At 40.6% G+C, this 144,179-nt stretch overlaps 2 protein-coding genes across 2 annotated transcripts; both read right to left on the reverse strand.

Annotated features, from left to right (window-relative positions):
• Nucleotides 1-4,166: 4,166 nt before the first annotated feature.
• LOC117528754 (coatomer subunit zeta-1-like) lies at nucleotides 4,167-72,431 on the reverse strand. Its single transcript, XM_034191384.1, has 11 exons — nucleotides 72,351-72,431; nucleotides 65,349-65,417; nucleotides 52,559-52,643; nucleotides 40,534-40,625; nucleotides 33,798-33,853; nucleotides 31,170-31,247; nucleotides 27,194-27,245; nucleotides 16,040-16,078; nucleotides 14,942-14,974; nucleotides 6,396-6,544; nucleotides 4,167-4,902 (listed from the first exon to the last, which is right to left on the reverse strand). The coding sequence occupies exons 1-10, from the start codon at nucleotides 72,429-72,431 to the stop codon at nucleotides 6,497-6,499; spliced, it is 633 nt and encodes a 210-aa protein (XP_034047275.1). The 3' UTR covers nucleotides 4,167-4,902; nucleotides 6,396-6,496.
• LOC117528379 (coatomer subunit zeta-1-like) lies at nucleotides 72,400-118,005 on the reverse strand. Its single transcript, XM_034191011.1, has 8 exons — nucleotides 117,881-118,005; nucleotides 110,900-110,968; nucleotides 98,094-98,178; nucleotides 86,088-86,179; nucleotides 79,388-79,443; nucleotides 76,794-76,871; nucleotides 72,833-72,884; nucleotides 72,400-72,709 (listed from the first exon to the last, which is right to left on the reverse strand). Exons 1-8 carry the CDS (start codon nucleotides 117,896-117,898, stop codon nucleotides 72,620-72,622), a joined length of 540 nt encoding a protein of 179 aa, XP_034046902.1. The 5' UTR covers nucleotides 117,899-118,005; the 3' UTR covers nucleotides 72,400-72,619.
• Between the last annotated feature and the right edge of the window lie 26,174 nt (nucleotides 118,006-144,179).

Raw genomic sequence — 144,179 nt, forward strand, 5'->3', positions numbered from 1 at the left:
CTTATTTTAGACGAGTTAGGGTGGATCTGGAAAGTATTCACAGCGCTGCATGTTTTCCACATTTTGTTATGATTCAGCCTTATTGCAAAATGGATGAAATCCCCCCGTAAAATTCTACACAAAATACTCCATAATGACAATGTGAAAAAATATGGGGGGTTTTGTTTTGTTTGTTTTGTTTTAAGATGTTTGCAAATTTATAAAATTAATTAATTAATAAAAAAAAAAAAAGAAATCGCATGTACATAAGTAATCACAGCCAAGCTCAAAATTGAGTTCAGGTGCATTCTGTTTCTACTGATCATCCTTGAGATGTTTCTGCAGCTTAACTGGAGTGCACCTGGGGTAAATTCATTTGACTGGACATGATTTGGAAAGACACACACCTGTATACATAAAAGGTCCCAAGGATGAAGTCAAAGGAATTGTCTGTAGACATCTGAGACAGGATTGTCTTATGACACAAATCTGGAGAAGGGTACAGAAACATTTGTGCTGCTTTAAAGTCCCAATGAGCACAGTGGCCTCCATCATCCATAAATGGAAGAAGTTCAGACTGTTCCTAGAGCTGGCTGCCCATCTAAACTGAGCGATCGGGGGAGAAGGGCCTTAGTCAAGGACGTGACCAAGAACTCGATGGTCACTCTGTCAGAGCTCCAGCATTCCTCTGTGGAGAGAGGAGAACCTTCCAGAAGGACGACCATCTCTGCAGCAATCCACCAATCAGGCCTGGTAGAGTGGCCAGACGGAAGCCACTCCTTAGTAAAAGGCACATGGCAGCCCACCTGGAGTTTTCCAAAAGGCACCTGAAGGACTCTCAGACCATGAGAAACAAAATTCTCTGGTCTGATGATACAAAGATTGAACTCTTTGGTGTGAAGGCCAGGCATCATGTTTGGAGAAACCAAGCACCATCCCAACAGTGAAGCATGGTGCTGGCAGCATCATACTGTGGGGATGTTTTTCACCAGCGGGAACTGGGAGACTAGTCAGGATTGAGGGAAAGATGAATGCAGCAATGTACAGAGACATCCTGGATGAAAACCAGCTCCAGAGCGCTCTTGACCTCAGACTGGGGGGACAGTTCATCTTTCAGCAGGACAATGACCCGAAGCACACAGCCAAGATATCAAAGAAGTGGCTTCAGGACAACTCTGTGAATGTCCTTGAGTGGCCCAGCCAGAGCTCAGATGTGAATCTGATCATCATGAACATCTCTGGAGAGATCTAAAAATGTTTGGGTACCAACGCTCCCCATCAAACCTGATGGAGCTTGAGAGGTGCTTCAAAGAGGAATGGACAAAACTGCCCAAAGATAGGTGCACCAAGCATTTTCAGCATTAATGGTGTTATCACACTAGTCACAAATGCGCTGCCATGGCTGTGACGTCAACTCGGATACCTCAGGTTGCTCAATTTCCTCATGAGTTTCCGAGCGTAAATTCCAGCCCGTTCAAGGCATTTTTCACTGAATTCAAAATCTTCAACCTAGTCTAACCTTTCGAGGCTTCTGAACACAGCACGTGTCAACTACACATGTACAGTTCTTTGTGATGTCATAAAGCACTTAGTTACTCATCTTCTTCCAGTAGTAGTAATAAGTATTCAAACAAATGATTTTAACAAACAGTATTCAAATGATTGTGCACCAATTACTTTATGACAAAAACATTTCCACCCAATGGCCCAAGCAGAGGGTCACCCCTTGAGTCTGGTCTGCTTGAGGTTTCTTCCTCAGAGGGAGTTTTTCCTTACCACTGTTGCTCCGGGGGTTTGTATGGTTATAGTGGAGCAGATAAGTATGACTTTTGGCCAGAATTGTTCACTTGGTCATACAAGCATCAGATTTGGCATAAATGTTCTTCATAAATCAGTGTTTGAGAAAAAAAGTCCTGGCCACTTGTAAATCCAATATGGTGGCCAGGTAGGGGTCAATGAAGAATTACACAGGGGTCAAAATTTAAAAATGCTCCAATCATATTGAAAAGTATAACACATTATTTGTCTGATCATAAATATTCCAAAAAGGTATAGTTTGGACTATCTATGATTGAATGTTATGGAGTTATGAGGTAAAAACAGCAAAATTGGTGACAAAGGTCAGTTTCAGTTTGTACAGGAGTCAAAAGTTAAAGTTGCTCCAATTTTTGTAAAATGTGATGCAAATTATTGGTTGAGTTAATAGGGGTTTAAAAAGGAATAGTTTGCACCATGTGTCATGCTTAGTTGTCACGTTACAGGGTAACATACGTCATATGCCACAGAATCCAATGTACGTCAACATTGTTGGACATTTACTCTGCAAACCAAGCATTCAACACAGTCAAAACTATTCAATTTATTAATCCTATTAGTTCAACCAATATTTTGCACCACTTTCTACCAAAATTGGAGCAACATTAACTTTTGACTCCTGTGCAAACTGAAACTGACCTTTCTTACCATTCTTGCTGTTTTTACTCCATAACTCCATAACATTCAGTCATAGATAGTCCAAACTATACCTTTTTGGAATCTTTGTGATCAGACACATAATTTGGTATAGCACACAGACACGTCAGACACATATTTGGTGTATATATATATATATATATATATATATATATATATATATATGATTGGAGTATTTTAAAATTTTGACCCTGTGTCATTCTTCATTGACCCCTACCTGGCCGTCATATTGGATTTTCACGTGGCCAGCACTTTTTTCTCAAACACTGATTTATGAAGAACCTTCATGCCAAATCTGGTGCTTGTATCGCCATGTGAAGGATTGTTTCATCATCATCATCAATTTTATTTATATAGCGCCAAATCACAACAAACAGTTGCCCCAAGGCGCTTTATATTGTAAGGCAAAGCCATACAATAATTACGTAAAAACCCCAACGGTCAAAACGACCCCCTGTGAGCAAGCACTTGGCGACAGTGGGAAGGAAAAAAGGAAGAAACCTCCAGCAGAACCAGGCTCAGGGAGGGGCAGTCTTCTGCTGGGACTGGTTGGGGCTGAGGGAGAGAACCAGGAAAAAGACATGCTGTGGAGGGGAGCAGAGATCAATCACTAATGATTAAATGCAGAGTGGTTTCAGTTATCTGCTGCACTGAAGTGCCTCAAGGCGCTATATAAAAATGAAATAAATCCACCCAGTGCCATGCTCACATCTCATAAAATTTTAGATAAAACAAAATATTTAGCAACAATTTGTTAAAATTAAGATAGAAAATGTATAAAAACAAAAGGGAAAACAAATACTGTATTGTTTAAAATAAAACGAGAGAGAGAGAGAGAGAGTGTGTGTCAAGGACTACACCATACAAAGACTGACATCATAGCTTACTTTAAAAAAAAAATATTAGGGGAAAATAAAAGAAGAATACACAAAAGTTCTATACTAAAATCAAGTCAAGATGAGAATGTTACAACGGAAAAGTTTAAAATGTATTTGTTAAAAATAAATACTGAAAGAATTCGTGTTGCAAAAGTAACAAACAAAACTTAAACCTCTTAAAAATAACCACTGATATTTGAAAGAAAAGAAAATGAATAATAGTAATTCCACTAACACGTACGTCAAGTTCTTTTATTTTGTTGACTTGACCGGATATAACCCCGGTTCTTCATGATCTGTAGTTGGCTCAAACACTAAACCAATCAGGTTACAGCATCATCGAACCAGAAAATCCCATTGGTTGGAGAACACCAAACACGTCACCTGATTCTTCCTCAACTGAAAACGCTGACCACACCTCATGCTATGAATCTCATTAATATTAATAAGGCTCATCTAGTCCTAATTCCTATTGGACAAAGGGCAAAGAGAACAATAGAGAAGGGAATAAAGTAATATTTAGTGATTTTTATCTTGGTTATTTACCCAACCAGCTAAAAACGCTGACATAATACAATTTTTAGACTCACCCCCCCTCCCCCACACCAAATAAAAGTACTTTCCAACTTTTTATTAAACGTTTAATTTTCTTATAAGCCAGTAGGTCAAGCTGCCACCACAGTTTGGAACAGGCAGCAGGAAAAAGAAAAATGACTTTTTCTTTTTTATGGTTATAAATGGGAGTGACCAAAAGAAAACCACATTATGCTACATTTTTATATTAGAACAGGGATTTTGTTGGAACTAAAAACAAAAGTACACAAGAAAAAGAAAGAGAACATTTAATGAAGAAAAAGTATTTTATTAGAGCATCAAAAATATCTTGTGTGTTAACAGCAATGAAATATATAAAATGTTCTATCTCATAACATTCTTCAAGGTACTTTAGAATTTCAAGTTTACTTATAAACATTTATCATTTTAACTTCATACGTGTAACAGTGCAGCAGTAATAAATCACATTTTCTATGGCACTTTATATTGTTAAACTGGAAATTAATTTGGTTTTATTTCAGAGTCCTAACGGCACTGTGACAAACTGAGTAGAAATATATGACTGCCAAATGTCAATGAAAAATAATCAATATTTATAAACCTTTACTTGCAAAACTCAAATGACTAACAGAAGATTAATCAAACTTTAACATCTGTTAAAATGACTGATGAAGATATTCTTATTGTTTATCCATTCCCATATTATTATTATTATTATTATTATTATGCATCATTATCATCATCATATGAAAGAAACCACTGAAAGAATTCAGTTTTGAAATTGTTAAAGTCATACACTCATGACAAAGTTAAAATATTTTCAGAAAAATAAAGTTCACAATGAATAATAATAATAATAATAGAGATGTAGGTTTACAAAGTTGGAAAATTGTGACAAACAAGTTGCACAGTTACAAAATTAATGTACAGAATAATATCACTACCAAACCCAATAAATAAATGAGATGCCACACAATATATAGCTATGTAAAAAGATAGACAAAATTGTATTATCAACTACAACCCCTGGCAAAAATTATGGAATCACCGGCCTCGGAGGATGTTCATTCAGTTGTTTAATTTTGTAGAAAAAAAGCAGATCACAGACATGACACAAAACTAAAGTCATTTCAAATGGCAACTTTCTGGCTTTAAGAAACACTGTAAGAAATCAAGAAAAAAGATTGTGGCAGTCAGTAACGGTTACTTTTTTAGACCAAGCAGAGGAAAAAAATATGGACTCACTCAATTCTGAGGAATAAATTATGGAATCACCCTGTAAATTTTCATCCACAAAACTAACACCGGCATCAAATCACATCTGCTGTTTGACATTGACCCTATGTCATGACATTGACCCTATGTGTCTTTTTGCAAGGAATGTTTTCACAGTTTTTGCTTTATGGCAAGATGCATTATCATCTTGAAAAATGATTTCATCATCCCAAAACATCAGAAAAGTGTCCAAAATATCAATGTAAACTTGTGCATTTATTGATGATGTAATGACAGCCATCTCCCCAGTGCCTTTACCTGACATGCAGCCCCATATCATCAATGACTGTGGAAATTTACATGTTCTCTTCAGGCAGTCATCTTTATAAATCTCATTGGAACGGCACCAAACAAAAGTTCCAGCATCATCACCTTGCCCAATGCAGATCCGAGATTCATCACTGAATATGACTTTCATCCAGTCATCCACAGTCCACGATTGCTTTTCCTTAGCCCATTGTAACCTTGTTTTTTTTTTTGTTTAAGTGTTAATGATGGCTTTCGTTTAGCTTTTCTGTATGTAAATCCCATTTCCTTTAGGCGGTTTCGTACAGTTCGGTCACAGACGTTGATTCCAGTTTCCTCTCATTCATTCCTCATTTGTTTTGTTGTGCATTTTCATATTTTGAGACATATTGCTTTAAGTGTTCTGTCTTGACGCTTTGATATCTTCCTTGGTCTACCAGTATGTTTGCCTTTAACAACCTTCCCATGTTGTTTGTATTTGGTCCAGAGTTTAGACACAGCTGACTGTGAACAACCAACATCTTTTGCAACATTGCGTGATGATTTACCCTCTTTTAAGAGTTTGATAATCCTCTCCTTTGTTTCAATTGACATCTCTCGCGTTGGAGCCATGATTCATGTCAGTCCATTTGGTGCAACAGCTCTCCAAGGTGTGATCACTCCTTTTTAGATGCAGACTAACGAGCAGATGTGATTTCATGCAGGTGTTAGTTTTGGGGATGAAAATTTACAGGGTGATTCCATAATTTATTCCTCAGAATTGAGTGAGTCCATATTTTTTTCCTCTGCTTGGTCTAAAAAAGTAACCGTTACTGACTGCCACAATCTTTTTTTCTTGATTTCTTATAGTGTTTCTTAAAGCCAGAAAGTTGCCATTTGAAATGACTTTAGTTTTGTGTCATGTCTGTGATCTGCTTTTTTTCTACAAACTTAAACAACTGAATGAACATCCTCCGAGGCCGGTGATTCCATAATTTTTGCCAGGGGTTGTAGTTAAAGATTATATCAAGTAGCATATTGGCATACAGTCAACATTGTCCCTTTAGTTTGTCAGAATATTTATATAGATAACAGACATGATTTTAAATTTGTCACTTCAGTATGGACCATTTAATCTGCTCCTTGGCCGACTGCAGCACCTGAACAACAAAAAGAAAAGATGAATGTTAAATTAATAGCACAAGAAATATACTGTATTATGACCTCTGTCTAATAATCCTTTTAAATGTTTGAACCCAGTCTACAGTGCCTACCTTTTAAATTAATGGGAAAAATTAAAATAATTACCTCCAAAATAATAAGTTTAAAAAATGCATGGGTTCGTCTTATGACAAAAAAAGTGAAAAGGGAATAACTAATCAAGCAAAACAGTCAAAACCATACAACAGAATTTAAAGAAACTGAATATGAAATAGGCGAGGTCAGAAAATGGATGGACCAAAGAAGTTTTTCCTTCCAATTAAAATTCATAGTTCAGCAGTACCACTATTCAGTCACTAGATGTCAGGCTATGCACAGGGTTCATGCTGCCACGTTGGAATCAAACTATCAGAATCAAATATATTTGTACAGCGAATACACAGAAGGAATTTGGCTCTGGCAGTTGGGGTCTCTTTAAATATACAATGCACGGTACAAAATATACAGTAATACACAATATACACACAATTAACACCTTTGTACAGATAGGACAGAATATACAATTAATTTTCACACTAATCTGTATATATAGTGCAGCAGATAATATTTACAGAGGAATCCCTCAAATGGTGATACAAGCACCAAAGTCAGCACAAATACTCCTTTAACTTTACTTCTGACCCCTATACAAACTGAAACTGAACTTTGTCACCATTCTTACAGTTTTTACCCCATAAATCCATAGAATTCCGTCATAGATAGTCCAAACTATACCTTTTTGGAATCTTTATGATCAGACAAATAATGTGGTATAGTTTTCAATATGATTGGAACATTTTAAAATTTTGACCCCTGTGTAGTTATTCAATTGACCCCTACCTGGCCACCTATTGAAAATTCAAGTCGTTTTTTTTCAAAAGATTAATTGTCTAAAGGCCCTGTCCCACTGGGGAGAGGATTAATTGCGCATGAATTGAGTACACAAATTACGGGCATTCGTTGTCGTCCGCAACAAAAATGGCTAAAAATGACAAGTGTCCCAGTATGAATTACGGATATATTAATAATATATAGTGAATATATGATGAACAATCTCTTTTGTTTAACTCGTGTAGTGAGGAAATGTATCCGACGCATTGCGATTATCAAGGCAGTATTACGGGTGTATTATGAATGCATCGCGCACGTGTTTGCGTGTGCACGGCATCTGCATTGCGGTCATAAAAGAAGCGCACTCGCTCCTTTCGGCATCAGTATTCACACCAACAATACAACCTCTGGAGCAATTGCTGGACTTGGACAAGTTGATTGAAGTAAAGAAGCAGTGAACAGGGCGAGTGGTGACGTCAGCAGATCACATCAGAGCGCAGCTCATCTGAACGATTATAACAAGAAGTTAAAACTGTTATAAACACAGGAATAAATACTGTAACAGCTGCAGACAAGAAGAAAAAAAACACGCAACTGTTTTATCAAGCCTTGACAAATAATTACCTTTTTAGATGGCTCAAAATGCTTTCTGCAGCTTGTTAGCCGTTCACGTGCGAACTGCCCAGCTGCAGCTTCCTGTGATTCAGGTGATTAGAGCCGTTTTCAACAGCCAATTTGCACAATAAAATGATTAATCTGCCACAAAATAATTATTTTATATATGCAGCATCCAGCAGAGCACATGGCAGCCAGTAGAACAAAGAATGGCATCCAGCTGTGAACACAGCGCATCTGATTTGCATCCGCCGCAAATCAGATGCAAAGCAGACATGATAAAAACACTTTATTCGTGGCCAATCTGTATGCAGTCATTACAACTTATTTTTGTCCATGATCTGGACATGATGGGCATGCAAAATATCAATTTTACACACTGTCCCAGTCCGCTGCCAAGCCGCAAATCCCTGTCAGTTCCGGATATCAGCAGATGACGGCGAATATACAGCGCATAGATTGAGTATGTATTGAGTATGTATGCAGTATGTATGGAGTATGTATGGAGTATGTAAGGCGGATGTCATCTGCAGCCAAAATTTTGTGCAGCTCAAAAATCTTGGCTGACTCATACAAGCATGTTTCACGCATATTGCGGATGTTAAGCGAATATGAGCCAATTTTGTGTGCAATACATATGCAAATCCTCCTAAACGCCAGTGGGACAGGGCCCTAAGGAGTATTTGTGCTGAATTTGGTGCTAGTATCACCATGTGAAGGTTTCAGTTATCTGCTGCACTAACAGAGGAGAAGCAGTGTCCATGAGGTGCAACGTTAACAAGTGCAAACAGTGATACAGTGCATCATGTGTGGGTTTGGAATGAAAAGTGTCTGGTCAGCTGTTCATTAAGGTGGGGAAAGAAACCATCCCCGTGTCCACTGGCTCTGGTAGAAAATTGTGAAATGCTCAAAATCTCCAACACGCAACAGTTGACAATGAGTTTGAGACAAGTTTACTCTCCTGCACAGCAGAGTGCGCGAATCAAAGTCATGCAAGTGTCAGGGGGCAAACCAAACCATGATTTACTATTGTTGCATGCGCAAAATGTCTGTTTTTACAAGTCTTCAGAAAACCTGATGTATGATGTCATAGTTGGTGATTGCAGGGTTAAAAACACTCCCGTCAGCTCAGGCAAGAACAGTTCTGCATTTCAGGTGGTTTCATTCCCAACAGACGAACACCAGTTAGATGAACTATAGTTTCAGTTGACCTGAGTCAACCGACCTGAACACCTTGAACTGGATGACTAATCTCCACAAACAGTCCTAAAGTTCTTGCTTAGCCTCACTGGATCACTTCCTTACTGTTTTCATGGTAACAGAGTTACAATCAAAGCAAATTTTTAATGGTAAACTAAATATGGCCTGATTTTTTTTTTTTTTTTTTTTTGCAGTCATTGTAATTCCATTACCACAGAATTTTCCCGTAGGCTTTGCACATTTTTGTTTCTGCCCCACAGAGAAGGTACATGACCCTGCACAGTGTCAATATCCAGTCCCATTATGCACTGTTGCTAGGTTGAAGACAACAAGGCTACAACTTCCCAGCACACAGATCTGAGGTTCAGTGATCATGCAGGCATAACGGAGAGCCTACAGGACATATTTCTGTTTATGCAGATTAATCATTTAGCTTCAAAATACAATTCATGCACTTGGAAAAGTCCCACTGCCTGCTCATGAAGGTGGTGAACAGAGCAATATGTGTCTTTGAGAATGGTATAGCAATGGTCCAGATTGCCGTTTTCCCTGATGGAACAACTGATAAGATGTCCAATGTTACGGTGGGATTAGTGGTTAGCACTGATGCCTCACAGCAAGAAGGTCATAGGTTCGATTCCCACCTGTGACCTTTCTGTGTGGTGTTTGCATGTTCCCCCCGTGTTTGCATTGGTTCCCTCCAGGTGCTCAGGTGTCGCAGACTGAACAGTCCGCCCCTAAAAATTTGTCCGCCCTGACTTAACTTCCCAGTCATTTCAGAGCTCAGCAGCTCGTCTGAGACAGAGTCTCTTCACCCAAAGAGATCAAATGAATTAATGGGATTATTAACCATCGGATGACAAGGTAAAATAAATCATTCTAAATTCAGTTTTAAGCAGAAATGAGGCGATAATCTGTGATGCTTTGAAATGACGGATGTGCAGTGAACCCAACAGTGAGCAGTTCATGTAGCTGTCATGCTCTGATCGCTTCCTCTGTCTTTTCTGATGAAATAATGCTAAATTTATGTGGAAATGATTGTTGTACAAAAGCTTCAGATGTCTGTCACCGAGACAGATGATGACTGGAGTGCAGTTTCAAGCAGAAACGAGGTGCAAATCTGTGAACCGCGGGTGATGATGCATGCTCAGTGAAGGCAGGGCGGACCGATTTTTAGGGAAGACGGTTCGGTCTGCGACACGAGCTTCCTCCCACATCCAAAGACATGCAGGTTAGGTGTATGGGAAACTTTAAATTGTCCGTAAGTGTGCGTGTGGGTGTGAATGTGTTTGTCTGTCTATATGTGGCCCTGCGACAGACTGGCGTCCTGTCCAGGCTGTACCCTGCCTCACGCCCTATGACTGCTGGGATAGCCCCCCCACCCCCCGTGACCCTGAACTGGAATAGGTGGTTATCGAAAATGGATGGATGGAGTCCGTATATGAATTCTTTGACATCTATCCATCCAATTCTGAACCAGCTTTGTCCACTTAAGGATCATGGATTGGGGGGTTGGGGGTGGAGCCTGTCCCAGAGGTAGGGCTCACCCCTGTACAGGCTGCCAGTCTATCCCAGGGCCACATTCTTTAACAAAACTGACGGTCTAACATCATGATCACAGAAATGTCAAGTAACAATACAATCTATCATTTGTAGAACTACGTGCACTAAACTGTATAATTCTATTTTTTTAATTGTCTGTTTACTTTCATACTTGAATTATTCTTGTAGTATGGTGTAGTACTCTACACCACGTATTTTCCATCTTCAAGTTTCTGATTGGCTGATCGCATCTGATCCAGCTAACCAGACTGGATCTTATGCCCTCACCCAGCAGGAAAGACTACCACTGGTTCTGGATCAAACCGTGATGACATGCTGAGGGTGTTGTTCCTCTCTCTGACAGCAGGAGGTGCAGGAAACTACAACAGAGCTAAATCTTGTGTTCCAATTCAGGGTCTGCATACTTCTAAGGGCAATATCCTACAAAACAAACTATGCTGAAATGAGACCATCTAGACCACAGAACATTTTCCTATTGTGTCATTAACTTTCCCAGCCCATACCCATACCCCTGGTAGCCTGGATACCTTGACAGCTGCACATGACAAGCTAGCATAGCGGGCGTAACCTGTTGTATCCTTCATTTTCAGGGGAAAGAAGGTGGCGCACATCTCCTCCTCTAAAAGTGGCCTTTGCAATGGGACAGCCTGCTGCATCACTGACGACGTAAGCATAAGAAGCGTGCAGCTGCTGAACTGGGAAATAGCTGTAGTCAAACCCATGAAATGCATGTTAGTGCTTTTTGCCAATACTACAACTAGTTCCAGCTTGAGGCTTAGCTCCTGCCTCATGGACCCAAAACAACACACTGGTGATGAATCAATTGCGACTCTTCACAGATGCAAGTTCCACCCCCACAATGACAAGACTGGATATAAGGGACCATAATGTCCAGTGATTCCATGACTCCATGGTCGTCCCAGGAGCCTCAAAACATCAAAGATCCCATAGACATGAACTTTCTTGCTCGGATAAGTGAACAGGTTCAACACTTTCACTGTATACACATACACTTCTGATGGGTGAGTCTAGAAAGTCATTGAAAGCCTTAAAATAAAATAAAATAAAAATAATAACACTTCTGTAGCGGCTATATGGACTCAGCAGCTCAGCTGGGGTCAACCTGTGTCTCTACCTTATTTGGGGAAAATTGTTACACAGATTAAGTCAGGCTCTCCTAATGATATTCTACCCCCTTGTTGCCTCAAAGCGCTTCACACAGGTATGGTCTAACCTTACCAACCCCCATAGCAACAGTGGTAAGGAAAAACTCCCTCTGAGGAAGAAACCTCAAGCAGACCAGAGTCAAAGGGGTGACCCTCTGCTTGGGCCATGCTACAAAACATAAATTACAGAACAATTCAAAGAACAATTCACGGACGAATATACAAGAAATGCTATTGGCGCACAGGACAGGAGGTTCGCCAACACGAATACAACTCCCATCTCTGGATGGAGCTGCACCTTAAACAGAGAAAAAAACAGAATCAGGCATCAGAAAGACAAAAAATACTGTATAATTTGTCAGCATTAAACAACAAGAAAAACAGAAAAAATACTAAGGTGATGGCCGGCCACTAGCCCTAAACTTCACTAAAAGACCCAGAATTTAGGTAAAGTTGAGGCCGCAGCCTGCTCCAATTACTAATAAATGAATTAAAAGAGTAAAAAGCGTAAAACAAAACTGTACCAGTATGCTAGCCATATGAAAGGGAAAATAAGTGCGTCTTAAGTCTGGACGTGAAAATCTCCACAGAATCTGACTGTTTTATTGACACAGGGAGATCATTCCACAGAACAGGAGCACGATAAGAGAAAGCTCTGTGACCCGCAGACTTCTTATTCACCTTAGGGACACAAAGTAGTCCTGCACCCTGAGAACGTAAATCCCGGGCCGGTACATAAGGTTTAATTAGGTCAGCTAGGTAGGGAAGTGCCAGTCCATGAATAATTTTATAGGTTAGTAGATTCTGTCTTACTTATACTTTTGGATTTAACAGCGGCTTTTGACACAGTGGCTCATAATATTTTAATATCTTGTTTAGAACAGTATGTTAGTATTAGAGATATTGCTTTGGAGTGGTTCAAGTCATATTTGACTAAAGTTTTTCTGTTGCTATTGGTAATTTTTGTTCATCATCTGCCTTTCTCCCATGTGGTGTTCCACAAGGATCTATTCTTGTTCCCCTTCTTTTTAGTATTTATTTACTTCCCCTCGGCTCCATTATCAAAAAACACAATGTGTCATTTCATTTATGCAGATGACTGTCAGATTTATTTACCACTGAAACGTAATAACCCAGACTCCTTTAGACCTCTGTTAGAATGTCATAAGGACATCAGAGCATGGCTGGCCCTGAATTTCTTGGATTTTAATGAAAATAAAACAGAGGTCATTATATCTGGGCCAAGAGGGCTAGGTATTTTACCATTCGACCTGAGGCCCCTCAAATCCTGTGTCAAACCAGTTGTAGCCAACCTTGGAGTAAAAATTGATTCAGCTCTTAAAATGGACAAGCAGATAAATACAGTGGTGAGAAATGTTTTTTTTTCAGCTGAAGCAACTCTGCAAAGTTATGCCTTTTTTATCTTGTCGAGATTTAGAGTCTTGCATGCATTTGTAACCACTTGGCTAGATTATTGTAATGCCCTTTATTTATGTTGGTATTGATTGAAGTTTTGAGTGGCTTGGCTCACATGTATCTGCCAGACCTCTTACATATATACACCCCTCGAAGGTCTCTCAGATCTGCTGACCAGTTACTTTTTGCTGTCCCCAAGTCAAGACTGAAACTCCGGGGTGACCGAGCTTTTGCTGTGGTGGCCTCCAAACTATGGAATGAGTTGCCTTTGGATGTTAGGCTGGCTCCTTCAATGGAGGTTTTTAAGTCCTGCTTAAAAACATCTTTTCTCTAAGGCATTTCAAAATTGGTCATGTTCTAGTCAGTATTAGTCATGTGGGTGACTTTTTGTATTTATTTTAGTTTTATTTGTGTTGTATTTTAATAATGTCTTATTTGGAAAGCACTTTGTTAACTTTGTTGTTTGTTTAAAGTGCTCTATAAATAAAGTTGGATTGGATTGGAACCTGAATATTGGAAGCAGTCAAAATATTTATTAAAAAAAAAAAAGTACAGTAAATCTGAAAATGTTGTAAAAGGAAGAGATATGAATCGAGTAGAGTGTGTTAATTGTCAGCATAATAACTTTGAATTAATGTGTACACTTATTCTAGTCCAATACTTGAGTCAAGATCAAGTACAATTGCTTTCAATTCTGGGATGAGGCCGAGTAAAGGTGCCCTGACACTTGCATGACTTTGATCCACGCAGCTGCACGCACATTGCTGTGACAATCTCCACCCGCTGTGTGTTCTCAGCTGGATGCCACGCACTGTGCGCAGGATGCTGCGTATATAATCTGGAATCACAGAGGAGCACTCCAGCGGCAGCTCTCTCTCTCTCTCTCTCTCTCTCTCTCATGTGCTGAATGAGGTGGAGAAAGCATTTGGAACTGTCTAAAAGGTAAGTATTTGTCATGTTTATATTGTAATGGCTTGGTAAAGCAGTTGCATGTTCTTTTCTTCTTATGAGTAGGTGTAAAATTATGTTTATGATAGATTTAACATCTCGTTATATTCATTCAGACAAGCTGCGCTTTGATGCGGTGTGCTGACGCCATCACACGCAGTGTTTTTTAATTGTTTGCATAATGTTTGCGTGAAGTTCACATTATTAATATGTGATGGAAATTTTGAACACATTTCAAAATTTTCTTTGCACACTTGCACAAACCTGCGCACAGTTTACAACGAGTTTGAGATGAGTGCGTGCAAGTGCCCAGATCCAAGTCGTTCAAGTGTCAGGGGGCCTTTAGTTAAACTGTGGCCTACAGACCAAGACCAAACTTGAGGACTACAACACTACGTAGTATCCACTGATTCCTCAAAGATCACAGTATGTCCGGCAGCTTTCCTCCAACTTTACAATGTGATTCGTGTGCAACTTTTACAGTTTTTCTTACTTATTCCTGAAACTATTCTGGGACTCCTCCCCCTCTTTTTTTTTTGGGTTTCTCCAAAAATAATCCATCTTCTTAAAAGCCACTTCGTAATTATCTTTTAATCAGTGTCGGCGTGTAAAACTTACATTAGAGGTCAGAGCCAGTTTCTCCGTTATGTGCTGTTAGGGTTAAAGACAAAAAAGCTCAGAGCATAAAAATAACCTCACATGCACGCATATGCGCGTGCACACGCACACACACACACACACACACACACACACACACACAAAAGCTTCCAGAAGCACAAACATTTGTTATGGAATCACATAAAGCTGAAAGTCAGGCAAAAGGATCAGAGGAAGACATTTGAAGAAATTAGTTTTTTTAACCAGTTAACCCATGAAGTAACACTTCAGTTAGTTTGTGCTTCATAGGAAATAATGTGTATGGTGTTAAATGAATGCCAAAACAGAAACCGCATGCAAAGTGCCATCATTATTATAATATTTTAGTTCGATCCAATATTCTATTCTAAAATTCATTTTACTCATATTTATCTGATCATACTGATCAGATAAAAAAGTAAAATTAAATCACCTTTAACCCTATAATGCCTGACCCAAAAAATGTATGTATCAAACATGATACGATTACAGGGTTAAAAACTCTACCTCGTGTTTACACTTTTTAAAGTGCTATATTTAAAAAAGATTTACGGTACAAGAACTGCAAAAAAAAAAAAAAAAAGCAGCACAGAACAAAAGTAATCATGCATGCAGAGTTAAGGAGATCACCACATGAGGGCGCTATACTGCTTTATATGCAGGCAAACATTTCAGCAAGTGCAGAGCGTTGCCATGCCAACAATTAAGCTCACCTGGTAGTCATGCTATCAGTAATTGGTTGTTAGTGAAGTCTGGGATTTTTAGTTTTTAACATTTTGCAGCTGGAATGTGTTAACAGCTAATGTATGCTCGCTGAACCGATCACATTATACAGCTCTTTTTAGGCTTTTCCTGGCAAAATTAACTTGCAATAAAACAATTTTAAGTGGGAAAAATGTCAAACTAGATTAATAAGCCAATTGAACAAAATGTCTTCAGGAGCCACCTTAATTTTCCACAATCTGGACATCTGACATCTACAAGTTGCAGAATACACAAGCCGCTGCCACAAATCAAAACTAATATTTTGCATCAACATTTGCCGATAGCTATATTAATGTGTACATTTGTGTGCGTTACCTGCGTCATGGTTTGTTCAGATAACGTGTTCTCATCCGCCTGCAGGGAAAAAAAAGATTAATGAATGCACTAGAAAAACAGAACCAAAGGATGCAAATTAACACAAATGAAACATGACAATTCTGCAAATCCACTAAAGACCAGAACACACTTCAAGCACGTGACATCACAAAGGTAAATCAAAAGTGTTCACATGATAAAGGCTGCAGCATGCGTCACAAAAACCCTCACGAAAAGATGTCATCAGGATACCTGTTAAATTTCTTTACTGTGATCAGTTTTCACTATTTCCACTATCAACCAACAGAGGTGGGTGGAGGTTATGTCAGCACCCCCTTTGTGTTAAAACTCACCTAAATAAATTTTAAAAGTAGCTTTTGAGTCAAGAAAGAGCTCAGAAAATGTTTTCAAATTTGTGTGCAAGATGATTTCTCCCTTTAACTCATTCATTTAAAGCTGTATGGTCCCTCAAATTTCACAAAACTGGCAAAATTGAGTTTCTACTGAAATCCATCATGTCAGTTTATTTTTTAAACATGTTGCAAAATTACAGCTTATTTTAATGAAGACAACATATTTACATGTGGGGGGAATTCCATAACGAATATTTTATTTTCATTTTCACAATGTCTATAGGAGGAAGTGCATGTGCTCATGCATGAGGTTTTGAAATGACCAGAAGTTACCTTTAACCTCATGTACATGGGGTGTGCACGCTAACATCCATAGGATGTTTTATAAATTACTTCAGGGTTGTTATCTGGTATCAAAAACAGTGTTTTGGGGGGTTTCACATGTTTATTTCTCTCTAACGTTTAGAAAATATATGACAAACGTGTTAGATTTATACAGAAGAAAGTTGTTTCAAAGCGTTTTCAACCATCTTGGTTTATTTTGTTTGAGGGAGCAGCCAGCTGACGTCACTGTGCCTCTCTACTCTGACTGGCTGTCGCCATTGCTTCCCAGCATCCGTCGCGCAAATCGTGGAAGACCTCACGTAGTCTATGACATTGCTATGGTCACTATCTTGGACTGTATGGGTCACTACCAAATGAAGTTCAAGGCCGTTTGTTCTTTGGAATTTTTTCCTTTCAGGGGAAGTACTATTAATTTTACCCAGACAATACAAATTTTGATCATACTGACCATGTCATATTATGAATCCACAAAATAAAGGCTAATAGATACAATCATAGTAGTGCCAAATAAAATTGTTTTTATGACATAAATCTTACAAAACCCAAAGCTTTAGACTTTTAAGAGTTTGCCCTTACGATGTGACAAAGCTCTGATGAATGTTAAAGAATTCTGAATGTGTCCCTCTGTTGGTTAACAGCAGTAAGTGTTAGCCTGGCAGTGGTATGCGCTCTCTCTCTCTCTCTCTCTTCAACTGGTTTCAACTTGGAAGTAAAAAAACAACAACTGCACCCATACTCTAAAACAGACCAATCACCAGTCACTACAACAGACCAATCATGACATAAGATGGGTCTGGCTCAAAGTGTCCATATGGGACAGTAATGATTCTTTCTGTACAATCCATTTTTAAATGACAAATAAATTCAGGGTTTGCTGACATGCTGCCGCATTCATCAGCTTGTTGGTTAACAGCTCAGCCAATCACTGCTCAACACCTCAAATCTTGGCCATCACAGCACAAAAATACGTCACAATAACCTGAGTGCTAACGTTAGTGTTTTATCACACGTTGAAAATGTAACTAGCTTACATACAGTTAGCAAGTTATAAAGGCAACTTGACAATTGCACGCATGTAACCCCCGCACTGCCGCTCAAGTCATCATGTCAATGCGACCCGCTGAGTTCCGCTGGATGCTGCGTTATATAAAATAATTATTTCGTAGCGGATTAATCATTTGCTCTAAGAGTTTGGCTGATGAAACCACCTCTAATCTCTTCGGGAATCAGAGGAATTTTCTACAGCTGCAGCTTTTCTCGTGTGCTTCATGAGGTGGAGAACGCATTTGGAATCATCTAAAAGTAATTATTTGAAATATTTACATTGTAATGGCTTGGTAAAACAGTTACATTTTCATTCCTTCTTATGAGTATCTGTAAAAATTATGTTTATTATAGATTTAACATTTCGTCATAATCATTCAGATGCACTGCGCTGACGCAATGACTCACAGTGACAGTGTTTTTGAAGTGTTTGCGCAATGTTCAGCTGAAGTTCACAAAATGAATGCGTGCCAGAGATTTTGAACATTTCAAAATTTTCTTTGTGCACTTGCACGAAGCTGTGCACAGTCTACAAGTTTTCAATGAGTTCACTCTCTGGCACGGCAGATTGCGTACTAGTGCACGGATCAAAACTGTGCAAGTGTCAAGGCACTTTTAGTCTTACATTTTTAGAGGTTATGATTGTAATAAGCAGTTATTCTGGCAGTCAACTAACAATTATGTCACAGGCCAGCTCATAGCCCACAACAAGAAAGAGGGGAGGCAAGGTTTAGGCCAATCAGAAGAATTTTATTGCAAATAATAAGTAACTTTAAACAAAGATAAAAGCAATGAGATGTGATGTGTCAATACGCAAGATGTATGCAGTGTCTGGTTGCGTAACCATGTATGTGTAAATATGTCTGAGTATAGAACCAAACCAAGAAAAATTAAAAATGTGGTACCTGTAGGAGCCAGCAGAGAGGCCCGCCTCTGTCTGCAGGAGGAACCGCCCCCCTGCAGAGCAGAGGAAAGGCCATGACCCCCCCCCCCCCCCCCCCCCCTTAAAACAAGGGACCCTCCCTCGGCTCAAAAAAAAAAAATCTGGCCCAATTTAAAAAAAAAAATGTCCTGACTCAAAAGTTGACCTTTCACATTGATAATTAATTTGTGATAATAAAATAGTGATCGATTCATTGATCAAACCATATTCAGCTTTTGCCTTCTCTTGCAGTATTACAAACGTGCTCACTAATGACAAAGGAAATGAAATATATTCAAAATACCGTACAACACAATACACAACGATAAATAAACAAACAAACCACCTCCAGCCACCGAAATCAAATACACAAGCAAGAGTTCTGTTTCTAACAAAATTATTTTATGCCGTCTGTGTTCCTGATAAACTGACCAAAACATCAACATATTCTCAAGTTAAACAAAAAAAGTGAAAAATACTAACATTTCTTAAAAGTTTACAAAATTCAGAACTATCGACAAAAGCAAACTTTTATTCCAAACCAGGATTTGTTTTTGTATAAAGTTTTGCGAAAGTAGTAAGTTTTTGATTAATCCTCAAAATATTAAATAATACACCAAGTTTTTTTTTTTTTTTAATTGAGCAGTTTTATCAGACAACAGTAACGACTGACCTATGACCTCTGCCTGAATGTAGAGTCAGCTGTAATTACCATTACATCAAATATTGCACAAAATTTTCTTTATCACGTTCAGTAAAATTCACTTTGTAGTTGCTCTTCGATGGCAGTATGATGAATGAGAGTTTAACTGGATGTCAGTCAGCTCTCTTTCTGCATGCTGTTACCTTTTCTCCCACCGGCTCATTCACTCACTGGCTCAGTTTTCTTGCCGTCACTCTCACACAGGGTACATGCCAATTCTTCATTGTTTTTGTATCTCAGGTTTGCAATAATTAAACTTTTAATGCATTTCATTCTTAAAGAATGGGAAAAAAAATGCAGCTGACATTTGCAAATAGCCAAACAGCAGTAAAACGATGTCAGAGGCATCCAAAACTGAAATGTACAGATTGGGTATGTCTCCAACATTCCTAACTTACACCCGGTAGAAAGCAGCGCCCAACGCAGCTGTGATAGCCTCCAACTTAGAGTTACTTTCACACCCAGTGTCGACAGGTGAACTTGCACACATTTGTACAACCAGGCACAATGTTGCATCGCTGTCATGTGGAAACAGAAAATAGCTGCACTACAAGCGGGTTCATGACTGCTCTAAAGGAGAGGATCAAATGACAGTGAATCAAAATTTTAAACAAAAATGAAATAAAAGTAAAGACCAATGCGAAAAACACAAACTTCACCTTAAAGCTTCACCTCAGGGAGCTTTGGCAGATTCTAAGTTTGACACAATGTATGCAGATCTGCTTCCTCACCAAAAACAGCTGTCAGAGTTTACCGTCTAAATAATGTTCTAGTTTCAAAAGTACCTTCATACCCTTAGACTTATACTGGGGTGTGACATATATACAGAAAAATCAAGAGTTTGTTAACAATAACGACAGTAACTTTTAAAAGGGCTTTCCAGGGAATCAAAGCACTATGCAAAATAAAGTCCAGAAATCAATAAATAAATGCCAGTAATAAAAGTACACTATATATATATACACGAGGTCTATTAGAAAAGTATCCGACCTTATTATTTTTTTCAAAAACCATATGGATTTGAATCACGTGTGATTACATCAGACATGCTTGAACCCTCGTGGGCATGCGAGAGTTTTTTCATGCCTGTCGGTTACGTCATTCGCCTGTGGGCAGTCTTTGAGTGAGGAGTCGCCCACCCTCTTGTCAATTTTTTCATTGTTTAGGAATGGCTCAGAGACTGCTGCTTTGTTTGATCAAATTTTTTTCAAAACTGTAAGGCACAACTGAGTGGACACCATTTGATAAATTCAGCTGGTTTTCGGTAAAAATTTTAACGGCTGATGAGAGATTTTGGTCTGGTAGTGTCGCTTTAAGGATGGCCCACGGTGCCTGACGGTGATCTGCGCTTCGAGGCAGCACTCACCGTTTCAAGTTGAAAACTTCCACATTTCAGGCTCTGTTGACCCAGTAAGTCATCAGAGAACAGAGAACTTTCAGATGAAGTCGGCATGAGGAGTTTATGAGGAGTTGCATTGTTAATGGACATTTTGTAATGAAAGAAAGTGCGGGCAGAGGCGCATGCCGGGCCGGACCCGACCGCGGGGGGGTCACAACAGGAAAAACACCTCCGTTGGAAACCTTCACGGGCAAGTTGGAACATGCCCAAGCTGTTAAACAATTTCTCAATTACTCACTTGTTGAAAGCCATCAAAAGCCGCCTGAATTTTACAAATGGTTTTCAACACGGAGGTGTTTTTCCTGTCGCGGCCCACACAGATTTGCCGAGTCGTCACGGAAATGACTCGGCGAATTTGCGCGCATGTCTTTCATTACAAAATGTCCTTAAACAGTGGAATGTCCGCATAAAGTCCTCATGCCGGCCTCTTCTGAATCTTCTCTATTCTCTCACGACGTCCTGGGTGAATTAAGCCTTAAATTAGGATGCTTTTCAGGTCGAAACAGGCCGACGAAGGCGCCTGGAAGCGCTGCAGGACGTCCCGCTGCGTCCGCGCATCGGGACGCAGCCGGCGCGGTGCGGCGGCACAGGAAAAACACCTCCGTGTTGACAACCATTTGTAAAATCCAGGCGGCTTTTGATGGCTTTCAGTGGAGTGAGTATATGAGAAATTGTTTAACAGCTGGACATGTTCCAACTTGTCCTTAAGGCTTCCAACAGAGGTGTTTTTCCTGTGGCAGAGCGTCGCGGCGGCTGCGAGCCGACGCTGCAATCCGCCCGTACGTCTTTCATTAAAAAAAATCTCCTTTAACAGTGGAATATCCGGATAAAATGCTGAAACCGACTTCTTCTGAAACTTCTCTGTTCTCTCACGACGTCCTAGATCAATAGAGCCTGAAATGTGGAGGTTTTCAGCTTGAAACAGGCTGATGACGGCGCCTGAGAGCGCTGCTCGACGTCTCGCACCGTGGGAAGTCCTTAAAGCGACAGTATCACCTCAAAATCTCTCATCAGATGTTAAAATTTTCACCGAAAACCAGCTTAATTTTTCGAACCGTGTCCACTTCGATGTGTCTCACAGGTTTAGAAAAAATTTTGATCAAACGAAGCGCCAGTCTCTCAGCAACTTCTCAGACAAAGGAATTCCGACGAGGGGCTGGACGACTCCTCCCACAAGGAGTGCTCAAAGGGGAATGACGTCACCGGCAGGCGTGGAAAAACTCATGCATGCGCACAAGGGTTCAAGCATGTCTGACGTAAAAACATATGAATGAAATCCATATAGTTTTTGAAAAAAATAAAAAGGACCTATACTTTATTGACAGACCTCGTACATATATACACACACACATATACATACATATACATATATACACACACACACATATACACTCAACAAAAATATAAACGCAACACTTTTGGTTTTGCTCCCATTTTGTATGAGATGAACTCTAAGATCTAAAACTTTTTCCACATACACAATATCACCATTTCCCTCAAATATTGTTCACAAACCAGTCTAGATCTGTGATAGTGAGCACTTCTCCTTTGCTGAGATAATCCATCCCACCTCACAGGTGTGCCATATCAAGATGCTGATTAGACACCATGATTAGTGCACAGGTGTGCCTTAGACTGTCCACAATAAAAGGCCACTCTGAAAGGTGCAGTTTTGTTTTATTGGGGGGGATACCAGTCAGTATCTGGTGTGACCTCATGCAGTGCAACACATCTCCTTCGCATAGAGTTGATCAGGTTGTCAATTGTGGCCTGTGGAATGTTGGTCCCACTCCTCGTCAATGGCTGTGCGAAGTTGCTGGATATTGGCAGGAACTGGTACACGTTGTCGTATACGAGGTCTGTCCATAAAGTATAGGTCCTTTTTATTTTTTTCAAAAACTATATGGATTTCATTCATATGTTTTTACGTCAGACATGCTTGAACCCTCGTGCGCATGCGTGAGTTTTTCCATGCCTGTCGGTGACGTCATTCGCCTGTGAGCACTCCTTGTGGGAGGAGTCGTCCAGCCCCTCGTCGGAATTCCTTTGTCTGAGAAGTTGCTGAGAGACTAGCGCTTTGTTTGATCAAAATTTTTTCTAAACCTGTGAGACACATCGAAGTGGACACGGTTCAAAAAATTAAGCTGGTTTTCAGTGAAAATTTTAAAGGCTGATGAGAGATTTTGAGGTGATACTGTCGCTTTAAGGACTTCCCACGGTGCGAGACGTCGCGCAGCGCTCTCAGGCGCCATCGTCAGCCTGTTAAAAGCTGAGAACCTCCACATTTCAGGCTCTATTGATCCAGGACGTCGTGAGAGAACAGAGAAGTTTCAGAAGAAGTCAGTTTCAGCATTTTATCCGGATATTCCACTGTTAAAGGAGATTTTTTTAATGAAAGACGTGCAAACGGGCCGCGCGTTGGGACGCAGCCGACACGGTGCGGCGGCACAGGAAAAACATCTCCATGTTGATAACCATTTGTAAAATCCAGGCAGCTTTTGATGGCTTTCAGTGGAGTGAGTATATGAGAAATTGTTTAACAGCTGGACATGTTCCAACTTGTCCTTAAGGCTTCCAACAGAGGTGTTTTTCCTGTGCCGCCGCACCGCGTCGGGACCCGTCCGCACGTCTTTCATTAAAAAAATCTCCTTTAACAGTGGAATATCCGGATAAAATGCTGAAACCGACTTCTTCTGAAACTTCTGTTCTCTCACGACATCCTGGATCAACAGAGTCTGAAATGTGGAGGTTTTCAGCTTTTAACAGGCTGACGACAGCGCCTGAGAGCGCTGCGCGACGTCTCGCACCGTGGGAAGTCCTTAAAACGACAGTATCACCTCAAAATCTCTCATCAGCCGTTAAAATTTTCACTGAAAACCAGCTTAATTTTTCGAACCGTGTCCACTTCGATGTGTCTCACAGGTTTAGAAAACATTTTGATCAAACAAAGCGCCAGTCTCTCAGCAACTTCTCAGACAAAGGAATTCCGACGAGGGGCTGGACGACTCCTCCCACAAGGAGTGCTCACAGGCGAATGACGTCACCGACAGGCGTGGAAAAACTCACGCATGCGCACGAGGGTTCAAGCATGTCTGACGTAAAAACATATGAATGAAATCCATATAGTTTTTGAAAAAATAAAAAGGACCTATACTTTATGGACAGCCCTCGTACACCGGTCCAGAGCATCCCAAACATGCTCAATGGGTGACATGTCCGGTGAGTATGCCGGCCATGCAAGAACTAGGACATTTTCAGCTTCCAAGAATTGTGTACAGATCCTTGCAACATGGGGCCGTGCATTATCCTGCTGCAACATGAGGTGATGTTCTTGGATGTATGGCACAACAATGGGCCTCAGGATCTCGTCACGGTATCTCTGTGCATTCAAAATGCCATCAATAAAATGCACCTGTGTTCTTCGTCCATAACAGACGCCTGCCCATACCATAACCCCACCGCCACCATGGGCCACTCGATCCACAACATTGACATCAGAAAACCGGTCACCACACGACGCCACACACTCTGTCTGCCATCTGCCCTGAACAGTGTGAACCGGGATTCATCCATGAAGAGAACACCTCTCCAACGTGACAAACGCCAGCGAATGTGAGCATTTGCCCACTCAAGTCGGTTACGACGACGAACTGGAGTCAGGTCGAGACCCCGATGAGGACAACGAGCATGCAGATAAGCTTCCCTGAGACGGTTTCTGACAGTTTGTGCAGAAATTCTTTGGTTATGCAAACCGATTGTTTCAGCAGCTGTCCGAGTGGCTGGTCTCAGACGATCTTGGAGGTGAACATGCTGGATGTGGAGGTCCTGGGCTGGTGTGGTTACACGTGGTCTGCGGTTGTGAGGCTGGTTGGATGTACTGCCAAATTCTCTGAAACGCCTTTGGAGACGGCTTATGGTAGAGAAATGAACATTCAATACACGAGCAACAGCTCTGGTTGACATTCCTGCTGTCAGCATGCCAATTGCACGCTCCCTCAAATCTTGCAACATCTGTGGCACTGCACCTTTCAGAGTGGCCTTTTATTGTGGACAGTCTAAGGCACACCTGTGCACTAATCATGGTGTCTAATCAGCATCCTGGTATGGCACACCTGTGAGGTGGGATGGATTATCTCAGCAAAGGAGAAGTGCTCACTATCACAGATTTAGACTGGTTTGTGAACAATATTTGAGGGAAATGATGATATTGTGTATGTGGAAAAAGTTTTAGATCTTTGAGTTCATCTCATACAAAATGGGAGCAAAACCAAAAGTGGTGCGTTTATATTTTTTTGAGTGTAGATAAGAAACTGACACTTTTTTTTATTATTATATGGAGTTGAATGACGTGCAATTACACCAATCATGCTTGAACCCTTGTGCACATGCGTGAGTTTTTCACGCGTGTTGGTGACGTCATTTCCCTGTGGGCAGGCCTTGAGTGAGATGTGGTCCCGCCCTCTCGGCTGAATTCCTTTGTTTCACACGCTGCTCGAGACGGCGCGCGTTGCTTTAACAAAACTTTTTCTGGACCTGTGAGGAATATCCGAGTGGACACTATTCAAGAAATTTAGCTGGTTTTCGGTGAAAGGTTTAACGGCTGATGAGAGATTATGGGGTGTTTCTGTCGGTGTAAGGACTTCCCACGGAGCGGGACGTCGTGCAGCGCTTCCAGGCGCCGTCGTCAGCCTGTTTCGACCTGAAAACATTCTAATTTAAGGCTTAATTCACCCAGGACATCGTGAGAGAACAGAGAAGATTCAGAAGAGGCCGGCATGAGGACTTTATGCGGACATTCCACTGTTTAAGGACATTTTTTAATGAAAGACGTGCGCGCAAATTCGCCGAGTTGTTTCCGTGACGACTTGGCGAATCTGTGTGCGCCGCGACAGGAAAAACACCTCCGTGTTGAAAACCATTTGTAAAATTCAGGCGGCTTTTGATGGCTTTCAACAAGTGAGTAACTGAGAAATTGTTTAACAGCTTGGGCATGTTCCAACTTGTCCGTTAAGGTTTCCAACGGAGGTGTTTTTCTTGTCGCGACCCCCCGCGGTCGGGTCCGGCCCGACATGCGACTCTGCCCTCACGTTCTTTCATTACAAAATGTCCGTTAACAATGGAATGTCCGAATAAACTCGTCATGCCGACTTCTTCTGAAAGTTCTCTGTTCTCTGACGACTTACTGGGTCAACAGAGCCTGAAATGTGGAAATTTTCAACTTGAAACGGCGAGACACTGCCGCCTCGAAGTGCAGATCGCCGTCAGGCGCCGTGGGCCGTCCTTAAAGCGACACTACCAGACCAAAATCTCTCATCAGCCATTAAAATTTTTACCGAAAACCAGCTGAATTTATCGAATGGTGTCCACTCAGTTGTGCCTTAGTTTTGAAAAAATTTTGATCAAACAAAGCAGCAGTCTCTGAGCCATTCCTAAACAATGAAAAAATCGACGAGAGGGTGGGCGACTCCTCACTCAAAGACTGCCCACAGGCGTGAAAAAACTCTTGCATGCCCACGAGGGTTCAAGCATGTCTGATGTAATCACACGTGATTCAAATCCATATGGTTTGTGAAAAAAAATAATAAGGTCGGATACTTTTCTAAACAGACCTCGTATATATATATACATACACACACACTGATATTATAGCGCTTCCAATGCTGTGGGCCAGCAATCTGTGTGCATCTGATGATTTTTTTTTTTTTTTTTTTTTTTTTTACATCCATTTGCATCAAATAACATGAAGTCCTTATGTGAAGTAACAGCACATGCTGTGGTGTGCACATGTGGTAAACAGTTAAAAAGGGAGTTCCCCATACAGGAAAAGGGTGCAAGTTACACTACACTGTGAGCAATACTCCTGAACAAAATACAACAGTTCTGTTGAGGGGATTCTCCAATTCACAGAACTGATATGAGTTGGATAGCGCTAGCTGTCAACATCTTCCAAAATAAGGATTTTGACGGTGAGTGGCTGGTTAGCCATGTTTACACCACTGGACTTGTTCAGCCCAACAGATCAAAAAGAAGCCAGCTTCAGCTCTTAGTCTCTGTGTCTTTAATTTTTCTTTTCACATCTTAAAATGTCAATTACGCATCAAAAGGGTCCCAATTTGGGGGGGAAGAATTGGAATGTACCCTTTAACTGGCCCATCTCTCTCTCACCCTGTCTGTCTACACCGGCTGATTCCTGTCTGTCTGTCCATCTAGGTTACCGGTGATGTAATCGAAGAGGACGAAGCCGTAGGCCGGCTCTGACATTTGCTAACGGCAATTAGAAGAGCACAGAGACAAAAAGACAGTTATGAGGGAACAAAAAGTTGAACAGGGTGAAGACAGAATCAATAATTTTTTCAACTGATCAGCGATAAATACATTGATGACCTACCTTGTAATTGACCTTCTGTAGGACCTGCTGGGGGTCACTCTCTAGAATCACTCTGAAACAGGACAAAATAAACCAATGAGAGCCAAGAGCAGTACAAAGACGTGCTAACGTTTCTACGAACCAGAATATCCAAACATGGATGGAAAGTGTTTTGGGTTTCTTGGTGTCTTTCCTCAATAATCTCCTTCTTGTACGCCAACTTTTTGATCAATATTTAATGAGTAACTTAACTCCAACAGACAGGAGTATTCATATTCAGCTTTACATGTGAGAATCAGCAAATCTATTTTGAGCACACTAATAATATATACAGTAGTCTTCAGAATAATAGTAGTGCTATGTGACTAAAAAGATTAATCCAGGTTTTGAGTATATTTCTTACTGTTACATGGGAAACAAGGTACCGGTAGATTCTCACAAATCCAACAAGACCAAGCATTCATGATATGCACACTATTAAGGCTATGAAATTGGGCTATTAGTAAAAAAAAAAAGTAGAAAAGGGGGTGTGGCCTTCTAGGTCAGCTTAACATATCTGGGTTTATTTGAGGAACAAGATCAACAGTATCATATTTTCAGGGGTAAAAAGTTGCAGGGAGGTTTTTTTTGGGGGGGGGGGGGGGGGGGGGGGGTTCCAGCAGTAGTTTGGGAGGTCCTGTGACTTATAGTCCAGTGTGACTTACCCATCATTGCATTAGTCATGATAAATAATATCAATAACAATTTATATTCTGTCAGTCGCACATCCGGGAACAATGCTGGCTGGCATGAAAACAGTCAAGCTGGAGTGGACTGTTTAAGTAGCGCACAGTTTAATTTGATGCAGTTTTCTTACACTGTAAACACTGTTTCAACTCAACACCAAATACAATGCGTCTAGAAAGTATTCATAGCGCTTCACTTTTTCCACATTTTGTTATGTTACAGTCATATTCCAAAAATGGATGAAATTCATTTTTTCCCCTCAAACTTCTACACACAAAACCCAGTAATGACAGCATTTTTTTTTTTGTTTTGCAAATTTATAAAAAAAAAAAAAACGTACATACGTATTCACAGCCTTTGCCATGAAGCTCAAAATTGAGATCAGGTGCATCCTGTTACCACTGATCATCCTTGAAATGTTTCTACTACATTCAGTCCACTGGACATGATTTAGAAAGGCACACACCTGTCTACATACAAGGTCCCACAGTTGACAGTGCATGTCAGAGCACAAACCAAGTCTGAAGTCAAAGGAATTGTCTGTAGACCTCCGAGACAAGATTGTCTCAAGGCAACAATCTGGGGAAGGGTACAGAAACATTTCAGCTGCTTTAAAGGTCCCAATGAGCACAGCTGCCTCCATCATCCATAAATGGAAGAAGTTCAGACTCTTCCTAGAGCTGGCTGCCCGTCTAAACTGAGCGACTGCGGAGAAGGACCTTAGTAGAGAGGTGATCAAGAACCTGATGGTCTCTCTATCAGAGCTCTAGCATTCCTCTGTGGAGAGAGAAGGACAACCATCTCTGCAGCAATCCACCAATCAGGCCTGAATGGTAATAATAATAATAAAAGACACATTGCAGCCTGCCTGGAGTTTGCCAAAAGGCACCTGAAGGACTCTCAGACCATGAGAAACAAAATTCTCTGGTCTGATGAGACAACGAATGAACACTTTGGTGTGAATACCAGGCATTATGTTTGGAGGAAACCAGGCACCATCTCTAGAGGCAGGATCATGCTGTGGGGATGTTTTGCAGCAGGAACTGGGAGACTAGTCAGGATTGAGAAAAAGTTGAATGCAGCAATGCACAGAGACATCGTGGATGAAAACCTGCTTCAGAGCTCTTGACCTCAGACTGAGGTAACGGTTCATCTTTCAGCATGACAATGATCCTATTTCAATTTAAATTTATTTTCATTTATATAGCGCCAAATCATAACAATGTTGCCTCAAGGCACTTCACAGAAGTAAGGTCTAATCTTACCAACTGCAAGAGCAAGCACACAGGCAACAGTGGTAAGGGAAAAACTCGCTCTGATGATTTGAGGAAGAAACATCAAGCAGACGAAACTCAAAGGGGTGACCCTCTGCTTGGGCCATGCTACCGACACAATTCACAAAACAATTTACAAAAACGAACATACAGGAAATTTTGCTGGTGCACAGGACGAGAGGGTTGCAGAAGTAGACACCACAACCATCTCTGGATGGAGCCGCATCTCAAAAAGAGAGAAAAAACAGCATCAAGTATCAGAAAGACAACAAATACAACATAATTTGTCAGCATTAAGCAACAAGAAAAACAGAAGAAATACTAAGGTGATCGCTGGCCACTAGCCCCAAGCTTCACTAAAAGACCCACAATTTAGATAAGTTGAAGCCGCGGCCCAATCTGTTTCCTAATAAATGAATTTAAAAGGGTAAAAGCAAAGTAACATACTATACCAGTATGCTAGCCATATGAAAGGAAAATAAGTGTGTCTTAAGTCTGGACTTTAAATTCTCTACAGAATATGACTATTTTTTTGATTTAGGGAGATCATTCCACAGAACAGGGGCACGATAAGAGAAAGCTCTGTGACCCACAGACTTTTTATTCACCCAAGAGACTATCAGGTTTCGGCCCTGTTTGTGTTCCTGTTTTTATTTTTCTCCTTTTCTTTTCCTTCCATTCTCCCCATTCTTGACTTGTTAGTTGTTTTCATTTTTGTCACTTGATTATTCTCATTCTAGTTTGGTTCAGCTAAGTAGGGAGGTGCCAGTCCGTGAACAATTTTATAGGTTAGTGGCAGAACCTTAGCTTCAGAATCCTAAGCTTCAGGACATCTCTGTGAATGTCCTTGAGTGCCCCAGCCAAAGCTCAGACCTGAATCTGACTGAACATCTCTAGAGAGATCTGAGAGATCTGACGCTCCCCATCCAACCTGCAGCCAAAGGTGCATCAACAAAGTAATGAGCAAAGGATGTGAATACTTATGTACATGTAATTTCTTAGTTTGTTTTTTATCTTGAATAAATTTGCAAAAAAGAAATTCCATGTTATCATTAGGGGGTAAAAATTACTCCATTTTGGAATAAGGCTGTAATATAACAAAATGTGGAAAAAAGTGAAGCACTGTGAATACTTCCCGGATGTACTGTAACACTCGACAATACACACTGTATCTCTATTGTATAACTGGACACCAGCCATGTGTTTTTATGCCAGTGAATCACTTGACGTGGAAGCAAACTGATAGTGACGTTGTGACGACCCATAAAATAGAGCTTATCCATGATTCAAAGGACTAAAAGTAAACTCCAGTAACAAAAGAATAAATGCTAATAATAAAAGTACCCTACAACAATGCACAAAAACCCAAACTGGACAGTTGATTAAAATAAATCAAGCAGACTCACATTTTTATTGTTGTGTTTCCAAGACTGTGGGCCAGCAATCTGTGTATCTGAGACTTTCTTTGGTCAAAATTCTGTCAGATAACATTCAATACACTGTCCAATATGTTTATTTGTCCATCTGACTTAGTTTTAGAATTTAACAGTTCTTATCGTAGACACACCACAAGTTGATGCCTTTCTTGTATAAATCCACATGTACCTGTTGGCCAGCAATCAGCATCGATCTGACAATTTCTTTTGTCCAAATTGGGAGAAATAACATCCAAAATGTTGTCCAACACACATTTATTTGTCCATCTTGCTTATATTTGGAATTTAAAAGTCCATATGTTAAGTAACAACATAGGCTGTGGTGTGCACATGTGCTCTACAAGCTCCTGTCTGTTGTTAAACTTTCCCCCAGGATAACATTTAAAAAAAAAAAGAAAAAAAAAAAAGAAAGAGTTCTACAAATGTGCAAATTTTGTGAATTTTTGGGTTGTAGTCGCTACTAGAGGTAACCGTTACTCAACCAGTTATGATGCAAATGATCTCACATTTTCAGATATTGTTCTTCACCTCTAATATAATAGAATTCTAAAAAACTCTTACCCTCCATCAATAATTTCATCCACAATCAGGAATACTCCTTCCATGTTGTCCAGTAAACACTTGCGCTCCACATTTTTCCTGCAAAGCAAAAACAGCATTTATGCTGCTGGAGAGCTGCTTTGATATCTTATCATAGAACAGAGGAAGGCCTAATAATGGCCAAACAGGTGGAGTGCTGCACTCAGGATTGTCCTTCTGGAAGTTTCTCATCACCTCAGAGGTAACCATCAGATTTGTCATCACCACTTTCAGCTCTATAGTAGAGTCATAATGGTTCCAGAAAGCTTCAATGCTGGAGATATTTCCTCAGATCTCAGTTTTAGAACAGAAACCTTGCTAGCATAAAATCTGATGGCAAGAGAGTGATTATCAGGCAGGGAGCATCTAACGCAGAGACCTGTTTAACTGCACTGGGGGAATTACAGGATTGTGCATTTTGAAGCTGGGCCCTCCCCATAAGTCAGACCATTTCATCCTCTCCTGCATTAATCTTTTCCAGAAATATCTGAAACTCTGGATGTTTCCTCCAACATGTTCATCAGTACTTTAGAATGGCAGTTGCTTTTTTTTTATTTTTTTTTTTATCCTGTACAACTATAGAAACATGGCCCATGTCTCCATCATTCACACTCTATATTACTACTGCATCTGTTCCCATAGCAACTGCATCAGCTGCTTTTTGGCTGACAATGCTGCAGTCAGCGGTGACAGATTCTGTTGTGCAACATGCAAATGTGTGCATTCATAAATGTGGAGGAGGGGAGGGGGGTCCTGAATGAGCACACTGATGTGTGCTGGTCTAAGATCATACATTAACTTATGTGGTTTTGTGCTGTTGAATTTTAATTCCTCATGATGATGGGGTGCATCACTCCCAGCCGACAGGGTGGCAGCGACGGTGCATTGATGAATATGAATTACCATTTCATCCCCACTAAGCGGGTTAGGATTTAGTCCTCTTCACCTGTTTATTGTGGCACAATTATATGAAAACTAAAAAACACAAATAATGATCAAACATGGGGAATACTGGCCAGTGTAAGAAGAAATATTCAATACAATTTTTGGTGACAATGTGCATGGAAATGAAAACAGTTAACTACTTTCTGATCTGGAGCAGAAACCATTAAATGTTGAGACAAAAGTGTAAAATATTTAAATAAATAAAATAAAGGTGGAGAACATGCAAATTAAAGCATGTCAGAGATGAGTTTCATAAATCTTGCTATAAATAAGTAAATTGGATAAATCAGAGGATGGATGCAACATTTTTTTTTTTTACATTTTACCATTTTCAGATGACACTTTTAGATGGTCTTGTATGGTTTAACTCTGCCACATGGGGGCACAAGTGAGTGCACTGTGAGACTGGGTTCTGAAGGGCATCCTGCATAAAAATGTAGATTACAAATCAAATTTCCATAAAAGATCAGCTGAGCTCAGGGAAACCCGGTTCAACTCATGGCCAGGAGGGTGTCGTGTCGCTGACCAAACGGCTCCCCTAAAAAGCGGCCCACCCTGCTGCCTTCACTGCGCTTGTGTCATTAGCCGCGGTTCACCGATTCTGCTTCAAAGTGCACTCCAGTCATACATCTATCTCAGTGACAGATATCTGAAGCTTTTGTACAACAATCATTTGCTCAAAAATTCAACATTATTTCATCATAAAAGATGGAGGCAGCGATCAGAGCGCCGCAGCTACATGGGCTGCTATTTCCAAGCGTCATGGAGTATCACCTCGATTCTGCTTCAGACTGACTTTAGAATGATTTAAGAGGTTTTACTTTCTCATCTCATGGTTAATAACCACATAATTCCCTTTGGGTGTAGAGAGTCAGAGTCAGATGAGCTGCTGTGGTCTGAAATGACGCATGCACAGTGAAGACAGGGCGGACCAGTTTTTTTTGGGGGGGGGGGACCATTCGGTTGCAGACATCGGCAGAAACTATCCTAACATGGAGGAAGGAGGAGGAGAAGAAGGTGTTGATAAAGAAAATAGATGTTGGGGAGGGGTTTAATATTCTAAAACCAAAAAAAAAAGTTTTTTGTGATTAATGTTGTAAAATTCAGAACCAACGTTGAATATTTTCTGATATCCTAAAATCATACATTTGTGACCCCCCACCAAAAAAAATTAATTAATAAACAAATAAAAACAAAAACTGAGAGAGATCGGTAGACTGAATCCCATAATGCTCTTAGATTGTTTTCCTTGTGTGTTTAATAAAATACAAAACTCAGGATCAGATATGAAATGCGACACACCGTAAACACCAGATGTTTTCTTTCTCTAAAAAGATGATCTGAAAATGGATCCATGGGATTATCTGTGAAGGTTCTTGTTGGTCTTTTGGCTGCTCCCACAGTACAGTACACATTTTGATTTGGCACAAGTTCTACCTCAGCTGACTTTCCTGAACCGGCAGTACACACACCCAGCAGTCCCCTGGTCTTCCCAAGAGGTCTCCCAGCCAAGTACTAATCAGGACCAACCCTGCTTCACTTCTGAAAACTAATAGGATCAAGTGCACACAAAGCAGTGTGTGTGTGTGTGTGTGTGTGTGTGTGTGTGTGTGTGTGTGTGTGTGTGTGTGTGTGTGTGTGTGTGTGTGCACACATACGTCATACCTGAGAATCTGATTGAGGGAATCGAACAGACAGTTCAGCACAGACATCAGCATCAGCTGGAGACACACAGAGATCAACAGTCAGGAGGACCATTTGAAGAGCTCTTCCAACCCAAGTCATATTTATGTAAATATGACTGATTAGAATTGTTGGACTTGTACTAGCAGGGGTGGGCGCTAATAAGCTTTGCTTCAGCCCACACCCTTTCGGACTCACTAGTTTTGTCTGTGTTTGTTTGTGGAATTGTTCATTTTTTCTATTTGAATATTTTGTGTGCCAAATAAAAAACTTTGTCACTTGTCACATAAAGTCAAAATGATCTTTATTTAAAAGGAGGTGCTTTTCATCGCAGCGGTATTGAATCCAGGCTTGTGCCACACACCTCGCATGTACTGTGGAAGAGCAAACAAATTATTTTCAAGGCACATTCATTTTGATTTGGTAACTGTTCAATAAATGTCATTTTCAGCTAAAACATACACAATTGTATTATTTTGCACCTGCAAGTTGTTGACTGAATTCCATTTTGCACTTATGGTCATTAACGCACACAAAATCTTCATTGCCTGTGCTGCTTGACTGCTGTCTATGTCATGTTAACACCCACTGTCAATTACACAATTATTCTTAATAAATCACCTCATAACGATCACCAAGCCAATGTGCAAAAGCTTGTAAAATCCACATAATTTAGCACTCAGTAAATTCAGTATTTTCTAAGGATTTTTATTATTTTTATTTAAATCAGATTCTCTCTCTTCAACATCAAGTATCTATTGATACATATATTTTAAACATGTTTTCTATACTTTTAAACTGTTTTTAGAGCATAATTTTAAATACTAAATTACAAACACCCATTAAATGATGGGACAGCAATTTAATTATAATGCACAGCTTTACATATAATTCCAAAGAAATAAAGTCAGCGTACGCTTAGTGCAGTGAATATTTTGCATTACATTCATTTAGCTGTGATCCAAAGCAACTTACAATTGAGAAATTACTATCACGTATGGCATGATGTATAATTTCAATGGTTGTTTAAAATTTTAAACACCTTTTCCCCAACTTGAATGGACAACATCAATGAAATTATCATTATCATCAACATCATCATCAGTGTGATTTCCATGAAACGTTATTTGATCTGGAAGAAAAACTTGAGAAAAGTGAATATTGTTCTGTTCCATATTAATGGAAAGGAAATATAAACAGTTATTGTGCATGAAAGCATTTATTCATGCTTTCAACTACAATCTATGAATGAATGAATGAATGAAAACTGTTTATTTCGAACATTTGATACAACAACAATTACAAGATAGATCAGTAAAGACAACAACAAAAAAGTTCCTACTGTGTACCCAACATGTCCGAAAAGGGGTAGGGTGAAGCATCAGCTTATTTATCCCTACCCCTTCTTCCCCACAACCAGTAATACCCTTTGCCACATATACACATAAATTCCTACACACCTAAACCGATATCAATATATATATATATATACATATATATACACACACATACATATACACATCAACATACACATATATACACATATACATATATACACATATATACACAAACATAAATATACACCTACACATACCTACTTACATACAAAATACTATATATTTACAAGCCGAAGCAAACAACAAAAACACCCTAACCCTCATTACCCTTCCTCCTCCCTATACCCAGAAAAAACCATATTTTTGTACCGCTGTTTGAACTGGTTCATGCTTGGACATTGCTTGAGCCCCACTCCCAATCTGTTCCACATCCTCACCCCACAGACAGAAATACAGAAACCTTTTAATGTTGTTCGTGCCCACTGATGCTTTAAATTAAATTTCCCCCTCAGACTGTAATCCCATGATCTGTTAAAAAACATATTTTTAATATTTGCTGGAAGTAAATTGTTTATTGCTTTATACACAATTTGTACTGTTTGAAAATGAACCAAGTCTGTGAATTTTAAGAATTTGGATTGTAAAAATAGTGGATTTGTATGATCTCTATAGCCAGTATTATGAATAATTCTTATAGCTCTTTTCTGCATTACTGACAGTGATTGTGTTGTACCTTTATAAGTATTACCCCATACCTCTGCACAGTACTGTAAATATGGTAAAACCAGTGAGCAGTAAAGAATGCGGAGTGAGTTGTGGTCCAGAATATGTTTCGCTTTGTTTAGAACTGAAATGCTTCTTGACAGTTTACTTTGTATATGTTTTATATGAGTCTTCCAGTTTATCTTATCATCTATTATCACCCCCAGAAACTTATTTTCATGTACCCTTTCAATATCTACCCCCTCGACTTGTAACTGAACCTGTATGTCTGTATTACAATAGCCAAATAACATGTATTTTGTTTTACTTAAGTTTAATGATAATTTATTTCTGTCAAACCATATTTTCAATTTTCCCATTTCTATACTGATCCTCCTCAGTAACTCCTGCAAATCCCCCCCTGAACAAAAAATGCTTGTGTCATCTGCAAATAATACTAATTTTAATATTTTGGAAACATTGACAATATCATTTATATAAATTAGAAACAGTTTTGGACCCAATACTGACCCCTGTGGGACGCCACAAGCATTGTCCAAGCATGATGATGTATATTCCCCCAACTTCACAAACTGTTTTCTGTTACTTAAGTAGCTTCTCACCCAGTGCAACACCAACCCCCTAATCCCATACTGTTCAAGTTTATTGATTAATATGTCATGATTAATTGTATCAAAAGCCTTTTTAAGATCTATAAATATTCCAACTGAATGTAATTTGTGGTCTATGGCGTTTGTAATCTCCTCAACTGATTCTATTAATGCAAGTGATGTTGAACTATGTGCTCTGAATCCATATTGACTATCAGTAAGTAATTTATGTTTATTTATGAATTTGTCTAATCTATTATTGAATAACTTTTCTAATAATTTGGAAAATTGTGGAAGCAAAGAAACAGGTCTATAATTTGTGAAGTGGTGTCTATCCCCAGTCTTATACAGCGGCACAACCTTAGCTATTTTCATTTGATTGGGAAATTTACCGGTTTGAAATGATAAGTTACAGATGTATGTTAATGGTTCTACAATCCATTCAATGACCTGTTTTACCACCACCATATCAATTTCATTTAAATCGGTAGATGTTTTATATTTACAATTATTCACAATGTCTATAATTTCATTTCCATCCACTGCTGTGAGGAACATTGAACAGGGATTTCTTTCTATGAGATTATTATCCCAATCCTCAGGTTGGGAATCGGGAATTTTTTCTGCCAAGCTTGGTCCAATATTTACAAAAAAATTATTAAAACCGTTGACTACCTCATCCTTATTTTCCTTCTTGACATTATTATCAATGAAATACTGAGGGTAACTCTGTTTTTTATTACCATTTTTGATAATGCTATTTAATATATCCCATATTCCTTTAATATTGTTTTTGTTATTATATAATATGTTACTATAATATTCCTTCCTACATACCCGTATAATATTAGTTAATCTATTTTTGTATTTCTTATATCTATTTTCTGCCTCTTTAGTCTTTAGTTTTATGAATTCTCTATACAGTGTATTTTTCTTATTACATGCATTTCGTAACCCTTTCGTCATCCATGGTCGAGCTTGGATTTTTTGTTTTCTGTAGTCTTGTTTAATTGGACAATTTTTATCATATAATGATGTAAATATTTGTAAAAAAGTTTCATATGCACTATCAACATCACTTTCACTGTATACCTTTTCCCAGTTTTGCTCCTGTAAATCCTTCTTTAGTGTGTTCATGTTTTCCTCTGTCCGCACTCGCCTGTATTTTATTTTCTCCTCTGGCTGATTCCGCCGATGGTTTCTATTATAAACGATGAAAACTGGTAGATGATCACTAATGTCATTGATTAATAATCCACTCACAGTGTTATTCTCAATATCATTGCTGAATATATTATCAATTAAGGTGGCACTATGGGATGTAATTCTGCTTGGCCTGGTGATTTTTGGATATAAACTCATACTGTACATTATACTGATAAATTCATCTGTTATTTTATGCTTATTTGGATTGAGCAGATCAATATTTAAGTCACCACAAATGAACACAGTTTTTTGATTAGTTTTTGAGAACATTTTTCCCATACAGTCAGTGAATGTTTCAATACTAGATCCTGGTGCTCTATATATACAGCTGACTAATACATTTTTGGTTTTTTCTTCACATATTTCAATAGTTATACATTCTAATAAGTTATCAATCACAGTTGTCATATTGTCTACTATTTTATAATCCATGTTCTTATCCACATACACAGCCACTCCTCCTCCACTCTTATTCTTTCTGTTTACACAATTAAATTCATATCCATCCAGTTCAAAATCCATTCCTTTATCTTCATTGATCCATGTTTCTGATATAGCAATTATGTTAAATATTTTTTTAAACTGACTTAAATATTCTTTAATGTTGTTAAAGTTTGCATATAGACTTCTGCTGTTGAAATGGATTATTGATAATTTGTTATCCGTTTTAATGATCCGATTAAACTGTTCATCTGTATAATAGCAACAACTGTCATTGATATTTGAGAAGAAATTATTGTCCGGGTCTATATCGTGCTCCAAGTCCAGTACATTGTGGTCTGTGTATTTAAATGTTCTCAGTTCTACTTTTCCATGATCAGCAATCCTTTGAGTTATATCCTTCTTGTCTCCAGATGTAGATGAATAGGTAGTAGATGAATAGGTTCCTCTGGTCTGTGTCATGGTGTTGTGATGTGTTTGTGTCCTCATACCTTATTGGTCATATCTGTCCAGATCCTCGCTTTAAGAAACACTATTGTTCATATTTGTCCAGCTCCTCGATGTTCCTTATTGCCATGACTTTTGCTTGTTCTGGTGATCCGTTCAGTTTGATGAATATTTTACAGTTTGAAGTCCATGTGTGCTGGATTTTTCCCTGTTTCTTTAAGAAGCGTGCTTTCCTGGCGATGTCGGCATTCCGTTTGGTGAGATGTTCATTGATGAATACGTTTGTCCCTTTCAGTTTTCTTCCTTGTTTTAACAGTGCTGTTTTGTGTTTTCTGTTGATGAATCTCATGATGACGGTTCGTTTATCACCGTCATTTCTCCGGGGCAAAGGGTGGCACGCTTCAATGTTATTTAAATCCATTTCTATACCTTTAGATAGGAGGAAATCAGCAACCTGTTTTTCCACAGAGCTGACCTCCTGTTCACTGGGCTCCCCTCCGCTCTCATCTGTTACCGCCCGTGCGTAGGACCGTGGTTTGATGTGAAGACCTGTGATGATGACGTCGTTGATTCTGGTGTACTGCTCCAATTCAGCCACTCTATTTTCCAGCTGCACCAGATGCCGGTCTTTCTCGGCATTCTGGAGCCGTAATGCCTTCACCTCCTCCACCAGATCCATGATTGATTTCTGTTGCTGCTTCACAACAGAAATCTCCTCTGATAAAAAGTCCAGAGATTTTTTAATATCGTCACCTTCCTCCGCTGTCAGAACCTTCTTAGGCCCCATGGTCGGTTTATGAGCAGCTTGTCGATCGCCGATGTTAACAGCCTGTGTTGTTTATCACCGGGATGGATCTGCACTGCGCTGGTGCCGCGCGGCCTCGGTGTTTCCGCGCTGATGGATCCGCGGTGGCTGCACGAGGCCTCGGGGAAGCGGCACTCGTGACGCGCGGCTCTAATGACGCAGCGCGCGGCCTCAGTGAATTCACCACGTTGAGCGGGCCTCGGACGTTGTTGCTGTCCAGTCGCGGGGCTAAGTTGCCGGTTGAGGTGGTATTCCCACTGTCCGGGTTGGCAAACACCGGCGTGGCAGATGGCAACTACAAACACCATCTCTGAAAACTCAGGTACAAACTTTTTGCAGCTCACTCTGACGACACGCAGCTCTGATCTGAAAATCCAGATGCTGTTTGAATCCATTGAAACATTTTCAAATCTAGCCACATTTTGACTAAAGCTTATGAATATGAGGTAAATTGACTATATCTACTATTATTTATTCATTTACTGCTACTACTACTAACAATAGTAATAATAACAATAATAATACAGCGCACTTGGAATGTATTCACGGCGCTTCACTATTTCCACATTTTGCTATTTTACAGCCTTATTCCAAAATGAAGTAAATTCATTTTTCCTCTCAAAATTCTACTCACAAAATCCCCATAATGACCAGATGAATAAAGTTTATTATTATTTTTGCAAATTTATTAAAATAAAAAACTAAGAAATCACATGTATATAAGTATTCACTCCCACTGCTCAGTACATTGTTGATGCATGTTTGGTAGCAAGTACAGCCTCAAATCTTCTTGAATATGATGCCATTGTGTGTGCCTTTCCAATTCATGTCCAATCAACTGAATTTACCCCAGATGGACTCCAATTAACCAGTGGAAACATGTCAAGGAAGATCAGTGGAAACAGGATGCACTTGAGCTCAATTTTGAGCTTCATGGCAAAGGCTGTGAATACGTACTTGTGATTTCTTAATTATTTTTGTGTTTGTTTGTTTGTTTTAAATAAATTTGCAAAAATCTAAAAAAAAAAACTTTCACATTGTCATTATGGGGTATTGTGTGTAGAATGGGGGGGTGAATTTAATCCATTTTGAAATAAGGTTGTAACATAAAATGTGGAACAAGTGCAGTGCTGTGAATACTTTCTGGACACACCGTAATGCACACTTACCTCATTCTCCTGAGCGCTGCCCACCACGTAGAAAAAGAGATCTATACTGCTTTTATAGACAATGGTCATCCCCTCCAGGAAGGCAATCTCATCTATAGACGGACAGACAGCAAGACAGACACAGAGAGACAGACAGATTCAGAATTAAACACAGGACAGCTAAACATCTTTATTATTGAAATACTTTATTTTGTGTTCACCAATTCAAGTCAAAAACCAAAATAGCATTTCAAAAAATAATAATTAATAAATGTATTTAGAATGTTTATTTCAATAATTACAGGCTTGATGAGGAAAAATACCTGGGAGAAGATGAGTGGGGAAAAGGAAAGAAAAAGAGGGAAAAAAAACAAATGATACAGGACAAAGAATAAGGAATGTTAACATAAAAGAAGAAAAGACCGCTATAAGACAGCATAAAGAGTGTCAGCGGGAATAATGGATCAGAGAGTGAAAGAGATTGAAGGAATGCTCGAGGACGAAAGGTTGAAGACAGATGGTGAGAGGGAGGAGTGGCAGGAAGAGATAGTGTGACAGGAGAAAAGCAGGAATGCAGGAGGAGCTCCTAAGAAAAGGAGGAATCTCAGGAGGACAATGAGGAGGCTGGAAGGAGGGATCAGGTATCACAGGTGGAACTAGAACAGCACCCAGAGCGCTAAACCCCACCAGAGATGAATAACCCTGGAATTCTACATCAGGATTAGCAGGAGTTGTTTACATCGCTCCAAAACAAACAAATCCCGATCTGCAGAAAACCTGGTGATCATCTGTCCTGAGCCAACAGCTTTCATGAAGATCAGGCAGTCTTTTAGAAATGAATCAGAATCTGTATTCACTTCTGGACCCTGATGAGCATCACAATATACTGGGTTCCTTCTACACATTGTGCAACTTCCTCCCATCATGCTCTGCCCACGCAATATTTCCAACAGTGTCTAATTACTGACAGCGACGACAACTAGAGATCTGAAGCCAAACTGAACTGATCCAATGTACGCTGTGTTTATTCATGGAAACTTATTTATAGCAGTCATACCCATCTTATCCAGTAGGGCTAATGAAATGCTCCCCTATTAATAGGGGAGCATTTCACAGATCTGTGACTGCAATTAATTAATAAATGCACACACAAAAAACACATCTGACAAAATTCCATGAGTTATTAATTTATTAAAAGTAAGTTACTTCTATAAGAAAACTAATTAACAAGTACTTGACTTACATTTGCAGCAGAGGTGCAGGTGTAAAAAAGTTTGTTTTTTTTTCCCCACCTTTTGCTGAAAAAAATTGATTTCCACAACAATGACATTTGCTGTTCACTGTTACAATTAAAAATGTGTACAATTCTGGTCTGGTACTGAAGAGATTAATCAAGGATTTTTTTGTCTTTTTTTTTTTTTTTTTTTTTTACATTATAGGATTTATTAACTAATCAAATTAACTCATTATGGCTGCCATAACGTTCACTGTGGAAATAAGCATAATGCATTACTGTAATAACTTTATAATGCTCCTTGTCTACAGCAATTATTTTACTGTGCAGATTGTATTTATTTTAGTTTTACTGCATTTTTCAAACTTGTTAATTTTATATTATTGTAGTCTTTTCTGTACTGTATCAGAATGTCTTTATTGTCATCATATTGTTAAAAATCAAACAAAATTTGAGTTAGAAGAACACGTCCTTCACACATTTGTATGTATAGATCCTAAAACAAATAAAGAATAAATGCCCTACATAAATATGGCAGGTAAAGAGAACCTAAACTGTTCATAGCATAACAATCAATTCAAATTTCAACAATTATAATATAAAGGCTAGAAGGGCAGGGCCTACATAATATGTGCAAGCTGGAACAAAAACTTTCCTGACAGACATGAACTAGTCATCACTTTATTTTTCTCCTTTCTGTATCTATAGGAAAACTATACATTTCATATCCATATCATATCAACGTTTTAGAAAGTAAGACCATGCATCCAACAACCCACTGCATTGAAATTATGTAATTTACAATGTGATCAAAGCACCATCACTCTGGGATTGGAAACACTATGGCACCTATCAATCAAAACCCTGGGACACTGAATGTCGCCACTCTAGTAGTTCGGGTCTGGCGGTGTGAGTGGAAGAGCTTAGCATCGTATAGGATTCTTATGCAGGACTGTACTACTGCTACCTGCGGAGGGGACATTCTGCGCGTCACACAGACAGAGACTGACTGTACCATATGAAAATTCCACTGTTTACCGCCAGCCCTCAACAGCTAGCACAACCAGCCCCTTTAGCTGCTGTCAGCATCTGAAAGCTAAGTGGGTGGACAAAAGACATCTGCCACTGACACTGGTCATGTAAAGTCAAACCTAATGCCAAAAATAAAATAAAAAAAGACTGATTTTTCTGCTTCGATTATTTAATTTTGTTAGCAGCGTTAATGGCCCCTTCACACATAACACAACTGAGGCCAAATGGCGCACGGAGGAGGATTCAAAGGCCACTCTTGAAGTTTCAGAGCCACTTTGAATGCCTCGTACAGCAGTTGCCACAACCATTTGGCCACAGCACATGCATTCTACATTCCCGTGTCACTTGTGCCGGAAACCCAGGGGAGGAGGTCGTACTGCCATCTGATCATGCTCGCAACATTCGCATGTCATGTCGTACACAGGTGGGACAACTCATGCCACAGCCGAGGGACTGGAGGAAATCATTGGACATGCCAAACCCTGGCCGAATGGCCCAATCAAGGTAGCCTTCACACGAGTGGCCAAATGACAGCAAATGCTAGGCAAGTGGCCAATCGACCCTGTCTCGGCCGGAGTCCAGGTGCCACCCACGGACATCAAACACCACCCGCGGGGCACTTAGAAAAGGTGGTGCCATTTACGCTGCCAACACGAAAATAGAGGGCAGGCAGACCACTTTTGAGCTTGCTGTGCAAATGGCCCCACCTTTTCTAAGTCCTCCGCAAGTGTGCCATAACCCCCTTCCCCTCAAGCAACACAAATGGCATGCGTCCCCCCCACAGCGACACAAATGAAATGCGTGCGAGTGTACATGTCCCCCCCCCAGCAACACAAACGGCCTGCAAATGTGCCATGTGTGTCTCTCTCCCCCCACCCCCACTCAAACCACAATCCAACATTGTCAAGGTGCAGCTGAGGTGGAAAATGCTTAAACGGCGGCCGGAGTGCAGTGCATTCGCTGTCCAGTGCAGTGTCCACATCTGGACGGCCTGTCATATCCATGATGGACATAATGTAACACATAACTTGCCATCCCCTCCCATTACACAATGTATATGGGACATTATGATCACTACAACTGTAATACAAGACGTTCAGGTGCGCGCAGTATACTGCATGCCCACGCAAGTCGATGCATGTGACAGGCTCGTGCACACAGCTGACCAGCATGTCAGACCTGTGGACACCCATCATGACATATTCAGCATGCCCCTCTGGAAGTGGGATCACCAGGCAGCAGAGTACACATGATGCCACAACAGAGTTAAAAATAAAAAACGCTCACAAAAGCACTGTCCCATAAGACTCGCATAGATACCATATAAACCCCATATGATGCCCCGGCGCGCGGCCAGTGTGGCATCCGAACAGACAGCCACGTGACACGCAATCACAACGTCTGTCTGCCATGTGGATGATTGAGTGAGTGCCAGCCATGAGCCCAAGGGGGCGTGTCGCTCAGATCATATCAGCGCAGGAGCACTGAAACTGTCAAATGATAACACGCATGTTCTCAGGCGAGAGTGCAAGTGACAGCAAGGTGTTCAATTAAAAGAAAGGGTGGCAAAATAAAAAAATACATATATGCAATAAGGGAAATGGCATGAGCGCATTCAAGTGTGACGGCTTTGCTTTGTGCTCCAGACACAGGGTGTGTCCAGCTCAGACTCACTCTCTCAGCTGACATTGTTTTAACACGCTGTGTTCACTCTGTCAAAGAACAATAAATAATAATAATAAAACAATGATCAGTATGTCATGAGAGCCCGCCCACCCATGTGCATTGCTGTGGCGTGTTGAGAGGTAATGTTCTTCATGGCAGATATATGTTCTCCAGCTGTGTGTTGCACCGGACAGGTGGGCATGTCGCTGGCGAGCCGCTGCAGCTCACTGCTGTGTCATCGCTACTCACAGCTGGAGAACACATATCATGCCATGTATAACATCACCTCTCAACATGCCACCATGATGCGCATGTGTGGGCATGCCCTCCTGAGATGGTAAAAAATAAAAACACATCATCTTTGTAATGCATTCAGCAGTGCCTCACTGCAGATGCCAATAGCAAGGCTGCCCCATGTGAATACATCCATCTGATCATATGAACGCTTAGCTGGTGATCTAAATGTCACATCCACCATGCGAGTTATAGTCCACATGATGCCGTATCCTTCGGGGCGCTACGCAATGGACAGCTGAATACGCGGAACCGCTGATGTGTTCATGATATGAGCATTCATTCATGCCAGTTCATCAATTCCTTGTTTACGTCCATGGTTCATGAACATAAAGGAAAAGGACGTTATTTCTTGTATTGTCCGCTCTTTCTAACAGAAATTTAATATTAACAGACAAAACGAAATCCATTTGTTTCCTCGTTTCCAACACAGACCAAGTCATCAGGCATCACTAATAAATCATTACCTGTAACATGATTGTCTTAAATTTAAACAGTACATTTATTGTTCTTATAACATTCTGTGCTCTCTTATTATTTTGTCCTTACACATTTTTGTTGATTTATGTACAAATGTACATAAATCACAGAAGCAATCACATGTTGTACAAATGTACAACATGTGATTGCTTCTGCTGCTGTGTGACCATGATGTGGTATCACACCTCTCACGTGGTCGCACTGTGTTTGTGCACGAGCGTGCACGAAAATGTTGCAGCGGAATCGTACATGGCTGTCCGACCGCGTGTCCCTCCCGACAGTGGCTGGAATACTTCACGGTTTGCAAAATAGTTTTTTTCTGGGCTTTTTCGGCCAGTTTCTGCATCAATCGTCCAATTTCATGTTATGTGTGAAGGGGCCATAAGGAGCACCCTGTTAATAATGTGTCACACTTTCAGTTTCATACACAATTAGACAAATATTTCTGTTGAACATATACACCCAGGTTTGATTTCACATGGAATGAGGTATATATATCACTGTCATTTTTGCCTCAGAGTCTGAAAGGAGCCATTACCTGCTTCTTTTGAAGGGGGGGGGGGGGTAACCAGAGGATTTAATTTTGAAAAATAGAAGACAAATACAAGTAATCTTACAAAAACACCATTAATGTGTTCACTGCTAATCTTTGAAAAATGGTAAATGGATGACTGCATTTATATAGCACTTTTCCATCTGCATCAGATGCTCAAAGTGCTTTAGTGACGCTTCACATTCAGCCATTCATGCAGACACACTCACACACCAATGTCAGGGTGCAGCCACACAAGGCATTCACTACACACCGGGAGCAACTAGGGGATTAAGGACCTCGCCCAAGGGCCCTTAGTGTTTTCCCAGTCTGGCTGGGTTTTAAGCAGAGGATCCTCTGGTCTGAAGCCCAACACTTAACCACAAGACCATCACCTCCCACTGAATATTCTTTGGAAAGCCCACGTCTCCCGTCTGCCTGATTTCTGCAGATTGCTTTGTATATGTGCTCATTGCTGGGAAAATTACCTTCTTTGCTTGTGCCAAACTTTTATTTTGTGAGTTGCTGCACTGAACCTACGAACAAAAGTCACCTCCCGAAACCTTTTTTTTTTTTCTTTGATGGGATGTTGGGAAAAACTACTCATACCAAAGACCACTTCATGAAAAGTGTGAAATCTGTCAGAGCAGTCCTACAAACAAATAAATAAACCAACACACACACACTTCAGAGTATATAAACTACAGAAGTGAAAAGAAAGACTAACTTAATAAACTGATTCCATTGAAAAACAAGATACCTTGAAGAAAGAGACACTGTTGTTCATTTTTAGCCACATAACAGCAACAAGGAAGTGTGTAAAGGTTCACCAAAAGAAAGTAACAGTTTCCCGTATTTTGTAACCAAACTGGGGGGGGGGGGGGGGGGGGGGGGTCCAGCATACTGATGACCTTGTTTTCTCTGCAGGGTTACTTTGACAACACATACCTCTGCCAAAACCAACTTATCCTGGAATCTCACATTTTAAGTAACATTTTGCATGTTTGTTTCTTACAACACAGCACTTTCTGTATAAGTGTGTTTGACTGTAACAAATCATGATCCACATCAATATGACCATCACTCAATCTGAAGGTCAGTGTTGGGAACAAGGTTGGGTAGGGTTACTTTGAAATAATACATGTGGATTACATGTATGTATGTACATACATTTGGATTACTTGTAATCTGATTACATTTCAAAGTAATCCTACTCAACCTTGGTTGAGAAACACCTAAGCCATGGTCCCACCAAATAATGAAGGATGAAGAAGGAGCCACGCACCCTGTTTTTTTGTTTCGTGAGCTATCGTGGCAGTATATACGGGGCTCCTCTCTGAGCGTGGCGCTAATTTCAAGATGTTCAAAATTTAGTAACAACAGCATGGCGCAGTTTGTGTTCGAGTTACTGTGAGGGCTTACAGGCATTTGCGTGGTGCTTACGAGTCTGCAAAAAGTCCATTATCCGTGCGCCTGGCACCTTCGCAGGACCTGAGAGGCTATTTTTGGAACAGCTCTCCTCTTGTGCACAATTCCACCTGCTCTGTGCGCTGGACTCTATATAAAATAATTATTTTGTAGTGGATTAATCATTTTCTGCCAAACCATGGATGCTGAAAACACCTCTAATCATTTCTAGAATCAGAGGACTGTTTCATCTGGACACTTTTTTTTTTTCCTCCCTTTTCTGCTCCATGTGGAATGTATATTGAACAGCTTAAGGTAATTATTTTTAATGTTTTTTTATAGCTTGATAAAACAGTTCCTAGCTGTAAAAGTATGTTGATTTAATATCTTGTTAATGGATCACATGAGCTCCGCTGTGTGTGCGCACTGAGGCAGGACCTGAGTGGCTATTTCTGGAGCAGCTCTCCTCTTGCGCACACAATTCCACCTGCTCTGTGTGCTGGACTCTATATAAAATAATTATTTTGTAGTGGATTAATCATTTTCTGTCAAACCTTGGATGCTGAAAACACCTTTAATCACTTCTGGAATTAATGGATCACATGAGCTGTGTATGCGCACTGACGCAGTGACTCATCACGCTTCAAACGAGCATTTAGGCAGAACGCCAGCTCACAAAAGAGTGATTTTTCAGTCAATATTGGACGAACACAAAGTTAAAATTTGGGTGACTGCGTGAAAGTGGATGTGTGTTTAAAGCCATGGAAGATAATAACGCCAGTGGAGCAGCTAAGAGCAGGAGCTGTGCAGCAACACAGGTGGAGAGTGCGCAAAAGACCGATTTTGAAGACGTAACACAAAGTTAAAAGTTGTATCATGATAACTTGTAAGTTGCGGAAGAAATAAAGAAATATATATATATATATATATATATATATATATATATATATATATATATTTTTTTAATGATCCACAGGTGTATGTAATAAAGCGGCCACCTCATTCTGTATGCAGAACGGCACCGTGCGCAAAACAGCGCTTTTGCAGAAATAAACGGATGAACACAAAGTTAAAAGTGGAGGAAGCCAAGGAAAAAATAAAGCCAGCAAGCCACGGATGGAAAGGAAGCCACTCAGAAAGGGCACAGAGACGGCTGTCCATGAAAGGACAACAGCAGCGCACGCGCAAAAGAGCGATTTTGCAGAAATAAATGGACAAACATAAAGTTTTGTGTGTTTAAAGCGCAGAAGAAAAGCCAGAGAGCCGCGGAGCCAGCGAGGAGCAGAGGCGGCTCTCCAGGAACCCGTGGTTTGGGTCTAGCTGGTCTGGTGCATTACAGGTGGACAGCAGCCTGGCGCACAGCGCACAACTGCGGAACTGTGCTGGAGTGTCTATTTTTGGACTGTGTTTAAAAAAAGGGACATCTTTAAATGCTGCTGTGAATCTGCGAATTGAAAACCCACACTTTGAAGGGACCAGGTGTGGGAGGTCTGGAGGTTTGGACCAAACTGGTGCCTAAACTTGCACCAACATGGCGTTATCATGGCGCTATCATTGCACTACGTGGCTTAGTGTGGCTGATGCCAGCCATTCGAGGCTGTAATGACAGGTCGGTCATGGCTCACTAGAGGCTGCTACGTGGCACATGCGGGGTACAGAGAGGCACATAGTGGCACCTTCATAGTGGATACGTGATAGATGAAGACATGAGTCATTCTTCAAATAATCACCCCACACCCATGCGTGGCTCCTTCTTCAGCCTTCATTATTCGGTGGGACCCAGGCTAAACTCTAATGTTCTCCCAGTTGATAAAGTTCAGAGTGATTATCACAAAAAGTTGATCAGAAAAAAATGTTTTGAGAAGCTGATTGAACATGAGCCCATTTAAAGTGAATAATTCATTCATTCTGCTTCCAGCTCTGTGTTGATCTGTTTGTACGCAGGATTATTCTAAATCATTAAAAGTAATTTCTCACTTAAAACTCTTTTTTTTATCTTATATAAAAGTCATATTTATGTAAGATGTATGTATGTATGTATGCATGTATGCATGTTATGTGGGTGTGCCCACCTGTTCTCCCCAGCCCCACCCACCCACCCCCACCAGACACACACATAATTCCCTAACAAACAAGTTCCATATGAGTAGATTACAAAAATAAAATGAAACATAAATTAGCGTCAGGTTGAAATGAAGCACACACACAAAAAAAATGACTCATTGGATGAACTCAATTCAGTTATAAGCAGGATTTCTTTGTAGCCAGTAAGCATGCACTACTGGATACAAAGTGGGCCTATTACTCTGATTTGATCAACAAAAACAAGCATAACTCAAAGTTCTTGTTCAACACTGTGGCAACACTTATTCATGGACCTCCTCAACCACCTGTAGTTCGCTCTCCTTTTACAGCCCAAGATTTCCTGGATTACTTTGAAAAGAAAATAGAAGTCATTAGGTTAAACATATCCCAGCATGTCTTAACCCAGCCACTACACCCTGCTGCTGAGGTGGGCGCCACTAGTGAGGTATGACCTAGATTTACAGAATCAGAGTATCTCTGTAGGCGTACTGACAAAACTCGTAATGTCAACAAAAAGCACAACCTGTCTATTTGATCCTATACCAACAAAACTGTTTAAGGACCTGTGGCCCACTCTTGGGCCGACTGTGCTGGAAATTATTAATCTTTCTTTAACTTCTGGATCTGTTCCTAAATGTTTTAAATCTGCAGTGATTAAACCATTACTTAAGAAACCTAATCTTGACCCTAGTGTATTGAAAAACTATCGGCCTGTATCAAATCTATCATTTTGCTCTAAAAGTTTGGAAAAAGTGGTTTCACGGCAGCTTACAGACTATCTTACTGAGAATAATCTTTTTGAGGCACTGCAGTATGCTTTTAGAAAATATCATTCCAGAGACAGCTCTCACTAAAGTGGTGAATGATCTTCTACTTGCAATGGATTCAGACACCACTATGGTTCTGGTGCTGTTAGATCTCAGTGCTGCATTTGATATCATGGATCACCATATTCTACTCGATAGCCTGGAGAATCATTTTGGGATTACTGGGAGTGCCCTTGCATGGTTGACATCATACCTGACCAGTCATTCTCACTGTGTTTTGTACAGTAACACTACCTCTAACCTTAGTGACATGAAATTGGGGTTCCACAGGGGTCCATCTTAGGCCCCTGCTTTTCTCCCTTTATACAGCATCCCTTGGGCACATATTGCAGTGTTTAGGGATTACCTTTCACTGCAGTGCTGAGGCTACTCAGTTATACATGCCGATAACCTCATCCGCATAAAATCCTTAGAAGACTGCCTTGTATCAGTGAGAAGCTGGATGTCTAGCAACTTCTTACTTTTAAACTCTGATAAGACTGAAATGATGGTTCTTGGTTCAGTGAGACATCGGCATCAATTTGACCAGTCAACGCTTGGCCGAGGCTCGTGTGTCATACATCACACTGACAAAGATTCAAGATTCAAAGCTTTTATTGTCAGTTAAGAACCATGTTTCCCTGTGCAATGAAATCTTCACTTTGCTGCCCACACTGGATGCCCAAATATATATAGAAATAACTAAGTATAAAATATCTAAATATAAGTTGGGGGGGTGAAATAACAAAATAAGGGGTATTAAGGGGTGCAATAGAATAAAGTGTCCATAGTATAGTAAATTGTACAATAGAAGATAAAGTGACCAGTGATGGAAGGTGAGGAAGTGTGGAACCTTGGGGTAATTTTTGATCCTACGTTGTCCTTTGACTTCCATATCAGAGATATTACAAGGAGTGCTTTTCCACCTGCGAAATATAGCAAAGATTCATCCCATCCTGTCTATGGCTGATGCTGAGACCCTGATTCATGTGTTTGTCTCTTCTAGAGTGGACTACTGCAATGTTCTATTTTCTGGTTTACTGCAGTCCAGCATTAGAGGTCTTCAGTTGGTTCAAAATGCTGCTGCCAGAGTTTTGAGACGAAGCAGAAGGTTAGACCACATTACATCCATTTTGGTATCCCTTCACTGGCTTCCTGTCCCAGTCAGATCAGATTTTAAGGTTCTGCTACTAGCCTATAAAACTGTTCATGCACTGGCACCTCCCAACTAGCTGACGTAATTAAACCCTACGTACCGGCCTGGGCTCTGCGTTGTCAGGGTGCAGGACTACTTTCTGTCCCTAGGGTGAATAAGACATCTGAGGGTCACAGAACTTTCTCTTATCATGCCCCTGTTCTGTGGAATGATCTCCCTGCCTCAATAAAACAGTCAGATTCTGTCGAGACTTTCAAGTGCAGACTTAAGACAACACAATGCACACAGCTGACCCAGAATGGTCCGACTGATGTTACAATCTGATATTTACTTCACAAGATGAAACAAAATCGTGTCTTCCTGATCTTAGTTTGACATCATGATGTCATATGTTTCTGCATATTGATCAGAATCCCAACATCCAACACTAATAGGCTCCTCCTTTCTACAACAGCCACATGCGATTTAAATTTGTCAAGATCCAACAAGCAGATTTGAGATGATCCTCGAAATGATGAAAAGTTAAGAAATTATCCAGAATCAAGCTCTTGATCCCGATCCACTCCAAAATTGAATGGGTTCTTCCATGGTCTAATACCTGTGGTGAAAACTTGCAGCAGTTTTGATGTAATCCTGCTAACAGACAAACAGACAGACAGACAATGATATTTTATTACATCCTTGGTGGATGTAATAAAGCACATCCATGCAAGATAATTTAAATTTAGTTGAGACTACATATATTTATTAGATGGAAATCCAATCCAATGAGTCATTTTGTGAGTGCAGAAGAAAATCCATACCAGATTTTGACAGAAATTACCAATTGAAATTCCATAGGATTTTTATTATTATTAAAGTCACTAAGTTTAAGGTCTTTGGACCATCTCTCAGAACAAAAGACTCATAAACCTCATCTTTGAGCTCTGGCAAACTAATATTGACATTTCATGAAATAAAACACTCATCACTCATTCATCTTCAACTGTTTATCTGGGATCGGGTCGCGGGGCCAAAAGCTCTAGCAGGGGACCCCAGACTTTCCTTTCCCGGGCCACACTGACCACCTCTGACTGGGGGATCCCGAGGCGTTCCCAGGCCAGTGTGGAGATATAATCTCTCCACCTCGTCCTGGGTCTTCCCCGGGGTCTCCTCCCAGATGGAGGTGCCTGGAACACCTCCCTAGGGAGGCACCCAGGGGGCATCCTTAAGCATCAAGGATGCCCCCTGGGCATGAAGCAATTAATAAAACAATTAATTGAAAATATTTCTATTTGTTGTATACAAGCATTTATTTTCAGGTTTTATTTGTAATTTTATTTGAAACCACAGGGACGACACACAGTGTAACTTACTGTCTGCTTTGTGTGTCTTGTTAAAAACGTTCTTCTCAAAGTTCTTCTGCTCCTTGTTGGAGGGATAAAGGTCGGGGTCATAGAACTGAAACATACACGATGGAGCCACAGAGAAATCAGTGAGCACATGAATGACATGACAGAAGGAATAATGGATGAATGAACATTGAAGAAAAGAGTAAAAAATGTACTGTAATGAAGGACCAAGATCATGTAAGTTTTCCTGGCTAACAATCATCTCAGCAGGTGATTACAAAGATGATTATGACTAAGTTGAGAAGCTCATCAGTAAAACCAACTGAGGCAATTGGTTGCAAGGAAAACCTGCATAGTCTTGGCCCTTCACGGTGCACTATTCTTCACCTTTGCTCAAATGAACTAGGACCTAAACACAAACATGGAAATTAAATTAAGTAAATTGCACTGTGCTGATTGAAAGATAATAAAAGGAAGACAACAAAGACATGTGAAAGGAAGTGATGCAGAGCTGAATGAGTGGATTCAGCAACAAGCTACCGAAATTCTCACCAATAAAATGATCAGTGTCTGTAGGCTGTCTGTTAGTACTTGATTGGTTGCATGTCTGAATGAGCTAATCAGCTTGTGGCAGAGCAGATAGAGATGGAAAATGTGTAGGTTAGTTGGTCCATGAGGACCAGTCTGAGATGCTCTACATCATCTAGACCAAGAGAGAGAGTCTGACATTTGGATATCCATTTTTTCCACCCAGACTAGTCCCCTACAGAGGAAACACCAGCTGTGCTTGGTGGATAACCAATACGGGAAGCACAATTTGCTAGTTATTAACTCAACATGAATTGGCGGCACTACCGTGGCACCAAGGGTCATTTCCAACAGAAGAACATTGTTTAAGTTTGCCAGATAGCTGCTACCCACCTCAAGTACCTCTTAGCCAATAAGGTGTTGTTTTGCCTATAGGCCACCTGTCTCACTGATTGTATGGGTCACATGATATTGCTAATAACTGGACAGTAGCTATCACATCAAAGAGGATAGATCATTTAGCTTGGCTTTGAAATGTTTGTGCACTATTCGGAAATCTACCATCATAAACAATAAGCTGATGGCTCCAAGTCTAGATGCCTAAAGGCTTGATTACACCTTCTTCTGGCAATGTAAATATGAAGACCAGAAAGACAAAAATACACAAGTATAGTGTAGACATAACCGGTAGCCAGATGCTTCTTGAAAAGATTCAAGCATAAGAATAAAAGGACTACTCTTCTGAAAACACCTCAACTGGAACTATCTGTCTGCTATGGATCTATGCCCCAACACATATGATATCAAAGACAACATCTCCAGTCAAATTGTCAGCCTCATCAGATTTCTACAGCAAGACGTCCTTGTCATACTGGTTGACATCAACTCGTGCAGAAGATGTGACACTGAGGCTTGGTCCAAATGCGACTGACTGAAGAAATTCATGGGGACCAGAACATATCCCAATGCAGACTATGATACTGACCACATGTTTGTGTGTTTAAGGTAACTCTTCAACCAGGGAAGTTCAATCATATGAAATAGGAAGCGAAGTCAAATGTTGATGTCAGCAAGACAGAAGGCATGAACCAATAAGCTGAATTTTAGACACCGTTTACTTCTACCTTTGACAGGGACTACAAGTGGCCTGCAACTAATCAATGCAAAATACAGAGAAAGCTACCTGATTTGCAGCAACAAAGCATTTTGGAAGAAAATGTGATCTTACGTAATGATTAAGGTAAGGTAATGATGGTGAACTTCTACACTGCAATCATTGAATCCATCCTCTCCTTTTCCATCACCGTCTGGTATGCTGTTGCCACTGCTAAGGACAGATGTAGACTGCCGCATATCATCCATGCAGCAGAGAACGTGAACTCAACTGCTCAACTGCAGTCTGTCATCCCTACAGGACCTGTACACCTCCAGGGCTCTGAGGCGAGGAAGGAAGATTGTGGCTGATTCCTCCCACCCAGGACACAAACCTTTTGTCACCCTCACCTCTGGCAGGAGGCTGGGGTCCATCAGGACCAAAACAGTTTCTTTCCATCCGCAGCTGGACTCACAAACAGTGCCAGAGACCCCTATTTACTCTGCCTCCCTCCCCACTACCATAAAGCACAGATTGGTCATCCCTGCACTGAAATTTGGTGTACATCTGTGTCCAATCACCTGTCTTTGCACTGTCCCATTCCATTGCGACTTATTTATTCTACAACAAATATGGTTTTGTCTATTTGACCCTTCTTACTTCTTTAGAAGTGTTTTTTTTTTTTTCCATTTTTCTTATTGTTTATGCACCAATAACTCCAAATCAAACTCCTTGTATGTGCACAGTTATTTGGCAATAAATTTGATTCTGATAACTTCAACTCTGCAAGATTTGACCCTCTTATCAAGCCATGCATATTGTTCTGGAAGCCTTCCCTGAAGTCAAGCCATGCCTCCAGATTTGCCAGAAGAAAGATCCAGAAAATGGTCAGGCCAGAACTTTGCAATACAATTAATGTATGAGCCAGGAGGATTCCGAACTAACACTTGGAGGAAGCAATGCTAAATATATTTTCTGAAAGCTATACGTCTTTGAAGTTCATTTTAGCATGATTGTGTAGCTTCTTGATTTTACAGCCTTTCAAACTGATTCCTATTGACCAAAATTTCAGATTTTTTTGAAAAAAACTCCACATATAAATGTCAAATAAAAAAACATAAAAAATAGCATTGTAATGATATTAATAAACATCACAGTTGAAGTTCAAAGACCTACAAAATTGTTCAGGTGTCTAGTTAAGTGACATTTGTTTTAAATGATTCAACTCATTACATTAAGTGTAGTCATGTGTTCAATCAATCAATCAATTTTTTTATATAGCGCCAAATCACAACAAACAGTTGCCCCAAGGCGCTTTATATTGTAAGGCAAGGCCATACAATAATTATGTAAAACCCCAACGGTCAAAACGACCCCCTGTGAGCAAGCACTTGGCTACAGTGGGAAGGAAAAACTCCCTTTTAACAGGAAGAAACCTCCAGCAGAACCAGGCTCAGGGAGGGGCAGTCTTCTGCTGGGACTGGTTGGGGCTGAGGGAGAGAACCAAGAAAAAGACATGCTGTGGAGGGGAGCAGAGATCAATCACTAATGATTAAATGCAGAGTGGTGCATACAGAGCAAAAAGAGAAAGAAACAGTGCATCATGGGAACCCCCCAGCAGTCTACGTCTATAGCAGCATAACTAAGGGATGGTTCAGGGTCACCTGATCCAGCCCTAACTATAAGCTTTAGCAAAAAGGAAAGTTTTAAGCCTAATCTTAAAAGTAGAGAGGGTGTCTGTCTCCCTGATCTGAATGGGAGCTGGTTCCACAGGAGAGGAGCCTGAAAGCTGAAGGCTCTGCCTCCCATTCTACTCTTACAAACCCTAGGAACTACAAGTAAGCCTGCAGTCTGAGAGCGAAGCGCTCTATTGGGGTGATATGGTACTACGAGGTCCCTAAGATAAGATGGGACCTGATTATTCAAAACCTTATAAGTAAGAAGAAGAATTTTAAATTCTATTCTAGAATTAACAGGAAGCCAATGAAGAGAGGCCAATATGGGTGAGATATGCTCTCTCCTTCTAGTCCCCGTCAGTACTCTAGCTGCAGCATTTTGAATTAACTGAAGGCTTTTTAGGGAACTTTTAGGACAACCTGATAATAATGAATTACAATAGTCCAGCCTAGAGGAAATAAATGCATGAATTAGTTTTTCAGCATCACTCTGAGACAAGACCTTTCTCTACACTGTTTCCACATTTTTTTTATTACAGCCTGATTCCAAATTCATTTTCATGAAATTCATTTTTCTCCTCAAAATTATACACACAATACCCCATAATGACAATGCGAAAAAAAAAGCTTTATGAGATCTTTGCAAATTGATTAAATAAAAAAAAAAATAATAATAATAAAAATAAAACCAAAAAAAAAAAAAAAATCACATGTACGTAAGTATTCACAGCCTTTTCCATGAAGCTCAGAATTTAGCTCAGGTGCATCTCATTTCCACTGGTCATCCTCGAGATGTTTCTACAGCTTGATTGGAGCCCACCTGGGGTAAATTCAGTTGACTGGACATGATTTGGGAAGGCAAACACCTGTCTACATATGTGTGTACTGTGTGACAGTACATGTCAGAACACAAAACAAACAAAGTCAAAGATTTGTCTGTAGACCTCTGAGACAGAATTGTCTCGAGGCACAAATCTGGGAATGGGTACAGAAACATTTCTGCTGCTCTGAAGGCCTCAAGGAGTACAGTGGCCTCCAACATCTGTAAAGTAATCTGTAAGTTCAGTTCCAGGACTCTTCCAAGAGCTGACTGCCCATCTAAACTGAGCAATTGGCACCTTAGCCAGGGAGGTGACCAAGACCCAAATGGTCTCTCTGTCAGAGCTCCAGCAGTCCTCTTTGGAGAGAGAAGAACCTTATAGAAGGACAACCATCTCTGCAGCAATCCACCAATCACGCATGTATGGTAGAGGGGACAGATGGGAGCCACTCCTTAGTAAAAGGCACATGGCAGCTAACCTGGAGTTTGCCAAAAGGCCCCTGAAGGACTCTCAGACCATAAGAAAGAAAATTGTCTGGTCTGATGAGACAGAGATTGAACTCTTTGGTGTGAAAGCCAGGTGTCATGTTTGGACGAAACCAGGCACCATCCCTACAGTGAAACATGGTGGTGGCAGCATCATGCTGTGGGGATGTTTTTCAGCGGCAGGAACTGGGAGACTAGTCAGGATTGAGGGAAAGATGAATGCAGCAATGTATAGCAACATCCTCTTGAATGGCCCAGCCAGAACCCAGACCTGAATCCGATTGAACATCTCTGGATAGATCTGAAAATGAAGCTTTAGAAGTGCTAAAAAGAGGAATAGGCAAAACTGCCCAAAGATAGGTGCGCCAAGCTTGTGGCATCATATTGAAGAAGACATGAGGCTGTAATAGCTGCCAAAGGTGCATCAATAAAGTATTGAGCAAAGGCTGTGAATATTTATGTACATGTGATTTCTTAGCTTATTTTGAATAAATTTGCAAAAATTTCAAAAATCCTTTTTCCATGTTGTCATTATGGGTATTGTGTGAAGAATTTTGAGGGGGAAAAATCATTTTCATGCATTTTGGAATAAGGTGGTAACATAACAAAATGTGGAAAAAGAGAAGCGCTGAGAATACTTTCCGGACGTACTGTAGATCAGCATGCACATTTGCTTGCGGGTGCCACAGAGTTTCAATGAGCACAGTGGCCTCCATCATCTGAAAATGGAAGAAGTTTGGATCCACCAGGACTCTTCGTAGAGTTGGCCACCCATCTAAACTGAATGACTGATGGAGAAGGGCCTTAGTCAGGGAGGTGACCAAGAACCCAATGGTCACTCTGTCAGAGCTCCAGCATTCCTCTGTGGAGAGAGGAGAACGTTCCTGAAGGACAACCATCTCTGCAGCAATCCACCAATCAGGCCTGTATGGTAGAGTGGCCAGACGGAAGCCACTTCTTAGTAAAAGGCACATGGCAGCCTGCCTGGAGTTTTCCAAAAGGCACATGAAGGACTCTCAGACTATGAGAAACAAAATTCTCTGGTCTGTTGAGAAAAACATTGAAATCTTGGCTTGAATGCCAGGCATCTTGTTTGGAGGAAACCAGGTGCCATCCCTACAGTGAAGCATGGTGGTGGCAGCATCATGCTGTAGGGATGTTTTTCAGTGGCAGGAACTGGGAGACTAGTGAGGATGAGGGAAAGATGAATACAGTAATGTACAGTGACATCCTGGATGAAAACCTGCTCCAGAATGCTCTTGACCTCAGACTGGGGTCATGGTTTATTTTTCAGCAGAACAATGATCCTAAGCACACAGCCAAGATATCACAGGAGTGGCTTCAGGACAACTCTGTGTCCTTGAGTGGCCCAGCCAGAGCCCAAACCTGAATCTGACTGAACATCTCTAGAGATATCTGAAAATGTCTGTGCACTGACGCTCTTCATTCAACCTGATGCAGCTTGAGAGGTGCAGCAAAGAGTAATGAACAAAACTGCCCAAAGACAGGTGCACCAAGCTTGTGGCATGTTCAAGAAGACTTGACACTGTAATTGCTTCCAAAGGTGCATCAACAAAGTATTGAGCAAAGGGTGTGGATACTTATGTACATATGATTTCTTAGTTTTTTTATTCTTAATACATTTCCAAACATTTAAAAAAAAAAAAAAAAAAAAAAAAAAATTCATGTTGTCATTATGGGGTGTTGTGAGTCGAATTTTGACAAGAAAAATGAATTTCCTCCATTTTGGAATAAGGCTGTAACATAACAAATGTGGAAAAAGTGAAACGCCGTGAATACCTTCTGGACGCACTGTGTGTCTTGAACTGAAGAATTATTTTATTTCAAAACATTTTCAAAGTCATCGTAACTATTTCTTCAAATGTTGAAAAAGTCAAGATAATTTATTTGTCATCTCCTTAATTGTCTAATTTACATTTTTGTTGAAACAAAAATTACAAGCACTCGGCATATATGGTATTTAAGACCAGAAAATGGGGTGTTCTTGGCAAAATATTAGAAGGATGCATTTTTAGCTGCCATCTTGGATATTGGCAGCCATGTTGGATATAGTATTGTGTGTAAAATTTAACATCAAATATGACATTTAGTGTGTGATTAGAATTCTATGTAGCATTCTATTTAAGATTTGTGGGTTTAAAGGCAAAAATGTTATTTCATAACCATAGCATTTTTGTTGATAGGGGGTCATTTCTAAAGGCTATACATCATGAAGCTACACAATATTGATTGCCGTAATGCTGAAATGAACTCCAGAGATACACAGCTTTCAGAAAAATATAGTTAGCATTAAATCCCACCACCCGTATGTGGAAGCTATGAGCTAAATGTCTTGAGTCTGGTCCTCTGGACCATACACTAAATAAACAACACTAAGAGTACATATAATAGGATAAAAAAAAGCTACTGGCCACAGCAAAAGCAACTTTTCGTGAGTTCAACACTAGAGATGAGCATCACTAGCTAGGCCAAGCAGCTTGAATGACAGGTAGAACACTATGAAAGTGCCATGGTTGATGGCACTGAGTGCAGATTGTTGTATTTTTATTTACTTTTGAAAGAAAATAAAAATACAACAATCTGCACTCAGTGCTATCAACCATTTCCCAATGACACCAAAACTGGACGAGGCACCTGTATTCATGGACCTTTACAAGGAATGTACAAGCTACCATCAGGGAAAGCTACAGGAAAAGCCTGTATCCCACCTCAAGCCATAGAATGCAGAAAATCATGTCTATAAATCCTTCTTTACAAGCTTGTTATTTAAGGTTGGAAGGTAGGCTCAGTATGCCAAGACATGACAGATCTCAACCTATATATCCTTTGCAAGAGGTGTGGCAACTGTCTGCTGAGCATCATTGGTAAACTATTATCTTGAATCATCCTACATCTGCAGCAGACAATCACAGACAGAATATATTCACAGTCTTGGTGTGGTTTTCAATCTAGGAGATCAGACATGATATTCTCCTTCAGGTGCAAGAGAAGTACAGATATAATAACCAGCCACTGCATCTGGCCTTTATAATTCTGACCAACATAGTTGACCTTTAAAGACTACTCAGTATCATGAAGTCCTTCCACAATGGCATGATAAGTAGTGTGTGCAGTTCCACAGGGATATATCAGTGCAGTTTGGGATGAAGAAAGGAGTACAATAAGGCTGTATTCTTGCCCAGACCCTCTCTGGCATCTTGTAAAGCATGGCTTTGACACATGGCATCTACCTCAACTCTCGATCTGACAGAGACCTCTTCAACATTGCTAAGATTATTGTCAAGACCGAGACAAGGACAGTCACCATCAGATATTTCCTACTTGCAGATGAAGCAACCATGGCATCTCACCAAGAAGGGGGTCTCCAAAAACTGATGGACAGGTTATCAGATTACTTTAAAGAACACCCAAGTTAAAGACAAGCTGCACCAATCCCAACTTATGTCACCATCACTGGAGCCCATCAGTTTTATTAATTTGGTACCACTGTCACAATTCCTCTGGATGTTTAGATTCAACAAATGCATAGACAACTCTTTTACAATTCTCTCCAAACCCATTCAAAAAAGTTTGGCTAAATAAGCAATGGACAAACTCCACCAAAATAGCCCATGTCCTAAGCACTCTATTGTTTGGCAGCAGAAAATCTTAACTACATCCAGTACACACAAACAGTAACTTCAGGTGTTCCACCTGAGATATCGCCACAGGATCCTATATGCCAGGACAAGTTGACAAACAGTGATGTTCTCTTATGGATGGTTCTCTTATGGAAAGAGTACGAATGACTGAGTCGGCTATTAGTGGTGCAGTTTAGCTAAAATATCCATAACAACTGTTCATTTTGTGACTAAAGCACCAAATTTGGCATACATATTCTAAATTAAGTAATGTTCATTTTCAGATGTGGAGGCATCCTGGAGCTGACCTCTAATGACCTACAGGGGTCAATGAAGAATTACACAGGGGTCAAAATTTAAAAAATGTTCCAATCATATTGAAAGGTATATCATATTACTTGTCTGATCATAATTCCAAAAAGGTATAGTTTGGATTATCTATGACTGAATGTTATGGATTCATGGTGTTAAAAACAGCAAAAGGATGACAAGGGTCAATTTCAGTTTGTACAAGGGTCAAAGATAAAGCTGCTCTAATTTTGGTAAAAAGTGATACAAATTATTGGTTGAGTTAACAGGGTTTAAAAAGGAATACTTTGGGTCATCTGTCATGCTTAGTTATCATATTACTGGGTGATTCTTTAACTACGGGCACTATTGGCCTTGTAAATGTAATTTCCACCACACCATTGCCTTACAATATAAAGCGCCTTGGGGCAACTGTTTGTTGTGATTTGGCGCTATATACATGTGCTCTGATGTTACTGTTTATCTCCATAGAAACTACCCACACAATCTTTCATACAAACTTTTTAAAGGGACATTATTGTTGTGGTGGAAATTACGGCAATAGTGTGGGACAACTACATTTCGTTTAAAAAAATCACAACAGTTGTATGACATTGAATACCCCAATTATGTTTTGATTAGTTTACTGATATTTTATTCAGAGATATTTTAAAACATTAGAAAAAACGTTTACTATTCATTTTTATCATTGAAGATCATAAGTCTGGGTGTGGGACAAGCACAAAACAGCAATATTTGCATATAATGATGCTGAAAAAAGGTGAAAAAGTCATCATAGACTACCAGGACAAATTTCTTAAAACACTTTCATTGTAATGATAACTATAAAAGTGTGAAATTTCCCCTTTTTTCTTTTTTTCATAAAATATGATGAAGGGACATAAAAGTGCCCATAGTCTAAGAATCACCCTACTATTATTATTATTATTATCATGAAAATTGTTAACCTTTCACTAACTTCTGGATCTGTTTCAAAATGTTTTAATCTGCAGTGATTAAACCATTACTGAAGAAATCCAATCTTGACCCTGGTGTATTGAAAAATTATAGGCCGATATCAAAGCTATCATTCTGCTCTAAAATTCTGGAAAGGTGATTTCATGGCAGCTCGTGGATCACCTTTCTGAGAATGATCTTTTTGAGCCACTGCAGTCTGCTTTAGAAAATATCACTCCACAGAGACAGTGCTTATTAAAGTAGTGAATGATCTTCTGCGAGCAATGGACTCGGAAGCCACTACAGTCTTGGTGCTGTTGGAACTTAGTTCTGTGTTTGATACCGTTGATCATCATATTTTACTTGATAGGTTGGAGAATCATTTCGGGATTATTGGAACTGCCCTCGTGTGGTTGACGTTATACCTGTCTGGTCATTCCCACTGTATTTTGTGCAATGGCACTACCTCTGATCTTAGGGGCATGACATTTGGGGATCCGCAGGGATCCGTTTTAGGCCCCCTGCTTTTTTCTCTTTACGTAGCTCCCCTTGGGAATATACCGTGATGCTTTGGGACTGCCTTTCATTGCTATGCTGATGATACTCAATTGTACATACCGATAACTGCTGGTAAACTTGTCCACATAAAATCTTTAGAAGACTGTCTTGCAGCAGTGAGAAGAAGGATGTCTAGTAACTTTCTACTTTTGAACTCTGATGACTGAAATTATGGTTCTTGGTCCAGCAAGACATCGGCATCAATTTGATCAGCTAGCGCTTAGCTTAGGTTCATGTGTTACACATCATACGGACAATGTGAGGAACGTTGGGGTAATTTTTGATCCTACGTTGTCTTTTGACCACCACATTAGAGACATTACGAGGACTCCTTTCTTCCATCTGTGAAATATAGCGAAGATTCATCCCATCCTATCTACAGCTGATGCTGAGACTCTGATCCATGCTTTTATCTCTTCCAGATTGGACTATTGCAATGCTCTGTGTTCTGGTTTACCGCAAGTCCAGCATTACGGGTCTTCATCTGGTTCAAAATGCTGCTGCCAGACCTCTGACACAAAGTTTTGACCATATTACACCCGTTCTGGCATCCCTTCATTGGCTTCTGGTCTCTGATCTGGCAATCAGACTCTGTGGAGACTTTTAAATCTAGACTGAAGACACATTTTTTCCTGTTTTATCACTAGTATTTTATGTTACTGTGTGTCTTATTTTATTCTTTTTACTTATTTATGTTTTTATTCTATTGTGTTTTTAATCTTTTAATTCATTTTGTTCTTGTTTTTAAATGATGTTTTGTGAAGCGCCTTGAGACGACCTCATCACAATTTGGTGCTATATAAATTAATAAATTTGAAATTTAATTTATTACGGGGTATGTCATAGAATCCAATGGACATCAGCCTTGTTTGACCTCTAATTTGGAGACCAAGCATTCAACACAGACAAAACTATTCCATTTATTAATCCTATTAGCTCAACCAATAAGTGCATCACTTAATTACCAAAATTAGCACAACTTTAACTTTTGACCCCTGTAGAAACAGAAATTGACCTTTGTCATCGTTTTTGGCTGTTTTTACCCCATACCTCCACAACATTTAGTCAAGGATAGTCTAAACTATACCTTTTTAGAATCTTTATGCTTCATACAAATACAACCCCTGGCAAAATTATGGAATCACCAGCCTCGGAGGATGTCATTCAGTTGTTTAATTTTGTAGAAAAAAGCAGATCACAGACATGACACAAAACTAAAGCATTTCAAATGGCAACCTTTCTGGCTTTAAGAAACACTATAAGAACTCAAGAAAAAGATTGTGGCAGTCAGTAATGGTACTTTTTTAGACCAAGCAGAGGAAAAAATATGGAATCACTCAATTCTGAGGAAAAATTATGGAATCACCATGTAAATTTTCATCCCCAAAACTAACACCTGCATCAAATCAGATCTGCTCGTTAGTCTGCATCTAAAAAGGAGTGAACACACCTTGGAGAGCTGTTGCACCAAGTGGACTGACATGAATCATGGCCCCAACACGAGATATGTCAATTGAAACAAAGGAGAGGATTATCAAACTCTTAAAAGAGAGTAAATCATCATGCAATGCTGCAAAAGATGTTGGTTGTTCACAGTCAGCTGTGTCTAAACTCTGGACCAAATACAAACAACATGAGAAGGTTGTTAAAGGCAAACATACTGGTAGACCAATAAATGCACAAGTTTACGTTGATATTTTGAACAATTGAAAGGATGTTTGGGGATGATGAAATCATTTTTCAAGATGATAATGCATCTTGCCATAGAGCAAAAACTGCGAAAACATTCCTTGCAAGAAGACACGTAGGGTCAATGTCATGGCACAGGGTCAATGTCAACGAGCAGATCTGATTTGATGCAGGTGTTAGTTTTGAGGATGAAAATTTACAGGGTGATTCCATCATTTTTTCCTCAGAATTGAGTGATTCCATTTTTTTTCCTCTGCTTGGTCTAAAAAAGTAACCGTTACTGACTGCCATAAATTTTTTTCTTGATTTCTTATAGTGTTTCTTAAAGCCAGAAAGTTGCCATTTGAAATGACTTTAGTTTTGTGTCATGTCTGTGATTTGCTTTTTTTCTACAAAATTAAACAACTGAATGAACATCCTCCGAGGCTGGTGATTCCATAATTTTTGCCAGGGGTTGTAATATGATATACCTTTCAATATGATTGGAACATTTTTAAATTTTGACCCCTGTAGATCATGAGAGGTCAGCTCCAGGATACAGCCACATCTGATAATAAGCATTAGTTCATTTAGAAAATGTGTACCAAATTTCATGCTTTAGTCACAAAATGCACAATCATTTTGCCTATCTGCTGCACTATATGCCACAGTTCCAGAACTGAAGGAACAAGCTGAAGCTGGTGTACTTTGACTTAACCAAATTCTACATTCATTCATTCATGACGTAGAAACTCTGACCAAACTTTGGAAGGTGCTTCCATCAGTAGAAACTGATAACAATTTTAAAATTTTTGAACAAGAATTCTTTGGACAAGAGATCACTTTAAAAACAAAATGACCCTTCGCTGTCTCCTTTAATCTCCCCCCAAGAAAAACTAAAATAATTGTCACATTTCATGTTTCAAGTCCGTGTTTTTAAATAATCTCTTGCTCTTTGTATCTCCCAGCAAATATTCCAAAATTTACAGGAAATTTTATTAAACAACATACACACATCTACAACAGTTATTTTATTTTTCCTTTTTTATTACATTTCTAAAAGATAAATTCAAGATTACTGGTTTTCTTTTGAACTTACTTTTGACAGAAGTCTGTTGCCATCATTGTCAAGAATAAATATAGCTTTCACTGTGTAAAGAGAAGGTTCCTGCAAAAAAAAAAACAGAAAAAAAAAAAAGAGGGGTAAACAGGCTTCATTCAAAGTCACATAAATTACACTTTAAACCGTAAAAATAAAAAAATGACAAATTCCTACATTAACTTAACATATTAGTAGTATATTTTTCCATTTTCTCAGTGCTTATTTATTAATTTACAATATTTGTAAATTGTACCTCACATTTTAAGCAAAGGTACAAACAGTTTTGTGAAAAATATTTTCTTCTGATAATTAAATGTTCTTTCTTACAACTCTTGAGCTGCACATAATTTTTTAATTTTTACAGTTCTAGATCTGTACGGAGGAGTGGACCAAAATCCCTGTTGCAGTGTGTGAAAACTTGGTCAAGAACTACAGGAAATGTCTGACCTCTGTAATGGCAGACAAATGTTTCTGTACCAATTGTTAAGCTGTGTTTTATTTTATCCAATAAAATCTGAATTAATTATTTAAAAAATACAATGTGATTTACTGGACTTTTTTTTATTCTGACTCTCACAGTTGAAGTGTACCAATAAAAAAAAATTACAGACCTCTCAAACTGACAGGGGGTCAAATATTTATTTTGCCCACTAGCCAGTAATAAAGCACTATATATATATACACGAGGTCTATTAGAAAAGTATCCGACCTTATTATTTTTTTCAAAAACCATATGGATTTGAATCACGTGTGATTACATCAGACATGCTTGAACCCTCGTGGGCATGCGAGAGTTTTTTCATGCCTGTCGGTTACGTCATTCGCCTGTGGGCAGTCTTTGAGTGAGGAGTCGCCCACCCTCTTGTCAATTTTTTCATTGTTTAGGAATGGCTCAGAGACTGCTGCTTTGTTTGATCAAATTTTTTTCAAAACTGTAAGGCACAACTGAGTGGACACCATTTGATAAATTCAGCTGGTTTTCGGTAAAAATTTTAACGGCTGATGAGAGATTTTGGTCTGGTAGTGTCGCTTTAAGGATGGCCCACGGTGCCTGACGGTGATCTGCGCTTCGAGGCAGCACTCACCGTTTCAAGTTGAAAACTTCCACATTTCAGGCTCTGTTGACCCAGTAAGTCATCAGAGAACAGAGAACTTTCAGATGAAGCCGGCATGAGGAGTTTATGAGGAGTTGCATTGTTAATGGACATTTTGTAATGAAAGAAAGTGCGGGCAGAGGCGCGGGCCGGACCCGACCGCGGGGGGGTCACAACAGGAAAAACACCTCCGTTGGAAACCTTCACGGGCAAGTTGGAACATGCCCAAGCTGTTAAACAATTTCTCAATTACTCACTTGTTGAAAGCCATCAAAAGCCGCCTGAATTTTACAAATGGTTTTCAACACGGAGGTGTTTTTCCTGTCGCGGCCCACACAGATTTGCCGAGTCGTCACGGAAATGACTCGGCGAATTTGCGCGCATGTCTTTCATTACAAAATGTCCTTAAACAGTGGAATGTCCGCATAAAGTCCTCATGCCGGCCTCTTCTGAATCTTCTCTATTCTCTCACGACGTCCTGGGTGAATTAAGCCTTAAATTAGGATGCTTTTCAGGTCGAAACAGGCCGACGAAGGCGCCTGGAAGCGCTGCAGGACGTCCCGCTGCGTCCGCGCATCGGGACGCAGCCGGCGCGGTGCGGCGGCACAGGAAAAACACCTCCGTGTTGACAACCATTTGTAAAATCCAGGCGGCTTTTGATGGCTTTCAGTGGAGTGAGTATATGAGAAATTGTTTAACAGCTGGACATGTTCCAACTTGTCCTTAAGGCTTCCAACAGAGGTTTTTCCTGTGGCAGAGCGTCGCGGCGGCTGCGAGCCGACGCTGCAATCCGCCCGTACGTCTTTCATTAAAAAAAATCTCCTTTAACAGTGGAATATCCGGATAAAATGCTGAAACCGACTTCTTCTGAAACTTCTCTGTTCTCTCACGACGTCCTAGATCAATAGAGCCTGAAATGTGGAGGTTTTCAGCTTGAAACAGGCTGATGACGGCGCCTGAGAGCGCTGCTCGACGTCTCGCACCGTGGGAAGTCCTTAAAGCGACAGTATCACCTCAAAATCTCTCATCAGATGTTAAAATTTTCACCGAAAACCAGCTTAATTTTTCGAACCGTGTCCACTTCGATGTGTCTCACAGGTTTAGAAAAAATTTTGATCAAACGAAGCGCCAGTCTCTCAGCAACTTCTCAGACAAAGGAATTCCGACGAGGGGCTGGACGACTCCTCCCACAAGGAGTGCTCAAAGGGGAATGACGTCACCGGCAGGCGTGGAAAAACTCATGCATGCGCACAAGGGTTCAAGCATGTCTGACGTAAAAACATATGAATGAAATCCATATAGTTTTTGAAAAAAATAAAAAGGACCTATACTTTATTGACAGACCTCGTACATATATACACACACACATATACATACATATACATATACACACACACACATACACTCAACAAAAATATAAACGCAACACTTTTGGTTTTGCTCCCATTTTGTATGAGATGAACTCAAAGATCTAAAACTTTTCCACATACACAATATCACCATTTCCCTCAAATATTGTTCACAAACCAGTCTAGATCTGTGATAGTGAGCACTTCTCCTTTGCTGAGATAATCCATCCCACCTCACAGGTGTGCCATATCAAGATGCTGATTAGACACCATGATTAGTGCACAGGTGTGCCTTAGACTGTCCACAATAAAAGGCCACTCTGAAAGGTGCAGTTTTGTTTTATTGGGGGGGATACCAGTCAGTATCTGGTGTGACCTCATGCAGTGCAACACATCTCCTTCGCATAGAGTTGATCAGGTTGTCAATTGTGGCCTGTGGAATGTTGGTCCACTCCTCGTCAATGGCTGTGCGAAGTTGCTGGATATTGGCAGGAACTGGTACACGTTGTCGTATACGAGGTCTGTCCATAAAGTATAGGTCCTTTTTATTTTTTTCAAAAACTATATGGATTTCATTCATATGTTTTTACGTCAGACATGCTTGAACCCTCGTGCGCATGCGTGAGTTTTTCCATGCCTGTCGGTGACGTCATTCGCCTGTGAGCACTCCTTGTGGGAGGAGTCGTCCAGCCCCTCGTCGGAATTCCTTTGTCTGAGAAGTTGCTGAGAGACTAGCGCTTTGTTTGATCAAAATTTTTTCTAAACCTGTGAGACACATCGAAGTGGACACGGTTCAAAAAATTAAGCTGGTTTTCAGTGAAAATTTTAAAGGCTGATGAGAGTTTTGAGGTGATACTGTCGCTTTAAGGACTTCCCACGGTGCGAGACGTCGCGCAGCGCTCTCAGGCGCCATCGTCAGCCTGTTAAAAGCTGAGAACCTCCACATTTCAGGCTCTATTGATCCAGGACGTCGTGAGAGAACAGAGAAGTTTCAGAAGAAGTCAGTTTCAGCATTTTATCCGGATATTCCACTGTTAAAGGAGATTTTTTTAATGAAAGACGTGCAAACGGGCCGCGCGTTGGGACGCAGCCGACACGGTGCGGCGGCACAGGAAAAACATCTCCATGTTGATAACCATTTGTAAAATCCAGGCAGCTTTTGATGGCTTTCAGTGGAGTGAGTATATGAGAAATTGTTTAACAGCTGGACATGTTCCAACTTGTCCTTAAGGCTTCCAACAGAGGTGTTTTTCCTGTGCCGGCACCGCGTCGGGACCCGTCCGCACGTCTTTCATTAAAAAAATCTCCTTTAACAGTGGAATATCCGGATAAAATGCTGAAACCGACTTCTTCTGAAACTTCTGTTCTCTCACGACATCCTGGATCAACAGAGCCTGAAATGTGGAGGTTTTCAGCTTTTAACAGGCTGACGACAGCGCCTGAGAGCGCTGCGCGACGTCTCGCACCGTGGGAAGTCCTTAAAACGACAGTATCACCTCAAAATCTCATCAGCCGTTAAAATTTTCACTGAAAACCAGCTTAATTTTTCGAACCGTGTCCACTTCGATGTGTCTCACAGGTTTAGAAAACATTTTGATCAAACAAAGCGCCAGTCTCTCAGCAACTTCTCAGACAAAGGAATTCCGACGAGGGGCTGGACGACTCCTCCCACAAGGAGTGCTCACAGGCGAATGACGTCACCGACAGGCGTGGAAAAACTCACGCATGCGCACGAGGGTTCAAGCATGTCTGACGTAAAAACATATGAATGAAATCCATATAGTTTTTGAAAAAATAAAAAGGACCTATACTTTATGGACAGCCCTCGTACACCGGTCCAGAGCATCCCAAACATGCTCAATGGGTGACATGTCCGGTGAGTATGCCGGCCATGCAAGAACTAGGACATTTTCAGCTTCCAAGAATTGTGTACAGATCCTTGCAACATGGGGCCGTGCATTATCCTGCTGCAACATGAGGTGATGTTCTTGGATGTATGGCACAACAATGGGCCTCAGGATCTCGTCACGGTATCTCTGTGCATTCAAAATGCCATCAATAAAATGCACCTGTGTTCTTCGTCCATAACAGACGCCTGCCCATACCATAACCCCACCGCCACCATGGGCCACTCGATCCACAACATTGACATCAGAAAACCGGTCACCCACACGACGCCACACACTCTGTCTGCCATCTGCCCTGAACAGTGTGAACCGGGATTCATCCATGAAGAGAACACCTCTCCAACGTGACAAACGCCAGCGAATGTGAGCATTTGCCCACTCAAGTCGGTTACGACGACGAACTGGAGTCAGGTCGAGACCCCGATGAGGACAACGAGCATGCAGATAAGCTTCCCTGAGACGGTTTCTGACAGTTTGTGCAGAAATTCTTTGGTTATGCAAACCGATTGTTTCAGCAGCTGTCCGAGTGGCTGGTCTCAGACGATCTTGGAGGTGAACATGCTGGATGTGGAGGTCCTGGGCTGGTGTGGTTACACGTGGTCTGCGGTTGTGAGGCTGGTTGGATGTACTGCCAAATTCTCTGAAACGCCTTTGGAGACGGCTTATGGTAGAGAAATGAACATTCAATACACGAGCAACAGCTCTGGTTGACATTCCTGCTGTCAGCATGCCAATTGCACGCTCCCTCAAATCTTGCAACATCTGTGGCACTGCACCTTTCAGAGTGGCCTTTTATTGTGGACAGTCTAAGGCACACCTGTGCACTAATCATGGTGTCTAATCAGCATCCTGGTATGGCACACCTGTGAGGTGGGATGGATTATCTCAGCAAAGGAGAAGTGCTCACTATCACAGATTTAGACTGGTTTGTGAACAATATTTGAGGGAAATGATGATATTGTGTATGTGGAAAAAGTTTTAGATCTTTGAGTTCATCTCATACAAAATGGGAGCAAAACCAAAAGTGGTGCGTTTAATTTTTTTGAGTGTAGATAAGAAACTGACACTTTTTTTTATTATTATATGGAGTTGAATGACGTGCAATTACACCAATCATGCTTGAACCCTTGTGCACATGCGTGAGTTTTTCACGCGTGTTGGTGACGTCATTTCCCTGTGGGCAGGCCTTGAGTGAGATGTGGTCCCGCCCTCTCGGCTGAATTCCTTTGTTTCACACGCTGCTCGAGACGGCGCGCGTTGCTTTAACAAAACTTTTTCTGGACCTGTGAGGAATATCCGAGTGGACACTATTCAAGAAATTTAGCTGGTTTTCGGTGAAAGGTTTAACGGCTGATGAGAGATTATGGGGTGTTTCTGTCGGTGTAAGGACTTCCCACGGAGCGGGACGTCGTGCAGCGCTTCCAGGCGCCGTCGTCAGCCTGTTTCGACCTGAAAACATTCTAATTTAAGGCTTAATTCACCCAGGACATCGTGAGAGAACAGAGAAGATTCAGAAGAGGCCGGCATGAGGACTTTATGCGGACATTCCACTGTTTAAGGACATTTTTTAATGAAAGACGTGCGCGCAAATTCGCCGAGTTGTTTCCGTGACGACTTGGCGAATCTGTGTGCGCCGCGACAGGAAAAACACCTCCGTGTTGAAAACCATTTGTAAAATTCAGGCGGCTTTTGATGGCTTTCAACAAGTGAGTAACTGAGAAATTGTTTAACAGCTTGGGCATGTTCCAACTTGTCCGTTAAGGTTTCCAACGGAGGTGTTTTTCTTGTCGCGACCCCCCGCGGTCGGGTCCGGCCCGACATGCGACTCTGCCCTCACGTTCTTTCATTACAAAATGTCCGTTAACAATGGAATGTCCGAATAAACTCGTCATGCCGACTTCTTCTGAAAGTTCTCTGTTCTCTGACGACTTACTGGGTCAACAGAGCCTGAAATGTGGAAATTTTCAACTTGAAACGGCGAGACACTGCCGCCTCGAAGTGCAGATCGCCGTCAGGCGCCGTGGGCCGTCCTTAAAGCGACACTACCAGACCAAAATCTCTCATCAGCCATTAAAATTTTTACCGAAAACCAGCTGAATTTATCGAATGGTGTCCACTCAGTTGTGCCTTAGTTTTGAAAAAATTTTGATCAAACAAAGCAGCAGTCTCTGAGCCATTCCTAAACAATGAAAAATCGACGAGAGGGTGGGCGACTCCTCACTCAAAGACTGCCCACAGGCGTGAAAAAACTCTTGCATGCCCACGAGGGTTCAAGCATGTCTGATGTAATCACACGTGATTCAAATCCATATGGTTTGTGAAAAAAATAATAAGGTCGGATACTTTTCTAAACAGACCTCGTATATATATATATACATACACACACACTGATATTATAGCGCTTCCAATGCTGTGGGCCAGCAATCTGTGTGCATCTGATGATTTTTTTTTTTTTTTTTTTTACATCCATTTGCATCAAATAACATGAAGTCCTTATGTGAAGTAACAGCACATGCTGTGGTGTGCACATGTGGTAAACAGTTAAAAAGGGAGTTCCCCATACAGGAAAAGGGTGCAAGTTACACTACACTGTGAGCAATACTCCTGAACAAAATACAACAGTTCTGTTGAGGGGATTCTCCAATTCACAGAACTGATATGAGTTGGATAGCGCCAGCTGTCAACATCTTCCAAAATAAGGATTTTGACGGTGAGTGGCTGGTTAGCCATGTTTACACCACTGGACTTGTTCAGCCCAACAGATCAAAAAGAAGCCAGCTTCAGCTCTTAGTCTCTGTGTCTTTAATTTTTCTTTTCACATCTTAAAATGTCAATTACGCATCAAAAGGGTCCCAATTTGGGGGGGAAGAATTGGAATGTACCCTTTAACTGGCCCATCTCTCTCTCACCCTGTCTGTCTACACCGGCTGATTCCTGTCTGTCTGTCCATCTAGGTTACCGGTGATGTAATCGAAGAGGACGAAGCCGTAGGCCGGCTCTGACATTTGCTAACGGCAATTAGAAGAGCACAGAGACAAAAAGACAGTTATGAGGGAACAAAAAGTTGAACAGGGTGAAGACAGAATCAATAATTTTTTCAACTGATCAGCGATAATACATTGATGACCTACCTTGTAATTGACCTTCTGTAGGACCTGCTGGGGGTCACTCTCTAGAATCACTCTGAAACAGGACAAAATAAACCAATGAGAGCCAAGAGCAGTACAAAGACGTGCTAACGTTTCTACGAACCAGAATATCCAAACATGGATGGAAAGTGTTTTGGGTTTCTTGGTGTCTTTCCTCAATAATCTCCTTCTTGTACGCCAACTTTTTGATCAATATTTAATGAGTAACTTAACTCCAACAGACAGGAGTATTCATATTCAGCTTTACATGTGAGAATCAGCAAATCTATTTTTGAGCACACTAATAATATATACAGTAGTCTTCAGAATAATAGTAGTGCTATGTGACTAAAAAGATTAATCCAGGTTTTGAGTATATTTCTTACTGTTACATGGGAAACAAGGTACCGGTAGATTCTCACAAATCCAACAAGACCAAGCATTCATGATATGCACACTATTAAGGCTATGAAATTGGGCTATTAGTAAAAAAAAAAAGTAGAAAAGGGGGTGTGGCCTTCTAGGTCAGCTTAACATATCTGGGTTTATTTGAGGAACAAGATCAACAGTATCATATTTTCAGGGGTAAAAAGTTGCAGGGAGGTTTTTTTTGGGGGGGGGGGGGGGGGGTTCCAGCAGTAGTTTGGGAGGTCCTGTGACTTATAGTCCAGTGTGACTTACCCATCATTGCATTAGTCATGATAAATAATATCAATAACAATTTATATTCTGTCAGTCGCACATCCGGGAACAATGCTGGCTGGCATGAAAACAGTCAAGCTGGAGTGGACTGTTTAAGTAGCGCACAGTTTAATTTGATGCAGTTTTCTTACACTGTAAACACTGTTTCAACTCAACACCAAATACAATGCGTCTAGAAAGTATTCATAGCGCTTCACTTTTTCCACATTTTGTTATGTTACAGTCATATTCCAAAAATGGATGAAATTCATTTTTTCCCCTCAAACTTCTACACACAAAACCCAGTAATGACAGCATTTTTTTTTTTTTTTGCAAATTTATAAAAAAAAAAAAAACGTACATACGTATTCACAGCCTTTGCCATGAAGCTCAAAATTGAGATCAGGTGCATCCTGTTACCACTGATCATCCTTGAAATGTTCTACTACATTCAGTCCACTGGACATGATTTAGAAAGGCACACCTGTCTACATACAAGGTCCCACAGTTGACAGTGCATGTCAGAGCACAAACCAAGTCTGAAGTCAAAGGAATTGTCTGTAGACCTCCGAGACAAGATTGTCTCAAGGCAACAATCTGGGGAAGGGTACAGAAACATTTCAGCTGCTTTAAAGGTCCCAATGAGCACAGCTGCCTCCATCATCCATAAATGGAAGAAGTTCAGACTCTTCCTAGAGCTGGCTGCCCGTCTAAACTGAGCGACTGCGGAGAAGGACCTTAGTAGAGAGGTGATCAAGAACCTGATGGTCTCTCTATCAGAGCTCTAGCATTCCTCTGTGGAGAGAGAAGGACAACCATCTCTGCAGCAATCCACCAATCAGGCCTGAATGGTAATAATAATAATAAAAGACACATTGCAGCCTGCCTGGAGTTTGCCAAAAGGCACCTGAAGGACTCTCAGACCATGAGAAACAAAATTCTCTGGTCTGATGAGAACGAATGAACACTTTGGTGTGAATACCAGGCATTATGTTTGGAGGAAACCAGGCACCATCTCTAGAGGCAGGATCATGCTGTGGGGATGTTTTGCAGCAGGAACTGGGAGACTAGTCAGGATTGAGAAAAAGTTGAATGCAGCAATGCACAGAGACATCGTGGATGAAAACCTGCTTCAGAGCTCTTGACCTCAGACTGAGGTAACGGTTCATCTTTCAGCATGACAATGATCCTATTTCAATTTAAATTTATTTTCATTTTATAGCGCCAAATCATAACAATGTTGCCTCAAGGCACTTCACAGAAGTAAGGTCTAATCTTACCAACTGCAAGAGCAAGCACACAGGCAACAGTGGTAAGGGAAAAACTCGCTCTGATGATTTGAGGAAGAAACATCAAGCAGACGAAACTCAAAGGGGTGACCCTCTGCTTGGGCCATGCTACCGACACAATTCACAAAACAATTTACAAAAACGAACATACAGGAAATTTTGCTGGTGCACAGGACGAGAGGGTTGCAGAAGTAGACACCACAACCATCTCTGGATGGAGCCGCATCTCAAAAAGAGAGAAAAACCAGCATCAAGTATCAGAAAGACAACAAATACAACATAATTTGTCAGCATTAAGCAACAAGAAAAACAGAAGAAATACTAAGGTGATCGCTGGCCACTAGCCCCAAGCTTCACTAAAAGACCCACAATTTAGATAAAGTTGAAGCCGCGGCCCAATCTGTTTCCTAATAAAATGAATTTAAAAGGGTAAAAAGCAAAGTAACATACTATACCAGTATGCTAGCCATATGAAAGGAAAAATAAGTGTGTCTTAAGTCTGGACTTTAAATTCTCTACAGAATATGACTATTTTTTTGATTTAGGGAGATCATTCCACAGAACAGGGGCACGATAAGAGAAAGCTCTGTGACCCACAGACTTTTTATTCACCCAAGAGACTATCAGGTTTCGGCCCTGTTTGTGTTCCTGTTTTTATTTTTCTCCTTTTCTTTTCCTTCCATTCTCCCATTCTTGACTTGTTAGTTGTTTTCATTTTTGTCACTTGATTATTCTCATTCTAGTTTGGTTCAGCTAAGTAGGGAGGTGCCAGTCCGTGAACAATTTTATAGGTTAGTGGCAGAACCTTAGCTTCAGAATCCTAAGCTTCAGGACATCTCTGTGAATGTCCTTGAGTGCCCCAGCCAAAGCTCAGACCTGAATCTGACTGAACATCTCTAGAGAGATCTGAGAGATCTGACGCTCCCCATCCAACCTGCAGCCAAAGGTGCATCAACAAAGTAATGAGCAAAGGATGTGAATACTTATGTACATGTAATTTCTTAGTTTGTTTTTTATCTTGAATAAATTTGCAAAAAAGAAATTCCATGTTATCATTAGGGGGTAAAAATTACTCCATTTTGGAATAAGGCTGTAATATAACAAAATGTGGAAAAAAGTGAAGCACTGTGAATACTTCCCGGATGTACTGTAACACTCGACAATACACACTGTATCTCTATTGTATAACTGGACACCAGCCATGTGTTTTTATGCCAGTGAATCACTTGACGTGGAAGCAAACTGATAGTGACGTTGTGACGACCCATAAAATAGAGCTTATCCATGATTCAAAGGACTAAAAGTAAACTCCAGTAACAAAAGAATAAATGCTAATAAAAAAGTACCCTACAACAATGCACAAAAACCCAAACTGGACAGTTGATTAAAATAAATCAAGCAGACTCACATTTTTATTGTTGTGTTTCCAAGACTGTGGGCCAGCAATCTGTGTATCTGAGACTTTCTTTGGTCAAAATTCTGTCAGATAACATTCAATACACTGTCCAATATGTTTATTTGTCCATCTGACTTAGTTTTAGAATTTAACAGTTCTTATCGTAGACACACCACAAGTTGATGCCTTTCTTGTATAAATCCACATGTACCTGTTGGCCAGCAATCAGCATCGATCTGACAATTTCTTTTGTCCAAATTGGGAGAAATAACATCCAAAATGTTGTCCAACACACATTTATTTGTCCATCTTGCTATATTTGGAATTTAAAAGTCCATATGTTAAGTAACAACATAGGCTGTGGTGTGCACATGTGCTCTACAAGCTCCTGTCTGTTGTTAAACTTTCCCCCAGGATAACATTTAAAAAAAAAAGAAAAAAAAAAAAGAAAGAGTTCTACAAATGTGCAAATTTTGTGAATTTTTGGGTTGTAGTCGCTACTAGAGGTAACCGTTACTCAACCAGTTATGATGCAAATGATCTCACATTTTCAGATATTGTTCTTCACCTCTATAATAGAATTCTAAAAAACTCTTACCCTCCATCAATAATTTCATCCACAATCAGGAATACTCCTTCCATGTTGTCCAGTAAACACTTGCGCTCCACATTTTTCCTGCAAAGCAAAACAGCATTTATGCTGCTGGAGAGCTGCTTTGATATCTTATCATAGAACAGAGGAAGGCCTAATAATGGCCAAACAGGTGGAGTGCTGCACTCAGGATTGTCCTTCTGGAAGTTTCTCATCACCTCAGAGGTAACCATCAGATTTGTCATCACCACTTTCAGCTCTATAGTAGAGTCATAATGGTTCCAGAAAGCTTCAATGCTGGAGATATTTCCTCAGATCTCAGTTTTAGAACAGAAACCTTGCTAGCATAAAATCTGATGGCAAGAGAGTGATTATCAGGCAGGGAGCATCTAACGCAGAGACCTGTTTAACTGCACTGGGGGAATTACAGGATTGTGCATTTTGAAGCTGGGCCCTCCCCATAAGTCAGACCATTTCATCCTCTCCTGCATTAATCTTTTCCAGAAATATCTGAAACTCTGGATGTTTCCTCCAACATGTTCATCAGTACTTTAGAATGGCAGTTGCTTTTTTTTTATTTTTTTTTTATCCTGTACAACTATAGAAACATGGCCCATGTCTCCATCATTCACACTCTATATTACTACTGCATCTGTTCCCATAGCAACTGCATCAGCTGTTTTTGGCTGACAATGCTGCAGTCAGCGGTGACAGATTCTGTTGTGCAACATGCAAATGTGTGCATTCATAAATGTGGAGGAGGGGAGGGGGTCCTGAATGAGCACACTGATGTGTGGTCTAAGATCATACATTAACTTATGTGGTTTTGTGCTGTTGAATTTTAATTCCTCATGATGATGGGGTGCATCACTCCCAGCCGACAGGGTGGCAGCGACGGTGCATTGATGAATATGAATTACCATTTCATCCCCACTAAGCGGGTTAGGATTTAGTCCTCTTCACCTGTTTATTGTGGCACATTATATGAAAACTAAAAAACACAAATAATGATCAAACATGGGGAATACTGGCCAGTGTAAGAAGAAATATTCAATACAATTTTTGGTGACAATGTGCATGGAAATGAAAACAGTTAACTACTTCTGATCTGGAGCAGAAACCATTAAATGTTGAGACAAAAGTGTAAAATATTTAAATAAATAAAATAAAGGTGGAGAACATGCAAATTAAAGCATGTCAGAGATGAGTTTCATAAATCTTGCTATAAATAAGTAAATTGGATAAATCAGAGGATGGATGCAACATTTTTTTTTTTTACATTTTACCATTTTCAGATGACACTTTTAGATGGTCTTGTATGGTTTAACTCTGCCACATGGGGGCACAAGTGAGTGCACTGTGAGACTGGGTTCTGAAGGGCATCCTGCATAAAAATGTAGATTACAAATCAAATTTCCATAAAAGATCAGCTGAGCTCAGGGAAACCCGGTTCAACTCATGGCCAGGAGGGTGTCGTGTCGCTGACCAAACGGCTCCCCTAAAAGCGGCCCACCCTGCTGCCTTCACTGCGCTTGTGTCATTAGCCGCGGTTCACCGATTCTGCTTCAAAGTGCACTCCAGTCATACATCTATCTCAGTGACAGATATCTGAAGCTTTTGTACAACAATCATTTGCTCAAAAATTCAACATTATTTCATCATAAAGATGGAGGCAGCGATCAGAGCGCCGCAGCTACATGGCTGCTATTTCCAAGCGTCATGGAGTATCACCTCGATTCTGCTTCAGACTGACTTTAGAATGATTTAAGAGGTTTTACTTTCTCATCTCATGGTTAATAACCACATAATTCCCTTTGGGTGTAGAGAGTCAGAGTCAGATGAGCTGCTGTGGTCTGAAATGACGCATGCACAGTGAAGACAGGGCGGACCAGTTTTTTTTGGGGGGGGGGGACCATTCGGTTGCAGACATCGGCAGAAACTATCCTAACATGGAGGAAGGAGGAGGAGAAGAGGTGTTGATAAAGAAATAGATGTTGGGGAGGGGTTTAATATTCTAAAACCAAAAAAAAAGTTTTTTGTGATTAATGTTGTAAAATTCAGAACCAACGTTGAATATTTTCTGATATCCTAAAATCATACATTTGTGACCCCCCACCAAAAAAAATTAATTAATAAACAAATAAAAACAAAAACTGAGAGAGATCGGTAGACTGAATCCCATAATGCTCTTAGATTGTTTTCCTTGTGTAATAAAATACAAAACTCAGGATCAGATATGAAATGCGACACACCGTAAACACCAGATGTTTTCTTTCTCTAAAAAGATGATCTGAAAATGGATCCATGGGATTATCTGTGAAGGTTCTTGTTGGTCTTTTGGCTGCTCCCACAGTACAGTACACATTTTGATTTGGCACAAGTTCTACCTCAGCTGACTTTCCTGAACCGGCAGTACACACACCCAGCAGTCCCCTGGTCTTCCCAAGAGGTCTCCCAGCCAAGTACTAATCAGGACCAACCCTGCTTCACTTCTGAAAACTAGGATCAAGTGCACACAAAGCAGTGTGTGTGTGTGTGTGTGTGTGTGTGTGTGTGTGTGTGTGTGTGTGTGTGTGTGTGTGTGCACACATACGTCATACCTGAGAATCTGATTGAGGGAATCGAACAGACAGTTCAGCACAGACATCAGCATCAGCTGGAGACACACAGAGATCAACAGTCAGGAGGACCATTTGAAGAGCTCTTCCAACCCAGTCATATTTACATAAATATGACTGATTAGAATTGTTGGACTTGTACTAGCAGGGGTGGGCGCTAATAAGCTTTGCTTCAGCCCACACCCTTTCGGACTCACTAGTTTTGTCTGTGTTTGTTTGTGGAATTGTTCATTTTTTCTATTTGAATATTTTGTGTGCCAAATAAAAAACTTTGTCACTTGTCACATAAAGTCAAAATGATCTTTATTTAAAAGGAGGTGCTTTTCATCGCAGCGGTATTGAATCCAGGCTTGTGCCACACACCTCGCATGTACTGTGGAAGAGCAAACAAATTATTTTCAAGGCACATTCATTTTGATTTGGTAACTGTTCAATAAATGTCATTTTCAGCTAAAACATACACAATTGTATTATTTTGCACCTGCAAGTTGTTGACTGAATTCCATTTTGCACTTATGGTCATTAACGCACACAAAATCTTCATTGCCTGTGCTGCTTGACTGCTGTCTATGTCATGTTAACACCCACTGTCAATTACACAATTATTCTTAATAAATCACCTCATAACGATCACCAAGCCAATGTGCAAAAGCTTGTAAAATCCACATAATTTAGCACTCAGTAAATTCAGTATTTTCTAAGGATTTTTATTATTTTTATTTAAATCAGATTCTCTCTCTTCAACATCAAGTATCTATTGATACATATATTTTAAACATGTTTTCTATACTTTTAAACTGTTTTTAGAGCATAATTTTAAATACTAAATTACAAACACCCATTAAATGATGGGACAGCAATTTAATTATAATGCACAGCTTTACATATAATTCCAAAGAAATAAAGTCAGCGTACGCTTAGTGCAGTGAATATTTTGCATTACATTCATTTAGCTGTGATCCAAAGCAACTTACAATTGAGAAATTACTATCACGTATGGCATGATGTATAATTTCAATGGTTGTTTAAAATTTTAAACACCTTTTCCCCAACTTGAATGGACAACATCAATGAAATTATCATTATCATCAACATCATCATCAGTGTGATTTCCATGAAACGTTATTTGATCTGGAAGAAAAACTTGAGAAAAGTGAATATTGTTCTGTTCCTATAATGGAAAGGAAATATAAACAGTTATTGTGCATGAAAGCATTTATTCATGCTTTCAACTACAATCTATGAATGAATGAATGAATGAATGAATGAAAACTGTTTATTTCGAACATTTGATACAACAACAATTACAAGATAGATCAGTAAAGACAACAACAAAAAAGTTCCTACTGTGTACCCAACATGTCCGAAAAGGGGTAGGGTGAAGCATCAGCTTATTTATCCCTACCCCTTCTTCCCCACAACCAGTAATACCCTTTGCCACATATACACATAAATTCCTACACACCTAAACCGATATCAATATATATATATATACATATATACACACACATACATACACATCAACATACATATATACACATATACATATATACACATATACACAAACATAAATATACACCTACACATACCTACTTACATACAAAATACTATATATTTACAAGCCGAAGCAAACAACAAAAACACCCTAACCCTCATTACCCTTCCTCCTCCCTATACCCAGAAAAAACCATATTTTTGTACCGCTGTTTGAACTGGTTCATGCTTGGACATTGCTTGAGCCCCACTCCCAATCTGTTCCACATCCTCACCCCACAGACAGAAATACAGAAACCTTTTAATGTTGTTCGTGCCCACTGATGCTTTAAATTAAATTTCCCCCTCAGACTGTAATCCCATGATCTGTTAAAAAACATATTTTTAATATTTGCTGGAAGTAAATTGTTTATTGCTTTATACACAATTTGTACTGTTTGAAAATGAACCAAGTCTGTGAATTTTAAGAATTTGGATTGTAAAAATAGTGGATTTGTATGATCTCTATAGCCAGTATTATGAATAATTCTTATAGCTCTTTTCTGCATTACTGACAGTGATTGTGTTGTACCTTTATAAGTATTACCCCATACCTCTGCACAGTACTGTAAATATGGTAAAACCAGTGAGCAGTAAAGAATGCGGAGTGAGTTGTGGTCCAGAATATGTTTCGCTTTGTTTAGAACTGAAATGCTTCTTGACAGTTTACTTTGTATATGTTTTATATGAGTCTTCCAGTTTATCTTATCATCTATTATCACCCCCAGAAACTTATTTTCATGTACCCTTTCAATATCTACCCCCTCGACTTGTAACTGAACCTGTATGTCTGTATTACAATAGCCAAATAACATGTATTTTGTTTTACTTAAGTTTAATGATAATTTTTCTGTCAAACCATATTTTCAATTTTCCCATTTCTATACTGATCCTCCTCAGTAACTCCTGCAAATCCCCCCTGAACAAAAAATGCTTGTGTCATCTGCAAATAATACTAATTTTAATATTTTGGAAACATTGACAATATCATTTATATAAATTAGAAACAGTTTTGGACCCAATACTGACCCCTGTGGGACGCCACAAGCATTGTCCAAGCATGATGATGTATATTCCCCCAACTTCACAAACTTTTTCTGTTACTTAAGTAGCTTCTCACCCAGTGCAACACCAACCCCCTAATCCCATACTGTTCAAGTTTATTGATTAATATGTCATGATTAATTGTATCAAAAGCCTTTTTAAGATCTATAAATATTCCAACTGAATGTAATTTGTGGTCTATGGCGTTTGTAATCTCCTCAACTGATTCTATTAATGCAAGTGATGTTGAACTATGTGCTCTGAATCCATGACTATCAGTAAGTAATTTATGTTTATTTATGAATTTGTCTAATCTATTATTGAATAACTTTTCTAATAATTTGGAAAATTGTGGAAGCAAGAAACAGGTCTATAATTTGTGAGTGGTGTCTATCCCCAGTCTTATACAGCGGCACAACCTTAGCTATTTTCATTTGATTGGGAAATTTACCGGTTTGAAATGATAAGTTACAGATGTATGTTAATGGTTCTACAATCCATTCAATGACCTGTTTTACCACCACCATATCAATTTCATTTAAATCGGTAGATGTTTTTTAACAATTATTCACAATGTCTATAATTTCATTTCCATCCACTGCTGTGAGGAACATTGAACAGGGATTTCTTTCTATGAGATTATTATCCCAATCCTCAGGTTGGGAATCGGGAATTTTTTCTGCCAAGCTTGGTCCAATATTTACAAAAAAATTATTAAAACCGTTGACTACCTCATCCTTATTTTCCTTCTTGACATTATTATCAATGAAATACTGAGGGTAACTCTGTTTTTTATTACCATTTTTGATAATGCTATTTAATATATCCCATATTCCTTTAATATTGTTTTTGTTATTATATAATATGTTACTATAATATTCCTTCCTACATACCCGTATAATATTAGTTAATATTTTTGTATTTCTTATATCTATTTTCTGCCTCTTTAGTCTTTAGTTTTATGAATTCTCTATACAGTGTATTTTTCTTATTACATGCATTTCGTAACCCTTTCGTCATCCATGGTCGAGCTTGGATTTTTTGTTTTCTGTAGTCTTGTTTAATTGGACAATTTTTATCATATAATGATGTAAATATTTGTAAAAAAGTTTCATATGCAATCAACATCACTTTCACTGTATACCTTTTCCCAGTTTTGCTCCTGTAAATCCTTCTTTAGTGTTCATGTTTTCCTCTGTCCGCACTCGCCTGTATTTTATTTTTCCTCTGGCTGATTCCGCCGATGGTTTCTATTATAAACGATGAAAACTGGTAGATCACTAATGTCATTGATTAATAATCCACTCACAGTGTTATTCTCAATATCATTGCTGAATATATCAATTAAGGTGGCACTATGGGATGTAATTCTGCTTGGCCTGGTGATTTTGGATATAAACTCATACTGTACATTATACTGATAAATTCATCTGTTATTTTATGCTTATTTGGATTGAGCAGATCAATATTTAAGTCACCACAAATGAACACAGTTTTTTGATTAGTTTTTGAGAACATTTTTCCCATACAGTCAGTGAATGTTTCAATACTAGATCCTGGTGCTCTATATATACAGCTGACTAATACATTTTTGGTTTTTTCTTCACATATTTCAATAGTTATACATTCTAATAAGTTATCAATCACAGTTGTCATATTGTCTACTATTTTATAATCCATGTTCTTATCCACATACACAGCCACTCCTCCTCCACTCTTATTCTTTCTGTTTACACAATTAAATTCATATCCATCCAGTTCAAAATCCATTCCTTTATCTTCATTGATCCATGTTCTGATATAGCAATTATGTTAAATATTTTTTTAAACTGACTTAAATATTCTTTAATGTTGTTAAAGTTTGCATATAGACTTCTGCTGTTGAAATGGATTATTGATAATTTGTTATCCGTTTTAATGATCCGATTAAACTGTTCATCTGTATAATAGCAACAACTGTCATTGATATTTGAGAAGAAATTATTGTCCGGGTCTATATCGTGCTCCAAGTCCAGTACTTGTGGTCTGTGTATTTAAATGTTCTCAGTTCTACTTTTCCATGATCAGCAATCCTTTGAGTTATATCCTTCTTGTCTCCAGATGTAGATGAATAGGTAGTAGATGAATAGGTTCCTCTGGTCTGTGTCATGGTGTTGTGATGTTTGTGTCCTCATACCTTATTGGTCATATCTGTCCAGATCCTCGCTTTAAGAAACACTATTGTTCATATTTGTCCAGCCCTCGATGTTCCTTATTGCCATGACTTTTGCTTGTTCTGGTGATCCGTTCAGTTTGATGAATATTTTACAGTTTGAAGTCCATGTGTGCTGGATTTTTCCCTGTTTCTTTAAGAAGCGTGCTTTCCTGGCGATGTCGGCATTCCGTTTGGTGAGATGTTCATTGATGAATACGTTTGTCCCTTTCAGTTTTCTTCCTTGTTTTAACAGTGCTGTTTTGTGTTTTCTGTTGATGAATCTCATGATGACGGTTCGTTTATCACCGTCATTTCTCCGGGGCAAAGGGTGGCACGCTTCAATGTTATTTAAATCCATTTCTATACCTTTAGATAGGAGGAAATCAGCAACCTGTTTTTCCACAGAGCTGACCTCCTGTTCACTGGGCTCCCCTCCGCTCTCATCTGTTACGGCCCGTGCGTAGGACCGTGGTTTGATGTGAAGACCTGTGATGATGACGTCGTTGATTCTGGTGTACTGCTCCAATTCAGCCACTCTATTTTCCAGCTGCACCAGATGCCGGTCTTTCTCGGCATTCTGGAGCCGTAATGCCTTCACCTCCTCCACCAGATCCATGATTGATTTCTGTTGCTGCTTCACAACAGAAATCTCCTCTGATAAAAAGTCCAGAGATTTTTTAATATCGTCACCTTCCTCCGCTGTCAGAACCTTCTTAGGCCCCATGGTCGGTTTATGAGCAGCTTGTCGATCGCCGATGTTAACAGCCTGTGTTGTTTATCACCGGGATGGATCTGCACTGCGCTGGTGCCGCGCGGCCTCGGTGTTTCCGCGCTGATGGATCCGCGGTGGCTGCACGAGGCCTCGGGGAAGCGGCACTCGTGACGCGCGGCTCTAATGACGCAGCGCGCGGCCTCAGTGAATTCACCACGTTGAGCGGGCCTCGGACGTTGTTGCTGTCCAGTCGCGGGGCTAAGTTGCCGGTTGAGGTGGTATTCCCACTGTCCGGGTTGGCAAACACCGGCGTGGCAGATGGCAACTACAAACACCATCTCTGAAAACTCAGGTACAAACTTTTTGCAGCTCACTCTGACGACACGCAGCTCTGATCTGAAAATCCAGATGCTGTTTGAATCCATTGAAACATTTTCAAATCTAGCCACATTTTGACTAAAGCTTATGAATATGAGGTAAATTGACTATATCTACTATATTATTCATTTACTGCTACTACTACTAACAATAGTAATAATAACAATAATAATACAGCGCACTTGGAATGTATTCACGGTGCTTCACTATTTCCACATTTTGCTATTTTACAGCCTTATTCCAAAATGAAGTAAATTCATTTTTCCTCTCAAAATTCTACTCACAAAATCCCCATAATGACCAGATGAATAAAGTTATTATTATTTTTTGCAAATTTATTAAAATAAAAAACTAAGAAATCACATGTATATAAGTATTCACTCCCACTGCTCAGTACATTGTTGATGCATGTTTGGTAGCAAGTACAGCCTCAAATCTTCTTGAATATGATGCCATTGTGTGTGCCTTTCCAATTCATGTCCAATCAACTGAATTTACCCCAGATGGACTCCAATTAACCAGTGGAAACATGTCAAGGAAGATCAGTGGAAACAGGATGCACTTGAGCTCAATTTTGAGCTTCATGGCAAAGGCTGTGAATACGTACTTGTGATTTCTTAATTATTTTTGTGTTTGTTTGTTTGTTTTAAATAAATTTGCAAAAATCTAAAAAAAAAAAAACTTTCACATTGTCATTATGGGGTATTGTGTGTAGAATGGGGGGGGGTGAATTTAATCCATTTTGAAATAAGGTTGTAACATAAAATGTGGAACAAGTGCAGTGCTGTGATACTTTCTGGACAACCGTAATGCACACTTACCTCATTCTCCTGAGCGCTGCCCACCACGTAGAAAAAGAGATCTATACTGCTTTTATAGACAATGGTCATCCCCTCCAGGAAGGCAATCTCATCTATAGACGGACAGACAGCAAGACAGACACAGAGAGACAGACAGATTCAGAATTAAACACAGGACAGCTAAACATCTTTATTATTGAAATACTTTATTGTGTTCACCAATTCAAGTCAAAAACCAAAATAGCATTTCAAAAAATAATAATTAATAAATGTATTTAGAATGTTTATTTCAATAATTACAGGCTTGATGAGGAAAAATACCTGGGAGAAGATGAGTGGGGAAAAGGAAAGAAAAAGAGGGAAAAAAAACAAATGATACAGGACAAAGAATAAGGAATGTTAACATAAAAGAAGAAAAGACCGCTATAAGACAGCATAAAGAGTGTCAGCGGGAATAATGGATCAGAGGTGAAAGAGATTGAAGGAATGCTCGAGGACGAAAGGTTGAAGACAGATGGTGAGAGGGAGGAGTGGCAGGAAGAGATAGTGTGACAGGAGAAAAGCAGGAATGCAGGAGGAGCTCCTAAGAAAAGGAGGAATCTCAGGAGGACAATGAGGAGGCTGGAAGGAGGGATCAGGTATCACAGGTGGAACTAGAACAGCACCCAGAGCGCTAAACCCCACCAGAGATGAATAACCCTGGAATTCTACATCAGGATTAGCAGGAGTTGTTTACATCGCTCCAAAACAAACAAATCCCGATCTGCAGAAAACCTGGTGATCATTGTCCTGAGCCAACAGCTTTCATGAAGATCAGGCAGTCTTTTAGAAATGAATCAGAATCTGTATTCACTTCTGGACCCTGATGAGCATCACAATATACTGGGTTCCTTCTACACATTGTGCAACTTCCTCCCATCATGCTCTGCCCACGCAATATTTCCAACAGTGTCTAATTACTGACAGCGACGACAACTAGAGATCTGAAGCCAAACTGAACTGATCCAATGTACGCTGTGTTTATTCATGGAAACTTATTTATAGCAGTCATACCCATCTTATCCAGTAGGGCTAATGAAATGCTCCCTATTAATAGGGGAGCATTTCACAGATCTGTGACTGCAATTAATTAATAAATGCACACACAAAAACACATCTGACAAATTCCATGAGTTATTAATTTATTAAAAGTAAGTTACTTCTATAAGAAAACTAATTAACAAGTACTTGACTTACATTTGCAGCAGAGGTGCAGGTGTAAAAAAGTTTGTTTTTTTTTTCCCCACCTTTTGCTGAAAAAATTGATTTCCACAACAATGACATTTGCTGTTCACTGTTACAATTAAAAATGTGTACAATTCTGGTCTGGTACTGAAGAGATTAATCAAGGATTTTTTTGTCTTTTTTTTTTTTTTTTTTTTTTACATTATAGGATTTATTAACTAATCAAATTAACTCATTATGGCTGCCATAACGTTCACTGTGGAAATAGCATAATGCATTACTGTAATAACTTTATAATGCTCCTTGTCTACAGCAATTATTTTACTGTGCAGATTGTATTTTTAGTTTTACTGCATTTTTCAAACTTGTTAATTTTATATTATTGTAGTCTTTTCTGTACTGTATCAGAATGTCTTTATTGTCATCATATGTTAAAAATCAAACAAAATTTGAGTTAGAAGAACGTCCTTCACACATTTGTATGTATAGATCCTAAAACAAATAAAGAATAAATGCCCTACATAAATATGGCAGGTAAAGAGAACCTAAACTGTTCATAGCATAACAATCAATTCAAATTTCAACAATTATAATATAAAGGCTAGAAGGGCAGGGCCTACATAATATGTGCAAGCTGGAACAAAAACTTTCCTGACAGACATGAACTAGTCATCACTTTATTTTTCTCCTTTCTGTATCTATAGGAAAACTATACATTTCATATCCATATCATATCAACGTTTTAGAAAGTAAGACCATGCATCCAACAACCCACTGCATTGAAATTATGTAATTTACAATGTGATCAAAGCACCATCACTCTGGGATTGGAAACACTATGGCACCTATCAATCAAAACCCTGGGACACTGAATGTCGCCACTCTAGTAGTTCGGGTCTGGCGGTGTGAGTGGAAGAGCTTAGCATCGTATAGGATTCTTATGCAGGACTGTACTACTGCTACCTGCGGAGGGGACATTCTGCGCGTCACACAGACAGAGACTGACTGTACCATATGAAAATTCCACTGTTTACCGCCAGCCCTCAACAGCTAGCACACCAGCCCCTTTAGCTGCTGTCAGCATCTGAAAGCTAAGTGGGTGGACAAAAGACATCTGCCACTGACACTGGTCATGTAAAGTCAAACCTAATGCCAAAAATAAAATAAAAAAAGACTGATTTTTCTGCTTCGATTATTTAATTTTGTTAGCAGCGTTAATGGCCCCTTCACACATAACACAACTGAGGCCAAATGGCGCACGGAGGAGGATTCAAAGGCCACTCTTGAAGTTTCAGAGCCACTTTGAATGCCTCGTACAGCAGTTGCCACAACCATTTGGCCACAGCACATGCATTCTACATTCCCGTGTCACTTGTGCCGGAAACCCAGGGGGGAGGTCGTACTGCCATCTGATCATGCTCGCAACATTCGCATGTCATGTCGTACACAGGTGGGACAACTCATGCCACAGCCGAGGGACTGGAGGAAATCATTGGACATGCCAAACCCTGGCCGAATGGCCCAATCAAGGTAGCCTTCACACGAGTGGCCAAATGACAGCAAATGCTAGGCAAGTGGCCAATCGACCCTGTCTCGGCCGGAGTCCAGGTGCCACCCACGGACATCAAACACCACCCGCGGGGCACTTAGAAAGGTGGTGCCATTTACGCTGCCAACACGAAAATAGAGGGCAGGCAGACCACTTTTGAGCTTGCTGTGCAAATGGCCCCACCTTTTCTAAGTCCTCCGCAAGTGTGCCATAACCCCCTTCCCCTCAAGCAACACAAATGGCATGCGTCCCCCCCACAGCGACACAAATGAAATGCGTGCGAGTGTACATGTCCCCCCCCCAGCAACACAAACGGCCTGCAAATGTGCCATGTGTGTCTCTCTCCCCCCACCCCCACTCAAACCACAATCCAACATTGTCAAGGTGCAGCTGAGGTGGAAAATGCTTAAACGGCGGCCGGAGTGCAGTGCATTCGCTGTCCAGTGCAGTGTCCACATCTGGACGGCCTGTCATATCCATGATGGACATAATGTAACACATAACTTGCCATCCCCTCCCATTACACAATGTATATGGGACATTATGATCACTACAACTGTAATACAAGACGTGCAGGTGCGCGCAGTATACTGCATGCCCACGCAAGTCGATGCATGTGACAGGCTCGTGCACACAGCTGACCAGCATGTCAGACCTGTGGACACCCATCATGACATATTCAGCATGCCCCTCTGGAAGTGGGATCACCAGGCAGCAGAGTACACATGATGCCACAACAGAGTTAAAAATAAAAAACGCTCACAAAAGCACTGTCCCATAAGACTCGCATAGATACCATATAAACCCATATGATGCCCCGGCGCGCGGCCAGTGTGGCATCCGAACAGACAGCCACGTGACACGCAATCACAACGTCTGTCTGCCATGTGGATGATTGAGTGAGTGCCAGCCATGAGCCCAAGGGGGCGTGTCGCTCAGATCATATCAGCGCAGGAGCACTGAAACTGTCAAATGATAACACGCATGTTCTCAGGCAGAGAGTGCAAGTGACAGCAAGGTGTTCAATTAAAAGAAAGGGTGGCAAAATAAAAAAATACATATATGCAATAAGGGAAATGGCATGAGCGCATTCAAGTGTGACGGCTTTGCTTTGTGCTCCAGACACAGGGTGTGTCCAGCTCAGACTCACTCTCTCAGCTGACATTGTTTTAACACGCTGTGTTCACTCTGTCAAAGAACAATAAATAATAATAATAAAACAATGATCAGTATGTCATGAGAGCCCGCCCACCCATGTGCATTGCTGTGGCGTGTTGAGAGGTAATGTTCTTCATGGCAGATATATGTTCTCCACTGTGTGTTGCACCGGACAGGTGGGCATGTCGCTGGCGAGCCGCTGCAGCTCACTGCTGTGTCATCGCTACTCACAGCTGGAGAACACATATCATGCCATGTATAACATCACCTCTCAACATGCCACCATGATGCGCATGTGTGGGCATGCCCTCCTGAGATGGTAAAAAATAAAAACACATCATCTTTGTAATGCATTCAGCAGTGCCTCACTGCAGATGCCAATAGCAAGGCTGCCCCATGTGAATACATCCATCTGATCATATGAACGCTTAGCTGGTGATCTAAATGTCACATCCACCATGCGAGTTATAGTCCACATGATGCCGTATCCTTCGGGGCGCTACGCAATGGACAGCTGAATACGCGGAACCGCTGATGTGTTCATGATATGAGCATTCATTCATGCCAGTTCATCAATTCCTTGTTTACGTCCATGGTTCATGAACATAAAGGAAAAGGACGTTATTCTTGTATTGTCCGCTCTTTCTAACAGAAATTTAATATTAACAGACAAAACGAAATCCATTTGTTTCCTCGTTTCCAACACAGACCAAGTCATCAGGCATCACTAATAAATCATTACCTGTAACATGATTGTCTTAAATTTAAACAGTACATTTATTGTTCTTATAACATTCTGTGCTCTCTTATTATTTTGTCCTTACACATTTTTGTTGATTTATGTACAAATGTACATAAACAGAAGCAATCACATGTTGTACATTTGTACAACATGTGATTGCTTCTGTGCTGTGTGACCATGATGTGGTATCACACCTCTCACGTGGTCGCACTGTGTTTGTGCACGAGCGTGCACGAAAATGTTGCAGCGGAATCGTACATGGCTGTCCGACCGCGTGTCCCTCCCGACAGTGGCTGGAATACTTCACGGTTTGCAAAATAGTTTTTTTCTGGGCTTTTTCGGCCAGTTTCTGCATCAATCGTCCAATTTCATGTTATGTGTGAAGGGGCCATAAGGAGCACCCTGTTAATAATGTGTCACACTTTCAGTTTCATACACAATTAGACAAATATTTCTGTTGAACATATACACCCAGGTTTGATTTCACATGGAATGAGGTATATATATCACTGTCATTTTTGCCTCAGAGTCGAAAGGAGCCATTACCTGCTTCTTTTGAAGGGGGGGGGGGGGTACCAGAGGATTTAATGTTTGAAAAATAGAAGACCAAATATCCAAGTAATCTTACAAAACACCATTAATGTGTTCACTGCTAATCTTTGAAAAATGGTAAATGGATGACTGCATTTATATAGCACTTTTCCATCTGCATCAGATGCTCAAAGTGCTTTAGTGACGCTTCACATTCAGCCATTCATGCAGACACACTCACACACCAATGTCAGGGTGCAGCCACACAAGGCATTCACTACACACCGGAGCAACTAGGGGATTAAGGACCTTCGCCCAACGGGCCCTAGTGTTTTCCCAGTCTGGCTGGGTTTTAAGCAGAGGATCCTCTGGTCTGAAGCCCAACACTTAACCCCAAGACCATCACCTCCCACTGAATATTCTTTGGAAAGCCAACGTCTCCCGTCTGCCTGATTTCTGCAGATTGCTTTGTATTGTGCTCCTTGCTGGGAAAATTACCTTCTTTGCTTGTTGCCAAACTTTTATTTTGTGAGTTGCTGCACTGAACCTACGAACAAAAGTCACTCCCGAAACCCTTTTTTTTTTTTTTCTTGACTGGGATGTGGGGAAAAACTACTCATACCAAAGAACCACTCATGAAAGTGTGAAATCTGTCAGAGCAGTCCTACAAACAAATAAATAAACAACACACACCAACACTTCAGAGTATATAAACTACAGAAGTGAAAAGAAAGACTAACTTAATAAACTGATTCCATGGAAAAACAAGATACCTTGAAGAAAGAGACACTGGTGTTCATTTTTAGCCACATAACAGCAACAAGGAAGTGTGTAAGGTTCACCAAAAGAAATAACAGTTTCCCGTATTTTGTAACCAAACTGGGGGGGGGGGGGGGGGGGGGTCCAGCATACTGATGACCTTGTTTTCTCTGCAGGGTTACTTTGACAACACATACCTCTGCCAAAACCAACTTATCCTGGAATCTCACATTTTAAGTAACATTTGCATGTTTGTTTCTTACAACACAGCACTTTCTGTATAAGTGTGTTTGACTGTAACCAATCATGATCCACATCAATATGACCATCACTCAATCTGAAGGTCAGTGTTGGGAACAAGGTTGGGTAGGGTACTTTGAAATAATACATGTGGATTACATGTATGTATGTACATACATTTGGATTACTTGTAATCTGATTACATTTCAAAGTAATCCTACTCAACCTTGGTTGAGAAACCACCTAAGCCATGGTCCCACCAAATAATGAAGGATGAAGAAGGAGCCACGCACCCTGTTTTTTTGTTTCGTGAGCTATCGTGGCAGTATATACGGGGCTCCTCTCTGAGCGTGGCGCTAATTCAAGATGTTCAAAATTTAGTAACAACAGCATGGCGCAGTTTGTGTTCGAGTTACTGTGAGGGCTTACAGGCATTTGCGTGGTGCTTACGAGTCTGCAAAAAGTCCATTATCCGTGCGCCTGGCACCTTCGCAGGACCTGAGAGGCTATTTTTGGAACAGCTCTCCTCTTGTGCACAATTCCACCTGCTCTGTGCCGCTGGACTCTATATAAAATAATTATTTTGTAGTGGATTAATCATTTTCTGCCAAACCATGGATGCTGAAAACACCTTAAATCATTTCTAGAATCAGAGGACTGTTTCATCTGGACACTTTTTTTTTTTCCTCCCTTTTCTGCTCCATGTGGAATGTATATTGAACAGCTTAAGGTAATTATTTTTAATGTTTTTTTATAGCTTGATAAAACAGTTCCTAGCTGTAAAAGTATGTTGATTTAATATCTTGTTAATGGATCACATGAGCTCCGCTGTGTGTGCGCACTGAGGGCAGGACCTGAGTGGCTATTTCTGGAGCAGCTCTCCTCTTGCGCACACAATTCCACCTGCTCTGTGTGCTGGACTCTATATAAAATAATTATTTGTAGTGGATTAATCATTTTCTGTCAACCTTGGATGCTGAAAACACCTTTAATCACTTCTGGAATTATGGATCACATGAGCTGTGTATGCTCACTGACGCAGTGACTCATCACCGCTTCAAACGAGCATTTAGGCAGAACGCCAGCTCACAAAAGAGTGATTTTTCAGTCAATATTGGACGAACAACAAGTTAAAAATTTGGGTGACTGCGTGAAAGTGGATGTGTGTTTAAAGCCATGGAAGATAATAACGCCAGTGGAGCAGCTAAGAGCAGGAGCTGTGCAGCAACACAGGTGGAGAGTGCGCAAAAGACCGATTTGAAGACGTAACACAAAGTTAAAAGTTGTATCATGATAACTTGTAAGTTGCGGAAGAAATAAAGAAATAATATATATATATATATATATATATATATATATATCTATATATATATATTTTTTAATGATCCACAGGTGTATGTAATAAAGCGGCCACCTCATTCTGTATGCAGAACGGCACCGTGCGCAAAAACAGCGCTTTTGCAGAAATAAACGGATGAACACAAGTTAAAAGTGGAGGAAGCCAAGGAAAAAATAAAGCCAGCAAGCCACGGATGGAAAGGAAGCCACTCAGAAAGGGCACAGAGACGGCTGTCCATGAAAGGACAACAGCAGCGCACGCGCAAAAGAGCGATTTTTGCAGAAATAAATGGACAAACATAAAGTTTTGTGTGTTTTAAAGCGCAGAAGAAAAGCCAGAGAAGCCGCGGAGCCAGCGAGGAGCAGAGGCGGCTCTCCAGGAACCCGTGGTTTGGGTCTAGCTGGTCTGGTGCATTACAGGTGGACAGCAGCCTGGCGCACAGCGCACAACTGCGGAACTGTGCTGGAGTGTCTATTTTTGGACTGTGTTTAAAAAAAGGGACATCTTTAAATGCTGCTGTGAATCTGCGAATTGAAAACCCACACTTTGAAGGGACCAGGTGTGGGAGGTCTGGAGGTTTGGACCAAACTGGTGCCTAAACTTGCACCAACATGGCGTTATCATGGCGCTATCATTGCACTACGTGGCTTAGTGTGGCTGATGCCAGCCATTCGAGGCTGTAATGACAGGTCGGTCATGGCTCACTAGAGGCTGCTACGTGGCACATGCGGGGTACAGAGAGGCACATAGTGGCACCTTCATAGTGGATACGTGATAGATGAAGACATGAGTCATTCTTCAAATAATCACCCCACACCCATGCGTGGCTCCTTCTTCAGCCTTCATTATCGGTGGGGACCCAGGCTAAACTCTAATGTTCTCCCAGTTGATAAAGTTCAGAGTGATTATCACAAAAAGTGATCAGAAAAAAATGTTTTGAGAAGCTGATTGAACATGAGCCCATTTAAAGTGAATAATTCATTCATTCTGCTTCCAGCTCTGTGTTGATCTGTTTGTACGCAGGATTATTCTAAATCATTAAAAGTAATTTCTCACTTAAAACTCTTTTTTTTATCTTATATAAAAGTCATATTTATGTAAGATGTATGTATGTATGTATGCATGTATGCATGTTATGTGGGTGTGCCCACCTGTTCTCCCCCAGCCCACCCACCCACCCCCACCAGACACACACATAATTCCCTAACAAACAAGTTCCATATGAGTAGATTACAAAAATAAAATGAAACATAAATTAGCGTCAGGTTGAAATGAAGCACACACACAAAAAAAATGACTCATTGGATGAACTCAATTCAGTTATAAGCAGGATTTCTTTGTAGCCAGTAAGCATGCACTACTGGATACAAAGTGGGCCTATTACTCTGATTTGATCAACAAAAACAAGCATAACTCAAAGTTCTTGTTCAACACTGTGGCAACACTTATTCATGGACCTCCTCAACCACCTGTAGTTCGCTCTCCTTTTACAGCCCAAGATTTCCTGGATTACTTTGAAAAGAAAATAGAAGTCATTAGGTTAAACATATCCCAGCATGTCTTAACCCAGCCACTACACCCTGCTGCTGAGGTGGGCGCCACTAGTGAGGTATGACCTAGATTTACAGAATCAGAGTATCTCTGTAGGCGTACTGACAAAACTCGTAATGTCAACAAAAAGCACAACCTGTCTATTTGATCCTATACCAACAAAACTGTTTAAGGACCTGTGGCCCACTCTTGGGCCGACTGTGCTGGAAATTATTAATCTTTCTTTAACTTCTGGATCTGTTCCTAAATGTTTTAAATCTGCAGTGATTAAACCATTACTTAGAAACCTAATCTTGACCCTAGTGTATTGAAAAACTATCGGCCTGTATCAAATCTATCATTTTGCTCTAAAAGTTTGGAAAAAGTGGTTTCACGGCAGCTTACAGACTATCTTACTGAGAATAATCTTTTTGAGGCACTGCAGTATGCTTTTAGAAAATATCATTCCAGAGACAGCTCTCACTAAAGTGGTGAATGATCTTCTACTTGCAATGGATTCAGACACCACTATGGTTCTGGTGCTGTTAGATCTCAGTGCTGCATTTGATATCATGGATCACCATATTCTACTCGATAGCCTGGAGAATCATTTTGGGATTACTGGGAGTGCCCTTGCATGGTTGACATCATACCTGACCAGTCATTCTCACTGTGTTTTGTACAGTAACACTACCTCTAACCTTAGTGACATGAAATTTGGGGTTCCACAGGGGTCCATCTTAGGCCCCTGCTTTTCTCCCTTTATACAGCATCCCTTGGGCACATATTGCAGTGTTTAGGGATTACCTTTCACTGCAGTGCTGAGGCTACTCAGTTATACATGCCGATAACCTCATCCGCATAAAATCCTTAGAAGACTGCCTTGTATCAGTGAGAAGCTGGATGTCTAGCAACTTCTTACTTTTAAACTCTGATAAGACTGAAATGATGGTTCTTGGTTCAGTGAGGACATCGGCATCAATTTGACCAGTCAACGCTTGGCCGAGGCTCGTGTGTCATACATCACACTGACAAAGATTCAAGATTCAAAGCTTTTATTGTCAGTTAAGAACCATGTTTCCCTGTGCAATGAAATCTTCACTTTGCTGCCCACACTGGATGCCCAAATATATATAGAAATAACTAAGTATAAAATATCTAAATATAAGTTGGGGGGGGTGAAATAACAAAATAAGGGGTATTAAGGGGTGCAATAGAATAAAGTGTCCATAGTATAGTAAATTGTACAATAGAAGATAAAGTGACCAGTGATGGAAGGTGAGGAAGTGTGGAACCTTGGGGTAATTTTTGATCCTACGTTGTCCTTTGACTTCCATATCAGAGATATTACAAGGAGTGCTTTTCCACCTGCGAAATATAGCAAAGATTCATCCCATCCTGTCTATGGCTGATGCTGAGACCCTGATTCATGTGTTTGTCTCTTCTAGAGTGGACTACTGCAATGTTCTATTTTCTGGTTTACTGCAGTCCAGCATTAGAGGTCTTCAGTTGGTTCAAAATGCTGCTGCCAGAGTTTTGAGACGAAGCAGAAGGTTAGACCACATTACATCCATTTTGGTATCCCTTCACTGGCTTCCTGTCCCAGTCAGATCAGATTTTAAGGTTCTGCTACTAGCCTATAAAACTGTTCATGCACTGGCACCTCCCAACTAGCTGACGTAATTAAACCCTACGTACCGGCCTGGGCTCTGCGTTGTCAGGGTGCAGGACTACTTTCTGTCCCTAGGGTGAATAAGACATCTGAGGGTCACAGAACTTTCTCTTATCATGCCCCTGTTCTGTGGAATGATCTCCCTGCCTCAATAAAACAGTCAGATTCTGTCGAGACTTTCAAGTGCAGACTTAAGACAACACAATGCACACAGCTGACCCAGAATGGTCCGACTGATGTTACAATCTGATATTTACTTCACAAGATGAAACAAAATCGTGTCTTCCTGATCTTAGTTTGACATCATGATGTCATATGTTTCTGCATATTGATCAGAATCCCAACATCCAACACTAATAGGCTCCTCCTTTCTACAACAGCCACATGCGATTTAAATTTTGTCAAGATCCAACAAGCAGATTTGAGATGATCCTCGAAATGATGAAAAGTTAAGAAATTATCCAGAATCAAGCTCTTGATCCCGATCCACTCCAAAATTGAATGGGTTCTTCCATGGTCTAATACCTGTGGTGAAAACTTGCAGCAGTTTTGATGTAATCCTGCTAACAGACAAACAGACAGACAGACAATGATATTTTATTACATCCTTGGTGGATGTAATAAAGCACATCCATGCAAGATAATTTAAATTTAGTTGAGACTACATATATTTATTAGATGGAAATCCAATCCAATGAGTCATTTTGTGAGTGCAGAAGAAAATCCATACCAGATTTTGACAGAAATTACCAATTTGAAATTCCATAGGATTTTTATTATTATTAAAGTCACTAAGTTTAAGGTCTTTGGACCATCTCTCAGAACAAAAGACTCATAAACCTCATCTTTGAGCTCTGGCAAACTAATATTGACATTTCATGAAATAAAACACTCATCACTCATTCATCTTCAACTGTTTATCTGGGATCGGGTCGCGGGGCCAAAAGCTCTAGCAGGGGACCCCAGACTTTCCTTTCCCGGGCCACACTGACCACCTCTGACTGGGGGATCCCGAGGCGTTCCCAGGCCAGTGTGGAGATATAATCTCTCCACCTCGTCCTGGGTCTTCCCCGGGGTCTCCTCCCAGATGGAGGTGCCTGGAACACCTCCCTAGGGAGGCACCCAGGGGGCATCCTTAAGCATCAAGGATGCCCCCTGGGCATGAAGCAATTAATAAAACAATTAATTGAAAATATTTCTATTTGTTGTATACAAGCATTTATTTTCAGGTTTTATTTGTAATTTTATTTGAAACCACAGGGACGACACACAGTGTAACTTACTGTCTGCTTTGTGTGTCTTGTTAAAAACGTTCTTCTCAAAGTTCTTCTGCTCCTTGTTGGAGGGATAAAGGTCGGGGTCATAGAACTGAAACATACACGATGGAGCCACAGAGAAATCAGTGAGCACATGAATGACATGACAGAAGGAATAATGGATGAATGAACATTGAAGAAAAGAGTAAAAATGTACTGTAATGAAGGACCAAGATCATGTAAGTTTTCCTGGCTAACAATCATCTCAGCAGGTGATTACAAAGATGATTATGACTAAGTTGAGAAGCTCATCAGTAAAACCAACTGAGGCAATTGGTTGCAAGGAAAACCTGCATAGTCTTGGCCCTTCACGGTGCACTATTCTTCACCTTTGCTCAAATGAACTAGGACCTAAACACAAACATGGAAATTAAATTAAGTAAATTGCACTGTGCTGATTGAAAGATAATAAAAGGAAGACAACAAAGACATGTGAAAGGAAGTGATGCAGAGCTGAATGAGTGGATTCAGCAACAAGCTACCGAAATTCTCACCAATAAAATGATCAGTGTCTGTAGGCTGTCTGTTAGTACTTGATTGGTTGCATGTCTGAATGAGCTAATCAGCTTGTGGCAGAGCAGATAGAGATGGAAAATGTGTAGGTTAGTTGGTCCATGAGGACCAGTCTGAGATGCTCTACATCATCTAGACCAAGAGAGAGAGTCTGACATTTGGATATCCATTTTTTCCACCCAGACTAGTCCCTACAGAGGAAACACCAGCTGTGCTTGGTGGATAACCAATACGGGAAGCACAATTTGCTAGTTATTAACTCAACATGAATTGGCGGCACTACCGTGGCACCAAGGGTCATTTCCAACAGAAGAACATTGTTTAAGTTTGCCAGATAGCTGCTACCCACCTCAAGTACCTCTTAGCCAATAAGGTGTTGTTTTGCCTATAGGCCACCTGTCTCACTGATTGTATGGGTCACATGATATTGCTAATAACTGGACAGTAGCTATCACATCAAAGAGGATAGATCATTTAGCTTGGCTTTGAAATGTTTGTGCAACTATTCGGAAATCTACCATCATAAACAATAAGCTGATGGCTCCAAGTCTAGATGCCTAAAGGCTTGATTACACCTTCTTCTGGCAATGTAAATATGAAGACCAGAAAGACAAAAATACACAAGTATAGTGTAGACATAACCGGTAGCCAGATGCTTCTTGAAAAGATTCAAGCATAAGAATAAAAGGACTACTCTTCTGAAAACACCTCAACTGGAACTATCTGTCTGCTATGGATCTATGCCCCAACACATATGATATCAAAGACAACATCTCCAGTCAAATTGTCAGCCTCATCAGATTTCTACAGCAAGACGTCCTTGTCATACTGGTTGACATCAACTCGTGCAGAAGATGTGACACTGAGGCTTGGTCCAAATGCGACTGACTGAAGAAATTCATGGGGACCAGAACATATCCCAATGCAGACTATGATACTGACCACATGTTTGTGTGGTTTAAGGTAACTCTTCAACCAGGGAAGTTCAATCATATGAAATAGGAAGCGAAGTCAAATGTTGATGTCAGCAAGACAGAAGGCATGAACCAATAAGCTGAATTTTAGACACCGTTTACTTCTACCTTTGACAGGGACTACAAGTGGCCTGCAACTAATCAATGCAAAATACAGAGAAAGCTACCTGATTTGCAGCAACAAAAGCATTTTGGAAGAAAATGTGATCTTACGGTAATGATTAAGGTAAGGTAATGATGGTGAACTTCTACACTGCAATCATTGAATCCATCCTCTCCTTTTCCATCACCGTCTGGTATGCTGTTGCCACTGCTAAGGACAGATGTAGACTGCAGCATATCATCCATGCAGCAGAGAACGTGAACTCAACTGCTCAACTGCAGTCTGTCATCCCTACAGGACCTGTACACCTCCAGGGCTCTGAGGCGAGGAAGGAAGATTGTGGCTGATTCCTCCCACCCAGGACACAAACCTTTTGTCACCCTCACCTCTGGCAGGAGGCTGGGGTCCATCAGGACCAAAACAGTTTCTTTCCATCCGCAGCTGGACTCACAAACAGTGCCAGAGACCCCTATTTACTCTGCCTCCCTCCCCACTACCATAAAGCACAGATTGGTCATCCCTGCACTGAAATTTGGTGTACATCTGTGGTCCAATCACCTGTCTTTGCACTGTCCCATTCCATTGCGACTTATTTATTCTACAACAAATATGGTTTTGTCTATTTGACCCTTCTTACTTCTTTTAGAAGTGTTTTTTTTTTTTTTTCCATTTTTCTTATTGTTTATGCACCAATAACTCCAAATCAAACTCCTTGTATGTGCACAGTTATTTGGCAATAAATTTGATTCTGATAACTTCAACTCTGCAAGATTTGACCCTCTTATCAAGCCATGCATATTGTTCTGGAAGCCTTCCCTGAAGTCAAGCCATGCCTCCAGATTTGCCAGAAGAAAGATCCAGAAAATGGTCAGGCCAGAACTTTGCAATACAATTAATGTATGAGCCAGGAGGATTCCGAACTAACACTTGGAGGAAGCAATGCTAAATATATTTTCTGAAAGCTATACGTCTTTGAAGTTCATTTTAGCATGATTGTGTAGCTTCTTGATTTTACAGCCTTTCAAACTGATTCCTATTGACCAAAATTTCAGATTTTTTTGAAAAAAACTCCACATATAAATGTCAAATAAAAAAACATAAAAAATAGCATTGTAATGATATTAATAAACATCACAGTTTGAAGTTCAAAGACCTACAAAATTGTTCAGGTGTCCTAGTTAAGTGACATTTGTTTTAAATGATTCAACTCATTACATTAGTGTAGTCATGTGTTCAATCAATCAATCAATTTTTTTATATAGCGCCAAATCACAACAAACAGTTGCCCCAAGGCGCTTTATATTGTAAGGCAAGGCCATACAATAATTATGTAAAACCCCAACGGTCAAAACGACCCCCTGTGAGCAAGCACTTGGCTACAGTGGGAAGGAAAAACTCCCTTTTACAGGAAGAAACCTCCAGCAGAACCAGGCTCAGGGAGGGGCAGTCTTCTGCTGGGACTGGTTGGGGCTGAGGGAGAGAACCAAGAAAAAGACATGCTGTGGAGGGGAGCAGAGATCAATCACTAATGATTAAATGCAGAGTGGTGCATACAGAGCAAAAAGAGAAAGAAACAGTGCATCATGGGAACCCCCCAGCAGTCCTACGTCTATAGCAGCATAACTAAGGATGGTTCAGGGTCACCTGATCCAGCCCTAACTATAAGCTTTAGCAAAAAGGAAAGTTTTAAGCCTAATCTTAAAAGTAGAGAGGGTGTCTGTCTCCCTGATCTGAATTGGGAGCTGGTTCCCACAGGAGAGGAGCCTGAAAGCTGAAGGCTCTGCCTCCCATTCTACCTTACAAACCCTAGGAACTACAAGTAAGCCTGCAGTCTGAGAGCGAAGCGCTCTATTGGGGTGATATGGTACTACGAGGTCCCTAAGATAAGATGGGACCTGATTATTCAAAACCTTATAAGTAAGAAGAAGAATTTTAAATTCTATTCTAGAATTAACAGGAAGCCAATGAAGAGAGGCCAATATGGGTGAGATATGCTCTCTCCTTCTAGTCCCCGTCAGTACTCTAGCTGCAGCATTTTGAATTAACTGAAGGCTTTTTAGGGAACTTTAGGACAACCTGATAATAATGAATTACAATAGTCCAGCCTAGAGGAAATAATGCATGAATTAGTTTTCAGCATCACTCTGAGACAAGACCTTTCTCTACACTGTTTCCACATTTTTTTATTACAGCCTGATTCCAAATTCATTTTCATGAAATTCATTTTTCTCCTCAAAATTATACACACAATACCCCATAATGACAATGCGAAAAAAAAAAGCTTTATGAGATCTTTGCAAATTGATTAAATAAAAAAAAAAATAATAATAATAAAAATAAACCAAAAAAAAAAAAAAAAATCACATGTACGTAAGTATTCACAGCCTTTTCCATGAAGCTCAGAATTTAGCTCAGGTGCATCTCATTTCCACTGGTCATCCTCGAGATGTTTCTACAGCTTGATTGGAGCCCACCTGGGGTAAATTCAGTTGACTGGACATGATTTGGGAAGGCAAACACCTGTCCTACATATGTGTGTACTGTGTGACAGTACATGTCAGAACACAAAACAAACAAAGTCAAAGATTTGTCTGTAGACCTCTGAGACAGAATTGTCTCGAGGCACAAATCTGGGAATGGGTACAGAAAACATTTCTGCTGCTCTGAAGGCCTCAAGGAGTACAGTGGCCTCCAACATCTGTAAAGTAATCTGTAAGTTCAGTTCCAGGACTCTTCCAAGAGCTGACTGCCCATCTAAACTGAGCAATTGGCACTTAGCCAGGAGGTGACCAAGACCCAAATGGTCTCTCTGTCAGAGCTCCAGCAGTCCTCTTTGGAGAGAGAAGAACCTTATAGAAGGACAACCATCTCTGCAGCAATCCACCAATCACGCATGTATGGTAGAGGGGACAGATGGGAGCCACTCCTTAGTAAAAGGCACATGGCAGCTAACCTGGAGTTTGCCAAAAGGCCCCTGAAGGACTCTCAGACCATAAGAAAGAAAATTGTCTGGTCTGATGAGACAGAGATTGAACTCTTTGGTGTGAAAGCCAGGTGTCATGTTTGGACGAAACCAGGCACCATCCCTACAGTGAAACATGGTGGTGGCAGCATCATGCTGTGGGGATGTTTTTCAGCGGCAGGAACTGGGAGACTAGTCAGGATTGAGGGAAAGATGAATGCAGCAATGTATAGCAACATCCTCTTGAATGGCCCAGCCAGAACCCAGACCTGAATCCGATTGAACATCTCTGGATAGATCTGAAAATGAAGCTTTAGAAGTGCTAAAAAGAGGAATAGGCAAAACTGCCCAAAGATAGGTGCGCCAAGCTTGTGGCATCATATTGAAGAAGACATGAGGCTGTAATAGCTGCCAAAGGTGCATCAATAAAGTATTGAGCAAAGGCTGTGAATATTATGTACATGTGATTTCTTAGCTTATTTTGAATAAATTTGCAAAAATTTCAAAAATCCTTTTTCCATGTTGTCATTATGGGTATTGTGTGAAGAATTTTGAGGGGGAAAAATCATTTTCATGCATTTTGGAATAAGGTGGTAACATAACAAAATGTGGAAAAAGAGAAGCGCTGAGAATACTTTCCGGACGTACTGTAGATCAGCATGCACATTTGCTTGCGGGTGCCACAGAGTTTCAATGAGCACAGTGGCCTCCATCATCTGAAAATGGAAGAAGTTTGGATCCACCAGGACTCTTCGTAGAGTTGGCCACCCATCTAAACTGAATGACTGATGGAGAAGGGCCTTAGTCAGGGAGGTGACCAAGAACCCAATGGTCACTCTGTCAGAGCTCCAGCATTCCTCTGTGGAGAGAGGAGAACGTTCCTGAAGGACAACCATCTCTGCAGCAATCCACCAATCAGGCCTGTATGGTAGAGTGGCCAGACGGAAGCCACTTCTTAGTAAAAGGCACATGGCAGCCTGCCTGGAGTTTTCCAAAAGGCACATGAAGGACTCTCAGACTATGAGAAACAAAATTCTCTGGTCTGTTGAGAAAAACATTGAAATCTTGGCTTGAATGCCAGGCATCTGTTTGGAGGAAACCAGGTGCCATCCCTACAGTGAAGCATGGTGGTGGCAGCATCATGCTGTAGGGATGTTTTTCAGTGGCAGGAACTGGGAGACTAGTGAGGATGAGGGAAAGATGAATACAGTAATGTACAGTGACATCCTGGATGAAAACCTGCTCCAGAATGCTCTTGACCTCAGGACTGGGGTCATGGTTTATTTTTCAGCAGAACAATGATCCTAAGCACACAGCCAAGATATCACAGGAGTGGCTTCAGGACAACTCTGTGTCCTTGAGTGGCCCAGCCAGAGCCCAAACCTGAATCTGACTGAACATCTCTAGAGATATCTGAAAATGTCTGTGCACTGACGCTCTTCATTCAACTGATGCAGCTTGAGAGGTGCAGCAAAGAGTAATGAACAAAACTGCCCAAAGACAGGTGCACCAAGCTTGTGGCATGTTCAAGAAGACTTGACACTGTAATTGCTTCCAAAGGTGCATCAACAAAGTATTGAGCAAAGGGTGTGGATACTTATGTACATATGATTTCTTAGTTTTTTTATTCTTAATACATTTCCAAACATTTAAAAAAAAAAAAAAAAAAAAAAAAAAAAAATTCATGTTGTCATTATGGGGTGTTGTGAGTCGAATTTTGACAAGAAAAATGAATTTCCTCCATTTTGGAATAAGGCTGTAACATAACAAAATGTGGAAAAAGTGAAACGCCGTGAATACCTTCTGGACGCACTGTGTGTCTTGAACTGAAGAATTATTTTATTTCAAAACATTTTCAAAGTCATCGTAACTATTTCTTCAAATGTTGAAAAAGTCAAGATAATTTATTTGTCATCTCCTTAATTGTCTAATTTACATTTTTGTTGAAACAAAAATTACAAGCACTCGGCATATATGGTATTTAAGACCAGAAAATGGGGTGTTCTTGGCAAAATATTAGAAGGATGCATTTTTAGCTGCCATCTTGGATATTGGCAGCCATGTTGGATATAGTATTGTGTGTAAAATTTAACATCAAATATGACATTTAGTGTGTGATTAGAATTCTATGTAGCATTCTATTTAAGATTTGTGGGTTTAAAGGCAAAAATGTTATTTCATAACCATAGCATTTTTGTTGATAGGGGGTCATTTCTAAAGGCTATACATCATGAAGCTACACAATATTGATTGCCGTAATGCTGAAATGAACTCCAGAGATACACAGCTTTCAGAAAAATATAGTTAGCATTAAATCCCACCACCCGTATGTGGAAGCTATGAGCTAAATGTCTTGAGTCTGGTCCTCTGGACCATACACTAAATAAACAACACTAAGAGTACATATAATAGGATAAAAAAAAGCTACTGGCCACAGCAAAAGCAACTTTTCGTGAGTTCAACACTAGAGATGAGCATCACTAGCTAGGCCAAGCAGCTTGAATGACAGGTAGAACACTATGAAAGTGCCATGGTTGATGGCACTGAGTGCAGACTGTTGTATTTTTATTTACTTTCAAAAGTAAATAAAAATACAACAGTCTGCACTCAGTGCTATCAACCATTTCCCAATGACACCAAAACTGGACGAGGCACCTGTATTCATGGACCTTTACAAGGAATGTACAAGCTACCATCAGGGAAAGCTACAGGAAAAGCCTGTATCCCACCTCAAGCCATAGAATGCAGAAAATCATGTCTATAAATCCTTCTTTACAAGCTTGTTATTTAAGGTTGGAAGGTAGGCTCAGTATGCCAAGACATGACAGATCTCAACCTATATATCCTTTGCAAGAGGTGTGGCAACTGTCTGCTGAGCATCATTGGTAAACTATTATCTTGAATCATCCTACATCTGCAGCAGACAATCACAGACAGAATATATTCACAGTCTTGGTGTGGTTTTCAATCTAGGAGATCAGACATGATATTCTCCTTCAGGTGCAAGAGAAGTACAGATATAATAACCAGCCACTGCATCTGGCCTTTATAATTCTGACCAACATAGTTGACCTTTAAAGACTACTCAGTATCATGAAGTCCTTCCACAATGGCATGATAAGTAGTGTGTGCAGTTCCACAGGGATATATCAGTGCAGTTTGGGATGAAGAAGGAGTACAATAAGGCTGTATTCTTGCCCAGACCCTCTCTGGCATCTTGTAAAGCATGGCTTTGACACATGGCATCTACCTCAACTCTCGATCTGACAGAGACCTCTTCAACATTGCTAAGATTATTGTCAAGACCGAGACAAGGACAGTCACCATCAGATATTTCCTACTTGCAGATGAAGCAACCATGGCATCTCACCAAGAAGGGGGTCTCCAAAAACTGATGGACAGGTTATCAGATTACTTTAAAGAACACCCAAGTTAAAGACAAGCTGCACCAATCCCAACTTATGTCACCATCACTGGAGCCCATCAGTTTTATTAATTTGGTACCACTGTCACAATTCCTCTGGATGTTTAGATTCAACAAATGCATAGACAACTCTTTTACAATTCTCTCCAAACCCATTCAAAAAAGTTTGGCTAAATAAGCAATGGACAAACTCCACCAAAATAGCCCATGTCCTAAGCACTCTATTGTTTGGCAGCAGAAAATCTTAACTACATCCAGTACACACAAACAGTAACTTCAGGTGTTCCACCTGAGATATCGCCACAGGATCCTATATGCCAGGACAAGTTGACAAACAGTGATGTTCTCTTATGGATGGTTCTCTTATGGAAAGAGTACGAATGACTGAGTCGGCTATTAGTGGTGCAGTTTAGCTAAAATATCCATAACAACTGTTCATTTTGTGACTAAAGCACCAAATTTGGCATACATATTCTAAATTAAGTAATGTTCATTTTCAGATGTGGAGGCATCCTGGAGCTGACCTCTAATGACCTACAGGGGTCAATGAAGAATTACACAGGGGTCAAAATTTAAAAAATGTTCCAATCATATTGAAAGGTATATCATATTACTTGTCTGATCATAATTCCAAAAAGGTATAGTTTGGATTATCTATGACTGAATGTTATGGATTCATGGTGTTAAAAACAGCAAAAAGGATGACAAGGGTCAATTTCAGTTTGTACAAGGGTCAAAGATAAAGCTGCTCTAATTTTGGTAAAAAGTGATACAAATTATTGGTTGAGTTAACAGGGTTTAAAAAGGAATACTTTGGGTCATCTGTCATGCTTAGTTATCATATTACTGGGTGATTCTTTAACTACGGGCACTATTGGCCTTGTAAATGTAATTTCCACCACACCATTGCCTTACAATATAAAGCGCCTTGGGGCAACTGTTTGTTGTGATTTGGCGCTATATACATGTGCTCTGATGTTACTGTTTATCTCCATAGAAACTACCCACACAATCTTTCATACAAACTTTTTAAAGGGACATTATTGTTGTGGTGGAAATTACGGCAATAGTGTGGGACAACTACATTTCGTTTAAAAAAATCACAACAGTTGTATGACATTGAATACCCCAATTATGTTTTGATTAGTTTACTGATATTTTATTCAGAGATATTTTAAAACATTAGAAAAAACGTTTACTATTCATTTTTATCATTGAAGATCATAAGTCTGGGTGTGGGACAAGCACAAAACAGCAATATTTGCATATAATGATGCTGAAAAAAGGTGAAAAAGTCATCATAGACTACCAGGACAAATTTCTTAAAACACTTTCATTGTAATGATAACTATAAAAGTGTGAAATTTCCCCTTTTTTCTTTTTTTCATAAAATATGATGAAGGGACATAAAAGTGCCCATAGTCTAAGAATCACCCTACTATTATTATTATTATTATCATGAAAATTGTTAACCTTTCACTAACTTCTGGATCTGTTTCAAAATGTTTTAAATCTGCAGTGATTAAACCATTACTGAAGAAATCCAATCTTGACCCTGGTGTATTGAAAAATTATAGGCCGATATCAAAGCTATCATTCTGCTCTAAAATTCTGGAAAAGGTGATTTCATGGCAGCTCGTGGATCACCTTTCTGAGAATGATCTTTTTGAGCCACTGCAGTCTGCTTTTAGAAAATATCACTCCACAGAGACAGTGCTTATTAAAGTAGTGAATGATCTTCTGCGAGCAATGGACTCGGAAGCCACTACAGTCTTGGTGCTGTTGGAACTTAGTTCTGTGTTTGATACCGTTGATCATCATATTTTACTTGATAGGTTGGAGAATCATTTCGGGATTATTGGAACTGCCCTCGTGTGGTTGACGTTATACCTGTCTGGTCATTCCCACTGTATTTTGTGCAATGGCACTACCTCTGATCTTAGGGGCATGACATTTGGGGATCCGCAGGGATCCGTTTTAGGCCCCCTGCTTTTTTCTCTTTACGTAGCTCCCCTTGGGAATATACCGTGATGCTTTGGGACTGCCTTTCATTGCTATGCTGATGATACTCAATTGTACATACCGATAACTGCTGGTAAACTTGTCCACATAAAATCTTTAGAAGACTGTCTTGCAGCAGTGAGAAGAAGGATGTCTAGTAACTTTCTACTTTTGAACTCTGATGACTGAAATTATGGTTCTTGGTCCAGCAAGACATCGGCATCAATTTGATCAGCTAGCGCTTAGCTTAGGTTCATGTGTTACACATCATACGGACAATGTGAGGAACGTTGGGGTAATTTTTGATCCTACGTTGTCTTTTGACCACCACATTAGAGACATTACGAGGACTCCTTTCTTCCATCTGTGAAATATAGCGAAGATTCATCCCATCCTATCTACAGCTGATGCTGAGACTCTGATCCATGCTTTTATCTCTTCCAGATTGGACTATTGCAATGCTCTGTGTTCTGGTTTACCGCAGTCCAGCATTACGGGTCTTCATCTGGTTCAAAATGCTGCTGCCAGACCTCTGACACAAAGTTTGACCATATTACACCCGTTCTGGCATCCCTTCATTGGCTTCTGGTCTCTGATCTGGCAATCAGACTCTGTGGAGACTTTTAAATCTAGACTGAAGACACATTTTTTCCTGTTTTATCACTAGTATTTTATGTTACTGTGTGTCTTATTTTATTCTTTTTACTTATTTATGTTTTTATTCTATTGTGTTTTTAATCTTTTAATTCATTTTGTTCTTGTTTTTAAATGATGTTTTGTGAAGCGCCTTGAGACGACCTCATCACAATTTGGTGCTATATAAATTAATAAATTTGAAATTTAATTTATTACGGGGTATGTCATAGAATCCAATGGACATCAGCCTTGTTTGACCTCTAATTTGGAGACCAAGCATTCAACACAGACAAAACTATTCCATTTATTAATCCTATTAGCTCAACCAATAAGTTGCATCACTTAATTACCAAAATTAGCACAACTTTAACTTTTGACCCCTGTAGAAACAGAAATTGACCTTTGTCATCGTTTTTGCTGTTTTTACCCCATACCTCCACAACATTTAGTCAAGGATAGTCTAAACTATACCTTTTTAGAATCTTTATGATCATACAAATACAACCCCTGGCAAAAATTATGGAATCACCAGCCTCGGAGGATGTTCATTCAGTTGTTTAATTTTGTAGAAAAAAAGCAGATCACAGACATGACACAAAACTAAAGTCATTTCAAATGGCAACTTTCTGGCTTTAAGAAACACTATAAGAAATCAAGAAAAAAGATTGTGGCAGTCAGTAATGGTTACTTTTTTAGACCAAGCAGAGGAAAAAAATATGGAATCACTCAATTCTGAGGAAAAAATTATGGAATCACCATGTAAATTTTCATCCCCAAAACTAACACCTGCATCAAATCAGATCTGCTCGTTAGTCTGCATCTAAAAAGGAGTGAACACACCTTGGAGAGCTGTTGCACCAAGTGGACTGACATGAATCATGGCCCCAACACGAGATATGTCAATTGAAACAAAGGAGAGGATTATCAAACTCTTAAAAGAGAGTAAATCATCATGCAATGCTGCAAAAGATGTTGGTTGTTCACAGTCAGCTGTGTCTAAACTCTGGACCAAATACAAACAACATGAGAAGGTTGTTAAAGGCAAACATACTGGTAGACCAATAAATGCACAAGTTTACGTTGATATTTTGAACAATTGAAAGGATGTTTGGGGATGATGAAATCATTTTTCAAGATGATAATGCATCTTGCCATAGAGCAAAAACTGCGAAAACATTCCTTGCAAGAAGACACGTAGGGTCAATGTCATGGCACAGGGTCAATGTCAACGAGCAGATCTGATTTGATGCAGGTGTTAGTTTTGAGGATGAAAATTTACAGGGTGATTCCATCATTTTTTCCTCAGAATTGAGTGATTCCATATTTTTTTCCTCTGCTTGGTCTAAAAAAGTAACCGTTACTGACTGCCATAATATTTTTTTCTTGATTTCTTATAGTGTTTCTTAAAGCCAGAAAGTTGCCATTTGAAATGACTTTAGTTTTGTGTCATGTCTGTGATTTGCTTTTTTTCTACAAAATTAAACAACTGAATGAACATCCTCCGAGGCTGGTGATTCCATAATTTTTGCCAGGGGTTGTAATATGATATACCTTTCAATATGATTGGAACATTTTTAAATTTTGACCCCTGTAGATCATGAGAGGTCAGCTCCAGGATACAGCCACATCTGATAATAAGCATTAGTTCATTTAGAAAATGTGTACCAAATTTCATGCTTTAGTCACAAAATGCACAATCATTTTGCCTATCTGCTGCACTATATGCCACAGTTCCAGAACTGAAGGAACAAGCTGAAGCTGGTGTACTTTGACTTAACCAAATTCTACATTCATTCATTCATGACGTAGAAACTCTGACCAAACTTTGGAAGGTGCTTCCATCAGTAGAAACTGATAACAATTTTAAAATTTTTGAACAAGAATTCTTTGGACAAGAGATCACTTTAAAAACAAAATGACCCTTCGCTGTCTCCTTTAATCTCCCCCCCAAGAAAAACTAAAATAATTGTCACATTTCATGTTTCAAGTCCGTGTTTTTAAATAATCTCTTGCTCTTTGTATCTCCCAGCAAATATTCCAAAATTTACAGGAAATTTTATTAAACAACATACACACATCTACAACAGTTATTTTATTTTTCCTTTTTTATTACATTTCTAAAAGATAAATTCAAGATTACTGGTTTTCTTTTGAACTTACTTTTGACAGAAGTCTGTTGCCATCATTGTCAAGAATAAATATAGCTTTCACTGTGTAAAGAGAAGGTTCCTGCAAAAAAAAAAAAACAGAAAAAAAAAAAAGAGGGGTAAACAGGCTTCATTCAAAGTCACATAAATTACACTTTAAACCGTAAAAATAAAAAATGACAAATTCCTACATTAACTTAACATATTAGTAGTATATTTTTCCATTTTCTCAGTGCTTATTTATTAATTTACAATATTTGTAAATTGTACCTCACATTTTAAGCAAAGGTACAAACAGTTTTGTGAAAAATATTTTCTTCTGATAATTAAATGTTCTTTCTTACAACTCTTGAGCTGCACATAATTTTTTAATTTTTACAGTTCTAGATCTGTACGGAGGAGTGGACCAAAATCCCTGTTGCAGTGTGTGAAAACTTGGTCAAGAACTACAGGAAATGTCTGACCTCTGTAATGGCAGACAAATGTTTCTGTACCAATTGTTAAGCTGTGTTTTATTTTATCCAATAAAATCTGAATTAATTATTTAAAAATCATACAATGTGATTTACTGGACTTTTTTTTATTCTGACTCTCACAGTTGAAGTGTACCAATAAAAAAAAATTACAGACCTCTCAAACTGACAGGGGGTCAAATATTTATTTTGCCCACTATATCTATATATATATATATATATATATATATATATATATATATATATATATATATATATATATATATATATATATGTGTGTGTGTGTGTGTGTGTGTGTGTGTGTGTTTGTGTGTGCGTGTGTTAGACCTGCTCAAATATCAAATGTTACAACATCTTTTGGGCCACAGGCTGATCTTGTTCCACTAATAAAATAAAAGATCTGTGCCAAATTTTATTGTAATCGGACATTCGCCTCATTGAATGGTTTGTTTCAGCTTTCACCTCATGAAATATTCGTACCATTGAACTATATATATATATATATACACACATATATATATATATACATATATATACATATACATATATATATACATATACATATATATATATATACCTATACATATATATATATATATATACACATATACCTATACATATACATACACACACACATACATACGAAATTGCAGTTTTGCTCCAAACCTACATTTAAGTTCTAAATGTGGGTGTGGTTTTCTGATGAGTTTTCAGAGCCGGAACAAAGTTCTGTTATGCACTGACTAGCATAGATTCACAGTCAGAGTGTATCACAGAACTTCATCCAGGGTCTGACACAGTCTATCATAGAAGACCCCCAGCTCATATTACCATGGCAACAAGGACAAAGGTGATGATCAGGAGCAAGTTACACCAGGATTAATCAAAGGTTCACAACATTACACAGTAGACAGGGACCAAATTTGAAGGGACGAAAGAATTCGAAGTTATGGAACAAAAATTCCCTGAAGTTCAGTTCACAAGATCACAGAACAAATGTTTGCCTTAATATCATCACAATAAATGATGTAATGGTCACTAATTATTTTGGGACAGCAGGTATATGTGAATAATGTATGTCCAAATTACAGAGTTCACTTGGTGTGAAAACTAACATGTGCTTGCGTGATTAAAGAGGTGCTATATGAGGGTACTATTTTGTTTTTCATCAAGATAAGATAAAATGCTACAAGAGTGAAGCTCGGACATGTTACCAACTCATTGTACAACAAATCTTTTAAATTGCCAGATGCAACAATTCCATCTTGATAAATAGAAGGTGCTGCTTTTCTGGATTTTTATTTATAAAAAGAAGAGTTGCACATATATGGTATTCCACATGGGCTGGTATGATTTAAATCACCATAAAAAATAAAATAATAATAATAAAAAAAATCATCAAAAATGTTTTTGTTTGTTTTTTAAATCAGTACTTAAAACATCACTGAAATATGAAATCAGTACCATTAATTAATGGTACTTGTACATGTTGTATGTGCACATTTATGTTTTAACATGTCAATAAAGATTATAACTAATGATATTATTTGTATAGGCTCATTCAAAAGAGTGAAATAAATAAAAATTAAAAAGCTGATTTAAATCAATAAAAGTCGTTTGTTTTTGGGGTTTTTTTAAAACCAGCCTTGGTTTTCCATAAAGGCAGCACACGGTGTGATCTCCAGAGCTTCCTGCTACCTGATCTGTGGTCCTGCCCTGTCCTCAGGGAGGAACATCAATCTATCAGGTCTCATCTCAACCTGGATCTGGACCAAAATATGTTTGGACAATTATAGGCAAGTAGGTCTCCCACCACCCTGTGTCCTTTTTAATTTTTCCCCTCACAATATCAACATATGTGCATTGGCTTCCTAGTGTATGTGTATAAAGTAAAATTTTAAAAAAAGCTTAATGTAGCAATGACACAGAAAGTCATAACCAACTCTTTGAGCCATACTGAGATAATCACTAAACCTGAATGAGTTTTTCATCTTATAGTAAATATTTAAAAAACACAAGTAAATTTAAATTAGTGTATTTTTGTCAGAAATAAATATGAGCTTCAAATCTTTGTAGAACAAGCAGCACAAAACAACAACTATATTGCCAATTCTACATGAAAGGAATTACAATAACAACAAAATAATCCGGCCATATTTTAGGTTAAAATTTTTTGCTCTGATTGCCATTCCAACTAGTTTATAGAATTTTTATAAACACTTGTTTTATAAAAAAATAAAGACATCTTTCTTAACCTCATATTTAAATGTTGACAGCACTGTAATGGTAAACCTTACCATTTCTAACATACATTGCTTATAAATCTAACTATTACATTCTTTATAACATTTTCTAACATTTAAATTCTTTCTAAACATTTTAGTTGTTGAAAGTATTATTATTATTGTTATTAGTATTAGTAATAGTATTAAAAATGTCTTCAAAAGTGGATCTTTAATCTAGGGCTGTTGTGGGGAGCTGTGTCTCCGCCCCCCACCACCTCAGACCGCCCCCTGCATCTCGTCGGGACACCTGTTTTAAAGCTGCGATCGACCCACAATACAAAAATAATAGTGACGCACAGTGACTGGGAGAAGTAACTTTAATCTGATTACTAACTTGGAAAGATTAATGCATTAGATTACTCTTTACTGAAAAAAGCGGTCAGATTAGAGTAACGTGTTACTGACATCACTGCTCATGACACATAGAAGTCCTGCTCTGAAACACGTTGGTGCTTCTAAAGAAAACGTCTGTAGTTCTTAAATCCTTTTGAAAAAGACAAAGGCCTAAAATGTGTAACGTGGTTTATTTGGTCTGAACATAATGGAAGAGTTTGATGTCTAAAAGTAGGCAGTGGATTCAGACAACCAAATTAGACGTCTGGAAAGTTCTAACAAAAATAAACCGTAACAGAGTGGATTTTTGTTGCTCTTTGGACGTGGCAGAATTCTACACTGTAATCTGGATTTTAACTTTGCCACATTTTGGCTCAGAGAACACGTGACTTTTGATATTTTAAGCAGAGTTCACTGTGCAGCGAGGTCACCATTTGAAGTCAGTTTGTTGGGGGAAAAAAATTATCTTTGAATCAGTTTATTGCAGCTTCACTTTCTAACATACAGAAAACGAAATGCACAATTAGCAGATTAATCAATTAGGCAACTGACTGAAAAATAATCTGTCCAACAATTTTTACTTACTGAAATCATTTCTTTTTAGTATAATTTTCTCACTTTTCTCTCCTGTGTAAACACTCAAATTTCAAACCTTAGTAGAAAAAAAAGAACATTTTCCTATAAATAATTATGATAGCTTTCAGAACTAACAAATTTAATTTTAACGATCAATTTAAAATTCTTGAACAAGAATTCTTTGGACAAGAGATCACTTTAAAAACAAAATGACCCTTTGCTGTCTCCTTTAATCCCCCCAAGAAAAACTAAAATAATTGTCACAATAATTGTCACAGATAGCTTTCAGAACTAATGAATTTAATTTTAACGATCAACCTACGAGGTTGGATACGTAAGAAATTATTAAAAGAGACTCACCAGTATTTCACAGTTCCTCTGACCGCGCCTCTTCATCGTGGCGCCGCGCCACTGTCCGGATTGGCTGATTACTCGGGTCGTATGAAAAATATTACACGTCCGCGAAAAGGGTGTATTGCTATTTATTCTTTAGTGTTTTATCCAATCATATTGGCATATCATTTATAGGTATATGATAAACAGTATAACCACACGGATAAATGGTGGACGGTTTTGTTTTCGGCTGCAAGCACCGAAGCAGTCGCGAAAAGTTTTTTTTTTTTGGTTCCCAGTGGAGAAGAAAAGGTGAGGAGGTGGGAGACGTCGTGTCAGTAAGAGTTAGCCTACACAGCTAACCAGAGTAGCTCTGTTCTCTCGCCTGCAAAACCGCCTTGACACGTTTGAGCTCCGGGTCATAAACAAACCGCAACAGATGTCCACTTTCCACCGCATTGTTACTTTTTCTTTGCATTTTCACTTTGTTTGTGTGTAATTTGTCCAAAACCCTATTGAAAATGCTATGGTTTGTACCCCGGAAGTAGGGAAATTACATCATATGCGTCATATTTTACCCCCAGACGAGACTGCGCTGCCCTATGGTACTTGCACTATGGTGCAAGTACCATAGGGCACTTTTAATCGACATGTTTTAACATGTCAATAAAGATTAAAAGTGATGATATTATTTGTAGCTTCTCAATTAGAAGAGTGAATTAAAGAAAAAAAATCAATTTAAATCATAAAAGTCCTTTTAAATGGGAAAGAAATCTAAAATTATAACATTTTAGGAAAAAAAAGGTGATTTTTTTTTTTTTTTACTAGCCCTGATATACTGGTTACGAGTGCATTTGTGAAAAGGGAGGATCATACACATTGTTTATCATAGGAGAAGGAAAGGTAGCATGAGTCCCCATCACCACACAAGCAAATATGTGAAGGGAAACAAATTCATGCCTGGAGGCAGCGCAACATAACCTCACCACTCGACAACACTAAATACTACACACTGTAGATTCAACAGCAGACAGGTACGTCACTATATTTTAGCATTCAATGAATGGAAGTCTTATTGCCTCCACCAGCTGACACACTAGGTGTGCTTAAACTAGAAAAACTAGGTCTGTACTGCATGAGGACAGATCTTTGTGATGTCATAAAGCAAATAATTGTTAAAGGGAAATAAGAAAAAGTGACTTAAAAAAATTTCTCCGCCTCAAAAATTTAACCAACTTTTTCGATAAGAGTCATTGCTCCTCAAACTGTTGAAATATTACCTTTGTTAAAGACCATTCAGGAAGCACAGACAAACTTTCTTACAGATGAATGCAAATGGAGGCAATGTTTCGCCAAAATACACAATCAGATGTAGATATTAAATAATAATAATAATAATAATAATAATTTCCTTCACCTACAGAAGACCTCTGCTCCAGATTTCACTGAAATCAGTTTGTGTGTTTTTGAGATATCCTGCTAAAAATAAACAAACAGTGCCGAAAGTGTGAAAGTTACGACGGCGTTTTAGGGCCACATAGAATTTTCTTTTTTTTTTTTTTTCTTTTTTTTTTTTTTTTTAGACTTTTGAGAATAAAGTCGTAATATTATGAGAATAAAGTCATAATTTTAAGACTTTGTGAATAAAGTCGTAATATTACGAGAATAAAGACATCATTTTAAGACTTTGTGAATAAAGTCGTAATATTACGAGAATAAAGACATAATTTTAAGACTTTGTGAATAAAGTCGTAATATTACGAGAATAAAGTCATCATTTTAAGACTTTGTGAATAAAGTCGTAATATTACGAGAATAAAGTCATCATTTTAAGACTTTGTGAATAAAGTCGTAATATTACGAGAATAAAGTCATCATTTTAAGACTTTGTGAATAAAGTCGTAATATTACGAGAATAAAGTCATCATTTTAAGACTTTGTGAATAAAGTCGTAATATTACGAGAATAAAGTCATCATTTTAAGACTTTGTGAATAAAGTCGTAATATTACGAGAATAAAGTCATCATTTTAAGACTTTGTGAATAAAGTCGTAATATTACGAGAATAAAGTCATCATTTTAAGACTTTGAGAATAAAGTCGTAATTTTATGAGAATAAAGTCATAATATGATATTACGACTTTCTTCTCATAATATTACGACTTTATTCTCGTAATATTACGACTTTATTCTCGAAGTCCAAAAAAAAAAAAAAAAAGAAATTCAATGTGGCCCTAAAACTCCGTTGTAGAAAATAATAAAAGAGAGAAAGAAACTTATCAGTTTCAGAAACTGCAACAGGCTCAAAATTGAGTATTTTACTCTTAACAAAAGCTTTTAAACAATAAATCTGTTCTCAAAATAATCGATGTTGAGTTTCCGCCGATCACTTATTCATAAACAGAGTATAACGTCTGAGAGTGTGTGAGAGCGCGCGAGCGCGGACGTGGCACTGCGCTCCGCTCTACACGTCATCAGCCGCTCACATGTACGAACTGACGTTTAAAAAAAAAAGACTCGCAGAGTTGAGCTCCATCTTATTGAGATTTAATGTCTGATCGGGATTTGTGAGCACATCTCGATCCGGGTTGCGTCCTGTTGTGCTCCGCGGACTCCACAGGATCACAGCTGGCCTCGATCCACTTCGGTTTTGTGCAAAGTGACAACTTCTAAATGCCGCACAGACACTGTGCGCTATTTTTACCTGCGCACGGGGACAAAGTGACGCTTTTGTACCCATGTTAAACAGGCCTACGCGTCCACAACAACATCCAGACGCGCACAGACATGAATCGGACACGTTTAAAGGCACTGGACATTAAAAAAAAAGAAAAAGAAAAGTGATTTCTGGATCATATGCACCCCCGCCCCTCCCGCTCCGGCAAACTACTGTGTCGCTGCGCGTGCAGGACGTGGACCTGATCGGCCACGCATGTTTCCGTCACACCGCCGCGCGCGCACACACACACGCACTGACACACCGGACAGGCTCACCGGAGACGAGACGTCCATCGCTGCTGCTGCTGCTGCTCGCTGTGTTGACGTGGACAGAATCTGCACACCGGAGCCGCCCGGCGCGTTTCCGACACTCCTCCTCCGTGGATTTTCACAATAAAAGCCTTTTTGTTCGCGGTTTCGCCAATTAATTTTTTAGGTCCCCGATTTTTTTTTTTTTTTTTTTCCCCGACGAAATCGAAGATTTAACTTCGAGATACAGCTTCTGTCACGCTTGTCTTATATATATATATATATATATATATATATATATATATATATATATATATATATATATATATATATATATATATATATTCTCAAACACAACATTTAATTTCAACATGTGGAGAAAACGAATATAAAAAAAGGAGGGATTATCTGTTTGTAAAGGATAAAATTCGATTTTTCAATTTAATTTCGATGTGTTAATGGCTTTTTTTTATTTTTATTTTTTTATCTTTTTTAAACAGTGGTGGGTCTAGAGGGAGGTGCAGAAGGGGTTGAAACTATATGGATTTTTTTGGGGGGGGGGCAATACAGTACAGATATATCTGCCAATATATACATAAAAATGACAGCAATTCCAAACATTATATTATCAGACAAAAAAAAAAAAAAAAATTAACAGCGTTGATGTTTTACCTTTCAACATGAACTTTATTATAATAAAATTAAGGTGCCACCCAAGATGACTGACATGTCACAGTACCGCACACCTGGTAGCAGGAGGTGGTAAAATCACAAGTCAGAATTTCAATACATCCACTTAGGAAATGATTCACAATATTAATACCAGCATTTTGGCATCAAAATTAATCCTATATCTTGAAAATAACCCCCACCCCTTGAATTTTACAAAGTATGGTCTATTTTCAATTATATGGCTATTCCACTATGTGTAAAGTTTGTCCATGCTCTACAAAAAATTTGTAAACACAATTCTTTCACAAAGGTTTTATTTCAGTAACACTGTGTGAATAACAGAACTTAGGAGGAGGCCATGCTCTTCAAAAACTTTAAAAACAAACCATTTTCAAAGGTTTTATCAAATTCTTTAGCCTGAGATCTTGTTTTTGGCTTGGCCATGACACTTGATTTACTACAACTTGCCATGCTGTGACTTGAAATTATATGTGTAATTGCATGATCACTGTAATAATATCAGTACTTATGTAGCTTTTGTGACTTCTCTAAAACAAGTACTACCAAGTCAGGAGCATTATATATCATAAACTTGAATGTTGTGTTCAATGCAGGGTTCATCAAAACTAATCATGAAGTCAAAACAATTACATTCTAATATTTCGAAAGATGTGAAAATTACAGTATATATTGCAGTTTTCTTTTTTTGCATGGGGTGGGGGGTTTTTGTCATGGTAGACACCCACTTCCTATATGAAATATCTCCCAAATTACACAATGCACAATCTCTGAAGTGGATGTAAGCATATTTGCAAAAATATATATTTTCTACCATTACCACCTCCTGCTAACCTGGTTGAAAAGAGCCATTTTGAAATCAGTGACACATATTGACTGCTAGGTCCCTCCTGTACAGTAGTTGGCACTGTGTTTCACAGAGTTGTAATCCATCTTAGTAGAAGAAGAAAAAAAAAAAATCTTTGAGCCAGATTTGAACCTGAACACAGAGTCTTAACCATGGACTCCTAATGGCCCTATTTGATGCCAGAAATGAGGTCCATGTTGTTAAAAATGGCATTTCTCCTTTAATTCAGGTTGATTTATATATACGTGTTTCTCCAGTGATTTTAGATGAATAAAATGAGCAGGCAGCAGCTGATTCGTGCTCTGTTTGCTTATTTGAGATGTAAGATGCTGCCCCTAAGTGTTTCTCAGTTGTACTAAAATGCATTAGAACACTTAATATTTCACACATTCTAATTTGTTGATGCCATTTTAAATACAAAAAAAATAAAATCAAAAATGATCTTCCTTAAACTGATAGCAAATCTTTACAATGTGATATAAATTTAATTAAAAATACAAAATACAGCTTCCTGATGGAGTGGTGTAGAGGAGGGTTTTCTTAAAAAGAAGGCCTGAAAGTTCAGCTAATTTGGCCACATTGTGCAGCTCTACTGTAAACTAGTTGAAAAGTTTGATTATTAATTTACATGAACAATAAAAAAAAATGTTTAAAGTGGCCGGGGGGTTAAGAGGGCTGTAGTATGGGGAGCCTGGGAGGCATAGCCCCCAGAAGCTGAAGGCTTTTAAGGTGCACTGACACTTGCACGACTTTGATCCGCGCACTTGCACGCACGTTGTCATGATGATCCCACCCCGTGTTCACAGTTGGACGCCGTGCTTTGTTCCACCGGTTGCCAGGCGCTCTGCACTGGACGCTGTATATATAAAATAATTATTTTGTAGTGGATTAATCATTTTCTCTGCAAGGTGGCAGCTGAAAACGGCTCTAATCGCTTCCTGAATCACAGAGGACCACTCCAGCCGGAGCTATTTGCGTGAGCTGGAGAAAGCATTTGAAGCCGTCTAAAAAGGTAATTATTTGTCATGTTTACATTGTCATGGCTTGGTAAAACAGTTGCATGTTCTTTCCTTCTTGTGTGCAGCTGTAAAGATATGTTTATGACAGATTTAACATCTCATTCTAATCATTCAGATGAGTTGCGCTCTGATGCGGTGCGCTGATGCAACCACTCGCTCTGTTCACTTCTTCTTTACTCAACTTGATGAGCTGAACATAGTGTTGGTGAGCAGATCGCGCCACATTGCACGACATTTATGCGTGAATTTTTTTAACATTTCAAAATTCTCTTTGCGCAATTGCACATGCCGGCCCCCCTCTCACGTTCAGTCTACACCTGTTAAAGATGAGTTTACTCTCCTGCACGGTCCATGCAAGTGCTTGAATCAAAGTCGTGCAAGTGTCAGGGCACCTTTAACCAAATGTTCCACAGAATCATTTACGTATGTGAAAAACCTAACTGAGATGGTGAGGATTTGTCCCAGGCATGTGGGATGCAAATAAAGAAAATGCTTAAAATGGCAGAGGTTCAAGAGGGCCATAGTTGGGGGGTCTGGGGAGGCGAAGCTCCCAGCTGAAGTTTTTTAGCCATGCTAATGCTCCCAAGAAGCATTTACTGAAAATAAAGTCTGAAGGACCTAAATGAGATGGTAAGGACTTTTTCCAGGCATGTGAGATACAAATAAACAAAATGCTTAAAAAGGCGGGGGTTAAGAGAGCTGTAGTTGGGGGGGGCTGGGGGACGTCATCTCCCAGAGGCTGAATGTTTTTAGCTATGCTAATGTGCCCCAGAAGCATTTACTGAAAAATAAAAGTCTGAAGGACCTAAATGACATGGTGAGTTGCTGAAGAGCTTTGCTCATTCATGTCTGTGACACATACATATTACCATTTGGAACATAATAATAACAACATGACTCAAGGTGCCCTGACACGAGCATGTTTTTGATTCACACAACAGCATGACCTGTGTCGTGACGATCTCACCCGCTGTGTTCACAACTGGACGCGCGCACACATGCGCGTGCCTAACAAGCTGCAGAAAGCATTTTGAGCAGTGTAAAAAGGTAATTATTTGACTCGTTTACATTGTCAAGGCTTGATAAAACAGTTGCGTGTTTTTTCCTTCTTGTCTGCAGCTGTTAAAGTATATTTATAACAGATTTAACTTCTTGTTATAATCCTTCACATTATAACAAGATCTGATGCGATCCGCTGACGTCACCACTCGCTTTGTTCACTTCTACTTTGTGTTGAGATTAGCTCGCGCCACATAAAACGACATTTGTGCGTGAAAGCTCCACAGTTGTTACACAGTAATATTACTACTGTGAAGCTAACACTGACAGTGTTAATTTAACACTGGTGATTTTACAGTATATGGTGAATTATTTTGTTCCAGTAATGCAGATTTTAATGCATCCAGTTAATTGTGCCAACTTCGATCACTTGTTCAGAAACTGAAACGTCTGAGTTTGACAGCTCAGTTAGTCAACTGACAGCTCAGGATAACACTCAGGGTTTGTTGAACTTGCGATCTGAAACAGGGTCAGAGGTTACCTGCGCTTCCCATGTATACTTGCTCCAACCACAGCTGATTAGTCAGTCTTGTTTCGTAACTCTTGATTATCTGAGGGGCCGAGTTGGAAGCCCTGCAGGGCAGATGACCTCCAGGAGCAGGGTTAGAGGTAGTAACTGCAGGTAGTGCTGTCGAAGTCCTTGGTTCCAAGTCAGCTGTGGCTGTCATGTAACTGATGAATAAAATACTGTTATGTGAAAGTTTAATTTACTTCCTTTGGAATTAAAACCCAGTGTCTAGTGTTACTTCTCCCTCCAGTATTTAGTCATTTTGCAGATATGCAATTTGTAAAATGTTTGGAACATTTGCTTGAATTTGTCCAAAGCAGGTGTTCATTAATTCATGTGATGACTGTCATTTAAAAATTTACATTGTTGTATTTGTTAAGATTTCTCCATCTTGTCAACTTCATTGAGTAATTCTGCATCAGAATCCACATCAATACTTTCATATGATCGATTAAATTCACCCATTTCGGCATCATCGTCGCTTCACCAATTTCTCTCTCTCTCAGCTGACAGCGCCATTATTGACATCTGCGTAGCAATGCGGTCAGGGCATGGAGTAATACATCAAATGTGAAACGGTCAACTATTATGCCACAGTCAACGCTATATTTTCTGGTCGCAAATCTTATACGATTAACCAATCAGATTTGCGGAGCAAATGTAATTGGGTTAGAATTCACAGTAAAAATGTGCAAATAGTAAAATAAACCAAACAGAGATGGAGATGCACAGGACAGACTGGATGATATTGTGTAAAGATGTTTAGCAGTTCCTGGGGCAGGTTGAACTTCCTGAGCTGTCTGAGGAGGTACATCCTCTGCTGAGCCTTTTTCCTGATGGAGTTGCTGTGGGAGGTCCACTTCAGATCCCAGGAGATGGTGGATCCCAGGAACTGAAGTGTCCACAGTAGTCAGTGTTGTTGAGGGTGGGGGGTTTCTCCTGAAGTCTACCATCATCTCCCCAGTCTTGAGCGGGTTCAGCTCCAGGTTGTTCTGACCACACCAGTGGACCAACTGTTCCACCTCCTACCTGACCTTGGATTCATCTCCACAGCAAAAAGAAGTGTACTGTGAGATCATTATTATATATACACACAGATGAAACCACATTTCAATAAGAAATCTGATAAGAATCACAGATTACTACACCACACACACACGCACAAACACATCAATTTTTTTTTACATAGTGAGTTACAAATAAAAATGTTTTGACATGAAAAACCTTGTTGCTGGTCATGTTGTCATTTGTGCATCTAAACTCACGGGGGCCAATCAAAATCTACATTTTACACTGTTCATTGTACGATTTAAAATGTAAGATGGATGTTCATTTGAAGGGTGTCATTGTTCTTGAATACATCTGATCAATCTGATGCTCCTGAACACCTAGTCAGTGATCTAACCTGGTGTCCTCGGGTGTTTCAGGTCTTGCAACAATCATACATCCTCTTCAAGGCGACCCCACGATGGTTGAGCAGACCTCGTTGTGTGTTCAGGTGGCATTCGCTTGTTCCCATGGACATCCTCTCCAGATCCAGAGCGATCTCCAGGCTTTCTCCGCTGCTTTGGTGATGTTCTTGATAGTTCTTGTCTTTGCTCCCCCTGTGATGCCCAGTACACTGAGGGCTCTGTGGAGTGACTGACCCACAAATCCTCTACGCAGGGGTGGGCAATGAGGGCCGAGACCCTGCAGGTTTTCCTTGCAACCAATCACCTCAGCAGCTGGGTTGCTGATGAGCTTCTCCCCTGAACATAAACACCTGATCATCAATGAAATCACCTGCTGAGGTGAATGGTAGCAAGGAAAACCTGCAGTGTCTCGGCCCTTCATGGCACATGATTGTCCACCCCTACTACTTCAATGGGCAAACACCTCGCCTTCCAGCCCTGCTCTTGACAGCTGGTGACCAGATGTTTGTATTTGGACCTCTTCCTTTCATGAGCCTCCCCCAAATGGTCATTCCACAGCACAGTCAGCTCCATGATGAGGATGTTCTTAGTAGCCTCGGAGACCAGAAGTATATGTGGCCTCAAGGTGGTGCTGATGATGTGAATCTCAGCTGTTTCTCAAGTTCCACAAGGAGCTGCCAGTCCCAGGCTGTTGCCAGGATCCCTGCTGCCACAGTCCTGTGTCCTGGCCTTGGCTACACTCCTGCCTTGACAAACGCTACTGCACTGGTGGTATTTTACACTCGGCTGTAGCTGCTGTGATTCCCTTGCTGATTGCTTCTGCAATGTTTCAGAACCTGATTATGGTGCCAGGTGTAACAGCCCTTGCCAAGAGCTTTCAGGCAGGAGCTCAGAATGTGCTCCAATGTGCAGGCAGTTCAGGTCTCCACCTTTACTCAGGTGAAGAGGTTCGCTGGACTGAGCAGGGCATCATACACTGCCCGGATTAGGAAGGTGATGCGATGTGGCTCCGACTGCCAGAGTTCTGTCCAGGTGACTTTCTGGTGCATTGCCTGCTCCTGCCTTGTCCTGGCCCCCTGCTGCCTCAGACCAACCACTTTGCTTGATCTTTCTTTCTCCACTACAGCCCTCACCTCCTCCTGAAGCTGCCTCTGCTGCCAGTTTAAATCTTGACAGTCAGTTTGAATCCTCTTCCTGGAATGAGTGTAAATTATATATTTGTTTATTTCAGGTGTGTACATGTAAAAAAGACTTAGTCCATACAGTTAAAAAGTAAAAGTATAAAAATATATCCATAAAAAATAGTATTAATATAGCAATAAAAATTACAGACAATATAAAGAGTGTAAAGAATGCAAAGACAAATTAACCTTCCATTATCAGATCAATTTAAGATTCTTAGACTGATCAATTCCCCAGTTCTCATAATAATTTATCGATTCATCAGTTAGCTTCTGCTCACTTGTGGTTGTGAGTAAGTTACTATAAAGTGGTTTGGAAGCATTCAAAATATTTTCACTCAAGTTTAATATGGCTTTCAGACATGAGATAATATAGTCGGTCAGAAGTAAAATGACACTTACCCTGTCATATATGTGCAATGAGCACAATAAACAGAAGCATCATATTTGTGTAAACAGACCAAAGGATCATGTGAGCAATCATTTATCCTCTGTGAAGGAAGAACTTTCCCATCCAGGAAACAGAACGGACTGTCGTCTTCAACAGGATGGTGCCAAAGGACTTTAAGATCCCTTCACACATAATATGAATGAGGCCGAACGGCGCACAAAGGAAGATTCGAATGGCACTCATGAAAAATCCGAGCTGCATCTGAAAGCCTTGTACAGCAGTTTCCACAACCATTCGGCCACAGCACATGTACTCCACAATCGTGTTGTGCTGGAAACCCAATTGAACATGAGATGAGGAGATGAGGTTGGACTACTATCTGGCCACGGTCACACCATTCATTCAGTATGTCGTACGCAAGTCGGACTCCGCCAGTGTCCATGTGCAATCCAAAGACCACCAACAGCAGTCACAGTGCACTTACAACAGCCAGACCCACCACGCTACCAGATCGAATGCAGTGCACAGCACACCACAATAGAGGTGCGGCTGAGGTGGCAGAAGCGCAAAGGGCGTGCGAGTGTGTCGTGTGTCCCCACGATACAACATTGTGGAGGTTGCGGCTAAGGTGGCGAAAGTTCAAACGGCGCCCGGAGTGCAGTGCAGTCGCTGTCCAGTGCAGCATGCACATCTAAACGGGCTGTCACATCCATGAATGGACATCATGTAACACATACATTGTCATTCCCTCCCATGGGTTACACAATGTACGAGACATTGTGATCATCGCAGGTGTACTATGGGATGTGCAGGTGCACACAGAGTGCTGCTTGCCCATTGAGTCTATGTATGTGACAGCCTGCCATCAAACACAGCTGAGCAGGATGCAAGAACTGCAGAACACCCATCATGACATATTCAGCATGTCTCTCTGGAGATGGAATTACCGGATAGCAGTGGGCCCACACCGCCACAACGGAGATGAGGTAAAAACTCAACTGCGGAATGGCTCCTCACTGCACGTGACACGCGATCGCAACATCCACACGGTCCGACCATCATGTGCATTCACAGCCAGGACACATGCGTGTACCAATGTGGTCAACTCAGGGGCCCCACATTCTGGAGAGGGGAAAGCTGTGAGCCCATTCATGCGAGTGCTTTGCTGCTCCGGACAGGGTGCGCATCAAGCGCCAAGCAACCAGAGAGAGCTAGACGCGCAGACCCTCCGTGTGGCTGGCTGATGTGTTCATGATGAGAGTGCATGGACACCTCAGGTCCGTGTGAGCTGCTCCAAAGCTGTGAGATGATCACACATGCATTAACCAAAGCAATCAGATCATGTCGCACCTGACCGCTGTATCATTGCAACTCAAAGCTGGAGAACACATATCATCCCATGTAGAACACACACCTCTCTACAAGCCACAGTAATGCACGTGTCAGCCGACCCTCATGACACAAAGTAAAATAAAAACACAACTCACCTTTGGAATGCCTCTAGCTGTGCCTCAGTGTGCACTGCGAACACCATCAGCCAGGTTGTCCATGTGAAAATATCCATCTGATCATATGAACGTCCCGCTGGCAAATGTCACATCCACCACGTGAGTTATAATCCACATGATGTGGTGTCCTTCAGCACGCCAAGCAGCCAGAGTCAGCTGGACATGCGGACCCTCCATATGGCTAGATGGTTTGACCTCTGTGTGGCTGGCTGATGTGTTCATGATGTGAGTGCATGGATGCCTCACGTCCATACAAGCTGCACCAGGCAGGTGGCCCGCAGCAGCCGTGAACTTTGTTGTACTGACCACTGGTCACTGCATGCGTGAGCGAAAGATGGATGTTTTTATTTTATTGCGTTTCATTTCATTCATGTAATTTCATTTAATTCCTTGTTTACTTCCATGGTCATGGTTCAATGGTACAATAATTCTTGTATTCTCTACTATAAACAGGAATTATTTTGACAAAAAGAAATCCATTTGTTTCCTCAATTCCAACACAGATGTCGTACCAGTATCACATCATTAAGCAGCAATTACATCATTACCAGTAACATGATTGTCTTACATTTCAGCAGTACATTCATTGTTCTTATGTTCTATAGTCTCATTTTGTCCTTATACATTTTCTTCGATTTATAAACATTTGTACAAACATGTAATTGCTTCCACTGCTGTAAGAGTACATCAATGCAGATGCAGTATCATACATCTCTCCGTGGTTGCACTGTGTTAATGCACGTACATGAAACCGTCGTGATCCGCCCACATTCTCGGTGGTCGTACGGTATCCGTACACTGCTCTCCAACGTCTGTCCCTGCATTTTTCCTGGGTTTTGCCCATTTGGTCTGTTTCACCCACATTCGTGTTATGTCTGAAGGGGCCTTTAACGTGGCCACTTACAAAGAACTGCAACCGCTGAATTGGTTCTTGAACTTGAAGATGTCATACTTTTTTTCTCTCTTTCCTTTTATCTATTTACACATGTTCTTACCAGCCACATCAATGGGCATGCTCCGATGTGACGTCAGTGTTTGTAAACAAGACGTATCCCTGTGCTAGCTGTTAATACAGTATACATTGAAATAAACATGCCCGGGCTGCAATCAATAGAACAGCAGACGTCACACCACTCCATTCGCACAATCGACATTTCTAATCCAGCACAATCTCAGAGTTCACCATTCTGCAAGATGTCAGTAACATTTAGAACTGCACTGAGACACTCATAACAATGCAATTTAACAGCTGCACACGGACAACAGCATTAACATTGCAAAGTAAAAGTCTTTGCATATTGTGCCAAAAACTCTCATGATTATCTAGATTTTTAGACGTTATTGCTTTAGTTTTACGTAAACATGCGAGAAGCTCAAGTGACATCTCAATTATTTTGAGCGGGAATTGCTATGAGCCGCGATCACTTCCTGTTCATGTCATTTGAGGGAAAATGAAGTTTGCTCTTTAACTCCCTGCTTATTCTGTTCCAGAGTAACATATGAAAGATGTCTGAAATTTGGTTTGCGTTTATGAAGTTCCACGCACCTCTCTGGCGCACAAAGGATTATGGGATATCTCAATAGGGCGAATGACCCCAAAACCTTATTTCACCTCCCACACGACTCTGCAAGTGGCCGTGAAGCACCAGAAACCCCAACATTGTCACAGATCGATTTGAGTCGAGTGGTGCTCGGGCAGTGTGAGCTAAAATAATACAGCCTTGAATGCATGTGCAGGTTAAAAATGAAGGGGCTGAAATGATGCTCACTCTGATTATGTACAGAGACAAGCAGAAGACGGTCTACCAGCCAGTGTGGCAGGAATGTGTGGTTTCAGTCAGGGGGACACAAAAGGTAGTTAATCTGGACAACTAATTTCTGACACTCGCTGAGTAGCTACCAAACTGGCTGGTAGGATGGGCGATTTGGTTGTTCATCTAAATCTCGACCACAATGCCTCCGAACAAATGAATTGATTCATGTATTTTTTTTTTATTTTTTTTTTTAGATTTCATTGATAACAACACTTATAACTAATCATGCACAAAGCTGAATCTTTAGCAGAGATGGTTAGTGACAGGCTGTGTTTATGACTCATGGCCGTGCAGGTGCACAGAAAGCTGCAGCTTTTACCGTGACTGCATCACAATGAACAGTTTTCACTTAAAGAAGTCATCATAACACAACATCACACTTATGTAAACTTTAGAATTAATCTGTGCCTCAGTTCTTAACGTTATCAGCTACATTCCACTGAAGCACACTCTATGACGCTTCTAGTAGCAACATCACTTGTCGTCAACAGCCGAGTGCTTTTGGACATTGTCGTACTTTTAGACATCTCTTGCTGTGAATACCAAACCGGTCACAGAAGTGCAAAAAGTAATCCCTGTGGATCATCGGATGGCCACTAACAGGCTAAATCTAAATTGTTAGGATTTTGGTGCGACATGTCCTTTAAATCTTGAGTCAGATCACCTCCAAAGTTTAATGGAGTCTTCCATGGCGCAATAAGCATCTGTGGTGAAAATTTAATCAAAATCCGTGCAGTAGTTTTGATGTAATCCTGCTAACAGTAATCCTCCAAATCCTATATAAAATGAAACTATCCAGAAATACGAGGTCTGTTAGAAAAGTATCGGACCTTTTTATTTTTTGCAAAAACCTGAGGGATTTGAATCACGTGTGCTTGCATGAGCCAACCTTGAACCTTCGTGCGCATGCGTGAATTTTTTCACGCCTGTCGATTGCGTCATTTGCTGGTAAGCGGCCTTTGTATGAGGGCGTGTGTAGTGCGCTCAGCGGATTGTCATTGCAAGGAAAATGACGGAACGACTGGAGTAGTGCTGCATCAAATTTAACCAGAAACTGAGTGACAGCCAGGTGGAAACCATTCGGAAGATTCAGACACCTTTTGGTGATGATGGTATGTGCATCACACAGATTAAGGAGCGGTACAACTGGTTTAAAGACGTCCGCACAACAGTGGAGAGTGAGCCACGCTCTGGTCGGCCATCAACATGCTGAAATGACCAGATCATTTCCAAAGTAAACGCTGTGGTAATGCGGGACCGTCGTGTGACTATCCGAGAAATTGTGGAAGAGGTGGACATCAGCACTTTATCGGCACATTCCACTGTGACAGAAGATTTGGCCATGAAAAGAGTGGCGGCAAAATTCGTGCCGAAGCTGCTAACGCTGGAGCAAAAGTACCTCCGTGTTGAAGTCTCAGGACATGCTGGACTCCGAAAAATGATGTCCACGTCTTCCACAATTTCTCGGATAGTCACACAACCGCTTACCAGCATGGCCGCTTACCAGCCTGAAAAGCCACCAAAAGCCGTCGGAATCTTCCGAATGGTTTCCACCTGGCTGTCGCCCAGTTTCTGGCAAAATTTGATGCAGCGCTGCTCCAGTTGTTCCGTCATTTTCCTTGCAATGAAAATCCATCGAGCGCACTACACATGTCCTCACACAAAGGCTGCTTACCAGCAACTGACGCAAACGACAGGCGTGAAAAAATTCACGCATGCGCACGAAGGTTCAAGGTTGGCTCATGCAAGCACACGTGATTCAAATCCATCAGGTTTTTGCAAAAAATAAAAAGGTCAGATACTTTTCTATTTATTTAATGGAGTGTTCCATGCCCTAATGTCTAATGCCCTAATATCTCTGGTGAAAATATTGTGAGAATCCGTTAAGTAGTTTTGACGCAATCCTTCAAAGCCTATGTAAAAGGGAAATCTTGATGCAGAATCCGGATCCCCTCCAAAATTCAGTGGAGTCTTCCATGCCCTGTGGAACAAATCTGGAGAGAATCTGTAAAGTGCTTTTGACGTAATACTTCCAAGTCTATAAAGCAGGGCTGTGAAATGAAAGTTGTGAAATCTGAGGAAAATTTGCAAGGGGTCTGGGGGGGCTGTGCCCTCCAGAAGCCAGGGTATAGGGCACACGGGGCCCCAGGAATCAAATTAATTTTGTGTCTAGTGATACATTCTCAGCATCTCCAGGAAGAAAGAATCAAGAAGTGCATATTTAAATGATCCTAGATTCAACCTTTCATTTTAACTGTCAATGATAATGTTGAAATTGTTGTGGCTGGATATTTTGGTGTTCTTTTCTTTTCTTTGCTCTTCAGGTGGCATGGAAACTGATTTGTCTGTGGAGAAGGTGCTGGCTGAAGAGTCCTCACCCTCATCAACATCATGTGTAGCACCTGTGACTGGTGCTCACATGCAACCTTAAAGACTTTCAGCTGAAGCAGATAATTGGATGGCGTTCTGCATTTAAGTCATGTGTGATTCAAGCAGAACTGCCGGGAACTCGACCTTGTGATGTTCGTTTGTGAGACGCTGAGGACCGCGCCTGGGTTTGACACATCAAGCCCGTGAAGCAAGGAAGGGTGAGGACACATGCTGTCAGCACACATCAAAGGTGATTAACTGTTTGACTAATTGTTGATAGTAACTTGGTGTTTTGTTACACAGTATACTTGAATTGTGATGAGAATTGTGCAGCTTGCTTCTCACTGCTGTGGCGTGCGGATAAGTGATCCTCCACCTGTTGTGAGAAGCTGCTCATTTGCATAAAGTTAAAAAAGGTACAGACCTGAATGTGTTGCTGATAGCGTGTGTCTTTTGAAAGATATTGTTGTAACTGCTGACTTACCTCACCTCTTCTTTGCTTCACAGAGAGTCAGTTTGTCGTGTCCACCTGGGGGGTGTTTGGCGGTGGTAGTGGGTCCAGGAGCGCCGGACTTTGATCCTTGCGGGCGCTGGAGAGCGTGCCAACAGTCACTCCACCAGAAGGACGCTATTTTTGTTTTTACACTTTTTATGCACAGCGGGTGAAATAAATATATTGTTTTTGGAACCGCTTTTCTGGTTATTTTGTAGCGCTGGGTTCTGTCTGACGCAGGTCCGCTCCTCAACCCGCGTCGACACATAACAGTAGTTCCCGGCCATTCCATAATGGACCCAGCGGCAGAAGCGGTTCCTTTTGCCGAAAAAGTTCAAGAACACTTGGAGAAAATATGGGAGCAATTACAGCATCTCGCAAACCAAATTAAACAAACAGACGCCCGTGTTACGGAGCTTGCAGCGCAAGCCGTTCCGCTTCCTGCTGCTCCAGCTGCGGCATCATCGATACTAGTGCAGATAACTCTGTCACCCAGAGATTCGGCATCCGAACCGATTGTTTGTCGTCCGGAGCCTTGTGCGGTGATGCAATGTTCTCTGCTTTCTGCTCAGTCAGGTTGGAGCGCCGCAGCTTTACGAGGAATGTTTGTAGATGGGTTAAATGAGTCATTAAAAGACGAGCCGGCAGTCCGTGACGAGCCAAACGATTTAGATGAGCTAATATCGTTGGTGATTCATCTAGATGATTGGATGAAGGAGCGTGGATGCGAAAGAGGACGCCCATTAGAGCGGGTTTTTTCATCTCGGGGCTTTCCCCGACACAGATCTGGGCCGCCTCTTCTTCGCCCCACTGAGGCTCCTCCGACGGGACCTCTGGCTCCTCCTGTTGACGAGCCCATGCAGCTCGGACGAGCAGAGATTACTGTATTGCCCCGACATGTAAGCGTCAAGAGAAATAATGGTGACGTATCTCCAAGTGTTCTGGGACAGGCAAAATAACACACATAAAAAAAAAAGAAAAAAAAATCTAGCACGGGTAAATGTTTTGTTTTCTTTAAATAGGGGTTATAATTGTATGGGGAGTCAGAGGCGTATCTGGTGGAGTGACTGTTAGGCGGTTAGAGGTCCGCCTGGGCTCACGTCATTGTTAATTTTTATGTGTTTTTAGGTATTTTCTGTTTGGGTTGTTGGGTCGTTTTATTTTGTTGTTTTTTATTTCTCTACATCCCTAACCCCAACCTCACTTGCCCCAAGACTGTTTGTCTTGTGGGTTGTGGGGTGGTGCAGGTTGGTCACGCTGAGCATTCTCAGAAGACCTCTGCACCTGGGGGGGGGGGGGGGGGGGGGGGCGTTTTTCTTGGTTTGGTTAGGGCCCGGTTCCACTCCAGCCTCGGTGAGCCTTTGTACCGTTCGTCATTGGTGTTGCCGGGGTGTGGTGCAGCAGAGACTTACCTCAGTCGGAGGGGTGGGCCGATCTGTTGCCGTTCGCCATTTCGGTAGTTCCACCTCTCCCGAGAGGCTGGGGTATGGTCGAGTTGGGGCACCGGACGTATTTCCAGTTCTCCGCTGCACCTTGGGGTTGGAGCTGGGTTAGTTTTTTCCTGTTCCCTTCTCCGGCTTAATGTTTTGAGCCGTTCGCCAAAGTTGAGCCGCCGAGGGGCTCTGGGAGGGACCCGGGGTCTTTCGGGGTGCCGGGGAGGGTAACAGGGTTTACGGTCATTTTATATCCCCCCGGGGTTGTTTTTGGTAGTCCTCCGGGGGTTGATTTTTGATTTTGTTCTGTTTCCTTCCGGGTTCCACCTCCAGGGTTGATGGGACGGTCCTCTGGGGGGGAATTGGCTTGGGGCCAACTAGCCAAGTGTGACCGGGTCTGGGGTTCCGGGGTTGTGGGGAGGGTACCTCCTGGGGTTGATGGTACGGTCCTCTGGGGGGCGCCGTTTGCTCCATGTACACCTGGGGACCTTTGTGGGATTATGGTTCTGGCTGTTCCTCCTGGAACTGGCGATGAAGGCCTTCTGGGGGGGGGGGGGGGGGGGTTGGGCTCTGCAGGTCATTCTGGGGGGGTTGTTTGTTATTTTTCTTTTATGCATTTACGTTTGTATTGTGTTTGTGGGGCTGTGTTGGGTTTTTTGCGTTTGGGAGTTTTTCTTTTCTTCCCGGGGTTTGATGGGACGGTCCCCTGGGGAGGTTTTGGGTGGGTTTTATGTTTTTTTCTGTGTGTTGAATTGTACTGGGGAATGTTTTGGGGCTTTTGTTGATGCCAGCCGGCCTTCCAGCTGCGGTGCCTGTCCTGCTGTCTGTGGTGGACCTTAGGGATGTGGTGCTGTCTGCTTCCTGACGAGGACCCCGGAGGGAGGGGCTGCTCTCGGGCCTGGTCTGCTCGGTCGCCGGGAGGCTTCCCGTTGATGGGGGGGGGGTACTGTTGTGTGTTGGGGGGTGTGGCTGGATATTTTGGTGTTCTTTTCTTTTCTTTGCTCTTCAGGTGGCATGGAAACTGATTTGTCTGTGGAGAAGGTGCTGGCTGAAGAGTCCTCACCCTCATCAACATCATGTGTAGCACCTGTGACTGGTGCTCACATGCAACCTTAAAGACTTTCAGCTGAAGCAGATAATTGGATGGCGTTCTGCATTTAAGTCATGTGTGATTCAAGCAGAACTGCCGGGAACTCGACCTTGTGATGTTCGTTTGTGAGACGCTGAGGACCGCGCCTGGGTTTGACACATCGAGCCCGTGAAGCAAGGAAGGGTGAGGACACATGCTGTCAGCACACATCAAAGGTGATTAAGTGTTTGACTAATTGTTGATAGTAACTTGGTGTTTTGTTACACAGTATACTTGAATTGTGATGAGAATTGTGCAGCTTGCTTCTCACTGCTGTGGCGTGCGGATAAGTGATCCTCCACCTGTTGTGAGAAGCTGCTCATTTGCATAAAGTTAAAAAAGATACAGACCTGAATGTGTTGCTGATAGCATGTGTCTTTTGAAAGATATTGTTGTAACTGCTGACTTACCTCACCTCTTCTTTGCTTCACAGAGAGTCAGTTTGTCGTGTCCACCTGGGGGGTGTTTGGCGGTGGTAGTGGGTCCAGGAGCGCTGGGCTTTGATCCTTGCGGGCGCTGGAGAGCGTGCCAACAGTCACTCCACCAGAAGGACGCTATTTTTGTTTTTACACTTTTTATGCACAGCGGGTGAAATAAATATATTGTTTTTGGAACCGCTTTTCTGGTTATTTTGTAGCGCTGGGTTCCGTCTGACGCAGGTCTGCTCCTCAACCCGCATCGACACATAACAGAAATAACAGATTATGATATGGAAGTAGGACCTGAAATGACTTTCTTTTTAATGCTAAACCAAATTATGCATTAACTCAGAACAATTAACATTTTTTCTCAGCGGAACTGCAGACATTGATTTGTATCTGCTATACAGATAAATGTCTGGACTTCCAAAACGTAAATGGTGGTTAAAAAAAAAAAAAAAAAGAATGCTTTGTGATAGGCATCTTAAAACTCAGTGACAATCACAGAGTGCAACACTAACACCCAAATGAGGGAATCTGTGGAATTCCTTGGATTTGCTAAGTTTTCACAGCTTTGATAAAGTGAAATCTTGATCTAAAACCTGGATCACCCCCCAAATTCAGTGGAGTCTTCCATGCCCTAATACAGTGGTGTCTAAAGTATTCCAGAAAGGGCCAAGAGGGTCTGGAGTCAGAAAATTTGCAAAGAAAACCTGCACCCTCTTTGCCCTTTCTGTAATACTTTGGACACCACTGCCCTAATATCCATCTGTGGTGCAAATTTGGTGAGACTCTGTAGTTTTGATGTAAACCTTCAAAGCCTATAAAGTGAACCTTGAACCTCCTCCAGTCTTCCACACCCTAATATGCATCTGTGGTGAAAATGTAATCAAAATTTGTAGTAGTTCTGACATAATGCTGCTAACAGACAGAAAAGAAATGCCAATGATTTATTACGTTCTTGGCAGACGTAAAAAGGCACCGAGTCGTACAGTCATGTTTAGTGATGGTGGGAGCATCTTTTGAGGAAAGTAGTCACAATCTAATGCTCCATCTTATTTTCCAGGACAGAGGAGGCAGCTCGAGTCAGTTAACTTTAACAGTTCACCAGTTTGCAGTTGATTTCCTGCCCAGTACCGCCACACTTCTGACACCTTTTTGTTGTGGAATGTGAGAGCCAGATGAGCCGCTCCTCGTAGAAGGAGATAACATCTTTGATGTTGGCCTCTGAGTTTTCCCTGGAACAAGAAAAAATTAAGTCAGACAAGATGTTAAGTGACTGTTTTGAACATTTACATACCCCGGGTAATGTGGAATTCATACAGTGCATAAGGAAAGTATTCCCAACACTTCATTTCTTACACATTTTGTTGTTATGTGACAGCTTAATCCAAAATGTATGAAATTTGACGTTGACATAGTCCAATAAAGGCAAGAAGAGGAAGGTATGTTGTGTGTCGTCCTGGTTCCTGCCCTCTCTCTCTCTCTCTCTCTCTCTCTCTCTCTCTCTCTCTCTCTCTCTCTCTCTTTTCCCAGGTGGCACCCCTTGTGGAGCTGATGAGCACACCTGCTTGCAATCTACATGCCTCAATATAAGCCCTGGTTCTTCAGCTCATCGGCACCAGAGACTCAGTGTTCACAACCTGGTACCTGGCCTCTCAATTTCCGTTTTGAGCCGCTCTGTCTGCGTTCCTCCGCAGTGTTCTTTGATTCATTGTTTACTGCATTCCACACCTCTCTAGTCATCATTAGTTCTGGTTTGACTGATTGTAGCAGCCCTCTCATTGCCTTCTCTTCCTCCACAGTGACTTGCTCTGCCACGCCGTCCTCATACTTGCTCTCCTCCCAGACTTTGGGTGGTGTATGGCATTTGAGGTGGATTCATAATATTCTTACTGAAATCAAACAGCATTCTAGCTATTCGTACTGTGTTCCAGCTACGTTTGGACTGCAGTCAAGAGCTTATGCATGCAGAATGTTCATGAATCAGTCGAGGCGAGATCCACCCACATTCTAATTAGTCGAATAGCATTCTTACACAGCTGTCGGAATAGCTGTCCCTCCTGACTGTGGCTCAAATGGTGCCCCCCCATTCAGCCTGATTCATGCTCATTCTTGATAAGTGTGAGGGGACCCTACGTTTTATTTGTCTGAACATTGTACTAAACCATACCATGTCACTTTCTGAAAATTAAAAAGAACCAATAGTTCCAAAAACAAAACAACTTAATGTTTGTTAGCCCTGCAAAATGCACCACTTCATGAGGAACATCAGCTGTCCACTGGAGTGTGTCACCCTAGTAATTCTCTCCGGCTGCAGACCGCGATCGAAACCTTTGGCTTTCTCACCCTGGTGAAGAATGAGAAGTATCTGTCTATATATACACATACAGTGAGGCAGATAAGTATTTGATCCACTATTCATTTTGCAAGTTTTCCCACCTACAAATAATGGAGATGTCTACTTTTACCTCCGCCAAGGAGGTTATGTTTTCGGTTGCGATTGTTTGTTTGTCTGTTTGTCAGCAGGATAACTCAAAACATTTTGAACGGATTTTGATAAAAATTTTGTGGAGTGGTTGGAAATGACAAGAGGAACAAGTGATTAAATTTTAGTGGTGATCCGGATCACAATCCGGATCCAGGAATTGTTTAAAGGATTCTTCACCATTGCGGGATAGGGAGAATTTTGACATTCTAGTTTCTAACTCCACAAAAACAAGGCAGAAAGGCTTGAAAAAAATTAGGGTGTAACATACTCAAATGTTCTATCAAACAACAAAGTTTGGTGATGATCAGATCTGGATTCCGGATCTGGTGATCCAGAATATGCAAAAATATAGGGAACATAGAAAATGTGTCAGTGTGAGGTGACAAATGAAGCTAGAGATGCACAACTAACACCAAATTGTAGCTGAATCTGTACTGATTCAGTAAGGTGTCATCAGATTTGATGTAGCTTCAAATGTTGTGGAGCTAGATCCAGAAGAAAACCGCCATTACCGAAAAATTGCTTTTATACAATAACCTTTGAACTAATAAAGACATAAAAGTGATTCCAAGTTCTAGTGGTATGTTTTCATGGTCAAGGATGTCAAATATACAGGAAAGAAAAGTGTATGTATCATAGTTTTGGTTGTAACACTGAATTGTTGAATAGATCACTGTGCCAAGGAGGGAATCTCTTTAGAGTCAGTGACCCTATGGCCTTGGTGGAGGTTTGCACTCTCTGAGTGCTTCTAGTTTATAGATACACTTCACCTGGAGAGAATCTAAAAAAATAATTTCAGAAAACACATTGTATGATTTTGAAATAATTAATTTGCATTTTATTGCATGAAGTATTTGATCACCTACCAACCAGCAAGAATTCTGGTCCTCACAGACCTGTAAGTTTTTCTTTAAGTAGCCCTCCTGTTCTGCACTCTTTACCTGTGTGAAGTGCACCTGTTTGAACTTGTTACCTGTATAAAAGACACCTGTCCACACAATCAAACATTCCAACCTATCCACCATGGCCAAGACCAAACAACTGTCTAAGGACACCAGGGACAAAACTGTAGACCTGCACAAGGCTGGGATGGACTACAGGACAACAGGCAAGCAGCTTTATGAGACAGCAACAACTGCTGGCACAATTATTAGAAAATGGAAGAAAGATGAGTGAATCTTCCTCAGTCTGGAACTCCATGCAAGATCTCACCCTGTGGGGTAAGGATGATTATGAGAAAGCCCAGAACTACACAGAAGGACCTGGTCAATGACCTGAAGAGAGCTGGGACCACAGTCACAAAGATCACATGAGTAACACACGACACTGTCATGGTTAAAAATCCTGCAGGGCAGCAAGGTCCCCCTGCTCAAGCCAGCACATGTCCAGGCCCATTTGAAGTTCACCAGTGACCATCTGGATGATCCAGAGGAGGCATGGGAGAAGGTCATGTGGTCAGATGAGACCAGAATAGAGCTTCAACTCCACTTACCATGTTTAGAGGATGAGTACAACCCTAAGAACACCGTCCCAACTGTGAAGCATGGAGGTTTAAACATCACACTTTGGGGTGCTTTTCTCTAAAGGGAACAGGACGACTGCACCATATTGAAGGGAGGATGGATGGAGTCATGTATCATGAGATTTTGGCAAACAACCTCCTTCCGTCAGTAAAAGCATTAAAGATGGGCCGTGGCTGGGTCTTCTAGCATGACAATGACCCCAAACACACAGCCAGGGCAACTAAGGAGGGGTTCCGTAAGAAGCATTTCAAGGTCCTGGAGTGGCCGAGCCAGTCTCCAGACCTGAACTCAATAGAAAATCTTTGGAGGGAACTGAAACTCGAAACCTGAAAGATCTGGAGGAGTGGACCAAAATCCCTGCTGCAGTGTGCAAACTTGGTCAAGAACTACAGGAAACATTCGACCTCTGTAATTGCAAATCACTTATTTCTGTTATGTGTCGACGCAGATTGAGGAGCGAACCTGCGTCAGACAGGACCCAGCACTAAAAATAACCAGAAAGCGGTTCCATCAACAAAAAACAATTTATTTTTCACCTGTGCCTAAATAAATTATACAAAAAAAACCCAACCCAATGTCCTTCAAGAGGAGTGACTGCTGGCACGCTCTCCAGTGTTCATGGGGAGAGAAGTCCGGTGCTCCTGGACTCACTACCATCAGACAGACACCCCCCAGGTGGACACGACAAACTGACTCTCTGTTGAAGCACAGAAGATGTGAGGTACGTTAGCAGTTATAGCAATTTCTTTCACAAAACACATGCTATCAGCAACACATCAAGGTCTGTACTTTTTATCTTTATGCACATGAGCAGCTTCTCACAATAAGTGGAGGATCACTTATCCTGCACGCCACAGCAGTGAGAAGCAAGCCACACCATTCTCATCACAATTTCACGTATACTATGTAGCAAAACATCAAGTTACTATCTACAATTAGTCCAACAGTTAATTACCTTTACTGTGTGCTGACAGCATGTGTCCTCACCCTTCCTTGCTTCACAGGCTTAATGTGTCAAACCCAGGTGCGGTCCTCAGCGTCTCACAAACGAACATCACAAGGTCGAGTTCCCGGCAGTTCTGCTTGATTCACACATGCCTTAAAAGCAGAACGCCATCCAATTATCCGCTACAGCTGAAAGTCTTTAGGGCTGCACGTGAGCACCAGTCCCAGGTGCCTCACATGATATTGACGAGGGTGAGGATTCTTCAGCCAGCACCTTTTTTTCCACAGACAAATCAGCTTCCATGCCACCTGAGGAGCAAAGAAAAGAAAACAACACCAAAACCTCCAGCCACACCCCCCAACACACAACAATTTCATGCAATAAAATGCAAATTTATTTAAAAATCATATGATTTTCTGTTGTTTTGTTTTTTTTAGATTGTCTCTCTCACAGCTGAAGTGTCCCTACAATAAAAATTACAGACTTCTCCATTCTTTGCATTATTTGTAGGTGGGAAACCCTGCAAAATTGACAGTAGATCAAACTCAACAAAAATATAAACGCAACACTTTTGGTTTTGCTCCCATTTTGTATGAGATGAACTCAAAGATCTCAAACTTTTTCCACATACACAATATCACCATTTCCCTCAAATATTGTTCACAAACCAGTCTAAATCTGTGATAGTGAGCACTTCTCCTTTGCTGAGATAATCCATCCCACCTCACAGGTGTGCCATATCAAGATGCTGATTAGACACCATGATTAGTGCACAGGTGTGCCTTAGACTGTCCACAATAAAAGGCCACTCTGAAAGGTGCAGTTTTGTTTTATTGGGGGGGATACCAGTCAGTATCTGGTGTGACCACCATTTGCCTCATGCAGTGCAACACATCTCCTTTGCATAGAGTTGATCAGGTTGTCAATTGTGGCCTGTGGAATGTTGGTCCACTCCTCTTCAATGGCTGTGCGAAGTTGCTGGATATTGGCAGGAACTGGTACACGCTGTCGTATACGCCGGTCCAGACCATCCCAAACATGCTCAATGGGTGACATGTCCGGTGAGTATGCCGGCCATGCAAGAACTGGGACATTTTCAGCTTCCAAGAATTGTGTACAGATCCTTGCAACATGGGGCCGTGCATTATCCTGCTGCAACATGAGGTGATGTTCTTGGATGTATGGCACAACAATGGGCCTCAGGATGTCATCACGGTATCTCTGTGCATTCAAAATGCCATCAATAAAATGCACCTGTGTTCTTCGTCCATAACAGACGCCTGCCCATACCATAACCCCACCGCCACCATGGGCCACTCGATCCACAACATTGACATCAGAAAACCGCTCACCCACACGACGCCACACACGCTGTCTGCACCTCTCCAACGTGCCAAACGCCAGCGAATGTGAGCATTTGCCCACTCAAGTCGGTTACGACGACGAACTGGAGTCAGGTCGAGACCCTGATGAGGACGACGAGCATGCAGATGAGCTTCCCTGAGACGGTTTCTGACAGTTTGTGCAGAAATTCTTTGGTTATGCAAACCGACTGTTTCAGCAGCTGTCCGAGTGGCTGGTCTCAGACGATCTTGGAGGTGAACATGCTGGATGTGGAGGTCCTGGGCTGGTGTGGTTACACGTGGTCTGCGGTTGTGAGGCTGGTTGGATGTACTGCCAAATTCTCTGAAACGCCTTTGGAGATGGCTTATGGTAGAGAAATGAACATTCAATACATGAGCAACAGCTCTGGTTGGCATTCCTGCTGTCAGCATGCCAATTGCATGCTCCCTCAAATCTTGTGACATCTGTGGCATTGTGCTGTGTGATAAAACTGCACCTTTCAGAGTGGCCTTTTATTGTGGGCAGTCTAAGGCACACCTGTGCACTAATCATGGTGTCTAATCAGCATCTTGATATGGCACACCTGTGAGGTGGAATGGATTATCTCAGCAAAGGAGAAGTGCTCACTATCACAGATTTAGACTGGTTTGTGAACAATATTTGAGGGAAATGGTGATATTGTGTATGTGGAAAAAGTTTTAGATCTTTGAGTTCATCTCACAAAATGGGAGCAAAACCAAAAGTGTTGTGTCTATATTTTTGTTGAGTGTATATAAATTCAGTTTATTTCATTTCACCAAATCACAACAAAGCTGCCTGAAGGCACTTCACATAATTTATATATTAAAGCCAAGTGGCTTCTATGTACATGTATGCATGTGTGCATGGCTTTGATCACAGAGAAACTGGGGAGAGCTGACATTTGCCTTTTGGTGTGCTTATGTATTTTGGGTCAAGGATGAACACTGCCAAAATGGAACTTTGATAGACCTAATATTTTTGGAGAAACCACAGATATTAGCCAACAGTGGATTATGGATGTTTACAATTATATTCTGGACTCTCACACCATTCCAGCAGGGGGCGCTAAATCATCCATCCATAAAGCAAGAAGCGTCCGTGTGTATGTGGCTCGCATATCTCTATTTGTCAGATTGGCCTCAGCTTTTAGATATGGCTTGTGCATGAAACGATGATGTGCATCCTTCATGAAAATTTGGGAATTAATTTTCAAAAGCTTTATTTTGATTAACATTGTAACATTTGTATGTTCAAGCTGGCGTGGCTCACAGATGTTACTGTTAGCAAAGTTAATAATCAGATAGTTCATGTTGCTGGCACCATCTCACAAAATGCTTAATGCCAGCATCCCAGCAAATGTTTTCACTGTGAAACACGTCAGTGTTTCTTTGTGAATGAGATCAACTTAACACTGCGGAGATGTTCGTAAAAAATTTACTTTAGCTAACACCAACAAATTTTGCAGCATTTGTACATTGTTACATTTAAGTACGTAAGCTGAATAAAATCTTATATTTGCTGCGAGTTCAACTTTAAAGTGTAGGTGACATGATATGTAATGTTTTGAGTATTTAAGACTAAAATTAAACAGTTTGAAATTTAGTCCATCTTGCACAGTTACTGAAGAGATAAATATTCAGATTTTGAACTGCACGCCACTAAAAACCAGGAGCTTCCGGGTGATTCCCGACATTGGAAAAGAAAGATGAAGTGGAATCAGTGCCGGAACCATTATCTTAATAGTCCCATTAATTTATGGATTTTTACAGGCTACTGACAGCCCTGTTTCCATCGAGTGGTTCGGGTCGGAGCTGCACAGTGTTAGAATGGTTAATTCTCGCCAGCACAATTCTTTGATTGGCAGATGGAACACATATATTGACAAGTGTGCATGCGCGGTGTCTACAGCTTCTCCACTCGACGCGGAGGCAAAACTGAGTACTTTCACATTTTATTTTATTGTTTTGTGGATCATGGGATAAGTTTATCGCATGCAGACTAAGACATTGTGAGCAGAGGAGGGACTAAGTCTTCCATCTTGCGGCACAAAGCGGACTGTGGTGGAACAAGAGGCGGATCTGTCCACAGCAGAGACTCCATCCATCAGCCACTGAAACCTGGCACCAAACATGTGACAAATGGACTTTTCTCCAGCCATGACATAAGGAATTAATTTTTCAGATGTTTAAAGGTGGATAAGTTTTCATCAGACTATGATCTCACGGAAATGGACAGGCAAGACTATATCATTTACTCCTTGTGTGAATTGTTTTTGTTGTGTGGGCCGCTGAAGAGGAGGTACTGCTGGCCCACCACCACCAGATGGCGCCCTGCTTGGAGTACGGGCTTCAAGCACGAGAGGGCGCCGGAGCCACTGGGAGTGACAGCTGTCACTCTTCATCAGCACCAGCTGTCACTCAGTCAACTCATCACCATCTCCATAAAGGCCGGACTGTGACTCCACCTCCTCGCCGAGAAATCAGCTACCATTCAGGTAACTTCTCTGCTGACTTACATTGAGTAACAATCTGAACTTCTTTGCAGCCGTTTTCCTGTGGTGTGTTCTTATCTGTGGGATTGGCGTTTGGTGTGAACTGCGACGGCTTCGCCTCACACCCCAAACCAGATAAGTGGTTAAACAGGAGCTGCACGAGTGTGTGATTGGAGGTGGAGGTGCTCCCTCCTAACTAAACACAGACTGTGGAATTACTGAGTGTGCAAACTCGCACTCATCAATACTGTTTCTGTTCTCTGCCAGCAGTACCGGGTCTGACTGCTGAAGACAGTGGCCACCTGGGGCGCAGGGATTGGCGGCTCCGGTGTTCTTCAGATCCGTTGGTGGTGGAAGCTGTGTGGGATCCAGCTCTTCTCTCGCCAGACGTCTTCTATCGTCGAGCCTGCCCACACGTCACCTTGTGTATAATTGACATTCCACCATATTGTTATTGTCTGTACTTCGTTGTGCGATTCACAACATTAAATTGCTACCTTTTGTCTTATCCATTGTCCGTTCATTACCGCCCCCTGTTGTGGGTCCGTGTCACGACACTTTCACAACAGGATTTCTCGGCCAGCGTCATAGATACCGAGGGGCGTCAACCATCGCTTGAACAGCCAATGGAAGAGCAAGGTGCACAGGCCCCAGCAGGAGGCGTGTTAGGTGAGCTGCAGCACATCTTAACCGCTTTTACTGCTCGGTTGGACTTAGTCACCGAGCAGAGCATTGTTCTCAATCGTAGGATGGAGGCTCTCACCGCCCAGGTGGAAGCGCATGCTCAGGGCGCGGCTGCAGCACCTCCTCCTGCTGACCGAATGCCAGAGACAGACATTCCACTGGTCGTTCAACGAACCCCCCCACCTTCCCCTGAAGCATACATAAGCCCTCCGGAGCCGTATGGAGGCTGTGTGGAGACGTGCGCGGACTTCTTGATGCAGTGCTCGCTCGTCTTTTCACAGCGTCCTGTCATGTATGCGTCAGATGCTAGCCGGGTGGCTTACGTTACAAATCTGCTTCGAGGAGAGGCATGCGCCTGGGCTATGGCGCTCTGGGAGCAGAATTCATGGCTCCTAACGATTTACACTGAGTTTGTGAGGGAGTTCCGACAGGTGTTCGACCACCCTCATAGAGGCGAGACCGCTTCAAGCGTGCTGCTGTCGATACGGCAGGGGCGTCGGAGCGCAGCGAAGTAAGCAGTTGACTTCCGCATCGCGGCAGCGCGAGCCGGCTC

This window comes from Thalassophryne amazonica, chromosome 16, assembly GCF_902500255.1.
Source record: "Thalassophryne amazonica chromosome 16, fThaAma1.1, whole genome shotgun sequence".
NCBI classification, from domain to species: domain Eukaryota; kingdom Metazoa; phylum Chordata; class Actinopteri; order Batrachoidiformes; family Batrachoididae; genus Thalassophryne; species Thalassophryne amazonica.

Bases quoted from the DNA above. Each gene is read 5' to 3' on its own strand.
- LOC117528754 (XM_034191384.1), bottom strand. From the start codon at position 72,431: ATGGCTAACCAGCCACTCACCGTCAAAATCCTTATTTTGGAAGATGTT. The intron at 33,854-40,533 runs GTAAGTGTGCAT...GTGTGTCTCCAG, and splicing joins GCAGCGCTCAGGAGAATGAG to CTGATGCTGATGTCTGTGCT. The intron at 31,248-33,797 runs GTATGACGTATG...TTTGCTTTGCAG, and splicing joins TCCCTCAATCAGATTCTCAG to GAAAAATGTGGAGCGCAAGT.
- LOC117528379 (XM_034191011.1), bottom strand. The intron at 98,179-110,899 runs GTAAGTTCAAAA...TGTATGTTTCAG, and splicing joins GCAACAGACTTCTGTCAAAA to TTCTATGACCCCGACCTTTA. The intron at 86,180-98,093 runs GTAAGTTACACT...GTCCGTCTATAG, and splicing joins CAAGACACACAAAGCAGACA to ATGAGATTGCCTTCCTGGAG.